This window comes from Sturnira hondurensis, unplaced genomic scaffold (assembly GCF_014824575.4).
Source record: "Sturnira hondurensis isolate 20B ecotype Veracruz unplaced genomic scaffold, ASM1482457v3 Scaffold0004068, whole genome shotgun sequence".
Taxonomy (NCBI): Eukaryota; Metazoa; Chordata; class Mammalia; order Chiroptera; family Phyllostomidae; genus Sturnira; species Sturnira hondurensis.
Genome location: NW_028076699.1, coordinates 1,074,112 through 1,218,290, shown reverse-complemented (window position 1 = coordinate 1,218,290; position 144,179 = coordinate 1,074,112). Strand labels below are relative to the sequence as shown.

Here is a 144,179-nt window from a genome sequence, read left to right as displayed (position 1 = left end):
ACCCAGAACTGGACATATCTGCTACAGGTCTCAGAGGTTCAGAAACTTGCCCAGGGTCAAGGAGCTACTATGACATATGACCAGGGGTGTCAAACTCATTTTCACCAGAGGCCACATCAGCCTCATGATTGCCTTCAGGGGGATTGCCTTCAGCCCTGCCTAAAGGGCCGAATATAATTTTAGGACTGTGTACATGTAACTACTCCGTAACAGTTAAGCAAGAACTTGGCGCTGCTGTCAGGTAGGAACAAGGTGCCAGACAAAACCAGGTGGGGGGCCGGATTCAGCCGTGGGCCTTGGGTTTGCCACCTGTGTACTATGTGAAGGAACTGGGATTTGAACCCAGGCAGCCTGACTCCAGAGCCAATTCTACTGATTCCACACTAAACTGTCTCCTCTACATTCTGGTCATATAAGTGTAGCTGTGGTGTTGGTTGTCACTGTCATCATGATTATTGTTTTTCCATCCCACCTCCATTAAATCCCAAGGCAGGTGGTCAAGCCATTCATTTTACCTTATGCTGGGTTGGAAAGATTGAGTTTAGGAATTGGGGCCCCTTAGTTCAAGTCCCAACTCTGCCCAGCCTAGCTAGACAGACTTTCCCCTCTCTGGCCCTGATTTTGTCGTTTACCAAATTGGATGATCTCTAAGCAAGTTTCTCCATCTATCATTCATCGCTTCTCTCATTTAGTTTTCCAACAAAGTGCAGGGTGCCCTCCTGGTAAGCCCGTGTCGGGGAGTGTCTCTGGCTTGACCATCCCCACCCCTTCAGACAGCAAGCTCCTGATTAACCAGGACTGACGGTAATTCATGGATTTACAATCTCCTCCTCATTGGGAACAAGAGAAAATTAAATTGCTCACTGGAGTCGGTAACAGATGGTTGGCTACATCTTCTTCTGACTGGGACCCCCCCAGAGAGAGTAATTGAGGGCACCCTGTCACAGGAAAAGACCAAGGGCTGAGGGAGGCTGAAGGATGGTTAGGAGTCCTCTCTCTGCCACATAAGTCATTCCGATGCCTCTCCATTTCTCAGTGAAGGAGAAAATCAAATACAACCCAGAAGGAACTAAAGCAGTTTGTAAATAGGACACGCTGGGGTGCCCCCAGCTTTTTTTATTCCACCTAATTTATTGTATGTGTGCCCTCAAAGCCAAACTAGAGGTTTCTCAAGCATTTGGCCCAGGAAACTCAGATTGTCTGCTCCCAAGAGAACTCTGGGGTGGGTCTGAAAGCTAACCGGACTCTGCTCATTCGTGCAAGTGATGCCCCTCGCCCCATGCAAAGCCTCCGAAATGCTAATTTTAACCAAGAAGTAATATAAGATTCCTTAGTATTGCTCCATTGAGGAAGGGAAGAAGGATATGTTAAAATATCTACTTTGGGCAGTGGTTTACACCCAGCCACCCCATGGACAAACACGCCACACAAAACCCCACTGCACCCCCTGGAGTTCCCATCTCCCTTTCCTGGGTGTCCCCGTCTGGCCCCTCAGTAAAGTGCTCCACAGTTTATAAGGGGCCTCTTTTGATATGAAACTCCAGAGAAGCTTTTTTTTAAGGGGATGTTAAAGGAGTACAATTTGGGGCATAAAAGAACAACAGTGCCACCTAGACCTGGCTTCTAACCCTCATTCTGTCACTGAAAAGCTCTGTGCCCTTGAGCAAGTCACTAAGCCTCTCTGATCTCACTCTTTTGGTCTTTAAAATGGAAATGAGGATATCTTATTTTGAGGATAACAGGACACAGCATAGGTAAAGTGGCCAACAGAGTGCCTGATGCACTATAGACACTTAATAAATCTTTGTGCTAAATCACAGAAGCTCGAATTAAAAACAAAAACAAAAAACCTTTGAAATCACTCTCCTAGACTTACCAGACACTGGATTATGAACCTACAGGCAGGGTTTATTTGTACTTTTAGTTATATTTTATTGATTATTCTACTAGAGTGGTCCCATTTTTCCCCCTTTGCCCCTCTCCACCCAGCAACCTTCACTCCTTCAGGCAGTCCCCACACCACTGTCCATGTCCATGGGTCACACATACATGTTCTTTGGCTACTCCGTGTCCTATACTGTACTTTACATCCCCAAGGCTGTTCAGTAAATCCCTATTTGTACTTCTTAATCCCTTCACCTCTTCCTGCATTCCACCACACCCTCCTCTTATCTGGCAACCATCAAAATGCTCTCCGTAATCCATGATTCTGTCTCTGTGCTTCTTGTTTACTTAGTTTGTTTTTTAGATTCAGTTGTTGCTAGACATGTATTTACTGCCATTTTATTATTCATAGTTTTGATCCTCTTCTTTTTCTTAAATAAGACCCTCTAACATTTCATATAATGATGGTTTGGTGATGATGAACTCCTTTAGTTTTACCTTGTCTGGGAAGCACTTTATCTGCCCTTTGATTCTAAATGGTAGCTTTGCTGGGTAGAGCCATCTTGGCTGTAGGTCCCTGTTTTTCACAAGTTTGAACCTTTCTCACTGATCCCTTCTAGCCTGCAAAATTTCTTTTGAGAAATCAGCTGACAGTTTTATGGGAACTCCCCTGTAAGGAATTAACTCATTTTCTCTTGCTGCTTTTAAGATTTTTTATCTTTAACCTTTGGCATCTTAATTATGATGTGTCTTGAAGTGGGCCTCTTTGCATTCATCTTGCTTGGGACTCTCTGTGCTTCCTGGACTTGCATGTCTATTTCCTCCACCAAATTAAGGAAGTTTTTTTCATTATTTTTTCAAACAGATTTCCAATTTCTTGCTCTTTCTTTTCCCCTTCTGGCACCCCTATGAAGTGACTATTGGAGCACTTGGGGCTGTTTGAGAGATTCCTTACAATGTCCTTTTTTTTTTCATTCTTTTTTTCTTCTTTTTGTTCTGCGTGGTTGTTTGTTTGTTTGTTTGTTTCCTTACATTCCAAATCACTGACTAGATTCTCAGCTTCATTTGCTCTACTGTTGTTTCCCTATAAATTGTTCTTTCTTTCAGTTAGTGAATCCTTTGTTTCTGACTGGGTCTTTTTTATGTTGTTGAGGTCTCACTAAGTTTTTTGAGCATTCTTATAACCAGTGCTTTGAATTCTGTGTCTGGTACATTGCTTATCTCCATTTCATTTAGCTCTTTTTCTGAAGTTTTGATCTGTTCTTTCGTTTGGGCCATGTTGCTTTATCTGCTCATTTTAGCAGTCTCCCTGTGTTTGCTTGTATGTGTTAGGAGAGCTGCTTTGACTCTGTGTCTTGGTAGTGTGGCCTAAAGGTAGTAGGTATCCTATAGGGTTCAATGGCACAACCTTTTCTTTCACCCAAGCTGAGTACTAGAGGTACACCCTCATTTTATAGTTGAGCCCTGGTTGTTGTCAGCAAGTAAACAGGAGGAATTTACCCAGGCCAGTCAGCTTCAAGGACTGGCTGTGACCACTGACCACCAACTTCTGCCCTGTGCAGAGGATCATCTATGCTGGGATGGGTGTAGAAGATCTGCAGTTACCCACTGGGTGCATGGGCTCTGGGGCTTTCCAGGTGATGCAGGCCCCCACCTGTATTCTACCTCCACCTGTATTCTGCCCCCACCTGTATTTTGCCCCCACCTGTATTCTGCCCTGGCCACTCTTCTTTAGCTATAAAGTAATCTGTGATGGCTGCTACTTGTGCTGGGCTTGGAGATCCCAGGAGAAGATAAGCTGTGAATTTAAGCTGGCTGCTGCTGGTGCCAGGCCTTGGGCCATGAAACAAGAAGCATGGAGACTGAGGGCTTTGTGAGGCCAGCTGTTACTTGTTTGATAGGATTGGTGAAGCGGTGAAGCTGGAGCCAAGACCAGCCATTCATAAGGAAAAGTCCCAGTTAGCAGTTTGGGTGGGCCTGTAAATTGGTTGGGATGGAGTCTCACGAGATCTTCAGGGCAGGGCAAATAGTGTTAGCCAGGTTGATAGAGTTTCAGATATGGCGCCACCTGCTGCTGGCTCTGTGGCTCCGTGGATAGAGGGCTCAGCGAGAGGAACAATGACCTCTGCTTGCCTTTCTGTCTGGGAGAAAGCTGTCTCCCAGTTCCCTCCTGATGCCAGACACTTCAGGTCTTCTTTGTATACCACTGGTGCCTTTCAAGCTGCTACTGCAGAGGGGAAGCTCAGAGGGAGTGAGTCTGAGTACGTTTGTGTGGGGGTTCTTTAAAGGGAACTGCTTGAAACTCCAGAAGTTTCTTTCACGGATTCAATCCCTACTGGTTCTTGCAGCCAGGAGTTAGGCAGACTTACTTCCCTCACACTGGAACCCTGGGCTGGGGGGCCCTGGTATGGGGCTGGGACTCCTCAGTCCTGAATACCTCTCATGACTTTTTATCCACCACACATGGATGCGGGACCAGCCTGTTTCATGTCTCTGCCTCTCCTACCAGTCTGGATGGAGGTGACTTCTTTAATTCCACAGTTGTCAGACTTCCATTCAACTCGATTTCTGATGGTTCTAAGTGATAGTTGTTCTATATTTTTGTTGTAATCTTGATGTGGTTTGTCAAGGAGGTGAGCCGTGTTTACCTACACCGTCATCCTGACCCGAAGTCCCAGGCAGAGTTTCAATGCATCTTGCCCCTCTCTCTGTCCCGTCCTCATGGCGAGGTGGTGGTGGCTCTGTTCCCCATTATGTCCCTCCCCCAAGTACACACATTCGTCTCCCTCACTCCATGGGGCCAACAGATAACTTGATGACTTTTCCAATCCACAACCTGGTTTGATTTGGACAATGCCAAATGCCCACAGTACAGGATCCTTTCTGCAACATTTTCCCAATATTCATGTAACAAGTGTTAAAGTTTTGAGCATAGAAAATAATCACCTATAATTCTACTATCCTAATGTCAAATCCTTATCCCATTTGCAAGCAAGCTTTTCCATCATTGCCAAGGCTTTTCTTCACTTAAATTCAGGATCCTAAATCAGATCCTGGAATAGAAAAAGGACATCAGTGGAAAAACTGGAAAAATCTGGAAAAAAGTCTAGAGTTTAGATAATAATAATGTAAGATGTTAACTAAGGAAAGCCAGATAAAGAGTATGCGGAAACTCTTGTACTATCTTTGTAAACTTTCTATAAGTCAAGTTATTCTAAAATAAAAAGTTTATTTTTTAAGGCACAGTACAGAATAATATATACTGTATGTAACACTTGTATAAAACAAAACATGTCTGCTCTTAGAAAAAATAGGCAACACTCAGTTATTATTTTGTTGCTAAATAAGAGTTTAGCTTCAACTATCACATTTCTATTTTCTTCTAATTCTTCTACCACTCACTAGTTGTGAACTATATTTTACCTCTCTGGCCTCTATTTACACATCTGTAAAATTGGAATTATAATCATTTCCAGATACTACTGTGACAATTAAATGAGATAATACAGTTCCTGACAAATAATAAGTGATTAGAGTTTGTATCATTCCCTTGTACTAACTTTTTTTCTACCTCGAGCAGTAAAGCCCCATGTGACACTGAAAAAACTGTTAAGTATCACTGGACTTTGGTTCCTCATCTGTTATGCAAAATGACCTCTGTGGCAGCTTTAAACCATTGGTATAGGTTGTCGTACTACACTAAAGGCAAAGCAAAGCAGGAGAAAATAGCCAAACACACTGCTTGCCATGTACCAAACTATTATAAGAGCCTTACATGCATTACTCATTTAATATATCAAAACTATGAGGTAGGGGTTCTCCCTTTTACAGACAAAGAAACTAAGGCTCAGAGACGTGAAGTGACTCTCCCAGGGTCACACAGCCATTCACGGGTTGAACCAGGTGGGCTGCCCTCAGATTTTGTGCTGTTTGACCTGCTAAGCAGGGGCTGCCGTGAGCTGTAAGATCCTCAACTCTCGCAGCAGCTGGAGGCAAATGTACCAGTTGGCAAAGGGGAGCTGGGAGAGATACCACCAGCATGCACTGCAAGGAAGATGGAGAACCACATACTGGTTTTTACACATCTCTGCCCTAAAGGGATGCATATCACTTCCACTCCTATTTCGCTGGCCAAACAAGTCATTTGTGCGGGCCTACCATCAAAGGTTTGGGGCCCACAGGAAGAAAACCACAAATACTGGTGAGCAGCAAGCAATACTGCTGTCTAGGGAGCAGTATTAACATAGAGGGGGTTTCTTAAAGGGCTAGATGCATTTGGTTTATATTGAAATGGCAGCTGATATAATGATGATCACTATATTATTATATAATGAAATGTAATTATTATAGCAATAATTGTTATAATTTTGATTTACAATGTAAAGAGATATCCTCTTCCTCAAATACATACAAGCTCCAAACCTTGCTAGTTTTGTGATCTTCTACAATAGCATGGCCAACCATCTCCGGCTGCCCCGGACTGAGAGTTTCCGAAGACCTGGGAGTCTCAGTGCTAAAATGGGAAGAGTCCCAGGCAAATCAGGACAGTTGGTCACCCTACCTTTAACAAGTCTCTTAAACAACATTCCGATCTACTTTCTTGTAGGGATCAAATGGACATGTAAATACACAGCCCAATTCTTGGTGCATGGTAAATTCATTACATTCTGGCAATATTACTGTTCTTAGACTTCCCAACACTATTTGAATTAAATATTCTATTTTGGCTTTACAGAAGATACTGAAACCTCAGCAGGCAAAGAGAGCCACCCAAGGTGCACACACCCACGTGCAAGCCGGTTCTTTGGGGCACAGAGAGCAGTCACCGCCCTTGCTTGGGCTCCGCCCTGCCCAGGGGCCTGACAGCAGACAGATGCTATTAGGCTCAGGTCTGTCTCAGGCCTGGGGCAAGTGTTTCCCCACAGCAACCTGATGGTTCCCCCACTGTCCAATCTACACCTCCCATTGTGAGACTGTGTATGAGCTTCTATTCTTGCATCTGTGGGAAAAATGCCTCTTGGTATTGAATTTAGAAATCTGAATATGTGGCTGGTGATGCCCTCAGAAAAACCTCTCCTGGAGGAATGGGACTGTCCTTCAGAGAATGATAAATTACAAGTCCCCTGAAGGAACAGGACCTCTGGCACTTAGGAAGCCTGTTGTGCTGGCCAAGGCCTTCCTGCTGTTCCCAACAACCTTCAAAAAGTCAGAAGAGCCATCACCCTCTTCATCCCTTGGAAAGAAAGTTAGGCCCAGAGGGTGGAGCAACTCCGGGAACCAGGTCTCCAGCCAACCACAGCTCTCTCTGCCGTAGTAAGATTCTCCGGTGGTGGCTCAGAGGTCACATTCAGCTACCTGAACAAGATACCGATTTCCCCAAGACTGTCCCAATTTTATCAATTAAAGTCACCCATCACAGGACACCCAAAGTTCTGGGCAAACCAAGATAGTTGATCCATGGTTTCCCTGATTCTCCTCACCTCAAACTATCTCTCTTATCCTGTTACTTAAATCTATACGCATCCTGTGCTTCTCTTCTGTAGCTCTCATCACAGTGTAATTAAGCAGTCAATTGGGAAATTTATTTAATTCTGTCCTGTCTGCGAGATTGTAGCTTTAGGCGAGCGTTGACGGAATCTGCATCCCTTGCTCCTAGCCCATGACATCACGCAGAGTAGTCCCTCAGTAGAACTCCCTCACCTAAATGAGTGATTACATGGAATGAAAGAACGAACTGCCCAGAAAATGTTCATGGCGTAGGAATACCTAGTAATTCCTCTGAGTAATTCCTCTGACGACTCCTCTGAGTCGTCATTATTCATGCTATCGTCACCGTTATTAAAGCTATCGTCGTCATTATTAAAGCTATCGTCGTTGTTATTAATGTTATCGTTGTCATTATTAAAGCTAGCATTGTCGTTATTAAAGCGACCATCACTGTTATTAGAGCTATCTTTGTTGTTCCTTGTCAGTGGATAAGACAAAGCTGAGGATAAGCTCTGCCTCTCACTCCAAGCCCTGACTCTCCAAACTCCCATACCTTCAGGTACCTTCACTCCCACATCTCCCAAGGCAAACTAATGCTTCATGAAAATAAATCACAATGCTACCCCGGCCTGTTTCCCTGAAATACTCATGAGGGGATGACAAGGCTGTCCCAGTTTGGTCTTCCCAAAGCCCCCCTATCACACTCCAGTCATGAGCCCCCTGATCCTTACTTGGAGAGTCATTAGTAACTCTTTTGGACCTCCCATCAGGGCAGAGTTGGAGACAAAATATCCTTCATTCTGTCATCTAAGAGCTGAGTGTTCAGTGGGGAGGTAGCCAAGCTCCTACATAGCTAAGCAACCTTCCTGGTGATTATTCACAAGTAAAGACTGATCAGTCTCCTAGAGCCTGCAGAAGAAAATGAATCAAAGAAGGGGTTTGCCTCCCTGTTATGAAGACTAAAAGAACAGTAACAAGAACAAAAGAATAACACCTGCTCCTGAGGGGGTAAAATAATGGTGCATTTCAAAGTAAACTTGAAACTGTTTTTGAAATATACCAATCGATGAGCAGGCACAAAGTCATTTGTCAAAATGAAGAATAAGGAGGGGGTTTCCCCCTCCAGGAGGAGGAGCTTAATTTCTCTCCTCCTGAGGCTGGATTGGACTCAGTGACTCATGTCTAAAGAACAGAGTATGGGAAACAGAAAAAATAGCACCTTGACAAGCAGAGAGATTTGGCAGACAATACTGTAACCAAGTCATGGGTAATGACAAGTCGCATGGTCCTGACATAATACAATGAGGACACTTCATCAGTGTGACCCCAGTCAATCACAAGAAAACATCGGGCAAATCCAAACTGAGAGATGTTTTACAAAATCCATGACTTATCAAAATTTTCAAGGTCATGAAGAACAAGGAAAGCCTGAGAAGTTGTTACGAATCAGAGGAGACCGAGGAGACAGGACGACTAAAGGTAAGGTGGGGATGGACCTCAGAACAGAAAAGAAGGCAGTGGTGGAGAAAGCAGTGAATTCAAAAAAGGCCTGTGACTCAGTTACAGTGCCCATTAACCTCTCAGCTTTGACAAACATGCACGGCAATGCTGAGATGTTAACATCTGAGTGAAACTGAGTCAAGTGTGTACAAGAAACCTCTGAATATCTAAAATGGTTCCAAATAAAAAGAGTTTTTTAAAAGTAAGTAGATGGGAAGAGACATACCATACAAACACCAGTCACAAGAAAGCTAGAGAGGTAGCAGTAATATCAGGGTAGACCTATGGATAAGAAAAATTACCAGGGATGGAGACAATTAATGATAAAAGGGGCAATAAAAAACAAAAGACAAACTAAAGGCTGGATGAAAATATTTGCGACTCGCCTACCAAAAAGGGCTTGTACTTGCAATATATGAAAAAAGTCTCAAATCTCAGCAGTAAGGAAACAAACACCCAATGTAAAAATGAACAAAAGATTGGATCAGGGTGGTCACCTTCAACACCAAGAGTGACCCTAAAAAGCAGCAGGGCTCCTCCCAGGCCTCCCAGCCCCTGTGCCAGGGACTTGAGGGGAGGCTGTTCTCAGAGGGGCAGCTGGAATCGCCCCTGCCCCCCAGGGCCTGCGGGTCTCCACTCTCTCAGTGGGCCCGCCCCACTCTCCAGACCTGCCCTGCTTCCTTCTGCTGCACACCAGGCCCTGCCCCCCGATTCCTGCGGTGCCTGGGCCACATGGCCAGCCTGCTTCAGAGCCTACCACATACTGGCAGCAGCAGTCTCTTTACGCGTTTCCAGTCCCAAACTTTGGGGAGGAAACCATTCAGCTCAGCCCAACTTTCAGTCTGCCACACAATTCTGGGCTGGGGTTGTGCGTAGGCCTCTGGCCCAGCGAACAAGGGGCTGCAGCAAGCGCAGGCACTCCAAAGTGCCTCTCGAATCAGTCCACAGGTGTGTCCAGTAAACTGGTACCCAACAGCCCCTAAAGACCAAGCACCCAGCTAAAAAGCGCAGCTACAGCCCAAAGGCTGCCCTGAAGCCTCGGCTTTAAGACACGTTGTCCAGCCACCTGCCTGGTGACCAGAAATTCCTTCCAGATCAGCCCAAGCAAGAGGAGGACCTGGAAAACGTGAGGCCAGGAGGCCTGCCGGTGCCAAAGAAGGCCTGAAGCGGTGGCTGGGCCAGACTCAAAGTTCACCTTGAGCAGAGGCAGCCACAGCTACACTGAACAGCTTCGCCAACAGCTGAAGGGGCTGGCTGGGGGAGGGCGTGGGGGCGTGTCTGTGAAGGGCAGGCACTGGAGAGGGAGAGGAGAGCAAACCAGCGTCAGAGAGGCGCACCTCCTTGCTTTCCAAGCGTCAGCCTCTTCCTCCCCCTTACCACAGGATCTGCCCTCTTCCCCCAAGTCTTGATACACAGGCTACAGCTTTGTCATCTGGTGACAGACCTTTCTGAGACTCGTCAGTTCTGCCTGCTCCCAGACACTTCAATTCTCCAGGCCCTGTTTGAGACAGTGAAGGGCTGTCCTCCTTTCAAAGGAAAGGAACTATATTGTCACCCAATCTTCTTACCTTCAAATATTTAATTGTTCCATAAAACTCAAATTCCTGTCCTTCCCTGCCACCTCCCATGCAGAGCTGACCAGCCTGCTCCGGGCACTGTGGCCACAGCCCAGCAGTCACCTGTTCCAGCCCCACTGCATCGCGTGCTTCCTCCCTCCTCACCAGATCAGCGGCTCCTGGAACATGTCTTTCTAATGTTTCCCCGCCTCCTAGCACCCTGCAGAAACAACCCTGAGGCACAGACTTGAGGACAGATAGTTCATTTAGGGGAGAGGGAATCCCAGAAAACACCTGTAGGGAGTTGTGAGCTAGGAGAAGAAAGGCAGCCAATAAACAGGTGCACGAAAACCCAGCTACCACTGTGGACAACCTAATTAATCCTCCCAGAGAACTCAGAGGGTGTAGTATGTGCATCTCGGGTACCCCACCAGAGATGGGGTACCCACCTGAAGGAGCTGGGGTCCGTAAACACCCACCTATCCATCATGGGCCCAGGGCTGCTTCTAGGGGGCCTTGATTCCATGGGATTACAGCCCACCCCTAGACAGGCAGGGCAGGCTCTGCAGCCAAAGCCCTGAGCAGAGACAGGCAGGCACTGGCTGATGGAACTCGGTACGACAGGAAATGAAGTGGCGCAGAGACGGGCGTATGGGTGAGGCGGCACAGCTTAATATCTGCTGATTTATGTTCACTCGAGTTCACTCCAGGCTCTTCGGGAAATGGCTGTTTATCTTTCGTATCACCACAAAAGAAGGAAAGAATGCTATTATATTTCATTCTTCATGAGTTTGCTGGAACATCTCAGGCTGGTTACTCAAGTGTCTATTCCCTCCTAATTGTCTTTCCTCCAAAAGAATAAAAGCTACCAATCTATCCCCTAATTTGGTATCTGTCACCCGATGGATAGTTGATTCACAAGTTGCGGCTGAGCAGGCGGGTGGGTGCTTCATTCCTCCTCCTCTCCACACCACCATCCACCCCCCAAAGCAACGGCCCCTTTTCCGTCAGAGGCGCGCAGCCCAGACTCTGCAGTCAGGCAGGTGTGGGCAGGACTCTGGCTCTACCTCTGCTCACTGCATAACTTTGGGTGGTTAAGTAATTTTTCTGTGTCTCATTTGAACATCTACAAAATGGGCTGATCTACCTTGCTTACTTTTGTGGGCATAAAATTACATAAGGTATGGCAAACATTCAGCATTGTGCTCAAAACTTTTATTTATCAATTTTCTTTCCTTCCCCTAATGCCGAGAAACACTAAAAGGGTCAAATAGGAGAGAACTGATTTCAAACAAAAATTGTCATCTTTGTGTCCCCGGTAAGCAGATGAGGGAATGAGCACAGAGAAGTTAAGGAAATCATCCAAGATACACAGCCAGTAAATGGCTTAGCTGAGATTAGAACCCAGACAATGTGGCCCCAGTCTGTGCACATGATCATGATGTTTTACTGACTCATCTGAGAATGAATGCCGGAAGTGGGGAAATAATCCAACAGACCACTGAACGAACCCAGGAGCACAATGATGACTGATGGTCCAGAGCAGAGCAGCAAAGGGCGGGAGTGGGATGGAGACATGAGCAGGAGAACCAAGGCAATGGCGGAGTCAGGACTGGGGAAGGGGGCAGGGAGATGGGAGACGGAGAGGGAGAAGGAATCAATAGGGAGTTGTACTGTATAAGCCTGGGGCTGTTGTTTGGCATGTGTAACTTAAGCCAGACAGCCAGGTTTGGGGAAAGACAGTGACACAAATGATCTTAAAGACATCCACTGAATCATCAAATACTAAGTTCCTGCTACATATGTAACCCCTCCGCCCCAAATTCGGTCTTAAGTATGATTCAGAAGCACCTAAGAGGATTATTTTCTAAACCCCAGTACTTACAACTCACCACAAACAATTAAGTAAACATCTGTGGACATGAGGCTGAGGGCAATGCCATTTTTATGTTGTTTATTTATTAATTCTCATTCTCACCTGAGGACATGTTTGTTGATTTTAGAAAGAGAAGAAGGGAGGGAGAAACAGGGGCATGAAATATCTATGTGAGAGTTGCCTCTCTCATGTGCCTCAACAGGGGACCGAACCCACAACCCAGGTGTGGGAATTGCATCCACGACCCTTCCATTTCCAGGACGATGCTCAACCATTCGAGCCATGCCAGTGGGGTTGGCACTGTCATTTTTAAAAGCACCCCAGGAAATTCTACTATACAGCCAGGGCCATTTAACCCTCGCACTGTCCCTGTGAGCTTCTAGTATTATTGTCTCAGGGAAGCTAAGTAACAGTTAGGAGGGAACAGGGCCAGGGTGCAAACTGTGGTTTATGTAACTACAAAGTCTGTACTTTGGGCTACTATGCAAACATCGAGCTTAAAGAGGTTTTAAGAAGCGCCACATCCCAACCGCTCCTGTTCTGCAGAGTAGAAAACTAAAGTCCGGAGAGTGGAAAGAGAGTTGCCAGAGACCTCCCACACTGGCAGGGCCAGAGTCCAGACTCCCACCTGTGTCTCCTGACCCCAGCCCAGACCTCGCTGCTCCCAGCCATGCCTCCGGTTTCAGATTAGAATATTGATTTCGAGCAGAAGAAGCGAGGCCAACCACGGACACTAGGTTACAGGGAGGCAGCCAGGAAGGATGCCCCACCAGGCCACCCCTCCCCCCACCTCCTCCTGCCTACGCGGTAGCTCCTGCTCAGTGACAGCCAAACCCCTTATTAAGCAGCCTGTGCCGTCTTGTCTCCTGCCCCTGCTGAACTTACACCACTGGTGTTGTAGGGATTAGGGGGAAAAATCCCTCCACCCTGAGGCAGAACAATAACAACATGGAATCTGCCTGGGAAGAAAGTTGGTCGTGTTGGCTTGAAAAATAATGAAGGTGACATTTAGGGGAGCTGCTCTGGCCCTCCTGTCACTGAGCCTCATCATTAATTTAACCATCGCCGTTACAGACAAACTTTCTAGTTAGCCTTGGAGGGATGAAGAGGGGGCTTCGTGTCCTCTGTGGCCCATTAGAGATGTAAGGGTCTTCCCTCTCTGTTCCCCCAGTCACCTGAAATCTCGTCTCTGTCCAATTCCTGGCTCAAATGACATTTCTGCGGGAGAGCATAATTGGCTGCTGTTGACGAGGGGAGAAAAGGCAACAAAGAAGCACACGGGCAGGAGCGGTCTGCCAAACATCAGTGCCCTGCCCAGCTGACAGATGCTACGTATTGAATGCTTACAACAAATCACTCATTCGTTTGCACACCACTCATTCATTCACTCAACAATTAATTACGTGGGCCTTTTGTGGGCTCAGTGCTGAATATGCCCATCGGGCATGCCCCGCCCCCCCGCTTCCTGGATCTTACGGTCTGGTGCTGTGCTGGCCAATATGGTGCTCACTAGCCGTGGGTGGCTACTGAAATTCAAACTGATCTAAATTAAATACAATAAAGAATTCAGTTCCTTAGCAGCACTAATCGCATGTCAACTGCTCAGTAGCCACGTGTTGCTGGTGGCTACCACACTGGACGGACAGAAAACACTTCCATCGTCACAGAAAGTGCTATTGGGCCGCACTGGTCTAGTGGGACAGACCGATCTTTGTACGTATTCTTGCGTCTAACCCTCATTTAACCTTTGGAGGCGGGGGTTGTTTCCCTTATTTTAAACAAGAGGGAACAGTGATGACCCGGTCCACTGCGAAGCCAGGATTTGAACCCAGGTTTGTCCTCCTTCAAAACTGACAAGTTAGTGACAGGAAGCAGACTCAGAGCTACAGGGGGAATGGCAAAGTGGCGAAGAGTATATGGCTCACAGTATGACCGATCAAAGTTTATGCATTAATGTGGGTCACATTTTTTAACCTGTGGGGTAATCATGTGGTTACTTCATATTCTGACAGAGGTGGTGGCAAGATAATGTAAACGTACACACCTTTGGAACAGGGTAAATGCGACATATATGGTAGCTGTTGCTGCTGTATTAAACACAAAAGCTGAGCTCTGAATAAAAGAAGTAACCATGGTGGTTTAGGGCCATAAATAGGAAGTAAATTCAGAAATCATTTGTTTTAGAACACTCAAGAAGGAAAAAGTTAAAATCAGTGAGGCATACAGAAAGTGGGCCCAGGAGTTTGAGCATTATATTATTTATCTATAGCTGTGTAACAAATTACCTAAAACTTGGTGCCTTAAAACAACACACATTTCTCTTCTGATGGTTTCTGAGGGTCATGAATATGGACACAGCTTGCTGAGGAGCTCTTGCTCAGAGTTTCTGAGGAGGTTGCAGCCCAGCCATTGGCTGCATTATCTGAAGGCTTGGCAGGAGCAGGAGAATCCATTTGCAAGAGCACTTAGTCACCAGGCTATTGGCAGAAGAGTTTGTTTTTTCTCCGGACATTGGCTGTCCTGTTGGATCTTCACCACGTGGGTCTCTACCCCAGGCTCCCTGAGTGTTCCTATGACACGGAAGCTGGTTTTCCCAGGGCAACTGACCCAGGGAGAGAGAGCAAGTGAGAGAGAAAATCCAGCCTTTTCTGTCATCTAAGCTCACAAACATGCCATCACTTCTGCCGCATTCTATTTGTAAGAAACAAGCCACTAAATCCAGCCCACACTGGACTGAGAGAAATTGAGCTCAACATCTTATAAGAAGGAACATCAAAGAATTTGTGGACATAAGGTCAAACTACCACAAGCATGAACAAGGCTGAGTGCCTAGAACTCCCTTTGAGCAGAGTACATAGACAGATGGGCCAACATCAGAAACACAACGTCCAGGCACCTAAATATCACTCTACCATCCAGGAACTTGAGTGACCTTATCAGGTGAAGAAAGCAGCACCAGTGGGATGTATTAGGAGTATAGATGCATATATGTAGGACAGGGAAGGAAGGGCACATCACCAGTATTATAATAGGATGTGCACTTAATGACCCATAAAGGCTTTCTCCTAACTGGGGCATTGTGTTTGGGGAGGGAGGCACCAGAAACACCGACTGAGAAACACTTCCAAAATCACATTCTATTATTTCTGGCCAGAAAATCTCCCCTAAATCCACGCCCTTTCCTTCACTTGGCCTCAGGTTGAACTCCAGAGAAGGGGAATGAAATAATTAATATCTGTTGAGTATTCACTATGCCATTTCATGTATTCCCAATTATCCTATCAGATGGGTGTCAAAGGGAGGTTATTAAAACACAGTGCCCTCCCCTTTGTGTACGCAGCTATCCGAATCTCACATTTCTGTAGTTAAAAAGTCTCCCATGTGAGGCTGACCTGCCAAGACAGCACGCACAATGATTCATGCACACTGGGGGGGAGGGGGGGGTCAGGGCAGTGGGCAGAAATACAGCAGCCTTCTACTTATATATTTAGATTTAAAATCAGTACAGTGTTGAGGTTTAGTAAGATGCACTATACCAAAGGACACTGACAGTCCTATTGGACCCACCTGTCATCTCTCTCTGTGGGGAATCCGGAGGAAAGTTCGAGTGCCCCACCATGCGGAAGTGCTACACGTGGAGTCCTCCTTCAGCTTTTGGTGTGCAACGCTGATGGCCGATGATGGTTGGCAAGCGCACGGCTAAGTGTGTTTGCAGGGTGTGTTATCTGAAATGCTAGAATTGGGTGAGGATGATAAAAATCTCCTGCACCACCTGGAGCTTCACTGGTTATCCCAAAATAAAGATGGGATATGCAATGTTTTTTTCAGAAAGACAAAGGCTTGCAGTTTGCGGGCATTCTCTCTGATGAAACCAGCTGTTGGTAGTCCCTCACCGCTAAGCTGCGATTACATTTCACTTCTAATATAAACTGAACTTTGGACTAGACCTTTAAATACCTAGTTCAGAAAGCATTAAGCCAAGGTTTTCAAAAACGTAATACTTCAGTGTGAGCAAGCATTTTTGCCTCATTAATAAATTATTTTTAAATTATTTGTGTATTTTGACCCCATGCTTTATAAAAATTGCCATCTTAAAAACCTTCACTTGTGTATGTCTTACATGTAAAATATTAACACAGAAGTAACTATATGACGTGTAAACTAAGAAATGTGCATAATTGGTGCTGGACGCTCGGTGTGTCCAATGCCAACGGAGGCTTATGATGAAAAAAGACTGATTAGAACTCAGGAAACAATTCTAAGTAAGGAAAGGTCAAAACGGGAAGGAAAGGAGGGAACAAAGGGAGAGACGAAGAAGAGAGGGAGGCTTTGGAGGGCCCGAGCTGCTCAGGGACCGCAAGGAGAAAGCCGGGTTGTTCGGGAGCTGTTTGTGCATAAGCGCAGTAACCGAGGACCAACCCGCCACCAGCCCCAGCCGAACTCCTAAACAAATGAAAAAGAGTCAGAAGATGAACATCGAAGGATGCAGAGACAGGCAAACGCCGGGATAAACAATGGTGGTCCGGCGGGCGCCCCCACGGAGCACCCATGAAGAGAATGAGCTCTCTCCGTGGATGAGTTATTCCAAACTGCTCCTAGTTTCTCTCTGTTTTTATTTTCTATCTGGATGAGAAATGTGCTGATTTCCACTCTGTCTCAGGACAAATAGAACTTTGACGTATAGTTCACGATTTACGTAGCTGATTTCATACACGGCTCCTGCCAGCCGGATCGCGTTTCTGGCCATTACAAATGCTCCTCTCCGTACGCAGAGGCGATGTGGGGCATCGGTGATCACCCCGCTGCGCCTGTGAGGCTCCGTTCACGGGCGCTATGGTTTCCCTCTGCCACTGAGGCTCTAACAGGTACGTGTCTTGCCCAAAAACACACAAGGGGGAAATGGTGGAGCCAGGATTCAGAGCCAGGTCAACCTGAGAATGTACCTTAACTAAATTCTCTTCCCTATCTCACGTGTTTGCAGCCTGGATCCCCTGGATCCCAAGGCATCTCAACCAGTAGCAAGATTCTGGAGGTTCAGGTACCCCCAAGCTATTTTCAAAGGTTCCAAAATTTTTATAAAAACGCATGAGACAGGCCGTATCTTAGTGTCTGCATTGAATAAAATCTTTCAAGGGCAGAGTCAGTGATGTGGGAAAGTCACGTGTGTGGTCACTGGTGGTCAGAACACAGAGAACCACTCCTTTATGTTTTTAACCAGAAGACAAATACCCAATGTCAAGTCCCTGTAACTTTACAGAGTACCCGATGAAGTCAGACAACTTAGTATGTGACCTCGGGCTGTTAATATGACCTTATTGTGCTTCGGTTTTCTCATCCGTAAAACAGGGATGAAGACACACTGTCCTAATGACTTTTTAAAAATTGAAACATGCAAAGTACTGAGAACAGTGCTTGGTGTGTGGTAGGAAGTCAGTGACAGCTATTGTTGGTTTTGCTGTAGCCTCAGTGTCCTCATCTGTAAAATGGGCTAATTCATGTACTACCCACCCCATGGACTTACTGTGACACTAAAACAAATGGTACAAAAGTGCCTGATAAGCCTGCTCTGAAAACATGCTACAATTTTTACTCTCATGACTCACACATGAAAGCGTCTAACAACAACATATTCCAGTAGGGAAACGAAAGGCTTTGTGGTTTTAAAGTCAGAGTATGCCCCTTAAACAGATCAATGTTGCTGAAGCGAAAAGAGAGATTTAATTACCTTAAGCCTTAGCCCCTTCCCCACTGAGAGCAGAGAGCTGCTGGTGAGAGCCGAGTGTAAAGGTGGCGGGGCCATTGTGTAGGCACCTGGGGAATCCCAGACCAAAACTCTGGCTCTGTTCCTGGGGTCAGACAACTCGACAAAGGCAGAGCTGGCCCCGAGAAGGTGTGAACCTATGTCTTTGAAAAGGCCATGAGCTGTGATTCTTCCTGGGGAAGAGGAGGCCAAAGTTGCCTTCCTTGCCTTTGCCTCCGTGTAAGGACACATGGTGTTATGTTTGCAGACACTGGTATCCACATACTGAGGGGTATGTGCCTCACACACTCAGTCTCAAATGTGTAAAGTCACTCACATACTTGAGAATATGTGTTCATGTTCCTTTGCCTCTGAGCATGGGTACTTGCATGCAAAATGTGACTGGATTTGCATGTGGGCCCTGTGTCTGCCCCCATGAGCACAAATACATGCCTGTGTTTCTGCCCTTGGCCCAGGGGACATGGATCTATGTGGCCGCCAGGTGGACCCACTTGTGTAAATCCACAGGCATGCCTGATTCTGTACACGCACACATTGCCATGCGTCTCAGCAGGGACCAGGAATCTGAGACAGGGCAGGCTGCTGGCTGCCCACAGGACATCTGTGGAGTCAGGTCTGGCAGGTTCTGGGTGAATGCTCCAAAGCTAGGAAGAGACAGGAAGGTTTAGTTGGGAGAAGGTGAGTTCACAGCCAGAAGGATCAAGGAGAGTGAATACTAAATGAGAGGAGATACAGAGCCTGAGCTGTGGGGAGAACAGAGGGAAGCACGCATGCAAAAAATGGGGAAGTGGAGCACCTGGATAACCAATGCACAGCTGCTGGACAGGCACAGGCAGGAGAGCTTTTTCTTAACCAGAGATGTCTTCTTCAGTGTGTCACACAAGCTGCATTGTGCGTATGTGCGGGAGGTATCAGTTTGGATGCTGTTGTGCATGCCCAGGGTCAGTATTTGCACAAGGCTTTTCTGGGGTTTGACATACGAAGTGATTGCATCTCAAGCAAATGTGGTGGATGTAGGCTTGGTCAGGCAGGCTCCTTGGAGGAAGAGGGAACTGACCAGGGCAATGGGCAAGGCTCGCCCTAGCCCAGGAGACAGTGTGGGTGGGATCCTGAACTCCATGTGGGGCTGCTCTGCTTCTCACACCTGAGCAGGATCCCAACACCCAGCTTTGTCAAGTCCTTAAATGTCAGGGCAGCAGTGGACCTCAGAGGAACACGAACCCAATCTTTCATGTTACACAGGCAGAAACAGACTCAAAAGGATTCATGCAAGACTTTCCAGGAGTTTCTGGAAGGATGAGCTGACATGGTGTGAAGCACTCTACTGGGCTTTTTCACACATTCTAAGCCCTGGTGATGGGCGAGCTGCTGTTAGCTGACCAGAACCTTTTTAAGTAAGAAAAGCACCCTCCTCCGGGTAGATGCAGCCAAATGGTGACCGGCTTGGTGAGCTGTCAGCGACTTTGTGTGAAAGAGGCTGGCACAATAGTAAGAACTCAAACACTCCAGACCCGCTGACCTGGCCCCTCGGCGCCCCTCTGCAGACTTATCACCCGTGTGCAGAGGTGCTCAGACAGAGGCAGAAGCTCTGCCTTCCTGGTCGTATTGAAGAAAAATGGTTACTCTGCTCTGCCGTCTGCTCTGCGTGCTTTCTCTCTTCCCAGCCCCCAGGTTTCTCATCTCCTGATTATTAAAAGACATAAACACATATTGTGCTGCTATTGTCATAGCCACTGGGGGTTCAGGAACAAGAAGTTGAGAGTCTTCTTCCTTAGAGCTTCTGCTCTCGTGAGGGTCAGGGAGAGAAAGAGAGTAGAAATGGGCATAAAAATAAGAAACTGCTACTCGGTGCAGGAAAAGCCACCGCGGACTAAGACTCAACTACTCACAGGTAACAACACAGACCCGAGACTTTCCACAACAAAGCCAGTTTCGAATCATTTTAATGTTCATTCAGAAGTGGCAATTTGTTGGGCATGACTTAATATGTATGATTGTCTTATTATGAAATACTTCAGGCATAAAAAAAAACCCTACAGGTACCATGAATCTGTACCACCACCCAACTTAAAATAGAAGACCCAATTGCATTCTCCTTTCTCTCTAGTGGTAACCCCACTCCTGAAATCGGCACTTTTCACTCCCCACTGTATTGTTATACTTGTATTACATGTGTACATATCTACAAATGATGCATTGCTTTGTTTTACATGTTTTTAAACTTTATATTAATATTACTAAATACAATCTGTATGTATTGCTCCACCAATGTTTTGGTTTTGTTCAACATTATATTTTTGAGAAATATCTATATTGATGCCTAGGACTCTAATTCACTCATTTTCATTGCTCTGTAGTTATTATTTCATTGCACGACAATATCACAGAACTGATTTGTTTTCCTGGTGGCAGATACTTGAGTTAGGGTAATAGAATCACTATGTCTGTCTATTAGAGTCCTCCAAGAAGCAGACACCAGGATGGGATTAGATGTGCAAGAGACTTGTGTGAATGATGAAGGAGGTGGGGCAGGAGAAGCCACGGAGAGCCTTCCACCCATAATGCAGGACTGACATATATGAAAGAAAAGTGGGAAAGAAGAAGGACTAAGCTGAAAGGGCTTCTGATTAGAGCACAGTTCTAGGCCAATAGGGAGTCTCCAAGCAAAGGTTGTCCATTAGAGTTGCCTCAGGAGAGCCAGAAATGGTCCGGCCCAGCTCTGATACCCCTTCTGTGCTCAGCCACTGGCTGGGAGCAGCCCAGGTGGAGTGTCACAATGGAGCTGAAGCTAAGGCAGCTGGAGCAAGAGTCAACCATGCTCCCCAGAGTGAGTTCTCTTGAGGAGGGGTCTAAACTGGTCCACACCTTCCATGGCTGCCATACTGCGCATGAGCAGAGAGTAGACAGATCCTTTCTCTGCCTGGAGGACTTTCGTTTGTTCATTCACTCTCTACCATAAGAAAAAAAAGTGAGATGTTTCAGAAGGTCATCATAGAACAGTGTCATAAAGCTGGGTCCAGAAAGGCTCTTTCGGGCATCCCTGCAGTTTCAGTGGGCTACACCCATTTGCCTCTTCGTGCCCTCCTTGGGCTACAGTCAAGCTGCCAAGAGGCTCCTTGGCAAGGTTCTGAAGTCTGGTAGACCTGCATTTCATTCTCATCTCCACCACTTGGTTATTCACACAGGTCATTTTTCTGCTGACGGTCTCACTTTTCTGATCTGCAAATGAGGGTAACCAAACCCATCCCATGGAGTTGTTATGGGGATTACAAGCAATGATGTGAGTATAGTGCCTGGCAAACATAATTGTTGCTTTAAAAAACAGGAGCTCCTTCCCCTGTCCTTCAAGGCCATTGTTAAGGGTATGGAACCCATTTTTGGATACAATCATTTTTCTCAAACTGAGAAATGTTTACAAACTTAAAGCCCTAGTTCTGCAAACTCCAGCTATCTACAGCAATCGGGGCGAATCAAAATGATCTCCACTGAACCTTCTTATTCACACCCATCACTCTTTCTAAAGCAGCATTTGTGATTAATCTCACTCTAGGGCTAAATCGGTCCCAAGCGCTTCCGCAGCACTTGATAAAGAAGCTCTCTGATTTATAGCAAACACCATTATTGAGCGGTGGCAGAGAGAGGCCACTGGGGGATTTGTCTTGCTGGAAACTCTGTCCATTGGAGCCATTTTTTCTGTTTTCCTGAAAAAGGGCTCAATTTATTTCAAAACAGATAAACAGGGTCCTGTTTCCCCCCCCTTTGGTGGGGTAGGAAAGAGAGAGCAGTTGCACAATTTTTTGATAAATAATAATATTAAATATTTTAAATTAAGGAAGCTATTTACAGCTTACACAGACATCAGGACTCGGCAGATGTCTAGGCATATAGCAGGTCCTCAATAAATGTTTGTGGAAGTATATAATCATCTCATGGACTCCTCACAGTGGCCCTGTGAAGTAGAGCAAGTCCATCCTTCCCATTTGGGAAAGGGGGAAACTGAGGTTCCCAGGTAAGAAATGGCAGAGCCGGAACTCTCAGGCAGACCCAGACCTGCCCCTCACCAGTCCCCACACCACTGCCCTCGGTGGTCTGGGAGCAGAGCAATCACACCCAGTGCCATAGCACAGACACCTGAGACACTGTCACAGCGTGAAAGCCTGGTTGGCTGCAGCTGTAAATTCTTCATTGAGTCTTTGGGTCCATTTGGTCCTCATCCAGAACACATTTAAGGAACATCTGCCTCTCCCTCGCAGCCCATCTTTCTTGCTTCTGGCTATGCTGAGCCTGACCCTCCTCTCCAACACACTTTATGGATGGTAGTTTTGTCCTTGCTTGAACATTCCCAGTGACCGAGCGCTCCATACCCAGCAGAGCTGTCCACTGTTCGGAGCTCTTCTTACCCGAATGGGCCAGCACAATGCCCCATAATTCTCCGGAGTTCAACACGAACTCTGCAGTTCTCTGGAGTTCGACACGATTCTCTGCAGTTCTCTAGAGACGACACATAGCCTCAGGCAGAATAATCGGAAGTGAAAAGCTGAGGCTCAGGCAGACCTGATCTGAAGACCAGCCTCTCCACTTCCTCGCTGTGTAACACTGGGAAAGTTATTTAACTCATTTTTTTAAAGGAACCAATAACATTTTAACAGTAGGAATTATTTTGGGTGCAAGTAAGAGAATATCCAGTTAATATGGCATAAACAATAAAGACATTTCATTATCTCGCTTCACAGAAAGTTTCCAGGGAGGCAGTGCCAGTGTTGGCTCAGCAATGAGGTGATGATATTTTGGTTGGTATCTCCATGATCCCTTTGGCTCCCGCTCAACTCCATTACAAGGCCACAGCAGCGGCAAGCATCACATCTTAACCCAATACTTGCAAAGCAGGAATAGAAGACATGAGTTAAAAATAATTTTTAAGCCTTTTGTGTAGCCTCTCTCTTATCAAGGAGGAAAATATTTGTCAACCCTGAAAATTTTAGTTTCCTTTATTTCTCAGTGGCCAGATCTGATCCAGGCCTCCTCCTAGACCAATCACTGGCATGCAGGGGTAACATTGCCAGGACCAACAGTTAAGGTGATCATGATTTATCCCCTTGGGCAGGGCACACTGCCCACCTAAACAAGACAGAGGTTTTGGAAAGAAAAAGGAAGAATGGCTGTTGGCTGGGTGGCAGCAGTAGTATAGTTGAAGGTAAAAAGGGATAATATGTGGAAAGTGCTTAGTAGAGTCTCTGACGTATTTTAGTCCATAAGTGTTAGCTATTAGTATTGCCTATTATTGTTGCAAACATTAATAAAGGCATCCAGCTTCTCTGTGGCCATCTCTTCTTCCACCTAGAACTTCAGTTTGCCCTTAATTATGTTCTACCTTGATGATCATGTTCCTTGACAGAAAAGATAAAGACATGAGAGGGAGGGCCGCCTTGTTGCATAGTGCTGTGGGGTGTTAGGCACCCTGCAGCCTGGGTGGGTGGCGCCCTCCAGGGGTGTGCAGTGTACAGCTTTGTGAACATGAGCCTTAGTCTTGAATCGGAATAAAATAGTTCTTTCTGTCTTATCTGTCTTCACCAAACCATCTTCTCCCAGAAGCAGTCCCCTCATATCCTTGGTATCACAGAACCTTAATTTTAATTTTTGTTTCTTTGTCTTTTTTATTTTTGTCATTATTTTTATGAATCTCACTTAGAAATTTAGCTGGAATGAATGTCTTATCAATATCTTGGGTAAAAAGTGAAAGAGGCAGTTCCATTCCAGGGGGAGAGTCAGTGACTAGCCGTGGTACTGAGCCCAGACAGGGAAGCTCACCTGTCCTTCCCGTGCCAAAGGGGCTGGGGGTGAGGAGGGCTCTTCACTCAAAGAGAGAGACCTTACCAGCAGAGGGCAGAGAATCCTGGGCAAGTAATGCAATGCCTGATTATATCGTAATGTCATTCTAAGTGGAAAACAAAAGACTTCTGTTGAAAAGTCTTTTGTCTATTGGCATTTTCTAACTTACAAAATGATCTGAATAATTTGAGGCTGGGCAAGAAGTATATCTCCTCTCAGATTTTGGCCCCAACTTGCCTTTGCAAATCATCTTTGGCTCATAAGTTGACTATGAGCCACAGGCTGAGAGGACAGAGAAATAGCAGGTAGTGCTCAGTTACCACTCGCCAGGCACCTACTGGTGTAAGTCCACTAGCTTCTCACAGGTGCTTGGGGAGGGGTTGCAGGGGGGTGCGATATTACCAAATACACAATAGGAGTGAAATCAGTCCTGGGAAAGTCAGGTAATTAGCCTGGGGCACATCTGATTTGAAGGACATTTCTCCACATCACACTGTAATTTCATACGTTATAAACCAGTCAGCCAAAAAGCCAACCAACCAACACCTAGTACCTCCAGACGGCATTAGTCTGGAGTCCATGAGCTTGAAAGGGTGACATAGTCCACACTGTGAGGCCTGGGTCACGTCACTCAGGCTCTCTGGGCTCCAGTTCCTTCATTCTTATATAAAGCTGGACAATCAACTCCACCTCCCAGAACTGTTGCAGGCATCAAAACAGCTCATGCGCGTTAAGCGCTTTCCGGGGCTGCCTTGTAAGAGGTCTCAGTAACGAATGATGGCCTTATTAGTGCCCTGGTTACTGATCTCGTTGTTAGTGATTGCATCTCCAGAACAATCCGACCTGAATGACCTCGGCAGAGGACAACTGAGTGCTGCTGAGTAGGCCTCCCCAAGACTGGTCTATCTTTCCGGCCTGCATTTCCCCCACACGTCAACTCCCAACAGATTCCCCGTGTTCCGGACGAGGCCACTAAGTGTCTCTCTGCCATCTGCCCAGCTCTTAGATACACTTTTCCTCCTGGATGAGCTGTCATGTATGTGTAAATACCCCTTCACACCTGGACTAGGATTTCCAAGTCAAAACTCCCACTGCATGGGTGGCTATTAGGGTCCCTCCGGATCCAGAGCCAATGAATCACAGATAACAGGTTCAAACCGTGGGCTGCTCTAGAGACTGATTGTGCGGCCCGAAAAAGCAGTGACTAGCTATTGTGCTTCGGTGTGTTTATCGCTACTCTGGGCATCGGAGGATCACTTTCCGTGTCACTACCATTAGAAGAAGTGGGGCTCTGAGAGGACAACAAGGAACTCGCGCCCTAGTCTATAGTTCACGAAGCCCTCTTATATCTGATGGCTGACTCACCACTTCCTCAAAACAACCTGGAGAGTTCAGGATTATTAGAACGACTAGCTGCATCCCCAGGAGCCAATTACTTCGCCTCTGAACTCCAGTTTCTTCCTCTGTTAAGTGGGTCGTCATGGGGAGTCAATAATAGTAATGAGAATAATACAGTTTGACAGCTAACTCCACAGTCTGGGGTCCCCCCAAAGCAGGCTGTAAGACAGGCACCAAGTAAGGTTGGCGGGCACGAGGTGGTGTCCTTGGCAGTGATCTCAGGAAGCATAGTGAGGAAGGGAGAAAAGCCAACACAGTACGCATTAAAGTGTGTTAAAACTGTGGGCAACTGAGGGGACCCACGGGGGACCCTATGACAAACTGGGGAATGCACCCTAGAATCACCTCAGGAGAATGAGATGCTTACCTACTGACTCTTACGCCCGCTGGCTGGGGGACGCATGGGGGGAGTAAATCCCCCTGCACCTCTAGGGTGTCCCTTCTTGTGGCTAAGTGACATCCTGTGGCGCCAGAGAGATCCCTCAGGAGAGAAGAAAAAAGCAAGGTGAGAAGAGCATGGAAGCTCTCCGCCTCAGCCTCAGGTGAGCTCAGGCGGGCAGAGGGGACATGGGTGTGGCCTCACCAGTAATCCTGACACTCTCTCTTGATGTGCACTTCCTACGTGTCAGGAAATGGCTGAGCACTGGGCACACTCCTGGTCTTCACACCGAACCGACCCCATGAAGCATCAGCTGTTACTATGTCCATTTTCCAGAGGAAAAAAACAACCTTACAGAGTAAAGTAACGGACCCAGAATGAGTCAGCCGCAAATCCAGGTCTGACTGCAGAGGCTGAGCTCTCAAGTGCAAATCTAAGAAGGTTAGCCTGTTTGATAGAACTGTGGGGACTGACACTGTGAGGAAGTGGCCTGCCAACATTAAAAGGTAATGCTACTTACTATTCTTTATATTGACATAAGAAACATGCACTGAGCAGCGAGTGCTTTAGATCCGAAATTTTAAAAAGGTGGCTGTGACAGAACTAGTCTCGAGGAGCTCCAAGGCCATGGCTGGGCCTGAAGTGCAATGGGAAGGGAGTTTCCACCTCCACAACACACAGGAGAGGACAGGCTGAGGCTCTGGGCGGCAAAGTGATGTGACCTATCACACAGCTGGTCCAGAAGGCAGGGTTTAAACCTAGACCTTTAGACCTCAAATCCTCCATGGTTTCCTCAACTAGTTCCCTTGAAAGGAGTTAGCTCATTATGAGCAGGTCAGATCAAAGCTGGTCACCCGAATGACTCTGGGTAGCCATAGCGTCAAATGATTCTGTGATTTCAGATGGAGATCAGTACTAGAAAAAAATAATGAAGCAGGGAATCGGGTGAGTGAGTGGCTGGAAGGTGCCAACTGATGGGATTTTTCTGTACCCCACCATGGAGTGGTTGTGGGTGGAGTGGATGAGTAGTGCTGGGTACACCGTTGCTTTAGAGGAGGTTGTGTAGAAATACACCTGGGTACCTGGGTAAGACTTTCCCTTTGCTATATTATAAATAAAGGTCACCTCAAAACCGTCTCAAGCATCCAGGTAACTCCTATTGTGTGTTTATTTGTATTCATTCAAATACACATTCATTCACTCATTGGACTTGAATTCCTTGAGCACCTACTATGTGCCAAGGTGTGTTCCTGAGGGTTTCTGGGCCTTTCTCATAAATACCTTTCTGTTAACTGATTGGCTCATGGCAAGAGTTGAGTGTTGGCAAATGTTGTTTGGAGACGTGATCATGGAAAGTGTCAGGATTACAAAGCAAGAGAAAAGCCTTGGGCACTAGAACAAAAGAAGGACCTCAGATAAATGTTTCCCAGGTTGCCTGGACAATTGCTTTCATTTTCTCTGTGAGAGAAAGTTGTCAAAGTCCATAAGAGCTTCCGAGTCTCACAAACCTAGTGAAGTCCCTGGACCAAGTTACACAGACCTGTGAGCCTCTATTTCCTTACCTGTAAATTGAGAGGAAAACCCACACCTTGAGGAGCTGCTGTGAGGATTACAAGGACAGAAAGATTGCGGTAGCTTGTTCTTAGTAGGGCTAAACAAACATTAGTTCCAGTTCTCTGAGTCCATCACCTGGAGAATGGACTGGCCATTCCAGGAAAAAGTGTACCGTATTTCTCTAGATTTAAGCATCAGAATGTAGAAATAGATGGAAGTCAGGAACACTTCCTGAGGACTGAAGAACATTCTGCTGAAACCCTCCCCTGAGACCTAAGATTAAGTGTCAAGACAAAGGACACAGCAGTGTGTCACTCTCCCTCTGGGAAACAGCCAGTGCTATTTCCCTCCCCTTCTTCTCCCACTTGTTCCTCAGAGGCACACATGTCTTCTAAACTCTAAGGCAACAGGTGGCTGGCAGCTTGTCCCAGGCTGATCCCCTGCACCTGTCCCCAAAGCCCCCTTTTCTCTGACTTCCCGGTGAGCGAAGGCAGCCCTGCCTAGGCTCACCTGATGCTTCCTCTATGCTAAGCCCTTCCTTGTTTTTCTGTCCCCAGCTTATGGGTTCTTATGGTCGCCTGGACTCATGTTGTGAAGTCTTTCCTACAGGAAGCCAAGAACCCACACACTACAGCTGACCCTAGGCAGACCCATGCAGGGCCAGGCCCCTGTCCGGTAACAATCCATTTGGAAATGACCTCTCCTAATAATCTTGTAGGCCAGACTAAGACAATGCTAGAATATAAGAACCAGCATGGGTACAGCATTTGGATGTTGTACAAAGCATATACACATTACTTAAAACCCACAAGGATCCTGGGAAGTAGGCATGGCAAATGTTACTACCCCATGTGCCCAAAGAAGAGAATAAGACTGGCGTGCTGCCCTTACTTCTCTCAAGGCCACAATAACATCAGAGGGGACTAGTTGTGGAAAAAATTAAGTTCAACATGCTTTTTTTCTGTGCCAAAATAAGTTACTTTTTAAAATATATCCTTAAATATAGAATAATAGAACCCTTAAGTAGAGCATCCATCATCTCTAACCTACAAAAATGTGGCCATACTTTGATATATTGGTCAAAATTAATACATCTAGTTTTACTGTCTTCTATATTCTTAAGAAGAAATAAAGCAAATCTGACTTTAGACCCATGCTGCCCTGGATGAGGACCCAGGGTCCTCACGATCTGTGAAGATGGTACTGGAAAACTGCCAGGTACACTTAAGGGTCTAGAGAGCCTAACTAAAAATTTTATCTTTTCTCTCACACAATCAGGCTATCCAGACTAATTAAAATCACAAATTTTTCTTTTGGCTGGAATTTTGGTAACACGCAAGATCACATGATGTCCAGAGGTCCTGATTGGTCTTTGATGACATCATAGAAATTCTGAGACCTGCAAGCAGGACCACACAGTGACCTATGCCCCAGTGCCCAAGCTCAAGCCCACAGCCAGCCCAGCAAGAGGCCACAGTTCTGAGTGCCTGGTCGTGAGGCTGCTCCAAACTGCAAGGCAGAGAGACTGCTGTGGGGTAAAAGTCCACGCACACAGAACCACATAAGGTCAAAAGAGTCCTGGGCAGGAGAAGGGAGGGTAAAGGTTGGGAGCCCCCGGCCTACCTCTGAGGACTGTTGGTTCTCTGGTGGAAGCTCGGCAGCAACATGTCGGGGCAGAACACCAATAGGGTTTTCTTTCTGGTAATGAAGTAGTAGGTATTTCTTACTGCAGATGAAGGAACTCTCTAGAACCTAATAAGAACACATTAAGACATGATAAAGAGGAATTGTATCTTTCATGAACATAGGTAGCATATGAACATACTTAGAGGATAAATGCCAGTAAGTTTTCATTCCAGTTACTGAGCAGACCTGCGGCTGCGTGTCCCCCACAGTGCCTGCAGCCACTGTTTGGGTGGTGCTGTCCGTACCCATCTCGGCTCCAGCCAGCCAGGACAACCCCATCCCCTGCCCTGCTGATTGCTTCTGGGGTGCTCCTGAGGTGACGCAGTTAGTGTTGAAGGCTTTGTCCCATAGCCGAGAGCTGAGTCACTCTTCCCACAACCCTGGGAGCTGCTGACACCACCTGGGTATCATCTGGGAAGAGAGAAGCCAGAGCTGAGAAAACCTTCAGAGCAAAAGAGCCCTTGCTCCGAGGAGAGCACGCTCCTCTAGACCGAATCGTCTCTGAGGCCAGTGCACGTCCAGCTTGTCTCTTAGATGAGGCAATACATTTTCTTGATCGAGTTTGAGTTGTTTTTCTGGTCTTGTAAGTAAAATAATCCTAAAAAAATAGACCATGTGACCTTCAGCAAGTCTCATTCATCCTCTAAATTTCAGTTTCCTCATCTATCATGGGGGGACAATAGATCTGTCACAGATAGGGCTGCAGTGCAGCTCAATGGTGCTTGAAAGTGCTTAGCACAGAGTTTGGTTACAAAGTGAGCATTCAACTAATGGTGGGCATTTTTATCATTTGGTGTTGTAGACACTGCACTAAATGCTTTAAGTAGATCATTTCCCTTAATCACCATGTATGATCAGTCCTATGAGGTAGGATTTATTTTCTCCATTTCACAAAGGAAGAAATGAGGGCTAGGGAGTTTAAGTGACTTGCCCACGGTCCCATGGCTTCCAAGAGGCAGAAATTTCAGAGTATGAGTGTTTCTCCTCTTTTTGTTATCCTTTGACCAGATGACGATGTTAAGTGTACAGTGTCAATAAAATATTAATTGATGTCTATAATGTGCCCCAAACTGTTAGGTATTCGGGACAGAGCCATAAATATACATGTTCTCTCTGAGTCTACTATTAGAGGATGCAGTCTTACAACTATCTATATTATAAGAGATATTAGATTGAATTTGTGCCTTAGAGTTAGTGGCATCAGGCTCCTAAAAAGAGAGCTAACCAGCCAACACTATCTACATCCTATGAGCAATGAAAAGCACTAAGTTATACAACTAAATGCAGAACATACAAATGTCATTTCCATATACAGCTTAAGATACATTCCTACATACCACATTCCAATTGCTATTTAATTTCTCCTAAAATCCCGAGCTGAAATGTTACATTTCTTTCACATTTATTGATTCCATGGGTTTTTTAAAAATCTTCACATGCACTTAAACATATTATCTCTACATTTTCTCTTTCTGACATGATGCCAACTTGCATGTTTTCTGGGAGTCTGAACAATACAATTAGATGTGAAAATACAATGGAAGAAAAATAGTGTAGGGTCTCGACCACACTGTTTTCTCGGGTAACCTACAGGGAAATCTAATGGTGTGTTTTCCTGTTTACCTCGAGGTGACATTCTCCAAGTGTCTGTGCACATTGTCGAGCGCCTCTGAAAGAACTCAATCGCTGGGAGTGTAAAGCACGACTCTGGGGAGAACAGCTTACCTGAGCCTCCTCCTCACAAGTGCTGCCTTGTGTGCTCAAGAAATTCCTTACACTCAATCTATAGTAAGTCCTGAAGAACATAAATGGGCTCTGAACGTGTGTCTTAACAACTAGGTAAATATTTTGTCTAAAAAATTGTAACAGTGCCAGGACACATCCCGGATGAGAAGCCACAGGCTTTTCCACAAGGGGGGAGAGAGGCCCTCCTCGCCTTTGCTGCCTCGCCCAAGCTTTTCATGTAAATGTTGACAGGACAGTCTGAGAGGAAGACCTGGAAGACCATCCTGCAGAAAGACAAAATCAGAGATGTAGGTGATCTCTGACTGTACGATTATGAGATGTTTACCTGCATTGAAGCCATACACGAGGAAGCTAACAAACTGAGAATAGAGTTTGTTTCTTGCCTTTTGCTAGACTCGATTTCAGAAATCTGAAAGTTGGGGACATGAACACACGGTCAGACAGATCTAGCTTTGTTCTTTCCAGCTGATAGATATTGAGTGTATTGTTTAACCTTGCCAAGCCTGTTTCTCATTGCAACGTAAGAATAATAAAACCTATTTTACAGAGTTGTGGAATAAATGGGCTGAAATCATAGTAGATACTCAGTAAAAGATAGTTTCTTTCCCCTTTGATTTTCATGAAACTATTTCTAATAATAACTATTATTAAGAAACTTTTCCATATTTTCATATGTGTTTCAAAAAAAAGTTCCTCTTAGGAATACAGCCACCAAATACTAGACTTCACCAGTTTAGAGGCATAAATAATATTATATAAATAACACATTTAAAAAACTTATTTCCTCATTTATATAATACAGCAATTTCTTGATAGCACTAGGGATGTCTTGTGCTTCTTCCCCCAGCTTCTTCCAGCCTCCTGTTGATGTCTGCTGTTCAGTGAGAGCAGCTTAGGGCCAGAACCTCCCCTGCCTCTCCAGGTACAATCCCCAACAGGGGGGTGGTTGCTTCTCTTGAGAACCTGGGGTTCCCAAACTGTAATATCATCAAGGAGCCAAAATGGCATGACTTCCTGTTAAGACTTCAGGGCACCAGGGCAGAGGAAGATGGCAGCCGAGTAGAACCTTAGCTGATATGACTTTTTGAAGCCAAGGAATACACAGGAGGCTTTGCACCGTCCGGTAAGAGATTTTATAAATTGAAGGGGAGGTACCCTGCACAAGGTGCCTGGAATGGAGGAGAGAGCAGAGAAGAGAAAACGCAGTCGCCCACAGAGAACCCCCATCCCTAATTGGGAGAGACTTGGGAGGACATATGGAGTCTGGGAGACTCAGGCTGCACACACACAGTGAGCAGCACATGCATAGCTGCAGTTACAACCAGGAGAGTCCAAGAGAGAAACACTAGTTCCCAAGACTGTCAGAGGCACTGGCAGGCTGTCAGACCTGACTGAGAAAGACTTTGCGCCCTTGAAAAGTGGAATACACAGAGAGCCAGGCAGTGGCTCAGCGCTGCAGTGTGGGTACCACATGGAGACTTGTTTGAAGAGGGGAGTAAAGGTGGGGCTAAGGAGGAAACCAGTGCACACACAGCTGCCCTGACAGCGAAGAGGCCAAATTCAAAGAGCAGTTCATGCCTGCTGAACCCAGCTGGCCAGGAAGAATGGAGAGCTGGTGAAGGGACTGTGGGGCCCCACTCAGCGTGGCTGGCAAGCAGGGGCCTGTATGCAGATCAGAGGGCTTGGGTCTGAGCCTCCTATGAGAGCAGTGAGCTGGCAAGTAGATGGGCAGGAGGTGAGCACCGAAGATTCTTTGTAGCCAGGCAGGGCCACTGAAACCTCAGAGTGCAAAGCTCTGGGAAGGGGGAGGCATGCCCATCACCCACCTGCAGGACTGCAAACTCCGCAGAACAGTAAGGCCAGCCTCAAGAATCCCCCTGCTGGGTACATATCTGCAGTGGAAAGAAGAATCTCCAAAGGAACCCTTTATAAACGTTTGTCAGACACTATGCTGGCTCTTCCTCAGGCCCTATTCCACCAAAAACAGCAAAGCAGAGAGAATAGAAATTGGTGTAGCAAGAGGTAGTCAGAGCCCAGCTCAGCCTTGGCTCTCAAACAGAGCTGCCGTCAGTGCCAAGCAGCAAAGAGCTGACCCTTTTACACCGACTGGCCCCTCAAATAAAACAGACAGCAGTGCTGTCAGACGTTAGATGAACCACCCCTGGGCCTTGCACTGATTTAAAAACCAGGGGAAAGAACACAGAGGATCAGCCAAGCCCAAAGGAGACAGCCACAGACTGTGGACAGCTTGTAGCGTCGAACAGACTGCCTAAAGCTAGATTGGGACACGAACTGACATCAGGGATGAATCCTGAAGAAGACAGTAGGGCCAACAAACACCAGACTCTGCTGAGATGAACTGCACCTCATTCTTTTTCACTATTTGCACTATTTTTCTCCAGCATAGCTTTTTAATGTTGTTTCGTCTTCAGTTTTGTTTCTATTATTTCACTTTTTATTTTCATGTTTACTATTCTTTATACTTTAAATTCTAATCTCATATTTTACTCCTCCCCTCTCTTACTCCATTTTGCCTTCATCCTATTTTTGTTTTAAATTTTTTCCTTTCCATGCCTTGTTTCTATTCCTCATTCTTATTATTTCTCCTTCCTCCATCCTCTGAAATCATCTTTCTTTCCATTAGTCATTTCACATTCTTTTTCCCTTTCTTATAATATTGTTGTGCCACCTTTATTAATATTTGCTTGGTTGTCATTGATATTAGGGTTGTTTTTGCACTTCATTTTTACCCCTAGGTATTGGGGGTTTTTTTAATCTCGTATTTTACTGTTCCCCTGTCCTATCCCATTTTGCCTTCCTCCTGCCCTGTCTTATTTTCACTTTAAATTTTATTTCCTCCCTTTCTTAGCCTGGTTTCTAACCCTCACATTTATTATTTCTCCTCCCTTTATCCTCTCAAAGTCATTTTTCTTTCCTCTAGACATCTCACAATCTTTCTTCCTTCTTATTATTCTCTCTCCATCCTTATTAATCTTTGCTCCTTTGTAGTGTGTACTGCTGTGGTGATTCTTTTTCTTCAATTTGGTTCCTTTTATTCCACTGCTTTTTCTTCTTTCCAAACCCCACAGTGTACTCTTCTCTTACTCTAGTTTGCCATATCCCCTCCGTTTTATGTTATAAATTTTATTTTCTCCTTTTTGACACCTTGTTTCTATTCCCTACTCTTATTATTTCTCCTCCCTCTACCCTCCCCAAATCATTCTTCCTTCTGTTAGTCACCTAATATTCTTTCTTCCTTTTGTACAATATTCTTATTCTCTTTTCGCCTTTATTAATCTTAGTTCATTCGTTGGTAATATTGCGGTAGTGGTGGGGGATGTGTTTTGCTGGTGTGTTTGCTGGGTTGTTTTATTTTGTTCTGGCAGCTCCAGTACAACAGTGTAAGACATGCTGGGGTTGTGACTCTCAGCCGGCCTGAGGGGAGACCCCACCAATGAATGAGCCTTTACCAACCAAAACCCAATTACACAAAGAGAGTGCACATAAACTGCACAAGGGCATCCTCAGAGTATCTAGCTTGGGAGTTCAAAAAGAATGTTCCCGCAGGACTCCTACCACAGAAGATCACACCATGAAGACAGGGAGTCAAATCAGATAAATCTAACACACAGGGGAAAAAAACAAAAAGAACCACCTAAAAAAGGGAGACAAACAAAAAATCCCAATCAAAAGGAAAGGAGGAATCCTCAGAAAGCGTGCTAAATGAAATTGAGGCAAGCTACTTGTTGGGCATAGAGTTCAAAGTAATGGTTATATGGGTGCTGAAGAAACTCAGTGAGAATTACAAGGAACTCACATGGAACTACATCAATATGAAAAAGGACACAGAAACTATGAATAAGAACCAGGAGGAAATGAAGAATACACTAGAAGGAATTAAAAACAGGCTGTATAAAGCAGAAGATTGAATCAGCAAGTTGGAAGACAAGGTAGAAATAAACACCCAGTCAGAGCAACAGAATAAAAAGACGTGAAAAGAATGAAGATTGTTTAAGGGAGCTGCAGAACAACATGAAACATAACAATATTGGCATCATAAGGATTCCGGAAGGAGAAGAAAAGGAGTAAGGGATAGAAATCCTGTTTGAAAAAATAGTGACAGGAAACTTCCCTAACTTGGTGAGGGAAAAATTCACACACGTACAGGCAGCACAGAGGGCCCCAATCAAGATGAACCCAAAGAGGCCCACTCCAAGACACATTATAACTAAAATGGCAAAATTTAAAGACAAAATCTTAAAGGTAGCAAGGGAGAAACAGCTAGTAACATACAAGGGAGCTCTGATAAAGCTATAAGCTGATTTCTTTACAGAAACACTACAAGCCAGAGGAAATGGTATGCAATTATTTCAAGTAATGAAAAGCAAAGACTTGCAACAAAGACAACTCTACCCAGCCAGGCACTCATTTAAAATGAAAGGCAAAATAAGAGCCTGTTAGACCCCCCGCCCCAAAAACAACAACAACAAAAAAAAAAAAACCAAGGCTAAAAGATTACATCTCCACCAAACCAGCACTGTAAGAGATGATAAAGGGTTGTAAAAAGAAAAAAGAGAGAGAGGAACACAGGCACAAAGGGAAAAATAGCAATGAATAAATACCTACCAATACTAACCCTAAAGTAAATGGATTAAACACTCCAATCAAAAGACATAGGGTAGCTGAATGGATAGGAAAATACAACCCGAATATACACTGTCTACAAGAGACCTACCTCAAAACAAAAGAACTACACAGGTTGGAAGTAAAGAGATGGAAAAATATATTCCAAGCCAATGGACAGGAAAAGAAAGCGAGGGCAGCAATACTTGTATCAGACAAAACAGACTTTAAAACCAACGTCATGAAAAGGTACAAAGATCACTACATAATACTTAAGAGAATAGTCCAACAGGAGGATATAACCCCTGTAAACACATACACACCCAACATAGGAACACCTAAATATATAAAGAAAATCCTGGAGAACTTCAAGAAGATACTGACAACACAGTCATAGTAGGGGATTTTAACATCCCACTGTGAAAAAAGGACAGATCTTCCAACAAAAAACCAACAAGGATACTGTGGCATTAAACAGCACCCTGCATAAAGTGCACTTAATGGATATTTACAGAGCATTTCACCCCAAACGAGCAAAATGTACATTCTTTACAAAGCACACGGATCACTTTCAAAGATTGACCAAATGGTAGGACACAAACAAGTCTCAAAATATTCAAGAAAATTGAAATCACAATAAGCATCTTCTCAGATCACAAAGGCTTAAAACTAGAAATCAACCTCAAGGAAAAAAATTCATATACATGGAGACTGAGTAACATGTTATTAAATCATGAACGGGTTAACAATGATATCAAGGAAGACATCAAAGGTTTCTGGGAACAAATGAAAATGAACACACACTCAAAACCCTGTGGGACACAGCAAAGGCAGTCCTGAGAGGGAAGCTCATAGCACTACAGCCCTGCCTAAAGAAGATTAAAAAACCTCCAATAAACGACCTAACCCCACATCTACAAGAACTGGAGGACAACTAACTAAGGCCAGAGTGAGTGGAAGGGAGGAATAATCAAGATCAGAGCAGAATTAAATGACATAGAGACTAAAAGAACAAAAGGATCAATGAATCCAGAGCTGGTTTTTTGAAAAGATAAATAAAATTGACAAACCTTTAACTACATTCATCAAGAAAAAAAGAGAGGACCCAAATAACTAAAATCAGAATCAAAAGAGAGAAACAACCAATACCAAAGAAATACAAAGGATTGTGAGAAATTATTATGAAAAACTATATGCCAAGAAATTGGACAACCTAGGCAAAATGGATAAATTCGTAGAAACATACAATCTTCCGAAACTAAATCAAGATGAAGGAGAAAGCCTAAACAGACCAACAACAAGAGAAATTGAAGCAGTAATCAAACAATGCCCAGTACACAGAAGCCCTGGACCAGATGGCTTCACAGGTAAATTTTAGCAAACATTCAAAGAAGAAGTAACTCCTATTCTTCTCAAACTAGTCCAAAAATTCAAGAAAAGGGAAGACTCCCAAACTCTTTTTACAAGGCCAGTATTATCCTAATTCCAAAACCAGATAAAGAAAGAAAATTACAAGCCAGTATTTCTGATGAACATAGATGCTAAAATCCTCAAGAAAATATTGGCAAATCACATCCAGCAATGCATTAAAAAGATCATACATCATGACCAAGTGGGATTCACTCCAGGCATGCAAGGATGGTACAATGTTCTCAAATCAATAAATGAAGGACAAAAACCACAAGATCACATCAATAGATGCTGAAAAAACATTCAATAAAATCCATCATCCTTTTATGATCAAAACACTCAGCAAAGTGGGAATAGAGGGAGCATACAGAAATCTACTGCTAACCTCATACTTAATGGGCAAAAACTAAAAGCTTTTCCCTTAAGATCAGGAATAAGACAAGGGTGTCTGCTTTCATCACTTCTATTCAACATAGTATGGGAAGTTCTAGCCACAGTGATCAGACAAGAAAAAGAAATAAATGGCATCCAAATTGGGAAGGAGAAAGTAAAACTGTCATTATTTGCAGATGACTTGATAGTGTACATAGGAAACCCTATAGTGTCCACCAAAACTCTACTTGAACTAATAAGTGAATTTGGCAAAAGAGGAGGATACAAAGTCTATACTCAGAAATCAATAGCATTTTTGTACACCAACAATAAACTATCAGAGAGGGAAAACAGGGGGAAAATCTCATTTACTATAGCAACAAGAAAAATAAAGTACCTAAGAATAAATTTAACCAAGGAAGTAAAACACCTGTACTCAGAAAACTATACAAGACTGAAGAAAGAAACTGAGGAAGATATAAGTAAATGGAGGCATATACCATGTTCATGAATTGGAAGAATTAACATCATTAAACTGTCCATACTACCCAAAGCAATCTATAGATTCAATGCAATTCCTATAAAAATACCAAGGGCATGTTTCACTGATCTAGAACAAATACTCCAAAAATTTATATGGAACGAAAAAGACCCCAAACAGCCTCAGCAATCTTGAGAATAATAAAGTTGGAGGGATCACAATACCTGGCATCAAACTGTATTACACGGCCACTGTAATCAAAACAGCCCGTTACTGGCATAAGAACAGACACACAGACCAATGGAGCAGAATAGAGAGCCCAGAAATAAACCCATGTTTCTACGGTCAACTAGTATTTGAGAAAGTGGGCATGGACATATAGTGGAATGAAAGTAGTCTCTTCAATAAATGGTGTTTGAAGAACTGGATTGGTACATGGAAAAAAATAATAAATCTAGACCATCAACGTACACCATACACCAAAATAAACTCGAAATGAATACAAGACTTAAGTATAAATCATGATACCATGAAAGTCCTAGTGGAAATCATAGAAAGTAAAATTTAAAATATCCCACATAGCAATATTTTTCTCAATATATCTCCTAGGGCAAGGGAAATAAAGGAAAAAAGAAATCCAAATGGAACTACATCAAATTAAAAAGCTCCTGTATGACTAAGAAACAATAATCAAAATGAAAAGGGAACCAACCATATGGGAGAATATATTTGCCAATGACATGTCGAACAAGGGTTTAATCTTCAAAATATATGAAGAACTCATGCAATGCAACACCAGGAAGACAAAACAATCCAATTAAAGAATGGTCAAAGGACCTAAATAGACCTTTCTCCTAGGAGGACATACAGAGGGTCCAGAGACATATGAAAAGATGTTCAACATCAATAGCCATCAGAGAGATACAAATTAAAATCACAATGAGATATCACCTCACACCTATCAGAATGGCCATCGCTAATAAATCAACAAGCAAGTGCTGGTGAGGATGTGGAGAAAAGGGAACCCTTGTGCACTGTTGGTGGGAATACAGACTGGCACAGTCACTGTGGGAAACAGTATGGAATTTCCTCAAAAAAATTAAAAATGGAACTGCCTTTTGACCAAGTGATCCCACTGCTGGGAATATACCCCGAGGATCCTGAAACACCAATTCAAAAGAACTTATGCACCTCTATGCCACAGCAGCGCTCTTTTCCAGCCAAGTGCTATAAATAGCATAAATAGCCACCAGTATATGCGTGGATCAAAAAACTGTGGTACATTTACACAATGGAATACTACAGAGCAGAAAGAAGACACTCCTTCCTTTTGCAATAGCATGGATGAAAATGGAGAATATTATGCTAAGTGAAATAAGCCAGGCAGTAAAAGACAAGTACCATATGATCTCACTTATAAGGGGAATTTAATGAACAAAATAAACTAACAAGCAAAACAGAACCAGAGCCATGGGAACATAAAGCAGACTGACAGTGGCCCGCGGGGAGGGCCATAATGGTGGAAAGAAGGGGAAGAGACAAGTCAAGAACATGTACGAATGACGCATGGACACGGACAGCAGTGTGGAGGCCGGCCGAGGGAGCGGCAGTGGGCTGAGCGGAGGGGGGCCAAGGGGGGAAAACTGGGACAACCATAATAGGATAACAATTAAAAAAAGAGAAGACTCCAGGGCACCAGAAGCACACTGTGCCTACAAGGAAATGACCCTCTCTCCCATTTTGTTCCTCACTTTGTTCCATCTGGGCCACAGATGGAAGAACTTGTGCTCTATGAAAGCAGCTTCCTCAGCTTCTTTCTATAGCCATTTTCCATCCTTGTCCATAGCCAGGGTCAAGAAATTCTCTCTCCCAAGGTCCCCTATTCCACATGACCCAGCCAGTGCAAACCAATTTCTATACACAGGCGCCTCAGATGGTCAATTTCCCAGTTCAGCATAATCACCCAGGCTCTGAAACACAGTTTAGGCTCAGCTGAAACCCTCTCGACAATAACAATTACTGCATATTTTGGATTTCTCACCCACTACAGGTCTGCCTTCCAAATCAAAAGCAGGTACGAAACAGGGTTAAATGTGTAATATAAATTTATTCTGTGACATTTCCCTCATTGAAGATATTTTAAAATAGATTAGAATACATCAATATTTCATGAAAAATACCTAGAAGAATTTAGGTAATATCCTGTAATATACATGATTTGACTGTGAATATCATTTTTTTTCATTTCAAGCATTTTTTTAAAAAGTAACATAAAAATAATAAGCACTGCTGTATTCTTCGTATCCGGCGTCTCATATATTTCAATTCAATTGCCAGTTCTCGTCTCAGCTATTTACGTTAACGGTATTTGCTTCTGTTTTTGAACGGGAAGAGTATCCACTTTCTGTTTCTTAACAATGCTATTTGGGTCCTCTTTCTCTGACTCTTCCAGAAAATGCTTCACGGTGAGTTTGAACAGTAATCGAGGGTCTGGTCCAGAAAGTGGTGGGCAATTACAGATCTCTCTAATTTTGAGAGCCTATAAAGAAAGAATACATCAGAATGCAAAACAAATATATATATATATATTCAAATAATTTTAATATGCTCTATGCAAAATAACATAAGAATACATTCTTTATTTTTTAATAAGATATCTTAATTACAACATATGAAAGAGAGCCATAGACAAATTCATGGTAAATAGTTACATTTTCAAAATTTGTTTACATAATAAATTTGGAAAAAACAACTGTATCTGCAACAACTGCCCAATGTTCCATTGGAAATAAAGACAATCTCTTTAATTTCAGTCAACCTCAAGCCAATCCTGGGAAAAATGGTTCAGATTAGAAAAGATGTGAAGACTGATTTTTTTCCAAGAAAAAGAAAAAATAGAAAACAGATGTCTGAACATACTGAAAGAAGATATACAGAACTGAGGCCATCTGTAGTGGAACTGGGCTAATAACCTAGAAAAGCAAATGATGTAAGCAAATCGAAACCATGACAATTTTTAACTCCAAGAAAAAGAAAATGCCGCAAGGAAAACTAATAGAAGAACATTACATAACTCAGATGTGACTTGTGCTTACAGTTTTTAGAACCTTAAATCTCGATCTAACCAAAATCACAATGTAAGTATACTGGAAAGAGGGAGAGCCGGACACGTGTGGGCATGCACAGGCCATGGCACTGATACGGGGGAGCTTAATTCTTGTCCTCTTCGGGGGAAAGCAAGTAGATAATGCCTAAAACTGAGAAGTTAGGAAGAAGCAATATAAGTATGCTATACAGAATGATAGGAAATATCAAAAGAATAAGTTAAGGGAGCTGAAAATGGTCCCCTTTAAAATAGAGAGCAGGGTGGGGGGCCTACTGCTTTAAGTACCTAGCCTGCCTTAGAACTAACTATGTGAATCTTTAAAGTGGGTACATGAATGCCTTTAAGATATAAAAACTTAAAAAAAAATTTAGGAAAAAAGTCTTACTATCTAAAGGGTTTTAAAAGAAACATATTTAGTGGGGGGGGAGTTTCATTTTTACTACCTCTAACTTACTGATAGCAGTGTGTTAAGGGAAGTAAATACAGCAGGGCAGGGGATAGTCAGTGTTTGGGGGAATAACAACATTTTAGGAAGCCTGCCCAGGCAAGGTCCCACTGATACAATGACTTTGGGGAACAGGAGGAAAAGACCTGAGGACACAAAGAAAGAGGTCAGGCGGGCACCCAGAACAAACGCACACCAGGAAGCAGCAGCAGCAGAGTCCGAAGACATGACGTGGGCGGGGGGGTGCCTGGGGTGTTCTGGGACCTTGAGGAAGCAGTGGAGCAGGGGCAGAATGCAGTCTAGGGGGTAAGGGCAGATTATGTACGATCTCTTGGGATATGGTGAATAAAGATGTTAGGTTTTACTCTAAGTAGGCCTGCCTCAGATAATTGTGGAGTCCATGGCAAGAATCCAGATGGAGGCTCAGAGACCATTTGTTTACATCTAAAAGCTGTAAGTCAAGCTAATTAATTACTATATAAAATATGTTCAATACTCCCACACATTTAAAATGACCCTAAAGGCTAGGTGCCAAAATTAGAATTCTTGAATTTTGGAACATCTAAGATTGGGGGGAGCCTACCCCAGCTCCTGCCACTGGCCTTCTGTCCGCACCCTTCTCCTCCCCTCCCTGGCTTACTGGCACTGTGCAGGGTGTCTGTCTGTCTCTCCCTCTCCCTCCCCCCCCCTCCCCCCCCCCCCCCCCCCTCTTTCTCTCTCTCTCTCTCTCCAAGGGAAGAGATCCACACAGGCCCTGGAAGCAGGCTCAGAAGTGTTTGGGCGAGGAATTCCATGATCGTAAAGACCCAGAGTGCCATGTGGTGGGGGCACAGGTTCTCAGATGGGTAAATTCCCTGAAGCTCCACATAATAGGGGAGCATGCAGCCAGAGGCAAGCCAGAAAAGGGCCTTCTAAATGGATGAAGCAAGCATAGGAACTTGAGTCTAGGAGCACTTCTGACTCTGAATGAGGCTATGAGTTACAAAATAAAGAGGAAAAAGCATTAAAGTGAAATTCTATGGTGACAGGGCTTTGTCTGAAATTTTTTCTTGTATTGCACATCTTACATCTATTGAGTGTGTTAAGTGAACGTTCCTTAAAGTAAATTGAACTGAAAAAAAAAACAAGAAAATGTTTCTCAACTATAGCACTAAAGTAAGAAGAAAGTCAGGCCCTCAGCTAAATGGTGTCCAGACCAGAATATCTTTGAGAGTGAAATAATATGCTTACACTGAGTCATCAGGCATAAACTGACACTGTCTTAGCAAAGTTGGGATACACAGTCGGCTCTTAATCCCTTTATAACTGCACTGATATATTTTCCAAGTGAGAAGCTGATCTGCCATGGCTGTTACGTCACATGCCTAGGGTCTCAACTGGTATCTGTAAGGGGACAAGAGTGGCCCCCAGCAGGTAGCAGCTGGCACAGCGGCGTTTAGCAATGTGAGGTGCCAAGCAGCAATGGGAAGAACAGAATGTTATTGCTGATAATCTTTTATATTCAGTAAAAGCTCCTCTTTTTTCCTTAAACTCTCTCTTCAGTGTTTCACAGTCAACAAGTACTCAAGAGCACCAAGACGAGCTTGGTGTAGGGACATGCTAGTCAGACGAGTCACGATCCCTGCCCTCCTGCTCATTACTCTGCATTTCCCCTCCACTGGGCATCTGAATTGTTCTTATTGTTTTGACTGGCTTTTACAAATTACCTTATGAAAATCCTTATTTAAGTAAAAGATGTTATTTTTAATCCCCTTTGTATTTATTTGAAGTACACCCCCCAAACAGACGAATGATCTGATCGAAGCCTAAGACCGGATTATAATTTTCGCTGTATGGCACCCAACTGCTCTTTACCAGAAAGGCTTTACCAACTTACAATGCAATCAGCACGCAGGCACACCTGAGGTATTCATAATTTATAAAACAGTATTTCATCATTTTTACCTACATAACCACATAATTTCAAACCTCAGAATCCTTAGCACTCATCAGCTAAATTTACAAATGAGGAAATTAAGCTCCAGAGAAGTTAAGTGCCTGGCAGGGAACAAAAAGCAGCTTAGTGAATGTTTATAGCAGCTTTATTCAAAATTGCCAAAACTTGGAAGCAACCAAGCTGTCCTTCAGTAGGTGAATGGATAATTTGCGTTCCATCCGAACAGTGAAATATTATTCAGCACTAAGAAGAAATGAGCTATCAAGCCATGAAAAGACAAAGAGAGACCTTTTGTGGAAAAAAGCAAATCTTGAGAGGCCACATATGTATAATTCCAACTACATGACCTTCTGGAAAAGTTGAAACTAAAGAGACAGTAAGAAAAATCACTGGTTGCCAGGGGCTATGCAGGACAGAGGGATGAACAGGCAGAGCATGGAGCGTGCTTAGGGCAATGAAACTACTCTCCACAATACTGTAAGGGTAAATAGGCGCTCTCACCCACTTGTCCAAACCCACAGAGTCTCCAGCACTAGGCATGAACCCTAACACAAACGATGAACGCTCGGCGGCAGTGACAGGCCAGTGCAGGTCCATTAATGGTACCAGATGCACTGCTCTGGCGCAGAACTTTCAGAACAAGGGAGACGTGTGTACACAGAGGGGGGACATGGAAAACCTCTGTTCCGTCCTCGGAATTGTGCTGTGATACCAACAATGCTCTTAAAAATAAAATCTATTTTAAAAAGCTACCATGGAAATAAAAAGGCTTATTAGAAAAAAGGGATTAGAACCTGCTTTTATTGTTTTTGTTTTTAATGCATTAGCATAACATGCTTTGTACTAATGTTTTTGGGATTTTTTGTTCCACATTATACATTTCTTGAGTAAAGTCTATTATGGAATAAATGTACTTTGGAGATGTCTGACTTACACTAATTACTAGAAAAACTACACATTCTTCATGAAGGCTTTCTATTACTATTTCTTCATGTATGAACTGTTTCTCTCCCCCAACTATCAAGCAGAATCCTGTTAAGAACAAATATATCTATCAAATCTTCATCAATTTTGCTTAGCAGGATTTTATCAGACATGCTAGTAAAATATTTTTCTGCTTTTTTAACATTCTTTTCCATATTTATTTTATTACATTTCAGGGTGTCAACATCTTTTGTTTTCATAAATCCAAATCTATCATATTAAATATACCTTCATCTCTTTAAAAGTAAGCAACATTTTCCCACTGTACAGCTAGAATATGCCTTTCCATTTCCTTTACTTTGTTTTCTGTGTTTAACTTCATACACTGAACATAATAGGCACTTAAGTGCCTGCTGAATTTTAAACAAACATTTATAGAACACAAGCTATGAATAAATCATTATGACAAATGTCATAGTGAAAACGCTCATAAGAGTTTATGGCCTAGGAGAAAGCAGGGATGTAGTCCAATAACAAGCACACACAGCGCTACGCATCCTAAGGAGGGCACAGAGTTCACTAGGGAACCAGCCAGCCTAAAGATTCCAGCTCAAGTGAATGGAACTAACATTCACTGTTCACTTTTGATGTGTCTTGCACTGTGCCACATATTTTACAAATGTTACCTAAACCAGTGTTATCATATGAACCACTTCTGAAATGTTGGTCCTGTTGCAGAACATTTGTCATTAAAGTGTCTTATAAGGAGCAGAGGGAAGGAAAGGGCCTTGCTGTCACAAATGCACGAGGATACACATAAAATGCCCAGGAGATACTGGTACCTCAGTCTGACAGGTGAAGCAAAATGAAGGTCAGGTGGGTCACTTCCTCGGAGTTGGGTGGCTGTGTCAGAATTAAAGCCTGAGGCTCCTCAGACTACTATTTTTTACAGTAGTTCCTAAGAGTATCCTTTCCCATTACAACTATTAATTTGCTACAAGCTAGATTTTTAAATTTCCTAAATTTGTACGAGGAAGTAGAACTGCTATTCAATTGCATTGCCCAATTTTCTACTTTTAATCCAGTATTACATCACTTATCTTTCCTATTGTTACACATCATGTTATCATTTAACATTTGTTCTCTAAGCATTTCAGAAACTCGCAGGCACTAAGGATTCAGCGGTAAACAGATTACTGTCTTGGGAAAGACAATAAACAACAAGATAATTGTAGTAAAGTAGATGAAGAAATTAAACAGTGCTCTGTATTAGACAGTAACGGCATGCAAGAGAGGCCATCTGAGGTTGGGGATCAGAGAACGCCCCCAAAGGGAGGTGACTTTGTGTCGAGAGCGGAGGGAGGCCGTTGCAGACAGAGCAGTCAGCAGGCAGAGGAGCCCTGGGAGGGAAGGAGCAGCAGGTAAACAGCTGGAATCAAAGGAAACCTTGGGAAGGGTGACACGTGAAAAAGTTGGACAGATAGGCAGCGGCCAAAGTATAGGATTTAAAGAGTTTGGATTTTTACTCTAAATTACATGAGAAGCCACTGAAAACTTTTAAAATGAAAATTACATTAAAAAGATTGTCTGAAAAAACAAATTATCTGGCTAGGGCAGTGAGTTTCCACCAGTGTGCTGTAAGAATTTTTAAAACAGGCGATACCTGACTAGTTAAGTCAGGGGCCCTGACCCTGGCCTCTTTTCCCTTAGATTGTCAAATTTAAAAAAAAGAAAAAAGAAAAGATAACAATAGCTGCTTGGTATGAACAAATCAAAATTATATCTATTTTTCTTGTCAGATTGGCAAAAGCATATTTTTGATGTGCCACATAATTTTAGTGATTAGTTCAGATGTGCCATGAGATGAATGTCATATGCTGTGGCTTGAGTGAGAATTACATGCTTATGATTTTGTAATAAAAGATTTTGTAATAAAATAAGGGCATTATTTGTGCCAGACCCTATATATAATTATGAACTCATGAATTTTTTTCTATTGGAGTTTGATGTGTTTCTATTTATTAGTGTTATTCCTTTTGATGTTCAAAGTATCCCTTTTTTATTGATATTGTGAACCCCTTAAAAAAGAAAATAAATTATTAGGGGATGAAGTGTAAAATGGAGCAGGAAGATAAAAACAGGAGGGTACTGTAGGTGGAGAGATAATGGTGTATTTTACTGGACCAGTAGCAGTGTTGTTGATGGAGAAGGGAACAGACTCCTAGAAGTCAGTTCACAAGGTTTCCTAGTGAGTAGGAAAAGAAAAGAGAGGAATCAAAGATAAGTCCTAAATTTCCTCTGTAAGAGTACTTTTTTCTCTGCTACCCATGTATCTGAGGATAATTTAATTGCTTATAGTAAATAATTATTAAGTAGTATCATATGAGGAGGGACCCAAAACACCACAGAACTTATTTATAAAAAGTTGTGTATACTTTCATGTTTAAACTTTAGTCACCCTCAAAGCACTCTCCATTTGATGCAATACACCTATCAAGACGTTTTTTCCACTGCTCAAAACAGTTTTTGAACTCATTGATTTTTGATGCCGTTTAGCATCTCTGCCATTTTTTTTTGTTATGTCTCTTCCACATCAGCAAAATGTTTTCCTTTGGGGACTTTTTCCATGGGGTAAACACTCAGGGGCAAGATCAGATGAAAAGGAAGGGTGGCACATGACAGGGGTCATGCCAATTTTTGGTCAAAAACTGAACACTCAGCACACTGTGGGCAGGTGCACTAGCAAATCACCCATTATGAAATGGGTAAACACACTGAAAGCGTCTTCAAAAAAAATTCACTGAAGCCGAACACAGCCTCTCACAACACTACCAGCTGGCTACTACAGTGATGCAGATGCAGAACACTCATCTAGCAGGGAAGCCTGTACTGCAAGGGGCTGCCCTCCAAAAGATAATTCCAGGTTGCTGGGGTATTTTGGGCCCCTTCTCATACTGTTTGCTGGCCCCAGGTTGATGGCCCCAGTCCATACATTCTTTTAAATCTTTCCTGCTCATAAAATGAATCAGATAATTAACAATGTTTCTTTTCTGTATTTTGAAGCTAGAATTATTCACTGAATGACTGCTCTTCGAACTTTTGAAAAAATTCTCCAAAGTATATCCCCATCAGTGCTAAGTGCACGTTTCTTTTGTTTTTTAAGCTGTTTCTATTTTTTTGCACTTTTCTTTTGTAATTCATTATAACTCTTGGTGTTTCTAATACAGTGTTTTTATTATTTAATTACACCCTACTTCTTTCTTCAAAACTTAATTTGAGGAGGTTCATTCTGGTTACAATTTCTAATTCCAGCTGCATCCACTTTGGCAGTTCTCACACACACACGCGGGCTCATGAATACACACAATTTAGTTACTTCTGATTTTGACCTTGGTGATTAATTAACATTATCTAACTAAAAATAACATTCTCCCCAATACTTTGTGTTTTTTTTCTGTATGTAATTACTGTAGCTCTACTCCTGATCCTAGTTATGTTTTATTCTCTAACTGATTCAATATTTTTCACTTTAATTTCCCAAAGAATCAACTACTGTAGTTATGCTTATTTTTGCTTACTTTTATTAATTGTAGTCTCCCTGTCTGGGCATATTACAATTCTCTATTTCTTTTCTGTTTTTCTTTCTTACTAATAGAGACATTTAATTTTCTTTACATATAGGTTTCATAGTAACCCACAAAAATATAACTGCATATTACAAAATTTCTTGACTTTAAGGCATGCTCTTATTATTTATGGATTTCTCTTTTGTCTTAAATACACACAATTTTATTTTAATTTTCACATGGCCACCCAACTTTTAATTTTTGTTATATTAATTTTAATATACTGTATCTGACAACATGAACCATAACATTAGTTATACATGTTTTTGTCCAAGTTGTATGACCAGTATTTTTATGAAAGGTGTGTGTGCATTTGAACAGAAAATATACACTTTTTTCCTAGCAGTTTCTTATATCAGCTAAATACTTTTGTACTACAGTCATTCAATTTTTGTTAATTCCTTACTTGAACTTTGGTTTTCTAGGAACAGTAGGGTGCAAGATGTAATCACAATTATACATAAACTAAGTGTATATTTCACCTAATTCTCAGGCACCACTGAATTGTGGAAAGAGCATTGCTGCTGAGCACCTCACTGACACTGTTTGTGCATTTCACTTAAGGATCGTCCATCTTACAAGAAAAAAAGGTTGGTCTGGCTAAATACCATATCAAATACTGTACTGGTTCCATTGCTTTTTATTTGTTTTGTTGTTCCTTTCCCTCTAATTCTTACACTTCTCCAAGATATATACTGTTATATATCTTGGCATCCTCTAACAGCCTATCTTCGTAATGAGTATTAAACATTTGATTAATATAAATACGTAGGCATCATCAATTTCAGGGCTTCTCATGCATGATGCTCTGGGATTCTTCTAAACACTCATCTTGAGAAATGCTATCTAAACAAAAATGCGGCACCGAACCCAGAGACAGAGATGTGAAGGTATTGAGTGAATGTCCTAGTCTTTACCACTGTTACAGGCACCTTGGATTTCCTTGTGTCTTTTCAATATTCTTCCATTTTTTAACTTTTTTTAGCTTTCAATGTTATAATTCTCTACCTCCAGCATTAATACAGCCTCCACTGAAAAGTCGTGCAGCTTCTCTGCTATATGCACAAGTTGAGCAATTTTCTGAAATGAATGCAGCTTATATTTCCACAAATCACTTATATTTCTAAAGTCATTCTTTCTGCCCCATCACTCTCAATGTAATTAAATCAGCCTTACCGTGCAAGCTTCAGGTGGCGATGCATCTGTGATTCTCATGACCTGGGCTGGCCTCTCCAATAGAGTCAAACTTTCAAACTACACAAGAGATTTATTTGTTTTTCTTTTGTAGATTTTTCTACTCTTTGAAGCTTATCTTACTGGGGGAAAATGGGCATTTCTGAGGCTTTGCTTTTCTGTTGTTACTGTTGTATTTAGTTAGGCTGATGATGTTTCTTTTCCAATCTTATGCACTCATCATTATTGTTTTGTTTTTTCTTTAAAGCTCTCTTGCCTACCTCTCAAAGAGCCTCTTGAATAGGCTAAAAATTGGCTACAACACCTTTTATTCCATTAGAGTTAATTTGGATGGTGTGAGTTCCTTCTTCATTGTTCTATATAGAAGATACACTCAGGTTAACCTTTTGAGACAGAAGAGGATGACAGTTACTCAATTGAAAAAAGAAATCCTCAGGCTGCTGAAGCGCTGGGTATTTGCAGAGTGCTAAGTCATCACCCCACAGTCATTGCTGGTCCCGAGGGGAAATGAAACTGCCATCCCTTCCAAACCTATGGATGGATGTGGCCTCACTCAGTGCGGAGCGGCCAGAGCAAGAGCATCCTGACACAAAGCGACATGAAGCAAAGCTGCACCGCTTCTAAATATTCTTGCCAAAATTTAACTTCTACTTAGAGAGAAACACGTTCGAGTATACCACAAAGAAGCAACTGGATAAATCTAGAATGTGGGACTAGATTTATTCAACAAGTCGATGACGTGTTGAGAAACAAACCAAACAGGGTGTGAGTACTATTCTAAAGCCAAAGAGCCGTAAGGGAAATAGCAACCAAATGGATTGGAGGAAACTTTATAGATCATAACTTGAACAAACCAATTATAAAACTGTACTTAGAGGCAGAAACTTAAATATGGATAGAATATTTAATTTTATTAAGAAGTTCCTATTAATTTCCTTAGATATGATAATGGAGGAAAATGATACTTTCTAAAATGCATATTGAACTAATTAGGAGGGAAAGCCCTCATGTATGGAAGTTGCAATAAAATACTTCTAGATAAAAAAAAATCAGAAAAGGGACAGAAGAAGCAAGTGTACAAAAAGGTTGACACTACTGATTGTGATTAAAAAATAGGGTTCATTAAATTATTCAAATTATTCTCTACCTTTACATGTGTTTTTTAAAATTATAATAAAAAGTTAAACCAAAACAACTTTTCTTAAAAGAAAAAACCCTTTTTCTACTCTGTCCTCTCTTCTCTGTCATTTATGTATTTCTGTGATTTCATCCTTGATTTTTCATCTATATTTTAGTTCTAAATGGCTCATGAGAGTTTTAAATGTTTCTCTTGAAAAATAAAACCAGTCCCCTTACATTTCATTTCCAACTCTTTCCCTTAATTTCTGAAGGCAAGCTTATACTTTTTAAAAAGCCTAAGATTTTAGCATCAATAACCTCAATCGTAAAACTCATTAGAAATAGATTTAATAGAAATTAATGAGACTAGCAGGTTACCACTGTAAGATAAAGAAAAGAAACACAACAATCCCAAAGAACCTATGCACCCCGATGTCCATAGCAGCACAATTCACGATAGCCAAGAGTTGGAAGCAACCTAGATGCCCATCGGTAAATGACTGGATCAAAAAGCTATGGTACATTTACACAATGGAATTCTATGCTGCAGAAAGGAAGAAGGAACTCCTATCCTTTGCAACATCATGGATGGAACTGGAAAGCATTGTGCTGAGCGAAATAAGCCAGGTGGTGAAAGACAAATACCATATGATATCACCATTAACAGGAATCTAAACAACAAAACAAGCAAGCAAGCAAAATGTAACCAAAGACACTCCAATACGGAACAGGCTGACAGGGTCCAGAGAGGAGAGGGGAGAAAATCATTGGGGAAAAGGGGATGGACTCACATGAACAAGTATAAAGGACACATGGACAATAACTAAGGTGGGGGGTGGAAATGGGAGGGAGGTGGGGAGCACTGGGGGGGCAGGGCTGAGAATATAAGACAGAAAACTGTACTTGAACAAGAATTAAATAAAAATAAAAATTAAAAAAAAAGAAACAACAAGAATAATGCCTATGTGATTTCTTAAAAATAACAAATCAAGAACTTCTGTTTTTATATCATTCTAATAGGATGATTTGATTTGGTATCTTGACTTGAGAGGCAAATAAATGACAACAGAAAATAAAAACAGAGAAAACCATGAAAGACTTTGATGTGGGCAAAGAAGACCATTGGGGGTTCTGTCAAGTGCACCCTTGGGTGTTACTGCCACCCTGCATGGCCTTAGGGCTATTCTACAATTCAGGAAGTTGCAGAAAACTGATAACGATGCAAATGATATTTGTCCATGGAAATGAAAATGAACAATGTCTGGTGAAATGCAATTGATTATTGCCTTATGAGTGCATCAGTTTTGTACCGATTTGTAAACTCATTTCAGCATTCCTTACTGCCTAAATGCCAGTGGTTGTTGGAAAAGTTTCCTTTGAGCTAGTGGTAACATACTGGCTGCCTCACTACTAGTAAGTTATAAAATATCAGTATGGTTCATTTTATGTTTGTGTAAGTCACGAGTTTACCTTTAAGATTTTTTTTCCTCTACTCGCTTTATTTCCTTTCAAAAATTGCAATGGTAATTGAAGTCCGACTAATTTTTTGAAGTGGCCTAAAGCACTTAAATATAAATAACTAGAAATTTTAAATAAATATAAAAATTAAAATTAAGTACACCTTGACACAGGTCAATTGTCCTCTGAAATGATAAAATAATAAGGAAAAGTTTTCAAATAAAAGTATATAACCAACCACTCCTAACATGCAAGAATGGTGTGTTAAGAAACGGCTACACTTATTCCCACTAATAACTAAAGTATCTAAGAAAACACTGCTGATACGCATCAGGATTCTTCTAGGCGTTACACATCACATAAAACTGCAATTACTTATTCATAAAAACTGAACTATAATCACCGAGTATAAAAAGAGGCAAAAATTAGTGCCAAAGAAGTTTTATGATCAGATTAAAAACTTCCTATGAAAATAGGAACCAAGAGATTTGAAGGGGGAAAACAAAAATCACCTCTATTTTTGAAATATAGTTTCCCCCAAATATAATTTTTTCCCTTTCCCCCTAAGAGCATTTATTTTTCTAATAGTCCATTCATTTCAGCCTCAAATAGATATACATCTTACATACCACAATATTTTTTAAGGTCTTAGACAATGTTACTCTCAGACTTCCTGGTTTTCTATGATTCAGAGGCCAATTCAATTACAGTAGCTGCTACGATATTTGCCTTTTCCTCAACACTCTCCGTGTTGGGCAAAATGAATTCTGTAAGGTAAACAGTATGTGTTTGTGTACATTCGCCAACAACGAGATTTCACTTTAATGTTAAACATTCTCCTATTTTCTATTATGGGATGAATATTAATGATTTATGTATTTACACTGTCCAATTATAAATACATAAGAATGGTTTACATGTGAATTCAAACCCCAGCTTCCTGAAAGTTTAAAGAATTCAAAATAAATGAGAATAAAATGAGTGTACTTATAGACTGTCACTGAATGATTCTGATATGCAAAAACTGAATGTAGTCAATTTAAACATCAAGATTTAAAAATCAGTTTACAAATAAAGCTGACACTGAAAGTTCTAACATAAAAAAAATAAATTCTATTCAAAATTATGATTATAATCACCAACCCCCAACAACTAAGTCCAAATTAAATGTTTTTCCTGTATATTTTATCAATCTCCGTCTCCTCCCCCACCCCAAGGAAAAGATGGCAGAGAGCTGATGAGAGAAGTAGGAAATTAAAAATTCAGTCTAAATACCTTCAGGTGTAAAATAAGTTTTCAAGTAAATTTTTACCCTGGGTTATCAAACAATTTCCCTTATTCATGTCTATTCATACTTTATGACAATCCTTATAGAAAGAAAGTTTTAAAAGCGGTATCTCTTTCAAGGACAACTGATGTCATACACAAATTTAAATTCTGAACAGTGTAACTATAATTGTCAAACTGCCATGCTATTAAACATCAACAGGTGGATAGAACATCTGTTCTTCGGTTTTTCACCCAAGTTGTTATGGTAACCAAAATATGTGGGATGTTTCCTACATTTAACTGATTATTTCAAGTAAATAAAATTGTTAAGATATCATCTTATGAACTACAAATAATATCATTACTACAACCCCATAGTTATCCTTTTTAAATACGAAGGGATCACAGGATTATATTTAACTAGGCATTTACACATGGTTTATCTCAGAAGTCACATTAAAAAATAGCAAGAATATATAGTTTTCTATTTTGAGGGCATTTCCTTGATTTAAAAACAAAACAAAATAAGGAATTAGTCTATTTTCTAAACAACACACTGTACTAAAATAGCAGCAGTCCAGAATTACATGATTGTACTGTTAACACTTCAGAGCAGTTGTAGATCACACCCTTTGTAAGTCAGATCTGCTACTCCTCTGGTCCTCTGCTGACAGCCCCCCACCGGTGTCCTATCTCTGAGCAAAAGCCAAAGTCTTCACAGAGAGGCCAAAGGCCCACACCCTCCACTTTCCCTCGCTCACTCCATTCCTGCCATATTGGCTTCCGTGCTGTTCCTCAACTGCACTGGGTTCGCTCCTGCCTCAGAGCCTCGCTCCTGCCTCAGAGCCTCGTACTTACTTGTACTTACTGTTTCCTGGGCCTGGAAGGCTCTACCTCCAGCCCCACTCCCATCCTGTCCATCCACCCACTCTCCATCCCATCCACCCCTCCCACAAACCTGAGGGAAAGATTCTTTCACTTATTTCAAGTCTTTGTTCAAATACCATCTTCTCAGTGGAAGTTTTTCTGATCACAACCCTTTTAAAACAGCTATTCCAGCACTTCAACCATCTCTGCTCACACATTACGTATTTGCTATGGACTGAATTGTTTCTCCCATAGATTCGTATGTTAAAATCCTAGCCCCATGTATTTGGAGATGGAGCCTTTGGGGATGATTAGGTTTAAAAGAGGTGATGACGGTGGGGCCCTCAGGATGGGATTCCTGCCCTCAGAAGAAGAGGAAGATACACCAGGGCACTCACTCTGTCTACCATGTGAGGACACAGCCAGAAGCCAGCCATCTGCAAGCCAGAAAAAGAGACCTCACCAGAAATTAAATGAGCCAGAACCTCATTAGAGGATCTCCAGCTTTCACAACTCTGAAGAAATGAATTCCTGTTGCTAACCCACCCAGGCTAGCTATTTTGTTATGGCAGCCCAAGCTAATACACTGTTCTTCCAACCTTTGTTTTCCTCCCTAATGTTATTAACTAATATATAATAATATATTGGTGATTTACTCTATATATTACTAATTTATTTTATTTTTTATCCTCACCTGAGGATATGTTTCCATTGATTTTAGAGAGAGGGAAGGGAGGGGGTAAGGAGGGAGGGGGAGAGAGGGAAGAAGGGAGGGAGAGGGAGAGGGGATGTGCCTGGACCAGGAATTGGAGTGGCACATGAAGGATGCACAGAACCATTCAGTGCACAGAAGGGCACTCCAACCAACTGAGCCATGTAGCCAGGGCACTAATTTATTCTATTTATTGTCTATCTTTCTTTATTGCAAAATAAGCTTCATGAGGGCAGGGGTTTTTGTATATATGTTGTTCACGGTACCTCCAATACCTAAAATGTGGCACATAATTGCTGACTAATAAATATTTGTTAAATGCATATAGTTTTAAACATCTTATGTCTTAAATGTTGATATGCTATAGTAAAAGTAATATATTTCTCTGATAAGATATAAATAAGAAATAAATATATACAATTATCAACAAGTTACATTTCACTAAAAAATACAAATTACCAAGATTTTTGTTCTCGTGGAACCAAAGAATTTTACTTCCCTGATCTTCTTGCTCTTTTCTGCTCTGGGAAATCTGATCTACTACAGGCTCCGTCTTCCTTGTACCAATCGAATGTGAAAACCACCTCATACTGCTGACTATCCAGATCTTTCTATCTGCTTCCTTCCTAAGTGGACTGATCCACTCTCACTGTTTCGACCATCACCTTTTGAGGGGTGACTCTGCAGTCCTCATCCCTGGCCTAGATTTCTGTGCTCTGGTGCTGTATTCCCAACTACCTCTGAGACGTGCACCATTTCAGGCAGATGTGCACCATTTCTCTGACTGTCAGAAATGTCAGAGAACCAGAATATTAGGTAGAATATATTGTACTAACTTAAGTAGAAAAAAATATTAAATAAAGCAAACAAAAAGTGTACTCTTTAGTACCAAACAGGCTCACACAATTCTACAGGCTGCCTGAGGATTTGCTTTCTCTCCTTATAGAAAATGGAAACGATAGTAGGGAATTCCAATCTCTGAATTATGACTATGTATTCTAATTAACAATCTACTCTTATACTAAGTATAACTTTCAATTCAACCACTGAATTATTCCCAATATTGTAGTAGAGTTTTATTACTTTCAAATAGAATTTAATCACTTGGGGGAAAAATATAAAAAATTTTATAAGGTTTTCAATTTAAGTTTCTGAACTAGGGTAGTTTATTTTTTGAAAAAAATATCTCCCAATGTTTTTCTTCATCATTGTTGCCCAAATAACATACTTATCTCTCCAGTCATTTTTTCTTCATGCTCACTAGTCAATTCATTATTATTTTAAAGACTTCTCTATAGTACATTTTTTTCTTCTCTAAAGATTTAGTTATCTTATGATGAAATGACAACTTGGAATTTAGATGAAAGCTGGCTAAAACTCATTATCCAATTTAAGTGAACACTTTTAGAATTTCATGAACAAAATTAAAAAGACAGGAATTCCAAGAAAAAAACATGTGGTTATTATGGCTTTAGGGATGGGCTAAGCCTCCTACGGTGATATCAGTTCCCTGGGTCTTGGGTAGCACTTGAGAAGGCTCTTCGAGTCAGTGATCTTCAGTACAAATCAGTTACTGAAGAAACACGTACTGTCCCAGTCCTCCGTCACACTTTTAAGATGAATGATTACTACATGCTATGTCAAGTCAATATCGCTGCTTTTTTTTTCAACATTTTTTCTTTAAATTAAGAGTATAGCCCTGGCTGGTGGAGCTCAGTGGAATGAGCATAGGCTGTGAACCAAAGGGTCGCTAGTTCAATTCCCAGTCAGGGCACATGCCTGGGTTGCAGGCCAGGTCCCCAGTGGGGGACACAAGAGAGGCAACCACACATTGATGTTTCTCTCCCTCTTTTCCCCTCTCTTTGGAAATAAATAAATAAAATCTTAAAAAATAATAAAGAGTATAAATGAAAGAGATTTAGGACACTTTTTAAGACTCGATGTCTGGCTGGTCCCAATGCTCATGGAAGGCACGAAGTATGCTTAAACTATCAAATCCTATCATCATTCCTTTCAAAATATATCCCAAATCCAACCACTTCTTTTCCTCTGTGCCTCTATAATCTGTTAACAGGATTATTGCAAGAGCCTCCTAAACAGTCTCCCCAATTTCGCCCTTGCCTCACTACTGCCGCTCTTTACACAGGACACCCTCCCAGTACTACTATAAAACACAGGAGTCATCACATGAGTTACATGAAGTGATCAAGTCCCTCCTCTGCTCAAAATCCTCTAGTACCTTCTCAAATCACTTGGAATAAATGTCAAGTCCTTACAGTGGTTTAGAAGACCCTCATGGTCTGGTCCCCCTATACTTCAACCATTCTTATCCTCCTATACTCAATCAGCCCAAACATCTTCCTTGCTATTCCATGAACATGCCAAACACACTCTCCTTTCAGGTCCTATGCACTTGCTACTTGCTCAGCCTGGAAGACTCTCTCTCTCTCTCTAGACATCCACGGGACTTGGACCACTGCTTCTTTCCAGATTCTGTTAAGGAAGGCCTTCTTTGACACATGAACACAGACCAGCATGCCCTGCTTTATTTTCCCACAATATGTGTATCACTGCTTGATATACTATAGTATGTTTGTTCATTACTTGCATTAACATGAATGTTAGCTCCAAAAATGCAGAGACTGTTTTGTTCCTAGCAACAGAATACAGAATGGTAGATTTTGATATTAATCACATGAAGGAATGAAAGAATGAAGGAATGAAGGAATGGATAAATGGATGAATCTTGTACTTTCTTATCCCAAACTCGACTCAGGCTGTTCCTTCAAATTGCACACCATTTTATTTCTACTCATTTTATAATAAATCATATTCCTTGCTGTATAAGAACCACTTTGTATATATGTTAGCATCCTAAAAATATCAAAAACCATGTCATAATTCTCTTTGTATCCCCTTTAACAACCAGTATTTCTTATAACAAGTTCTCATTATTTGTTAGACTAAATATGAAGTCATACTGACAATACAAGTGAGACAGAAAAGTGTGTAGCCTGGTTTGGAGATGTCTGACATCCACCTTGTACTGATTTGGATACCACAACAAACACTTTAAATGATGTAAACAAATCAAATGATTTTTAGAAGGTAGTGAAAACTATATGGGAAAAAGCTGCTTTAGCTTTATTCACGAATGAATTCTACAGAAAAGAAACACATACACTTTACTCCATAAATAAACAGAAAGCAAACTGATATCAAGAAATTCTTTTTCAAAGAAAAATTCCAGCATCTTCATTGGAATTAATACCCATTTGATCAAAAAGTTTTGCACAAGTCATTAACTGAAGCTTTCTTGAACAAAAAGCTAAAATCACCAAAAAAGATTAAATTATGAAAATATGTTGAAAAGATATGCCTTGAATTTTAGACTTTCACCAAATCAAATAAAATTAAAAGGTATGGTATTAAAAGGCTTAAACCTCCACCACCAAGAAAAGTCAACTCTATACATCAATTTATTCCCCAAGACTTGCAGATGAACAGGATTTTACTTTTCAGTCAAATCCTTTGAAAACTGATAATCCATAATTATAATGATCAAAATAGTTGACAAGCTAGAACTCTTTCTCTAAGCACAAGTAACACCATTAAAAATAAACGATACAGCAAAGATAATGTCTTGCCCTCTACAGTGTTAGCTTACCTCAGGTATGAGTCTATCCAGGTTCTCCACGCGGTTTCCATGAGAAGGGTGTGTGGATAACCACTCTGGCAACTTGGGCTGCCCAGAGAGGCTGTCTGCAAGTTCCATCTGCTGCCAAAACACAATGCTGGCTCTGACGTCCACACAAGCCTGAAACCGAAATTAATAAAAGCACAAAATGAGCTTAATTATGAGGATATTTTTTAAAGTTTGCCTTTCTGTCATTATGTGTTTTTAAAAATATTTTCTACCATTTTAATAAAAGAAGCATACACTCATTGCTTTAAAGAAAACTCAAACAATATGGTACTATAGAACTCAAAATAGGAGTGCCCACCCTCCCCATTTGCTCCTCCCCCGACACAGTGTTTACAATAATACCACTCCCAAAGATAACCCACTCTTTTTACTGATAGATACTAAGAACATGTATTTAGGGCAAAACCTTCCAAATTAAGTTTTCATAAAAATAAGGTTTAACATTTAATTTGTTAATGAACTGTACTAAAAATTATTCTTATTCTATACCCCTAGAATAATTAGATACTGATCTGTAGTTTTCTTGTCTTGTAGTGTCTTTGTCTAGCATTGGTACCAGGATTATGCTGGCCTCAACGAAGGAGTTAGAAAGTAGCCTCTCCCTGGGAAACATTATCAGTGAAATAAACCAGTCAGAGAAAGACAAGTACCATATGATTTCACTCACATGTGGAGTCTAATGAACTAACTGGACTAACAAGGAAAGTGGGGACAGACTCATAGATGGAGAGCAGGATAACAGCTAATGGGGGGAAGATGGGAGGGAGGGATTGAGTGAAAAGGTAAAAAGACTCATGGACCTGGGCAACAGTGTAGTGATTGCTGGGGGGAGGGGGCTATAAGAGGACTAAATGGTAGTCCTTGCTGGTGTAGCTCAGTGGATTGAGCGCAGGCCTGCGAACCAAAAGGTCACTGGTTCAATTCCTGGTCGGGGCACATACCTGGGTTGCAGGCCAGGTCCCCAGTGCAGGGCACAGAGGCAACCAGACATTAATATTTCTCTCCCTCTCTTTCTCCCTCCCTTCCCCTCTCTCTAAAAATAAATAAATAAAATCTTTAAAAAATTATTTATGTCTCCAAACGGCTGTGAGTTACTGTCTAGTTTCCTTCCATTAACTGCAGGACTGCCTTGAGCAGTCCTTAATAAGGCAGGTGTACTGGTCACAAACACCTTCAGCTTTTATTAACCAGGAGTGTCATTTTTAAAAGACAGTTTTGATGGATATAGAATTCTTGAGTGACAAGGTTTTTTTTTTCTTTTAGCACTTTGAATATATCAATCATTGTCTTATGGTGCCCAAAGTTTCTGATCAAACATTTGCTGAAAATCTTATTGAGGATCTCTTGAATATGATGATTCACTTCGCTCTTGCTTCTTTCAAAATTCATTCTTTATATTTGCTTTTTTTAAAGTTTGATTATAAAGTATTTTTGATGTGGGTCTCACTGGTTCACCTTATCTCAAGTTCATCAAGCTTCTTGGATGTTCATATTCATGTACTGCATCAAGTCTGAGAAGTTTTCAGCTATTATTCCTTCAGATATCACTGCCCCTTTATCTTTCTCTTCTCATTCTGGGACCCCCACAATGTATATGTTGGTCCATTTGATGGTGTCCCACAGGTCCCTTAAAATGTGTTCACTTTTCTTCCATCTTTTTTTTTCTGTTCCTCAGCAACAACAATTTCTACTGTCCTAGTTTATTTTTTATTTTTTTAAAGATTTTATTTATTTTTAGAGAGGAGAGGGGAGAAAGAAAGGGAGAGAAACATCAGTGTGTGGTTGCCTCTTACATGCCCCCAACTGGGGACCTGGCCTGCTACCCAGGCATGTGCCCTGACTGGGAATCGAACTGGTGAACCTCCGGTTCACAGGCTGGCACTCAATCCATGAGCCACACCAGCCAGGGCTCTACTGTACTAGTTTAAAGTTCACCGATTCTTTCTTGTTTGTCCAGACCTACTTCTGAATCTGTCTAGTGAATCTTACATTTGTATTACTGTACTTCTCGACTTCAGAATTTCTTGTTGGTTTCTTTTTGGGTTTACTATCTCCACATTAATACCCTATTTTATTCATAATCACTCTTGACTTTCTCCATAACTTCCTTTAGTTCTCTGAGCATCTTTAGAACTGTTCTAAAGTCTTACCTAGTGTGTCTGCCATTAGGTCTTTTTCAGAGGCAGACACAGTTGATTTAATTTTTTCCTAATAAGTCATTTTTTCTTGATTCTTTGTATGACTTGTGAATTTTTGTTGAACACTGGACATCTGAACTAATGAGGATGTATTTCTAGAAATCAGATTCTACCCCCGCCCCACAGTAAGCTGTTTTATGTATGTATGTATGTATGTATGTATGTATGTATTTTATTGGAGTAGGCTATGTCTGTGCTGAGGATCAGCCTGAGGTGTAAACATAATTTTTCTCAGGAGCTTTTCCCTGGGCATATGCTGTCACTTTTTAAATTTTCCCATACTTGCAGTCTGTCCCAAAAGGAAAAATAAAAAGTGAAAAAATAAATGGAGGGCATCAGACCTATAGGCCCCCTAGAAGTCACTTCCGCCAGAGGGAGAGACGTGAAATACCGGGAAAAGGTGCAACAACAGTGGGCCCACACTGCTTTGCCTGCACCTCCATGCCCAACGTAACGTGCAGTGACCAGAACGCAGATCCCTGATATCTGGAGGACTGTGCTCTTTCTGCTCGGCCTGGCTACCAAGGGTGTTTTCCGGGAACACATACACAGCTGTCTGCCATGTGACTACAGGTGGTGAACAGGGAGCTACGACTGCGCCGAGGGCAGATAGTGACTGAAATTAAGCAGAATTCACAGCCCAAGACTTCCCCTGGAAGTTGCAAGCCTTCAACATACTCCAGAGTTCCAAAATGGCTGCATCACACAGATGCTGCCGGTGTGACTGCGGTCCAGGTGGGAAGCCCGATTTCTGGTACTTCCTACTCCACCATCCTTTCAGAATCACAACATAATTCTTTAACACCTTGGAGTATCCTAAGTTAAAAAGAATCCAAATTACTTTGCCATATGTTGCTCATGAGGGGGAACCCCAAAGAAACCAAAATTATCTCCTGGAGGGTGAGCCCTTTGTAGTACAGGTTTCCTCCGCTAGGTGAGTGTTCTAGGAACCCATCTGTATCCATCCCTGTAGCAGCTGGAGTTGTTGTGAGAGGCTGTGTTCAGCTTCAGTCAATTTTTTTTTAAGACTCCTTCAGTAAGTTTGCCCATTTCACAACGGGTGGTTTACAAGGGCACCTGTCCACACCAGGCCGAGTGTTCCCAGCAGCTTTTGACCAAAACCAGCATGACCCCCACGCCCCACTCTCCCTATTCACCCTACCTCACCCCTGGCGACTTCTTTCGTTTCCCCAGATGAAAAAAGTCCTCAAAGGGAAACATTTTGCTAATGTGGAAGAGGTGTAACAAAAAAATAGCAGAAGCACCAAAAGGCATCAAAATAGATGAGTTCAAAAACTGTTTTGAGCCCTGGCTGGTGTAGCTCAGTGGACTGAGCGCAGGCCTGTGAAGCACAGGATGGTGGTGGTTCGATTCCCAGTCAGGGCACATGCCTGGGTTGCAGGCCAGTTCCAAGTGAGGGACACATGAGAGGTAACCACACATTGATATTTCTCTCCCTCTCTCCTTCCCTTCCCCTCTCTCTGAAAATAAATAAATAAAATTTAAAAAAACTTTTAAAAAAACTGTTTTGAGCAGTGGAAAATAACCATCTTGACTGGTGTATGGCACCAACTGGAGAATACTTTGAAGATGACTAAAATTTAAACACGTAAGAATAAACACAAAATTTTTTAAATAATCAAATTCTGTCCTGGCTAGTGCAGCTCAGTGGATTGCGTGCCAGCCTGTGAACGAAGGCGTGGCCAGTTTGATTCCCAGTCAAGGCACATGCCTGGGTTGCAGGCCAGGTCACCAGTAGGGGGCATGTGAGAGGCAAGTACACACTGCTTTTTCTCTCTCTCTCTTTCTCTCTCCCTTGCCCTCCCTCTAAAAAGTAAAATTAAATAAAATCTTTTTAATTTTTTAAAAAGTAATAATTAAACTCTGGGTTTTTGGGTCCCCCTCATATAAGGATTTACATGTATGTATGTGGATAAATAGGAATATACAAAAGTTTGTAACTAACATAAAAATGACTCATGTTTATACATAAACATACATTTATATAAGTGCATGATACGTGTGTGTGCTTATGCATAAAATGTTATATATATTTATGTGTGTGTGCATACATATGTACACACACATAGATCTATACAGAAATAATTACTCGATGCTGAATTCTACAGATGTGTCCTTCGACAGCAAGTCAACACATTCCTAACACGGCACCTGGCAGAAAAAAGGCGTGGCTGAGTGTGGTTGGTCGGGGACGTGAACATCACACACGAGATGGACAGCAATTTGCACATTTCACCTAAAATGTCACGTGGTGTGCTTGAGAGTGATACTGTTATGTCATAGAACTACATGCTTATGATTTTGTAATAAAAAGGGGTGTTATTTGTGCCAGATCCTATTTATATATGAACTGAGACAAATAAGCAAGATATTCTTCTAAGATAATTGATTAAATGTAAAATAAGTTGAACTTTAACTGAAATCATAAGCTACCAACTAGCAACTAAAACGATTCTGAAAACTGGAACACAAAGCCCTGGCTGGTATAGCTCAGTGGATTTGAGCGCGGGCCTGCGAACCAGAGAATTGCGGTTCAATTCCCAGTCAGGGCACATGCCTGGGTTGCAGGCTGGTTCCCTGCAGGCCAACTCCCAGCAGGGGACGCAAAAAAGGCAACCATACATTGATGTTTCTCTCCCTCTCTCCTTCCCCTCTAAAGATAAATAAATAAATAAAATCTTTAAAAAAAAAAGAAGATAAAAAAAAACTGGAACACAAACATTTCAATAGACTTTACAAATTTAGGAATTACCGTATTTTGCCACGTATAATGCACTCTTATGTATAATGCGTGCCTACATTTTTGGCCCAAACTTTCAGGAAAAAAACTCCTTCATTTTAATTTTTACTTCAATTTTGTACTTATTTGTATAGAGATACTTGTTTTTTTGTATTATAAAGAAATTTGAGCATTTATTTTTGAACATACTATAGTATAAGAAATTTTATGTAACAAATAATTACACATGGTGGGGCAGGGTTGGGAATATAAGACAGAAAACTGTACTTGAATAAGAATTAAATAAGAAAATAAAAATAAATAAATAAAAATAATAATTACAAAACACAAGAACATACAAGATATTTCAGGTACTACCCATGTATAATGCGCATCCTTATTTTTCCCTCAAGAATTTGTAAATTATACACAGCAAAATAGAGTCTACTATGAAATTTCTTTGCTACACAGACCAAAGCATATTTATCCAATACTTTTTCAGACTTAAAGTGTTAATCACAAGAGAAATAAAATATTTCCCACTTTAATCTCTAAGAAACACAGTTGAAAGCAAACTTTAAAGCAATATTTGATATGCAGAAATAGAAGAAGTTAATTATCTCAACAGATTACAAAATATTACAAATTTAAAGTATTCCATGGGATTGGAGGTACGCACTTTTAATAGTAAGATAAAGATAGAGTTTGCCTATACAATTCAAAGACCCATCAATAACAGAGCATTGTTTTCAAAAGTATATTTTATGTTTTTACCAATTCATAAAAATTAATTCACAGGGTGACATCAGCAAAATAACAAAACACACCTATTTAAGAATAATACGCGAAGAAATTCCATTTGTAACTAATCCAGAAATTAGTTTAGAGACTCTTGCATCCTGGGTAAACGTGAAGCCAGACACATTAAAGCCAGCAGAAAATCCAAGACAGACCCTTGCCATAATCCCTACCCTTAACACAGTACCATATAATTGGAAGGAAACCCCAGTTTGCAGCTTCTCCAGGGCTAGGGAAAGAGTTGGACCATATTCCCAGCATTCCAACCTTTCCAGGTCTGCCCAAAGGACTAGCTCTGTCTTGCCTCTCTCAGACCACTGACAAGACCCAGCATACACTACATGCCTGGGAACCAGTGAAACAAAGATGGCAGTTTGAACTAGCACAAAGGAGTCGCCAGAGCCCATCCCCCAGCTCAGCACAGAGCAAGCAGGAAAAAACCCCAGACCCCAGTTTCTCCTCCCCAAGGAGGGAAGGAGGTGAACCACATGTCTAACATGCAACATTTCTGGAAGCTGCCTGAGGGACTGCCTACCATCTTGCCTATTTCAGAGTACTGACAGGACCCAGCGTTCTTTAGATGCCTGAGGACCACTAAAAACAAAGACATGTGTTTGGACTAGCAGGAAGGATTAAGAAGCCCCCCCAAATCTCTGTCTGGGCTGTTATTAAAATCCCCATAGCACCTAAAGTGACCTGCTGATTTAATATAATCCCTTTCAAAATCCCAATAGCAATCTTTGTTTTACAGAAATAGAAAAAAATCCTGAAATCATGCAGAACCACAACAAACCCTGAGCAATCAAAACAATCTTGAGAAAGAAGAACAAACGTGGAAGCATCACTTTTGAATTTAGAAATATATTACAAAGCCATAGTAATTAGAACAGTACTGGCACAAAGGCACACACAGATAAACCACTGAACAGAGAATCAAGCAATGAATTCATACAGGTCCTTCATCTTCAACAAGGGTGCTAAGTATACACAAAGAATAAAATTAGCCCTTTATCTAACACTATAAACAACAACTCACAAGGGAATAAAAACTTAAAAACGTAATAGTTGAAACTGTTAACACTTATAGAAAATAGAAGAGAGAAAGCTTCCTGACATTGGTCTTGGCAAGGATTTCTTGGATATGGAAACAAAAGCAAAAATAGACATGTGGGACTACATCAAACTAAAAAACTCCATGCACAGTAAAGAAAAAAACAGAGTGAAAAAGCAACCTGCAGAATGGGAGAAAAATATCAGCTGTTCTATATATCTGATACGGTTAGCACTCGAAAATATAAAGCATTCCTACAACTAACCAGCAAAAAAAGAAAAAAAATGAACTTGATTAAAAATAGGTAAAGAACTTCAATAGACATTTTTCCAGAGGAGACATATGCAAGGCCAACAGGCATAAGGAAAAATTCTCAGCATCAATAATCATCAGGGCAATGCAAATCAAAACCACAATAAGGCACCTATTATCTCATATCTGTTAAGATGGCCATTATCAAAAAACAAAGCATAGTAAGTGTTGGTGATGATGTGGAAAAACTGGAACCCTTATATACTGTCAGTGGGAATGTAAAATGGTACAATCACTATAGAAAACGGTATGAAGGTTCCTAAAAATATTAAAAATAGAAACTTTATATGATCCAGCAAGCTCTTCTATGGATATTTATCTAAAACAATTAAAAGCAGGGTCTCAAAGTATTAGCACTCTGTTCATTGAAGCATTTTTTTTTTACAACAACCAGATGTGGAGACAACCTAAATGTCCATCAGTGGAAAAATGAATTAAGAAATACGGTATACACATACAATAGATTATTTAGTCTTGAAAAGGAAGGAAATCCTGCCATATTCAACAACATAAATGAACCCTGAGAGCATCACGCCATGTGAAATACGCCAGTCACAAAAGGACAAATACAGCCTGGTTCCACTTGGATGAGGTACTAAAAGTAGTTAAACTCAGAGGAGCAGAGGGTAGCATGGTGGTTGCCAGGGACTAGGGGTTGGGGAAAGTTGGAAATTGCTATTCAACAGTATAAATGTTCAGTTATGCAAGATGAACAAATTCTGGAGATCTGATATACAACCTTCTACCATATATGTTGAATGTTCTTACTACAATAAAAAATGAAAAAAGTGACAATTATAGGTCGACATGACAATATTTTAAAATAAATTTTAGCCCATCATAAGCCTAACTCACTTGCCTACATAAAAATTTTTCTAAAGTAAGAAACTTGTGTTTACCAAGTGTCTGGAAATACATAAAGAAAGGAAGGGTGGGATGCTTTCTAGACATTTCCTTTTTAAAATAGAAAAAATAATGACCACAGTTGGCCAGAGAAACATAGGAAAATACGTGAAATACCTTGGTTCTTGAATACTTTGTGAGGCAGCATACTGAGACAATCGGAAGAAATGAACCACAAAGATCTGGGTTCAAAATATCAGTTATGTATTTTGTTTAATTAATAGTCACGTATATGTGTCAGGTATTGTTCTATGTGCATTACAAATGTTAACTCATTACATTAATAATGACTTCACGAAATATGCACCATTATTATTCTCACTTTACAGATCAGATGAAGAAACCAGGGCGCACAGAGGTCAAGTAATTTGTCAAAGGTCACACAGCTAGTGAGTGACAGAGCAATGACTTGAGCCCACATAGACTGATTCCAGAGTTTGTGAACTTGGGCCAATAATTTACTCTCCAGGAATCTCAGATTCATGTGTAAAAATGAAGTTAAAACAGTGGATCATTAGGATTAAATGTGATAACTCTCATAAAGTAGCCAGCTCAGAATCAAGAACGCACTGGACACTGTTTCTTCTCTTGCTTCCCCGAGGTAAGCACCAGAGTCCTGTGGTTATTGCAGGATGCTAGGTTTGGTCATAAGCGATGATGTCATGAATTTACAACTAAAGAAGGGGTTAGTTTAATTCAGCCTATAATACCAATACACATCAATAAGAATTAAGACACCTATTAATTGACAAAGAATGTGCTACCATTCATTAGAATGTGCTTCCAGTGAGATATGATATTCACAAGAATATGGTAGTATAAGAACTATTCTTATATTCTAGACATTTCCCAATGCCAAAACAGTGCTATAGAAAAAATGTATAAATATATCAACCCTAGTATGCCCTACGGTTATTAGAGTTACAAAGATGGAAGTGTCTTGAAATTTTGCTCTCTCCATTCACCTAGACTGTCCAACAAAACTCCTGCCAGCCATCACCTTCTCTCTAAAAGGTAAATGGTGACATTAGCAGCTCCCAGTGTTGTTTTTGGAATGCCACTGATACCACATACTTGTCCCAGTCATTCTGGAATCCTCTCCTGTATTCCACATACACGTATGGTAGGTAAAACAGTCACCTGAGATAACACTGCAAAGAACTGTGGCAGAAGGGTAGTTGGACTCCTACAGGTAGAAGAATACACTGAGGGTATTTTAAGATGAGATTTAAAGGTGCCAAAATAGATATAAAAATGATCATCTTAGGGACAATACTGCAGAAGGCCAAAACTGTTCCTAGTAGGGCGAAGTATTATAGAAAGTTCCATCTCAGTAATACATGTTCCCTTACCTGGGAGGGGAAAACCTTAGCATCTGGGAGACCTTTGGCAAGTTACTTAGTTGTCTCTCTATCCCTCGGTTTCATCTGAAAAATGAGGCTAACACCTCATCTGAAAATGAGGTAGTGCCTCTCCTTCACAGGGCTGTTATGAGAGTAAAAGTTAACACGTGGGAGACAGAACAGCGCCCAGCACATGAGCGTTAGCCATTGCTGTTACCATTGTGGTCAACACCAGCGTCTGTTCTCAGCATGACTGTGGTCACTGTCATCACCATCCACCAGAAAACTGCTCCAGTCAGTCTCCCGCTTGCACAGGTTCCTTTCCCAGCACTGCCAATGGCATCACTTCGAAAAGCTCACTTCACTCTGTAACCCATTTCTCGTCTCAACAACATTTTTTCAGTCAATAATTAAAATTGCTCTTGTCCAACTGAATGTGACTAATAGCAAGATGGATTCAGTCAAACCATTCTCAGTATTTGCTGATCCCTCTCATTAAAAAAAGAAAAAAGGAAGAGAAAAATGCCTGACTCATCAAAACTACTTAATGTGTCATAACAAAAAAGATAAATAGACTTTCATTACTTTATAATTCATTTCATTCACATCTTTTGATTGCCAGCATGTCAGTTCATCAATACAATAAATAAATTTGTAATAAATTTTAATATATGTATTTTTCTCTATCCTAAAGCTTTATCATTAATACTTAGCACTAAAATCATAGCAACTAATAAAAACTATGAGACCTGAATTCTAGCCCTGTCTCTTACTACTAACTAGGTACATGGTATTGGATGACTCACTTTGCCTCTTTAAACCCCAACTTCCTTATCTGTAAAGGGAGAAGGTGGATTAGATTATCTCCAATTTCCCTTCCTGCTCCAAAAGCCTATAATTCTACAACATAGTATTTTAGAGAAAGTTTAGAATTTTGAATTTTCTTATTTCTAGGACGAAAGTAAGTTTTGTTCATTCCCTAGTTCCCTCACTAGATGGTGCTGTCTGCACAGTTATTTCGGTACGCTGCAGGAAGAAACCGCTGGCTACTTCTCTCACCAGGGTCACTTACAAACTTTTGGGGCTGGACAATTCCTCCCTCCAGAGGGCTCTCCAGGCTACTGCAGAGTATTTCACAAGCCCACCTCCCCACAGCCTCCGTGTCCATTAAACCCCAGCAATCCCCATCTCCCCAGTCAGGGTGACAGTCAAGACCAGTCGTATGCAGTGCCCTCCTCAAAGGCTACCCACCCACCCCTGGTTTAGAACCATGAAAAGAAAGTAAGTTTTCTTTTTCATAGTTAAGAAACAAATACACAAAACTAAAAATAATTTAGTTGCTTGTGAAATCAAACACAAGTCATTTCTGTAAATGACTGTAAAGTGCCAAATTCTCGTTATCATGACAAATAAACATAAAAACACAACAAAATCCAATCTTTCACAGGACATCTTTTTGTCAGCTGATAACTGAACAGCTAGTTATTATTCTGTGTTTAAGTCACACCTCAGTCCTACCAGCCTTTACTAACTCCATATCAGTCACTTTGAATTTATATAATAATAAATTAAATATCTTATAAATAAAAAATTAAAACTCTAAAAATGCAAATATACAAAAACTCACAATCATTAGTTGAGTAGAAGTAGACAGAACTCTAGGGAAGGCAAGCTGCCTATTTTGAGGAAGGCCCCAGAAGTAACTTGATTTTAATGAATTTTCCATATTCTGTTTAGCCCTTGGCCCTAAAAGCTCATAAATCTAAAGGGACAGCATACGGCCAGTAGCTCCATCTCCCAAGAACAATTCCCACTAACCAAGCTCATGAGACTGACATGAAATCAGAACACCCACTTGGTCATTTATGGCAGCAACCATAACTGCCCAAACTACCACGGGCAGAGGGCTTTTGTCCTCAAGTCGGCAGGTTCTCTCCCTTTCAGCCATGGTATGAAGAAAGCCAGTCTAGGAATAAGAGGATAAGGGATAAGTCTAGGAATAAGAGAAAGGAATAAGAGGATTATGTTACGCGTGATATGAATATTAAATGGCAAGAAGTCAAGGTGGTCTGATGTGTTAATGTCCAAAAAAAGGATACAAGCCACAAATAAGAATGTAGCCCAGGATACTGAAAACAACCCTTGAGGTAGGGAATATCATTACTCCCATTCTTCTAGAGTAGGAAATAGACTTGAGGAGATTCAGTGATTTTTCTACAGTCACGTGAAGAAGACAAGAGTTCAGACAAAGGTCTGTCTGATCCCAGGTCCTAACCATGATGCAACACAAAACTTAAAATCCTTAAAACTGCTAACAAAGCACAGTCTTTACCTACTTTCCACTTTTCTCTCTTGCCCCTGGTGCTCTTTTTATATCTACTCTGCAGTCACACAGAATTTTCAACTCCCGGACTAGGCCACCATTTCTCCTGCCTTTAAACACGCTGTCCACCACGCCACAGCACCCCCTCAACATCCTCCCCAGAATAACTACTTAGCTTTCATATCTCCACTTTAAATAATTTCTTCCTCAGTCTAATCCCCAGACTAAGTTTTCCTGATCTCTAGATAAAGTTACATCTCTGCTATATTATTCAACTGGGAGCCTGTATATCTCTATCATAATACTTCCAACTGGAAAATTTATTTATTGTCTTCATTTCTTACTCAAATTCTGACCTCCACAAAGGTACTATGCATCCCTACATCCTGGAAGATGATACACACGCATTAACTATACAGTGAGTTAATAAATGAAAACGTAACAGGTCAGAGAAGAGATATGTACCAATTTTAAGAGAGTGCCACTGGGTCCTAAAACAAATCTGCCTTCTGATTATATTCACAAATATTTAAAAAGAAATGTGTCGATCAGAATTAGGGGTAAGTTGTCCCAGAAACTGAAAACCTGATGGCAAATGATGGCCAATGCTGATTTAAGTCTTGTTTGTGAAAATGAACACCCTAGCTTACTAGGCCTGATTCTTATTTGGGGCAGGGCGGAGAACAGGACAGAGGGGAGTCTAAATGGAGCCAGTGAAAGCTATAATGAGGCTGGCTCAGAAGTCCAGGCGAAAGATACTACTAGTGGAGGTGGAAACATATTGGGGTATATCGTATAGACAGAACAACTGGGACTTTAGCCCATTACAACAAAATGATAAAGAGGGAAGTACTAAGAAGGACTCCAGGTTTTTTCCAAAATCAACGGAATATAAGGTGTATTTATATTTATTGGTGTATTTATATTTAAGGTGTATAAGGTGTATTTATATTTATTTATAAAGGAATATTTATTTGAAAAAGGAAGACTAGCAGAGAAACAGATATGAAGGGAAATCAAGGATTTAACATAGAATTTATTAGGTTTCAGATACTTGTAAAATATAAAGAGGAAATTACAGGCTGACATCTGAACATAAAGGATTAGAAGATTAGCGCTCTTAGGACTGTAATTGTATCAACTCTGTGATATCGTCCTGCTATTGTTCCTATCCCACACAAGAGAAAAATCAAGGCACAAAAAAGGATAAGTAACTTGCCTGAGAGCACACAGCTAATATTCTCTGGCAAAGAAAATTCTCAAACTGAGGTATTTCTAGTGCCAGAGGTCACTCATTTTCACCACACTGTTTCCTTAGCAGCCAACTGATACCCTGCACTCTGGGAACTCCTGCAAGTCTCAGTATTTGGTACCCAGGAAAGAAAGGGTAAGGTGTAAGCAAAAATTAAAGTCTCCACAATGAATGGGGAAACACCCACCTCCCTCTCCTAAACAGAGACACAGAGTTTGACAGATTTTTCCGCAAAGAAACTTGAAAAGCCACAGAAAAAAGGCCTACACATACTCCACATGAAGGTTCCCAGATAAAAGAGCTACCTCACTGCCCTATAATCTTACAGTGAAGTCTACTATCCCAACAAATGCGTACAGAGCTTCTAAAAAGAAACTAAGAAACTTTTGATTATAAAATATGGACAATCACGAATCAAGAATTAAGGATTTACATTTCCGTCCACAAGAGAGTAACTAGTATTGGACTTTTCCCCTTGCCATAAATACCTATAAAACTGGACATCTATATGAGGCAAACATTTTCAGGTACTGGACAAGAGGTTGGACAAAAATGTAAGCCTTGAAACACCTAAGGTGATTCCCAGATTTGCCCCTGCTCTCTGCCTAGGACAAGTTCTTGACCACAGCAGAGGGAGGTAGAACCTCTAAGCAGAGCATGGTGAGACTAGCTGAGCTAAAAAGTTAGGAAAACAGGAGTTTAGAGCTACAGATGTGGCTGAAATTAGTGAGGCAGAACACCAGAAGGAAGCTCGCTCCAGAAATCAGTGTATAAGTTCCTTGCATTTCATCAGATTTAAAACTGCTTGCTCTTGCCCTGGCTCCAGTTGGCTGGAGCATTGTCCTGTACACCTTTAAAGGGTTGAGGGTTCCATCGTCAGTCAGGGCACATGACTAGGTTGCAGGTTCCATCCCCAGTCAGGGCCAACATGGGAGACCCCTACATATCCCACACGGAAGTCTCTGTCTCTGTCTCTCTTCTCATCAGCAAGGAAGTGACTTAACCCACCTGGGTGTCAGTTCCTTTGTCTGTGAGATACAGATAATATTCATAATAATAACTAGTTCATGGAGTTAGTATAAAGATCAGATCAGGCAATGCTTATAAAATAGTAAGGACATTACTGGCACATAATAAATATTAAATGGCATATAATGATGTTATTACCTAAAAAGGTGGTATCGCAGAATAAAATAGTAGTAGAAATATACTATTTGAGGCTTTTATACTATTTCTCCCCTTTAATGAGAAATAAATACTTGTATTCAGAGATGGCATTTTTATATCCTAAGTACTCCATAACAAAGACATTATCTGTATCACTGTGTACTCATGACTTTACATATGTAGCAATACTTTTTTCTCCTTTGAACCAAATAATATCACAAATGGCAAAAAGTTCACTTAGTCCACAATATAATATTTAGTTTGCTTTAGAAATGAAATCATTGCTTTATCTATTCATATACAGCCTTTTTTTAAAAAGGATTTATTTTTAGAGAGAGGGGAAAGGAAGGAGAAAGAGAAGCAGAAAAACATAAATGTGTGGTTGCCTCTCATGCACCCTATACTGGGGACCAGGCCTACAACCCAGGCATGTGCCCTGACTGGGACTAGAACTGGCGATCCTTTGGTTCACAGGCCAGCACTCGATCCACTGAGCCACACCAGCCAGGGCAGATAGCGCCTTTTAAAAAAATTGCTTGCATATTATAAATAATCAAAGTAATATCGATACTTCTTTACTAACTTAATTTCAATGTTATATTTTAAATAAAACAGAAAATTTAACTTACCAAGTCACCCAAAGACATGTAGTATGATTATTGTAGTATGATTATCAAAAATATGGTATATGATTATTCATGTTGTAACTACTCAAAGCAGTATTCCCAAATCTGCCTGGATATCAGAATTACCTGGCAGCGTCTAAACTCATTCAGATTCAAAGCTTCATCATCTAACTACTGATTCAGAATTTCCAAGTGTGAAGCCTAGAATATGCAGTTTTTAAATCTACCCAGCAAAAGCATAATAAAGGCAATCTACAAAAGAAGCAATAAAATAGCCAATAAAAATGAAACAATATCCTCAACTTTACTAGTAGACAAGAAAATGCAAATATTTAAAAGCAAACATTTCATTTTTGTCCAAATTAATAAAAATTAAAGAGACTTAAAATCGTGCTAATGTAGGTATAAAAGGAGGGGGGCATTCTAATATGGCATTGGAAAGATTTGCTATCAACATTTTGAAATAATTGAGAGTTCTATCTTTTAAAAATAAAAATAAAAATGCCAGCAATCTCCACTATAGCTATAAAATCCCAAGGAGCATGAAACCATGTATATAAGGACACCTATTTCAGAATTATTATAATAAAAAAATTTAAAACAACCCAAATATTAATTAATAGGTACATAATTACATGAATTAGCCATATTATAGAAGACTAGGTAGCAATTAAAACAACTAAGTTAGCAACTTCCTCTTCTAGCAGTGTTAGAGTGAGTAACTTGTAGCAGAATGATGTGCCCGTAAAAAAATGTAGGAAATATGGATAAAATCTACATAGTGTATGTTCAATAGTAATGAAGAGTAGCCAACTTAGCCGAGACCAAAGAAGCCAAAACTCCAGAAGGTAGGGAAGCTCACCAAGGTGAGTCTGACAGTCTATGTGCCACAAGTCTGTCACGTCCTTGTTATGACGTACGGGTTTCGGGTGTACAACTTGGTGGTCAGGCAGTCATGAACTTTACATACCGTTCCCCTCGATATTTTCAGTACCCCAACTGGCACCACACACAGCTATCACAATATTATTGACTATATTTCCTATGCTTTACTTACATTCCTGTGACTATTTCATAGCTACCAATTTGTGCTTCTCAGTCCCTTCGCCTTTCGCCCAGCTCCCCAGCTCCCCAGCTCCCCAGCCCACCCCCCGCCCCGGCAACCACCAGTTCTCCCTCTGTATCTATGTGAGTCTGTTCCGAATCTGTCCATTTATCTTGTTCTTTAGATCCCACATATAAGTGAAATCATTTGGTGTTTGTCTTTCTCTGACTGATTTTACTGAGCATAATACCCTCTAGGTCCATCTGTGCTATTGCAAATAATAAAATTTCCATCTTTTTTATGGCTGAGTAATCTTCCATTGCATATGTACCACAGCTCTCTTATCCACTCATCTATTGATGAGCACTTATGTTGCTCCCATACCTTAGCTATTGTAAATAATGCTGCAATGACCATAGGGGTGCATATATTCTTTCAAATTAGTGTTTTGTGTTTCTTTGGACAAAACTCCAGAATTGGAATCACTGGGTTTTTAAAATGTTAAGCAGTGAACAGCAACAAGACTCAGAATATGAGGAGAACTCAAAAGAAATCTGAACAGAAACAGATGACCAAGGAGAGTTTCTGGCTGTTTAACAGAGCTAGAGAGTCAAAACTTGTCAAGTTCTCTTGCGAAGGCAGCTAAATTGACAACTCAAGATTTGAAAGACAAGAGAGATGGAGACAACTCTTTATGCCAGTGCACCATGGCATCTACAGATTCTTGAGCTACCTACTACAGAAGTTTTTAGACATCAAGACTTATTCCTAGGCTACAATGATGATATCACATTGGCTCAAAAGTAAATAAAAGGCCACTATGGAAATAGGGAGACCAGAAACAAAATTCCACAGAGCCTCTAAAACTTATGATAGAGACACTGAATACAATGGAGGAAAAAATAACTATAATAAACAGTGCTGAGTTCATTAGATCAGGACACACCCCGACAAGGGGAACCTTCATGAGCTGTGGGACGCTGGCATGAGGAGAGTCACAGCACAGCCAGTCCGAGGGCCATTATCTACGAACCTCTTCATCTACACAAGCTGATAACTTACTTATTCTACTCATGTAACATGCAAAAAACTGCTTGTGCTTTTGTGAGTAATATCTTGACTTATGAAATTAAACCCATAAAACTCATAATGAGAAGTTCATATAACAGTGATTTTTTAACAGTTAGGGCTTTTTAATAACTACTGAAAATTCAACAAAGAATCAAATACAATTTGAATTTAATATGTGAAGTGGCACTGTTTTCACTCATTTTTTAAAAATCCAATTTTGCTCCGAATGTTAAATCCTACAACTAATAACCCTCAATTTTCACAGGTGATTAAAAATAGCAACCAGGCGTAAAGTGCCATGCTAAGTAGACATGAACAAAGCTAACCTAACTCAGGGTGAACACCTAGACTGCTCTCTGTGGCCAGCAAAAACAAGCCATCTACTGTAACCTGAAAGACACAGAGCTCTAAATAAGCCTGCTGCTCTACCCTTTATTTTAATGGTAAAACTTCTGTTTGCTCATCCAGGATCACATCTACAATATGATAAACCTTCCTCCCAGTCTGGAGAAACAGCTATATATTATCCTATTTACTCAAAAAGCCTCCTTAGATCCACAAAACAAGGGAAAGAAGTAAAATAAAGAGAGCATTAGCTTCCGGAGGGCACAGATTTAAAATGATATTAGTGAAAAATTGTATACAATCCAACTCTCATTCTCTGTCCGTGCCAAACTTCATTAAGACAATACACATGTATCTCTCACTGTGTGAAGGACACTGTGTATTCTCAGCTACTGAACATTTTACCTTTGCAGCAATCTGTAGTCCAATTTTGTCCGCCTCAGCCTCCAAGGTTCTACTGTATGGTCTATTAAACAAATACTAAAAAGAAATAGAAAAAAAACTCCATTAAGGTTATTTCACAACAAAATGAGGTTTCTAAAATTAATTTCGTGGAGTATCTTAAGCTTTTAAAATCTCCATTACTGACATTTATAGAACACCGTGGTATAAGACACACATTTATTTCCTCCACCAGAGATTAATATTCTTTAAACACAGAAAGAATAAATAAAATCTTACCTACAAACTTATGGAGAGTCCATCATTACCATACAGAGTACTTCTATGTTTTCATTTACAATCTCTACTTCCTATGTAGAAGATTCCATAAGCTTACTGATGCAGTCTTTTAGTGCAGCCAAGGAACATCGAATTCTCAGTTTTAAAAGAAAACTGAAAAAATATGGCTACAAAATAGCCAGTGACACTACTAGAGAATTTATGTTAATTGGAAAATTAACCATAGAGCAGAATGTTCCTTCTTTGATAAACTCTCTTAATTTCCTTTTTTTCTAAGTATTGATTAGTTAGGAAAATGAAATTTACTTCCAACCTAAATTTGAAAATGCAAATAGATATGGTAACTTTAATTTTTCTAATTACTTGTATTTATGTGACTGCTTTCCAGTTAAATTCTAATTTTCAGTAAGTACTAAAACTTTGTAGGCAATGGATCAATAGGCAGCACTTTTGAGAAAAGAACTATTAATTGGGGAAGCAATTTTTCAAAGGTACATGTCAGTGATAGCTAGAAATAATGTGATCGATCTGATCCACAGCACATGACCATTAAACATAACTCTCCTTCCTCAATAATGTTTAGGTTGCTGAACACAGTGTCTTCACTCTCCATAACTCATCTACATGTGTCTCATCCAGTCTACTGATAATATAACTAATTTAAAACACTGGCTTTCAAAGGAGATTTACGTTCATTCCAGTCCAACCGCTGACACATTCTAACTGTTCACCCTGGGCTAATCATTGGGCTGGCAAAAAAATTCCTTTGGTTTTTTCCATAAGATAGAAGTAATATTTTTCATTTTCACCAATAACTTTATTAATTTAGATATTCTGAGTATGTCAGCTATCTCCTGCATAATAATGTTGATTGTTCTCAATTAATGTCTCAATTTGATCACTACCAACTTCAACTGGTCTACCTGACCATGAATCACTGTCCAGCAAGAAACTTTGCAAACCACCTTTGACCCATTTGATCAGTCACAGCACCTTCTCCATACACTGCACAAGTCTTTTTTGCATTAAAGCTGTTTTTACCTTTCTTGAAATAATAAAGCATAATTTACTGAAAATATTGTATATTTTCTTCCAACTTCAGTATTAAAATGGCTACGCAAATAATTCACCAATTTTGATGTTTTTTTAAATGCATGCTGATATGACAGCTGTCACAATACAACCTAACAAAATTGTTTCGAATGAAGTTAAAGACAACTCAGAGCTATTAGAGCCATCTGACACAAAAAACAAACTGTTGGGCCAACCCAATATTTAAAACATCGAAGCCCAGTAGCACCACATGTTGCAGAGAGAGTAAAATAAACAATAATAATAGCTCCTATTCATTAAGTCCTTACTTTGTGCCAGGTACTGTGCTGAATGCTTTAAATTCGTGGTTCTCAAAGGGATGTGCCTGTGTCTCCTGGAGACATTTGGAAATATGAGTATTTGCATACAGTTTTGATTGTCTGGTGGAACACAGTATGAAGGAGGAAGGCTGTTTGGAAGCAGCTAGATGGTTAGAGGCTATTACATATACATCCTTCAATGCACAGGCCAACTCTCCATAAAGAATTATCCAGTCCAAAATAGCAATAGTGCTTACAGTGAGAACCCCTGCTTTAAATTTATCATTCATTTCAGAACAATGCTTTGAGTTAATCAGTATAATTACCTCAAATCACAATGAAGAAACAGATCTATATAAGGGAAGTAACCTGCCCAGGTCCTAGAGAGTTCAGGTCTAAAGAGTCTAAATTCAAACACAGGTCCATCTGATCAGAGCCTGTCCTCTTAACACCTACACATAACTAATCTATGATATGCTGTCTATCCTAGTGCCTAACATAGGGTAGGCACTCCATAAATGTTAGCTACTACAATGATTTATTACGAATAGCTCTCAAAGCCCTGCCTGGTGGTGCTCTATGAGGCCTGCTACATTATACCCAGACCTTTAAGATTACAAAAATAGGGCCCCCCCCCTACTTCTTTCTTCTTCTCTTCCTTTCCCTGGTGGACAAATGTCAGCACCTCCCATTCCTTAATGACTTCGCTCTACGCCCTCCCCTCTGCCCTCTAATCACAATAAGCAAGGCTTTAACTACAGAGTCCAGCACAAATAATGCCCCTTTTTATTACAAAGTCATAAACATGTAATTCTGTAACATAACAATATCACACTCAAGCACACCATGTGACATTTTAGGTGAAATTAAACCTATAAATTATTACACCCATATCATTACCCTACCAACCACACTCAAGCAGGCCTTATTTCTGTTGAACCCTGTATTTTATAGATAAGGTAACTAAAATGGAGACAAGTTAAAACAGTTGCCCAAATTCACCAAAATTTAGGGGGGACACTTGACTTAGGGAAAAAATTCAGAGAAGCAATACCTAGTTTATTTTCAATTTAGTTACTAAATTAAAGATTTATACCAAAGTAGCATGATTCACCAAGTATTTCAAAAGAGAAATAGCTAAAGTGTATTTTTCTCATGACCAAATCTTCTGATTCCACTGCAGGAAAAGCTATCTATTGATATAGAAAAAACTACATTAACTCCTTTGACTTCCCAACACACCATAAGAGAAATAAAATTCAAAATATGAGATCATATAACCGAAGCAATAATCATTTCTTCTTTTTCCTTTTAAGAACATTTATTTAAATATGAATGAAGCCAAATGACATGGCAACAATGAAGAAAAGACTTGGTTATCTAACTTCAAAAGCAATTTGTCTCGAAGTATTTTACACATTAGATTTAAACAGCACCCAGATGGCACCCTGATGGGTGCTCCACAAATCATTAAATAAACAAATAACAGATTGTTTCTAAATAACTAAATCTCCCAGGACAAGACAAAATATTTGAAAAAAGATGTAAAATAAAATAATTAATCACAGTTAACAAAGCAATTATCAAGACTGCACTTCTAGCAGTGCAGTGTTTGGAACAAAATGAGAGAATACATTTTATGAAATGATTATTGTTATACATAAGTACAAAGAACATAAGTCAACAAACACCCAGGAAGACTGTCCTTTCAGTATTTCCCAGGCAATGTTAGTTTAACTAGGAGTGAGGAGGTGAGGGTGGTGAAGTAGCTCAGCCAACCTTGTACCCACAAAAGTTTACAGGTTTTAAGAGCTCCCCGTCAAAATGCAAGCATTTGGGGGAGTGCAGAGGCATCCAGGAAGTACACCGCAGTCAATGGGAGAAACAAGTGCAAAGTTGGAGGGTGCAGCGACAGAAGGAAAGGAAGGGTTTGTGCCTGGGTCGTCTCTGCAGAACTGCAGCTACGCCGAACGAAACCACAACTGTGTTAGCCAGGAGTTGCTAAGCCCTGCTAACCCATCTACCTCCATCATTAGAGAGGTGCGATATGTTCAAATTTGAAGACTCGTTATTAAGAATATCCCCTGAAAATGCGAAAACATAAGCTGCTAAATTAGGACCCAAGTTTCATGATAATATGTGAAAACACCTCTGGCACGTGTTGCTTTACAGTACTATTAAAATATCCTGGCCAAATTCAAGTTCTTGTCTCGGACTTACCTCCTGCAACTTAGACTGTAACCACTGGCCCAAAATTGCCAAGCTGTCTCGAGGACAAACAGCCCAAATCATTGTTAGAAAAATCAGACCTAGGAAATCCAATAAATGAACCACACTGGCCTTTTCTGCCTGAGAAAAAACAAAATAATGAATGTTACATTTAATAAATTGAGACAGTATATGTGTTTTCTAGTTTATCATGTGTAATCACATTAATTACATATGTTTAAATGACGTTCACAAAGATTATAAAGTTTTTTCTTCTGCATGCTTTATCCTTTCTCAGTCTGTCTCATCATTTGCTTACATACTTACATATTCACTCATTCATTCAATTAGCATTTACTGAGTCACCTGCCCTCACTCAGATCCAATAACAGGTTCATTAATCCCCAGCTTCTTAAATTAATGAGAATAGTAATCTCATGAAATAGGTGCAATTATCTCTATTTTACAGATAGTCGTGCACATATTTTAAATCTTTTATTAAAAATTTTTTCATTAAAAATTTTAAACTTTAATTGAAAAAAATTTTTATTAAAGTTTAGTTGGCATTTTAAAGAAACTAAGATGGAGACAGGTTAAAACAGTTGCCCACATTCACACAGCTATTAGTAAAAGGACAAGGAATCAAACCCAGAAGTATTAGTTTCTAATATAGTTGTTAATTCTTTTAAAAAATCAAGTAAATGAGTTTACTATAGTTTTGGACAGAGACTAAACACTTTGTAACATATGAGGCAGTTAAAACAAGGAACAATTCAGAAATAAATTAGTTTATTTTAAATAAAAATATTTTGGCCATCACGACCTAATATATGATTCATTTTCTGTAAGTCTGCAATTTTATAAGTCTAGTATTTCTCACCAGGAAATTGGTTTCTATGAATTTCTGTATTTACTTATAGCAATAGTTGAAAATGGTTTTACTTAAAAGAGTGGTTTTTAGTCATAATATCTAAATATAAGTTTAATGCATAGGATTGCTCATTGTTCACCATTAAAGTTGATTACAGATGTCGGTGTAATGCTAATGTTGATGATAGAGGAATCCTTACTTTAGTGTATGAAACATAGCTGACAATCAGAAATAACCACCTGGAATACTTCTCTTTACAATACAATCTGCCCTCATAAAGCATTCTTTGCTTCATTATAAGAACTATGGGTCATGAAAAACAATTAAGGAATTATTTTAGCATAAAAGAGTAAAATTCCAAATGATAAATCATTATAGTAGAGAAAAATCCTTGTTATTACTGAAGAATTGCTATTATACAGCACAATCACTGTGTATTTATGGAATAAAGAAAACGAAATAAAAGGCTCTATCAAGTCAAAACGGAGACTACTAAAAAAGAAAACAGTGTTGATTTCTATAAGACCTCTGCCAAAGAAATATTAATAACTATTTTCTATTTTTAAGGCTACTATTTACTTTTTATGTCGCATTTAATTATTGTCCTTGCACTGACAGAGATAATAATACAGTGAATGCAGCATTAAACAAGATGACAGAAAAACAAATGTGTTAAATATGAAAACCCTTTAAATGCTAAAAATAGCCAAAACTGATTGATTTTGCAGTTCTGAAGCCATTTCTTGAAAGATAAAATCTATTTCTACTGCTCAGATTTATTCTTGAATATATTTGTTTAAAGAAAATATTTTAAAATTTTTCCTTCAACTCAGAGGAAATAAAGATTTCTACTATTTGTGCTTCAGAAAAGCACAACTTTGGCCCACCTCATCTTATTAATACTCTAAGGAATAGACAGAATTTGAGATGACTTTTAGAGGAATTAGTAACATTTTCATTTCCATTTAAAGTTAATATTATTTGCATTTCCTATATAGCATTTCACAATCCTTTCACTATTTACCTTCATATTTCCAATTAAAGAAAATATACCTGTCTCTAATTATGTGGACAAGAGTCATGCATATATTTTAAATTTTTTATTAAAGTTTAGTTGGCATACAATATTATATTAGTTTCAGATGCACAAAAGCGATTCAACATTTATATACTTTACTATGTGATCACCATACTTAGTATAACCACCTGTCACCATGAAAAGTTATTATGGTATTATTGACCATATTCTCTGTGCTGCACATCAATAAATGAATGGATAAAAAAGACTCATGCATGTTATTTTTTTTAAATCCATACCAGAGGACATGTTTACTGATTTTAGAGAGAGGGGAAGGGAGGGAGAGAGAGAGAGACATCGACTGGTTGCCTCCCATACATGCCTGACCAGGAACCAAACCTGGAACCGAACTTGCAACCCAGGCTTGTGCACTGACCAGCAATCGAACTCAGGACCCTCTGGTTTGCGGCACAATGCTCCAACCAACTGAGCCATGCCGGCCAGGGCACCATGCATGTTTTTTAAAGAGTAAAAATAAAATATGTGTGAACAGATATATCACATTTATGGACTCATACCAAGACAAACAGATGTGCTCTCACAGAAGTATAAAGCCACCTGAATTCTATGGTCTTTAAGAAAGTGCTCCAACAAACATGTAACTGTGACAAAAGGAAGCAATGCTGGACTTGCAAAAAGTAGAGATGGGTTAAAGTCCCAATTCCACCACTTAGTCACGTTAGTCATGTTACTTGGAGCCTTTTTAAACACTGGTTTCCTCATACACAATATAGAGATATTAAATACATATCTCATGAGGACACTATTACAATTATGAATGAGGAGGTACATACTGAAAAGCTCAATGAACTGTACAATAGCAAGGTATCATTATTATTGCTCTGCATTAATTATATATGGCATATCATTCTAGACATTTTCAAAGATGCTCCAAGCTATCCTCAGAGAATGAATAAAAAACCAAGAAAACTGACTTATCCATTTAAACAGTAATATCACTTTCCTACAATTATTTTTCTGACTAGATAACAAGTCTGTTAATAATTATAAAAAATTTTAAATCTAATTTGAAATAATTAGAGGTTAAGAATAATCACTTCCTAGCAAAAGAGACAGGTGATAAAAATGGTATTTAAGAGAAACACTAATTATTCATTATCAAATACTAAAAACCATAAAAACTCCCAAACGTAGCCAATCATATTTTTTTCAGGTAACAGAAGAAGACAATTACTGAAAATTAAAATTCCATCCAAAAAAAGAACACTGAAAAGATTCAGCTCTTTCAGAAATTCTACTTGCCAACTGCAACATTTCCCCAACTGAATGTTCGCTTCGGGTACTCACAGCGTGCTCAAGCACCGCATGGGCGATTTCGTGGCCCAAGATGAAGGACAGCTGATGAACATCCGACACATTGATAAGCCCCGTGAAGACAAACACGTGTCCATTCTGCTCCATAAAGAAAATAATGTAAGCAACCAGAACATGGTAAGACACAAGAATGTTAAATTTAACAATTAAAAATTAGGTTTGAGAACATTTACTTACTGGAAGCACAAAGGCATTTACATCGGGGGAATCAACCACATGAATAATCCAATTGACCTCAGAGATCCCTGGAATATCTTTATTGCATTCAATTAAATGATAAAACACTTCTTTAATGGTCAGGTACTGGGCATCATTCTCAGTTAGCATATCATTTTTGTATTCTTCCATCCACTGAAAGATTAAAAAGAAAGTCACTCTTTATTTATTTATTCATTTATTTTTATCCTCACCTCAGAAAATACTGACTGATTTTAGAGAGAGGGGGAGAGGGAAAGAAACATTGACATGAGAGAGAAACATCAACTGGTTGCCTCTCCTACATGCCCCCAACCACGGACTGAACCCACAACCTAGACATGTACCCTAACCAGGAATTGAACCTGCAGCTTTCCGGTTTATGGGGCAATGCTCCAACCAACTTAGCCACACTGGCCAGGATTAGTCTTCATTTTAAAATAGCTTCAGTTCTACAAAATGTTTATATCACTTCATGAGAGTTATATGATTACTTACTGTTGAACATTTTAGTTTTTAGTTATCTAAATACTTGCATATATTAAACACTGAAATTTCTCAAATTTGCATTATTCATGCAAAGGCAATGAGGTTTCTCACAAATTAATTATAATAACTAAGATTTTTCATATAAATTAGTTCAAATAAAAATTTTATTCATTAAAAATTGTATTTATCTTTGCTACTAGCATATAAGTAAATAAAATGTTTATTATTTCTATTTTCTTAAGCATTTTAGAAAAATAAAACATTGCCTAGAGAGCATAAATATTCATATAAGTAAAATATAAAAATTACTTTCATAACCCACTGAACAGAAAAACACCCTATACTTTAATAAGAAAGTTAAACTTCTACAAGAAAATAATACACATTTCATTACTTTTAAGTGTTTTATTCACACAGAGTGAAAGGAAATTACTGAAATTTCAGAACCATGAGGCATATCATTTTCTCCATATTATGCTGATGAAGACTAGCCACCACATAAAGAAAACTTCTCTAAAACAATATTCATGAAAGACCCTTTCAAGTGTACTGAAAACAGGATGTTCTGAAAATACTACTTTAATTTCCATTCAATATATCAGTTCTTTGGCACATGAACCAACAAGTTTGTAAGCTTCTTCCCTGAAATGATTAAAAATGGGGGATTTTGTAGACTATGAATTTGTAAGTCTTTATACCAATTAGCGTTTTTAAAAAACATTAAGTCACCAGTGTAACCTGTCTGAAAAAAATGAAAAAAAAAACATTATTACATTAACCCTCCTGATATAAATAAAACAAGCAAGAGTCTATGTACAATAGCCCACCCTTATCTGTTAGCTTTATGTACCAACACCCTCAGTGGATGCCTGAAACAGCAGACCAAACCCTATACATACTATGTTTTTTTCCTACAAATATGTACCAGTAATAAAGCTGATTTTATAAATTAGACACAATTAAGAGATTATTAACAATAATTAATAATAAAACAAGTATAACAAATACTGTAATAGCAATAAAAGTTACATGAATGTGGTCTCTCTCAAAATAGCATATTGTACTTCTTCCTAATATCCTTCTTCTTATAATGTGAGATGATACAATGCCTACATAATGACACGAAGTGAGGGATTCAAAATGGCATGTACCGTATTTTGCAGTGTACAATGTGTACTTTTTTGCCCAAATTTTCAAGGGAAAAATAAGGATAAGCATTATACATGGGTAGTAACTGAAACACCTTGTATCTGTTCTTGTGTTTTGTAATTATTTGTTACATAAAATTTCTTATACCATGATATGTTCAAAAACAAAAGCTAAAATCCCTTTATAATACAAAAACAAGCATCTAAATATAAATAAATAAATAATCAAATTAAAAATTAAAACAGAAGCTTTTTTCCCTGAAAGTTTGGGCCAAAAATGTTAGTGTGCATTATACATGGGAGCACAAGTACACACAGCAAAATATGGTAATTTAAAACTTACGAAGCGTTTCTCTCTGGAATTTTCCATTTAATATTTTTGGACCACAGTTATCATGGGTAATAAACCATAGAAAGTGAAAGCACAAATAAGGGGAAACTACTAGTATAATTATAGTACTTTATAGTAGCACTGTTAAGAACATGTGTTTGGATTTTCATATCAAGCAGGTATTAACATTTGTAGTTTAAAAATAAGAAATAAAAGAGAATATATGTATGTACATATGTCATTTTTTAAAGGTTCTTAGTGATGTGAATCATAGAAGTTGGCTCATCTCAATCTTTCCAGAACACTTTCCTCAAATTTGCCTCTGATTAGACAATATTATAAGAAACATCACAAATCTCTGTATAAGTAGAAAGGATGTTATAATAGACGTTCTAGTGAAAAAAACTATTATTTCTTTTTTTCATGGTAACTTTCCACTGACAAACTCAGAAACTCAACTGCAACCAAAGATACAAAGATCTAACCTTGACAAAGCTATCAAGTGAGGCTATGAGACTTCAAAAGACACTGAGTGATCACATACTATGTATGTGCAACTCACTGAAGGCAGAAAAATGATCTGGGACTTCTGGTCAAGATGGCAGCATAGGCAGATATGGCTCGACTCTTCTCACAACCACAACAAAATTACAATTATGATCCAGAACAACCATTACTCAGAACCAACAGAAATCGAGTTGAAAGAAGTCTGACAACTACGGAATTAAAAAAACTACATCCATCCAGACAGGCAGGCAGAAGGGGTGCAGATGCAGAATGGGCTGGTCCTATATCCATGTGTACTGGATAAGAATTCGGGAGAGATATTTTGGGAGTAGGGAGTCCCAGCCCCACACCAGGCCCCTCAGCCCAGGGTTCCAGTGCCAAGAAGATAAGTCCCCACAACTTCTGATTGCAAAAGTCAACAGGAATTGAGCTGGTGGAAGAAACTGATGGATCTTTAAGTAGTTCCTCTAAAAGAACCCACACATGGACTCACCTACTCAGACTCACTCCCCTGGGTTCCAGTGCTAGGGTGGCAGTTTGAGGGGCACCAGTGGTATGCAGGGGGAGGCTGAGGTGTCTGGCATCAAGGTAAGCAGAGGCCATTGTGCCTTTTCTGGGCCCTCCTCCACAGAGCTGGCAGACTGGTTTTGTATCTAAAATTCCATCTACTTGGCTAACCCTGTTGGCTCTCCCCCGGAGATCCCCAGAGACTCTGCCCCACCCAACTTACAGGCCCACCCAAGCTGCTTTTCCATATGAATGGCTGGTCTTGGCTCAGGCTTTACAACTTCCAAAATCTTCTCAAACAAGCAGCAGCTGGCCTCCATGCACCCCAGGCCTGGAACTAGCAGCCTAGATTCACAGCTTGGCTTTGTTTAGGAATCTCTAAGCCCTGTACAAGTAGCAGGCATCTCAGATTGCTTTGTAGCTCATGCAGGATGGCCATGGGCAAAACACAGGTGGAGGCTGACCTTGGCCTGCACCATCTAGGAAACCCCAGGGCCAGCCCACCCAGTGGACAGCTACAGACCATGTTAGAGCACCATTGCCCTGCCTGTGTGGTGGACTCTGGCCAGCACAGTCCACCTGTTGTGGCTGACAACGAGAACAAATGCACAGGCAACAACAATCCTGTGGAGAAAAAGGGAATGGCTTGGCTACTCTCTCAGGGGGAGAGTGCCTATGGACGCCTCAGCCACTCCCTTAAGAGGAGAGCGCTTTGACCCGTGCCTAGACAGGCTTTTATTGTTTTCCTCAAGTCTTACACCAGAGAAAAATTTATTATCTATTACATAGAACATTATTGTCTACATTTTAGGTACAATCAAGGAAATGAAAATAATATGCAGAGAAGAATGGCAATGAGCTGATTAGCTCTGTCCTTGGGGAAATTCACACAGACTTTGGATATTACCTCGAAGATAGACCATACACATTTGTTGTTTTAGACCAGGGTGGTGGAGTTTTAGCAAGAGCAAGCTATAACAGTCTGTATGCATTTTCTAGGCCTGATTCCCATGGAGAAACTTGGTTTGAAGGTCTGGATCTTGCCCACCACTTCGCTTCTGTAGGTTTTCTGTAGAGCTGAGTCACATTTGCCAGACTAAAACAAACTGGGCCCCTACACCCCTGCACAGCTGATCCTCCATGGAAGGTGAAGATTGGTGGTCAGTGGTCATAGCCAACCCTTGCAGCTGACTGGTCTGGGTAAATCCCTCCCATTGACCTGCCAACAGCAACCAAGGCTCAACTACAAGAGGAGGGTGTATTCAGCCCACACTAAGGGCGCACTTCCACTACTCAACTTGGGTAATAGGGGAGGCTGTGCATCTGGACCCTATAGGACACCTACTACATTAGGCCACACTACCAAGACACAGAGTCAAAGCAGCTCTACCTAATACACAGAAACAAATATAGGGAGGCTGCCAAAATGAGGAGGCAAAGAAACATGACCCGAATAAAAGAACAGATCAAAACTCCAGAAAAAGAGCGAAATGAAATGGAGATAAGCAATCTACAAGATGCAAAGTTCAAAACACTGGTTATAAGGATGCTCAAGGAACTCTAAGTAAAGACATCAACAGCATTAAAAAGATCCAATCAGAAATGAAAAATACACTACTTGAAATAAAGAAAATTTAGAGGGAAACAACAGTAGAGTGGATGAAGATGAGAATCAAATCAATGATTTGGAACATAATGAAGCAAAAAACAACCAATCAGAACAACAAGAAAAGAGAATCCAAAAAACTGAGGATAAACAGCCTGTGGGACAACTTCAAGTAGTCCAACATTCGCTTCATAGGGGTGCCAGAAGGAGAAGAGATAGAGCAAAAAATTGGAAATCTGTTTGGAAAAAATAATGAAAGAAAATTTCCCTAATTTGGGAAAGAAATGGACATGCAAGTCCAGGAAGCATTGAGTCCCAAACAAGATGGACGCAAAGAGGCCCACTCCAAGACACACCGTAATTAAAATGCCAACAGTTAAAGATAGATGGGAGGGGGTTTATGGGAGAAAGGGTAAGGTAAGAGGATTAAGAAGAACAAATAGGTAGTTACAGAATAGTCATGGATGCAAAATACAGTATCAGAAAGGTTGTAGCTAAAGAACTCACACACATGATACAGGGACGTGGACAATGGTAGAGGGACTGCCTATGGGGGTGGGGAGGGCAGGGGGCAAAGGGGGGAAATCAGGATAACTGTAATAACATAATCAATAAAATACAATTAAAAAAATGATCTGTTCTCAAGGAGCACACTAGTGCTACCAAATGATTAACTACCTGAGTTATATTGTCTAAGGAGTTAAGGCTTCTAAATTCCAACTTTATTTTGCATTCAAGAAATATAATAAATTGCCAAAATTGACATTACAAAAAAACCCCACTCTTATCCCACTTTACTTTCAAAGTCCAAAACTTCAGACTATAAACCTGAAGACCTGTAGTTTAAGTACTAGTTTAAGCACTAGTTTGTGTACTGTACTCAATATAAAATCACAAACAAAACAGACAGGGTCTCCTGCCCCGATGGAACATAATCTAGCAAAGGAGACAGATTGGCAAAAAAATGTTACCCATGTGGTAAGTGCTTTAAAGGAAAAGTACAATACATAAAGAGAAAATAAAGTGGAAGAAATAAGCCCAATATACAGCCAAGCACTGGGCACAATTGCAAAGGAGCTGATTCATAATTCAGTTGTTATGAAGGATACCCACCCTGAGCCCAATGTAACTACCCTGCCAAACCCAATTTGGATAATCAAGGGATTTCCTGAAAAAGTGGCTTTTAAGTTGACATGTGACAAAAAGGAGTAAGCTGGGTGAATGAGGGAAAGAACTATAGTCAGTAGGAATACTTACCATGAAAGGTCAGAGCCTTTGGGGGGAGGAATGCTAATTTCCTGTCAAAGACTAAAATAAAAAGTAGTATATTTTTCATATTTAAGAAACTTTCTTGGTGCACAGAGACAGAAAAATATGGCCCAAATGAAAGAACAGATAAAAACTCCAGAAACTAAGTGATGAAGAAACAGCAACCTATCAGATGCATAGTTCAAAACACTGGTAATTAGGATGCTCACAGAAATTACTGAGTTTGGTTGCAAAATAGAAGAAAAAGTGAAGGCTATGAAAAGCAAAAGAAAGAAAAATATACGGGGAACCAGCAGGGAAGGGAAGGAAACCAGGACTCAAACCAACAGTGTGGTACAGAAAGAAGAAATAAACATTCAACCAAAGCAGAATGAAGAAACAAGAATTCAAAAAATAAAGAAAGGCTTAGGAACCTTTGGGACAATTTTAAACATTCCAACATCAGAATCATAGGGGTGCCAGAAGGAGAAGAGAAAGAGCAAGAAATTGAAAACATAATGGGGAGCTTCCCCAGCCTGACAAAGGAAATAGACTTCCAGGAAGTCCAGGAAGCTCAGAGTCCCAAAGAAGTTGGACCCAAGGAAGTACCCACCAAGGCACATCAATAATTAAGCTACCCAAGATTAAAGATAAGAATCTTAAAAGCAGCAAGAGAAAAGGAGACAGTTACCTACAAAGGAGTTCCCATAGGACTATCAGCTGATTTCTCAAAAGAAACCTTTCAGGCAAGAAGGAGCTTGAAAGAAGTATTCGAAGTCATCAAAGGCAAGGACCTACGTCCAAGATTACTCTAGCCAGCAAAGCTATCATTGAGAATGGAAGGGCAGATAAGTGCTTCCCATATAAGGCCAAGCTAAAAAGTGCAGGGAGTAAGAAGCATAAATGGTAGGTACAAAATAACCAGGGGAAGATTAAGAATAGCGTAGGAAATGGAAAAGCCAAAGAACTTATATGTACAACACATGGACATGAACTAAGATGGGGGAATGCCGGTGGGAGGATGGGTGCAGGGCAGAGGGGAATAAAAGGGAGAGAAACAAATAAAAAAAACTTAGGGAAAAAATATTAACCTGTTTTAAATATTAACTTAAGCAACCTAATTAAAGACAATTCTTAGTACTTACTGCTTGACATTCCAGTTCTGATAAAAGACTGAAATGTTCTTTCCGCAACAGTAGTAGCTTGGTCCTTCCTGTGAGTGGACTCACTTCCAGGTGAGTAAAGTAAAAGACTACGAAGAGCAATCCAAAACTACTCAAACCCAGGAATAACTTCCATTTATTCTTCCTTACACTTTCTTTAAACAGCTCCTTCTTGTTAGGAGGAAGTGCGTGCCACCATTTCCTTATGCCCCTAGAACAAAAAGAAAAATTTAAAGTTCTCATAGTAGCATCAGCACATATCATCAAAACTAAATACTTACGCTAGAATTTTATGTCTTCAAATACTCGAATTTATATTTGTCTGTATAGATGGCTTCTTTAAAAATCTATAAAATTCTTAGCGAAATGATGAAAAATCAAATATACAGAGGTATAGTTAAAAAGTCTAACATTCGTTTTAATTTTCTTCAGTTACCTTAAAGGTAAACACTGAATGAGGAACTATTTTACTGCAGCTACCACTGGTTAACATTTACCGACTGCCACATGCAAAGTACCCTTCTAGTCATTACACATATTTAATTTCATTTAATTTTCATAATAACCCTGTTAAAAAAGGGAAAATGGAGACACAGAAAAGTTAAGCAATTTGTCCAAGGTCGTAGAGGTAATAAGAGGAAAACCAAACACGCTGGCCAGTTGGCTCAGTTGGTTGGTGGGTGGTCCTGCAAACCCAAAGTTGGCGGGTTCCATTCCCAGTCAGCGCACATGCCTAGTTTGTAGGTTCAGTCCCCAGTCAGGTAGTATGCAAGAGGCAAGCAATTGATGTTTCTCTCGCACATTTGTGTTTCTCTCTCTCCCTCCCTATCCCTCTCTCTAAAATTGATAAACATGACCTCAGGTGAGGATAAAATAAATAAGTAAATAACAAAATAAATAAGAGGAGAAGAAAGTAATGAAGGCAATGTAATTCCAGAGTCTGAGTACTTAACCACTTTAGAGGCAATGAATTGCCCAAATAAACATCTTAGGAGTTATGATACAATAAATCTACCCCTTTAGCCTCCATTCTCCCCACTGTTCATCAGACTTCCAGCATAATCTGCCAGTGCTCCAGCAAGGTACAAGGGAAACTACCTCAGCACTGACTTTAGGAATAAGTATTGTTCTGTAATAGAAACTCCATGCCCTGTACAACATGACAAAGGAGATAGTAAGCAAATATAGAGAGAGCATAAGCAAAGAAAATGAGAGATTTCGCAGATGTGATCTCAGGAGTTCCCGTTTCTACCAAGCAACAACACTCTGCTGCTTATCAGGATCCACAGACATTCTGACAACAAGCAATGTTTTCAAGACTGGGACGAAAATCTTCCCTTATGAGTTCATCTGTAAAATCACAGCAAACAATCTGAAACACATACATCATTCTCCAGGCAAAATTTATTTTACAAAATATAAATAACTTCTTTTTCTTAATTTTGTTGCCACACCTAAAATGTCTCTGAAGATTAAACCAATCTATGAACTTACTTCTTATTTAAAATGTCCTATGATTTATTACTACTGAAATTTATAAAAGTGTATTCCAAAAGAATATTTTAGGTGACTGACAATAGTAACAATTTTTAAAAAATTAAAAATAAATAATTTAAAAGGATGATAAAAGAGCTGTTGGATTTTTGAGTTTCTTTTTTGCTCAATCCCCCCAACCCCTCCCATCCAGCCCCTACCCTCAGGCGTCAGCCTGCTCGCTAGGACTCCGTCACTATTTCAGTCATTAGATTCCACATATGAGTGAAATCATATGTACTTGCATTTCTCTGGCTTATTTCACTTAGCATAATACTCTCCAGATCTATTCACGCTGTCACAAAGGGTAAGATCTCCTTCCATTTTATGGCCTAGTAGCGTTCCACTGTGTAAATGTACCACAGCTTTTTTATCCACTCATCTACTGATGGACATCTGGGCTGCTTCTAGCTCTTGCAGATTGCAAATAACTCTGCAATGGACATAGGGGTGCCTGTATTCTTTCGAATTAGTGTTTTGGGAAGACAGCAGATTGAAGCTGTCGGGAGGGATGGGAGGTTGGGGGAATGCAAGGACTGAGAAAAAAAAAGAGAAAAACCTCATGAATTCAGAGAACAGTGTGGTAATTGCCAGGGGGTGAAGAGTAGAGGAAGACAGAAGAGGGTATGGGGGATGAATGGTGATGGACGGAGACTTGACTTGGGGTAGCGAACACACACTACAGTGTGCAGATGTGTTGCAGAATCGTGCACCTGAAACCTGTATGACTTGGTTAACCAGTGTTACTCCCAATAAATTCAGTAAAAAGGGGGGGTGGAGAGCTACTTGCCCAAGAACCTGAACTGATTTGTGACAAAGATTCTTTCCCCCAGCACACTCTCCTCAGGGTCTCCTGAACTCTTTTTCAACTAGGTCTTGACTTGCAGACTCTGCATTGTCCAATGTTTGCTAAGTCAGTTTAGCCAGAATCCCCCGTCCTCCACACCTGATCACCCTTGATTTCTAACTTGGATCCTCATCCTTCACCAGCCCCTAGGTGACACCTGATCCCCCTCACCTGCCTTCAGCAAGAATCTCATTAGGTCTGTTTAGGCAGAATCCCACCTCACTCCTGATTCTTCCTCTAATTTTCCATCCACTGACCCCCACCTGGCGCCTTGGCTACAAATTCCTGCTTACCCATGCCGTATTCAAAATTGGCTCCAGTTCTATGCTGAGGTCTCTTTTCTCCTACTACAATACCGAATAAAAGCTGTTTTCACTGCTGTAATTATTGTCTAGCTCTGGTTTTCTTCGACAGTCATCACTTAAATCAAGAACTAATCCAGTTGTATAGTTTCTGCATGCCAATGCCAAATCATAAAAAACTCAGTAACTTACAGAGTGTAGTTCTCAATTATGATAAAAATAAAATTGGGTTGGTATGGGAGTAAAGAAGAAGGCTAGACAGGATTTCACTGTTATCAAATGTAAGAAAGCTTTACGGGGAGATGATGCTTAACTTTACCTTTCATCAGTCTTCCATGAAGCAAATAAAACAGGATTAATTATGGAGAAGGGGAAATAAAACAAATATAAAGTACTATTTAGTTGTAAAAATGTTAATTATTAAAAAGGACTATCAAGAGCAGATAATAAAGACTTGTTGAAAATAGAATAGAAAAATAAATAAATAAATGTTAATGCTTTAAGAGTTAACTTGGCTGGGAGTGAGCCCATTTTTTTAAGGTTAACTCCTTCATTTTATTATTTGATATTTTTTAAAAGAACTTCAAATTTTATTTTTCAATTAGTTTAAATTCAGTATTATTTTGTATTAGTTTCGGATGTAAGAGCCCATTTTTATTGCATTTTTCCATTACCATTTAGTCCCTCTATATATCCCCTACCCCCAAGCAATACTACTGTTGTCTGAGTCCTTCTTCCCTTTCGCTCAATCCCTCCACCCCCTGACTTCCCTGCCCAAGAGCCCATTCTCAAATAAGCACAATTCTTTAGTTCCATAATCTGTTGCCTCAAATTCCATACACTAAAAAAGGAATGTTTGTAAAGTACTGTTCTTATCCATGAGTTATAATCAACATTCCTGATTATTTATGCAATCATATATGAAGGATCAATCTTTTAAACAGGGTCTACAAAATGTATAATAATTTTTTGAAAAAACAGCAAATTATTTCACGATCATTAAAACCTACATAATAAAACTGCGTAGAATTGTTCAGAACTTAGTTTTGAGCTAAGTGCAGGAGGGAAATCTACCAAATTTTCTTTCAAAGTGTAATTTCACAAATATCCTTTAATACAAAAGTTTACTCTTTACAAAAGCATTTTACCTGCCAACAATGATTGCAAGTAGTTTCTGCACAGGTTTAAGAATTACCAACAAGAGAGGGACGGGAGCAGCGCGAAAGCGTGGAGAAGTGTGGAAACTCCTGATGTCTCTGGTGGGAAAACAGTTCACAGGATGCAACACTGGAAGAGCAGGAACTACTGCAACTTCTTCTATCAGTTTCTGTCTTGAAAAGGAGTCACTCCATGCAGTACCTTTTCGGGCAATCAACGAAATGTCCTTACTTTTGACCCTCGAGGGGTATCCTGTTCTTTTGTTATGAAAAGTCCTATAGAAATGAAAGTTTCCAGGCAGAGAAGTCAATCCATCACACTGATCGACTCTGAGGCCCTGATACTTATTTACTATCTGGTTAATTTGTGCTTGATGACAGTCCCGTGAGGTTACAGCTAGTGCATTACATTTTCTCCAGTTAGTCAGTAAATTAAACCGAGAAAAGACACAGTTTCTAGTAGCATACTGCAATCCATGGATGAAGTTCATCTTTCTTTTGCTTGGTTATCTAGGACACAAAAAATAAACTATAAATATCTGTGGAAAATACTCATTTACCAAACTGGAAACATAACACTTTCAAACTAGGTGTATCAGCTGTTCCTCCCTTTAACACAACTCACACTAAGTACCCTGGGGTTTCTCACTCTTACAGCGATGCCTTTGGGCAATACAAATACTTTTTTTCTTATTCTTCAAAACATACTTTAAAAACTTAAAATTTTTCTTCTTTTCATTTTTTACTTTTAGTTGAGGGAAGTCCATTTTTATTTTAACACCAAATTATTTGGGGAGTAAGAAATTGATTACATAAAAACAGTAGTAAAATTTTATCAATTGGCAGCAAGGGTTGGCAGAGAGGAAAGAAGCACATAACACTTCTAACCCAAACTTACAAAAATGTATTTTTTAAATAAAAAGTTATTCCTTCCAGATATAACCCGGCACTTCTGATCAGGATCAACATGGAGTACGTGGGACCAGACCTATCCTCCCCTCCCATTGAAATAAACTAAAGGAATGTACACCAAACTACTCACAGGGATTATTTTGGGTGACAGGATGGTAGTTATCAGGTATTTTTCTGTGTTTAAATATTTACAGCAGCTATTATTATTTTTGTAAGCCTCCAAACCAATATAAAGGCAACCATTTTTGTAATTTCGTTTGGTCCCCACTGGCTTCAATAAACTCCTTCAATGTGGCCTCCCACCATTTCACCTGGCACCTTCCCCATCCCTCCTTCATCCGTTCCTGAGGTCCAGGCCCACTGACTCACTCTTCCCAGAAAAGCTCTCCTCTCTATGGCTACGCACACCTAGCTCTGCTCATATGCCAAGCAAACTCCTGCTCCTCTCTCACAATTTATGTGAAATTTTTAAAAAGCAGTCTACTGACTCAGAAGGCATAACATTATACATATACAAGCAAAAAAGTTATTTACATCACTGACAATCGAGTGTCACTTAGAACAGAAATAGTGCCTGGTAGTTCACAATCCTTGGTTTATCCTTAAGGAAAGGTAAAGAACAAGAAAGAACTCCATTCATACACTTCCAAAGAACCCATCACTAGACTGCACAGAATAAGCAAGTCGGGGCTGACACACCCACTTCAAAGAACTGAAGAAGGTCAACAAACATAGCTGGCAGACTTCTTGGATTCCTAAATTAATGATGTGAGAAAATTAAACAATTTGGATTGTTAGCTTCTAAGAACATTTCTGATCCTTAATTAAGTACCATCTCAGAATGAGCAAGTATAGCGCTCACTGGCACTCACAGCTGAAGCCTGGAAGACAGTTTTAACAACTCTGCTGAAAATGACTATTTCTTCTCTAGTTTCTATGGAAACAGCTGTCAGATTGGCAAAAATAGGGCATGTACTTTAAAATAATCATTCAAGCAAAGTACACACATGATGGAAGGCTTTAAAAAAATTAATTGGACGGCAACAGGCTTGGTTTTTTAGCGTCCAAAGGTCAGAACGCACCCCCTGCACCACGGTTGGGAATGGCAGATCTGAACCCAAACCCTTTTAAGAAAGGTTTACGTGGCCCTGGTCAGAATCACTGTAGTTGATCAATCCCCGAATTCCAAATGAGATCTTTCCATCTCCTTGGACTAAAACCCCACTGAGGACAGCATGGCACAGTAAGACTGTTGCTCCACTTTACATAGGCAAGTAATATTATTTAAATAGTAAACAAAAGTTATGTCGTAGACAAGCTTTAGAACGGTTTACACAGTACATTTTCTGGTTTTCATTGACAGGCGTAGGCAGAAAAACTTTGGTGGTGAAGAGGTAAAAGAGAAAGGGGTGCCCGCAGCGGCCTAAAAGCGATTTTCCACGGAGGAAGGTGTCGGTGTTAGGCACACAACACTGCGTTAATAAGAAACACCACTTTTAAACAGGAGCCGCTAAGGAGAAGGAAAGGCTGAGGGGCGAGGGAGGATGTCTTCCCGGAAGACACAACCACTGGTCAATTTGCAACTCCACGGCGCCACGACAGCACCCAGGAGTTCCTGCATTTTCCACCAATTGAGGAAGGAGGGGTAAAAATGACGCTTTCTTCCCTGATAATCCTCTTCTCACCCCTCTCCCTCGACTCCAAACGCGCGGCTCTCCCAGTTTCCCCGCGTGCGCCCCTTCGTTCCTCCCCGCCCCCCAACCCAGCCCTCACCATCGCAACCCTTCCGGGTCCTCACGGGTCCCCGCTTCTCTCCCCAGCAACCCTCGAACTTCCCACCCCTAGGCCCGGCCAACTCCGAAGTGGAGCAAAAGCAACCCCACCAGGACAGACCCCAGCAGCTGCGAAAGTGAGAAGGACCCCTCCGACTTGACCCTTGCGCAAGCGCACACCCTAGCCCAAAAGCCCCGCCTCCTCACTTCCTGCCCTCTGTTGCAGCCGGGGCGCCTTTTGCTCCGCCCACTCCGGGCAGTCGACGCCCTCGCTCTGAGTCGTCGTCCTACTTGCGGGTCCGGAGCGCCAGTGTGGACTGTGCCGCTCTATCGCCACCGTGTGGCCGGAAGATGAACGTGGCAGTGGGCTGGACTGTTTGCATGGGAACAGCTTCGGTTACGGTTACGGAGTCCTTGGAACCTGACTTAGCTGGGCTGGGTGGTATAAAGAACGATCCAGGCAAGCTTGTTCCCGCTGTAAGAGATTCTAAGGGGTGCTAACAGGAAGGGAAAAGGCTTGGCTTCCAAAAGACTACGGTTTCTTGCTTCTGAAGGTGTACTGATAATCGTGTGGGCAGTGTGAGAACTCTGCTTTCACATGACTTCTGGAGAGGCACATTTTGAGAACAGGTAAGTGTAACCTGAAGCCTCTGAAAGTTTGTTGAGAATACTGGGCTAAAAAGCAAGGTGCATAGTATACTTCATTCATTCAGCCAAAAAGTACTTATGGAACATCAAGTGAATTGGAGGTGCCAGGAATGATACAGCAGTGAACAAGACAAAGACCCAACTTTCATGGAGCTTATATCACAGTGAGGACAGATGATAAGCTAGTAAACAGTAAATAAAGATGTAAGATAGTGATATGATTCCACATTAGTTGTACTTACATCCTATAAACAATGAAAAAACATCTTTTTAAATGTAAGAATGTTTGGGGTTTTTAAAGATTTTTATTTTATTTATCTTTAGAGAGGGGGGAGGGAGGGAGAAATGGGGAAAGAAACATCAATGTGTGGTTGCCCCTCATGTACCCTCTACTGAGGACCTGGCCTGCAACCCAGGCTTGTGCCCTGACTGGGAAGCAAACTGGTGACCTTTGTTTCCCAAGCCAGCACTGAATCCACTGAGTCACACCAACCAAGGCTGAAAATACGTCTGAAAGAATATAAACACTATGAACAATTTTAGGTATCACTTTTAAAGGGTTTATTAGTAATTTTTTTCTTTTGCTTATCCATGTTTTACAGTTTGCCTTTTACTTTGAAGGAATTATCCTGGCATATCCCTGAGGGCTAACTAGTTCCCTAAAAACTGAAGTGACAGGTCCCTAAATCTTCATGATTTTATCACCCACCCTCTGAAGTACATGTGTCTTACCAAGGTTTCCTGTGTACTAGATACCTCCTGCTAATCAATCCTACCTGATTAGCATAATGACATCAATGTAACAGATGGGTGTACTGCCCTGTAGGATGTCCAGGTGATACAGATCCTTGTGGACTGTATTATGACAGATCAGAGAGCTGGCACATTGGCTGTGAGCAAAGCTGCTACATGGTTAGTTCTGGTCTACAGTAGATTATCGAACATTCCCCCGATTTCTGAAGGGGCCAGAATGGAAAATTAAATGGAGATATGACAGGATGACCACTCCTGCATCCTTTAGGTCTTTAGTGGTGACATAAACCTTCACCATTATCACCCTCATTCATGCAGATGAAACACTGGTTTTCATTTATTGTCTTGAGTTAGTGGAAAGGGACAGTTTCAGAGGATTTCACCTGGTCTCCCCCACTATGAGGACTGAAGGCCAAAGACCTAATATGAAGACTGGGGCCTGGGAAAATGACCACTGGATGGGTCTATATTACTTGATTTCCATAAGCCCCAACTCTTACAGAGGGTGCATAGTAATACTTTGGGTTTCTGGGTAAGAAGATCTTTTCAGATCCTATGCGATGTCTGTGTATTTTTATTTCCCTAATGCATAGCTGAGAAAGTGACCATAGGTCACAGAATAATCATTACGATAAATACTTGTTTCACCGTCCCTGTGTCCTTCTTCGTAGGAACCACCCCAGCCACCTGCTAAGTCGGTGGGCTGTCTGTGGTCTGGGTCTGAAATTGACTCAGATCTGAGAACTGAGCAAGGAGTGTGAATTTTTATTGAGGCAACCACCCTCAGACGCCCACCCCTGCATGCTTGCCTTCTTCTGGTTGTAGATGTTAACAGCACCCTGTTGCCTACCCATCTATTTCTCCCCTAGGGACACCTTGTACTATTAAACACCTTCACAACTCCCTGAAGATCAAGCCCCCTAGGCTGCCCTGACCTTTTGACCTTTCCAGCTGTTACAGTAATGATGATAGCCTCCGGACTTCTGTAGTGATAGCCACCACCTGGCTTCTATCACTTCTATGACTCCGGAATATTATCAAGCCCATCCTGTGACTGCTTCCCTTACCATCTTGCCTGGCCTGCAACGGATAGCCGCCCCTGAACTTCTTAGTGATGCAGGTACTCCTCTCATCGTTGCCTCTATATGGTCTTTCCTTTCATCCTCCCGTGGAACATAACCCTGCGTCTGGTCTCCTGGCTCCACACAATAAATCATTTCAGCAAACCCACTTCCCTCCTTCTACAGTCACCCAAGGGTCATTCAGCTGCTTTCTTCCCTGAAGACATGTTTCTTACTGTCACGTTAATGTACATTCCTTTAATTCCTAATGATGTAAACACTTTTTAATGCTTATTTGTTACACTTCTTTAGCAAATTGGCTAAAGACACCTGCCTCATCCAAAAATAGGCCTTCTCCCCAGGGACAGCATGCATCCAATGACCAGTTAACCTGCGGGGGAGGTACAGGGAAATCCCAGCTCCGGAACTGCGCATGGATTGGCTGAGAAGCCCCGCTTCTGCCAGCGCCCAGCCCTCTTCCCTTTACTCCCGTCAGAGGTCAGAGTCGTCTCAGAGGACCAGGCTCCCCACTTCAACAACCTTCCAGCACAGACTTACCTCTGAGGCTGTTTCCAGGCAACCCAACCTGGGGCAACTCCATTTTCCCCAGAAGTGGAAGCTGCTTTGATACGGAAACACTTTATCCACACCACCTCCATGAAGACGTTCTAGAGCCTGAATACTGAATTAAAGGCGGGATGAATTCTGAAGAATTACGAGGCATGACCAGTTTTAGAACCAGGCGTAGACGGGGGCTCAACAGCCCAAGTGACTCTCTGCTGATCTCGATTCAGGCCGACAGCCAGGTGAGAAGGCCACAGGATTGGAGGGTGGGTCACATACTTGGCAGGCTGCCACGGGTGGGTGGTACTGTGACTGAAGTGCCCTTTTTTTTTTTTTTTGAAAATATACCAGGCATGACTGGTCCAAATGTTGGAAATAACTGGTCCTGAATCTGAAATCACCCCAACAAAGAAAATTGCCGCGTTTTCACGTGCACTTTCTGCATTTGCTTCCTCCACATGCTTGACTTCCTTTATTTCTTGTTCTGTCATCCCAGCCCTTCTTCCCACAGAACATGAACAGACATGCCATTTAAATTTTTTTTTTTCTTGAAGAGATTGGTCACACCAAGATCCATCATACAATTTTTATAAGTCACCACCTGGATTTTTGTAGGTCACCACCAGGAGCTTGCTGACTCTTTCCCCTGCCTCCACCTTATTCTTTTTGTCTAAACAGCAGCCACCCAGATGCAGTTCCTGGGTCAATTGTAGGTGACCAGGAAGATTCAGTATGGCTCATCTAGCTCCAGGCGGGGCCCCAGGGAAAGGCCACAGCTTAGACGCAGTCTTGCTCCCTCAGCAGATATGAACGAGCTCTCCAAAGAGTCCAATTGATCACTTATCTAAGATTCAGTGCATTTCTTCATTGCACAAGTAAAATATTAATACCAAAGAGAAGCAAAAAAAAAAAGAAGAAGAAGAAGAGAAAACCGCCCTGGCCCAGTGGCTCATTTTGTCCCATACACCAAAAAAGTCCTGGTCAGGACCTGTGTCGATTGTAGGTTCAATCTCTGACCAGGGCATGTATGGGAGACAACCAATCAGTGTTTCTCATTTATATCGATGTTTCTCTCTCTCTCTCTTTCTCTATCTCTCCCCTTCCTCTCTTTCTAAAATTATTAAACGTATCCTCAGTTGAGGATTAAAAGAGAGAGAGAGAGAAAAACTACCGTTAATGCCACTGCCAACTGATAACCACTGTTAACCCTCTGATATGTAGCCCTCTTGAAAGGCAAGATTAAAATTATTGCAAATATTGAAAACTTTAGCTGGATGACATGTTTCTTACTGTCACTTTAATGTACATGCCTTTAATTCCTAATGATGTAAACACTTTTTTATGCTTATGTTACACTTCTTCTTTAGCAAATTGCCTGTTCATGCCTTTAACCCATTTTTTCTATAAAATATTTATTTTTATTATATTGATCTGTAAAAGTATGTTATATATTCAATAATTGCATGTTTATCTTTTAACTTTGTTAATTCATGTACACATGTATGCATGATTTAAAAAATTTTTATAAAGACAAATCTATACAACTTTTTGTTGTGGTTTCCACCTTTGACATCATATTTATATTCAGTCTCAATCCCAAGATTATATATTTAGCAATTTTTCTTCTAGTAGTCAATTACTTTGTCCTTTCTTAAATCTTTAATCTCCCTGGAATTTATTTAAGTGTAAGGTAGGACAGAAAAATATAACCTGTTCTGAAATATGTTCTTTCTTTTTTTTTCTCAATTTTTTTATTTAATTATTTTTCAAGTACAGTTTTCTGTCTATTACTCCCATCCCATTCCACCCCCCATCCTCCCCCTCCCTCCCATTTCCACCCTTCTCAGTTGTTGTCCATGTATCGTTTATATAGGTTCCTCTAAATCCCTCCCTTATTTCCCCTGAAATTCCCTCCCCTCTCCCCTCTGGTCACTGTCAGCCTGTTCTCTTGAAATATGTTCTGAATGATTAGGCCAATGGAACTTACACAAAACACGCATGCATGTGCCCTTCCCATGGTGGGGAGGCGGGGGAACCAAGGTCACTGCTGTCCCAGCAGTGTGTTGAATGACCCACACTTCCCTGACCCACTAGAAGTGTAACTTTTGTTACGTATAAATTCTCTTGAATACCCGCATCTGTTTCTGGACTTTCTCTTTCATTCCTTTGTCTGTCCGGGCACTAGTACATGATTCAAATTATTCTAACTTTATGGTATTGATCTTATTTTCAAATATTTTCTAGTTCTTCTTACACATTTCGCCTTCGAGAAGCACTTTAGAAATATTTTTAAGTCCTCCCCACCAAAAATGTATTTGGATTTTGATTTTTTTGTTTTGTTCTTGTTCTTAAACCTTAGATGAATTCTGAGGAAATTTATAACTTTGCAATATTGAATCTATTGATCCAGGGAACTGACACGTGTCTCCATTTATCCAGGTCTTCTTTTATGTCTCTCCATTAAGTTTTACAGTTTTCTTGTATGGTTCAAAGCAGTATACTCTTAAAATGAACTGTAACTGGTTTCTTATGATTATAGAATTTCAGGACTGAAGGGACTTAAAAATCATCTCATCACTGAGACTGTCTCTCAAACAACCAAAGATATGGGTGTGTTGGGGGGGGTGTTTTTAACTAGATGACATAATTCTATGTGTATTTTTGTGACTTCCGGTGTGTCACTAAACAGGGGATCTTGGAGAAATTTCTGTATCAATGGATATAGATCAGATTAACTTATCTTAACCACTACATAGTGTCTTGTGGAAAGAATATTGCCTCACTCAATTTATTATTCCCCTGTTTATGGACATTTTAGCTATTTCCATTGTTTTTCTGTCATAAATAACTTACAACCTTGAACTAAAATGAAAGTCCCGCAAATTCGAGTACAAAACCGATGCATGCCGAGTCCTCCTCCACCATTCTCCACCAGGTGGCAGAATGCCTGGTCAACAAAGTCTTCGCCTTTCCATGGTGTCCTTCAGTTCTGTTCAACAGAACATTTATTGAAAGTGCATTATATAGTAAACACTGGACACTTTCAGTTTTTATTATAGTTTTTCCATTACCATGTATCACCCTCAGGCTTTCTTCCACCTCCACCCACCATTCCCCACCCCCCAAATTGGATACTTTTAATATACTAATTTCCATTCCATAAACAAGTTCATTCATTCAAAAATACGTACGAAGTATACACTCTGTGCCAGGCCCTGAGTAGGTCTAAGGGCTCCGGAGAAAATTAACAACCCCTACACTTGTCTGAATTACAATCCCCCCCCCCCCAAAAGACAAGGGCCATTAAAACATAGTACCCATTTATTTCTAAGCCCCAGATAATTCTTCACCCATTAGACCATAGACAGCCAGCAGGGTCTCAAATAATTTGGACAATCTTTAAATTTGTTGTGAGATATTCGTGATTATACTCCCAGCCCTTGCACATGCTGTTCTTTCTGTGTGGGGTGCTGCCAAGTTTGAGGGTCCCCCGGAAGGGATAGTCGGAGGCAAGGATTCAAACACAAGTGATTCTTTGTGAGGTCATCTCAGGAAGCAGTGGTTGGGGACTAGACAAGAGAGCTGAGGAAGGGAAGGAAACCAATAAATGACACACTAACAAACCAGTTACAAATAAGGGTAAGTGGAGTGGGGTCCCTCTGATAAACATGGGGAGGCTATGGAACACACATCTCAGAGTGTTCTCAACTGAGGGATGCCATTGCTGGGCCCTTTGTGTATGAACTCCAGCTAGTCATTGGCTGAGGGCTGTCCTGGGCCTGATTAATTCTCTGACATTACCAGCCTCCTGCACGCACTCCTATGGGCCCAGAAAAAGCCCCACGCAAAAGGTTCCAGATGCTGTCACTTGCAACTTGGACCAGCATGTGCAGAAATGTGGGCCAGGCTCCAATATGCAGGGCAAAATAACACAGCTAAAAATCACCCACTCCGGCGAGTCTTCCAAGCGTCTGAACCAGGCTTGGTGAGCTATCCCACTTGTGTGCACCTGTGGCACTTCTTCACTTACGTCATTCCTAAGAGATAGTAGGTGGTGGTGAGTCTGAGTGAGCAGCAGGCTGGCCTGGCTCCAAATTTCAGGACCGAACCACTCATGAGCTCCCACACCGAGGAGCCCCCGGGTTTCTAGAGGCATCACTCCCGTCTCTGCCTCTGTCTGCTCTGTGTCAACATCTTCTCTGTGTTTCTGTGTGTCCTCCCTTCTTCGCACAGAAACATCGGTCATTGGAGTCAGTGCAGCACCCTACCTCCAGGATGATCTCCTCTCCAGACCCCTAGCTTCTTAACACCCGCAAAGACTCTGTTCCCAGGGAGGTCACATTCTGAAGGGCCACCGGAAGTGGGTATGACTGTGGGGGGACACAAGTCAACCATGGACACTAAAGACCAACCAAACCAATATTATAGCTGGAAATGTGAAAATTTGAAGGTTCCTCTGTGCCGCTTTTAAAGTCAGGAGAATATGAGACAGGGACTGCTGGTGGCCGTCTTGCTCATGAGGAGGAGAAGGATGGCCTAGAGCCTGAAGCCAAGCCAAGAGCTGAATAGAGCTATGAAGAGAGAAACAAGCCTGACATTATTTGAAATCCTCGGCTCCAGCCAGGCCTGAAGGTAACACCTCCCTTTCATTTTCCAGTTACACGAGTCAACAAATCCCTTTTGCTGAAACTAGTTTGATATGCAAGAACTATTCAAAGTCATGAAAAGCAGGGACCCACAGCCAAGTTTGTTCTACCCAGCAAAGCTTTCATTTAGAATCAAAGGGCAGATACGGAGCTTCCCAGACAAGAAAAAAACTAAAGGAGTTCATCACCATCAAACCACTGTTATATGGAATGTTAAAGGGACTTATTGAAGAAACAGAAGATCAAAACTATGAACAGTAAAATGGCAAAAAAATACATGTCTATCAACAATTAAATCTAAAAAAACAAATTAAGAAAACAAGAAGCACAGAGACAGAATCATGGATACAGAGAGCATTTTGATGGTTGCCAGATGGGAGGGGGGGTGAGGAGGAAGGTGAAGAGGCAAGGGAACTAAGATATACAAATAGGTAGTTACGGAACAGCCGTGGGGATGTAAAGTACAGTGTAGGAAATGAAGTAGCCAAAGAACATACACATGACCTATGGACACAAACAATGGTGGGGGGACAGCCCGAGTGAGTGGGGGTTTCTGGGTGAAGGAGCGTGAAGGGGGAAAATCAGGACAACTGTAATAGCATAATTGATAAAATATAATTTATTTTTTTAAATTTTATTTAGTTATTAGAAGGGAAGGGAAGGAGAGAGGGAGAGAACCATCAATGTATGGTTGCCTCTCATGAGTCCCCTGCTGGGAACTGGCCTGCAACCCAGGCATGTGCCCTGATGGGGAATCAAACCGCGATCTTTTGGTTCACAGGCCCATGCTCAATCCACTGAGCTACACCAGCCAGGGTCAATAAATTACGATTTTTTAAAAGTATACTATAATTAATTATGACCGAGTTTAACTGTTTTTGTGTGGCTACTCCCCAGACTGATTCAAGGAATTCATTTGAAGAGGATAATTATACTAATGGAGGATGGAAATTGTTGCTTTAATGGTATTGAGCAGTATGATTAGACTGAAGAAAGGGAGAACCCACTCTGATAGTTCTTTAAGCATTTTCCAAATATCTTAACATAATACATCACCTTGACTGTCCTTTTAACTAACATGTTGTTCTCCTGTTTTAAAGCAAATTATAGACACAATCTGATTATGCCATCCTCTTTAAAAACAAAAAAAGATTTTTTCAGAGATTTCCCTGTACTCTTGACTGGGGTGGGGAGAGGCTTTATCAGCAAAGAGAAAGGAGCCCCTTTCCTCATCTACAGGTGCCCACCAGCCACTTGCCAACCCCTGTACTGCAGGGTGAAGGTCAACCAGATGGGATGCCTTTTCCTGTTTGTCTGCTTGTCTGTTAATTTGCACCAAGGTCAAAATATTTAAGAAGCTTGAAGGGCCGTCCACAGTCTATGCTCAGCCCACTTCTCCAGCCTCATACAGCACCACCCTCCTCCCTGCGGTCTACATCCCAGCCAGGCTGGTCTCCTCTCAGAGCCTCTGACAAGCCACACTCTCTCTGCTTCAGGACCTTCGCACATGCTGTTCTCTCTTACTAAAACCTTCTCTCTGTGCATACATAAAATCTACTCACGCCTTGAATCTCAGATCGAGCATCAATTCCTTAAGGATGCCACTGCCCCTAAGACTAGGTCAGAACTCCCAGATATGCTTTTTCTTTAGAATACTTACCTCAATGTTTAACGGTGCTTTGACTTATGTGAGCATGTACTGAATGTCTGTTTCTGCCTCTGGCTATTCCGTTCCTAAAGGCAAGGACTCGACCCATCAGATTGTTGGTCCTAAGCAACAGAAACTGCTTTTGGCTAAACTTAAGCATAAAAAGGAATATACTGGAGGATTTGGAGTAAGTTCACAGAATCAATGGGGAGGCAAAAGAACCAGATTGAGAAAATGGTCAGGGATTCACGTTGGCTGGGCAGTAGGAACACGGCCAAGCTCCAGCATGGGAACGGTCTCGTGCAGATATCCCCATCGGGGCTGCTGCCCCTGGACACTTAACAGCTGTACTGTTGGCCAAGCTGCTGCTGCTGCGGCTAATTCATCAAGCAACCTGATGTATGGCTTCATATCCTCTGGATCAGTGTCCCAGGAAGGGCAGTCCAAGGGGATGAACCAGGCCGCAGGCCCATACCCCACCAGCTAGGAGCGGGACCACGTAGCCCCTGACCAAGACTCACATAACGGGGTGTTTCCCTCATTGAGAAGGCTGTTGGGATGCCAGTAAGCAAGAAAAAAAAAAGATAACAAATACCAGAGGAACTATGTCTATTTAACCCATCGCAAATCCCTCAAACTTGTGGGATATCTAGCATAAAATAAGACACAAAATATTTGACAGATCCAATGGTCAATCTCAGCATCCTTAAGGACATGGGTTGTCCAGCTGGTGACTGGTGCAGGGTAACCCCCCACAGCCACTCGGGCTATCTGTATGCCGGCCGTACCCTGCCCTGGTCAAGCTTATGTCAGCCCCACTGAGGGACGACTAGAAGACAAAAGGATAAGGAACTAGCGTGAGTAGACATTAATAGATCCATTTTAGGATGTAAATGCCAGGGTCAAGGAGGTGAACTATCATTGCTCACAGCTAAAAAGTGAGAACTGAAACAGAAGCTTCATCTGCTGACCTTGTTGGGTTGACACCTCCTGTATCACATTGTGTTTAGCGGAATATAATAAGGTGCTTCCCATCCAAATACGCGGGTGGCCCAAACGTTTCCTCCAACAGTACCAGCTGCCAAGAGAAAAGAGAGTAGTAGGACTACTAATTAGACCCACACAGTGTGGGGCCACAAGGACACAAGGCTTCTAAAGAGTTCCACGATCTAGCCAAGTGATTCCTGTCCCTGTTCCTCCAAAGAGACAGGAGGCGATGCGTTGGTAAACTGAGCTGTTGGTAAACACTGATTGATGGGTTCAGACTGCCACTCTGGATCACTTCCGTTTGCCTTCTCCCCTCTCTTGGTTTGGCCTCCTTGCACAGCATGGACCCAAGAATCTCCACTGAAACTGAGGATACACGGTTTGCCGCAGTGCCAGCGGACACAGCTCTCCTGTATTCAGTGTAATTTCCTACTCACTCCCACTGAGCCAATAATTCCTTCACAGATTTGTCATAAAAAGCAGTAATGGGATCTCCAATGGGGCTTAGCGATGACAGAGAACGGTTCCAGGAGGGAAATTACAACTGGAAGATGCCCACCAGGAATCACTATTGATTGTACAAGAAACCCATTAACTTCCCAAATGGTCCTTTGAGGGACTCCATCTGGGCCCCAGAGAATCAGCCTCCCCACTGGCAGCCAGCCTCACCGTTTGGCCCGGAACCTGGCTCTTTGCCCTGCGGTGTAGGCGGAGGGAGGTTGTAAAACCTCAGACTCCAAGGAGGGCTGCCCTAGATTTGCATTCTAGCTGGACTCCTGAAATCCTGATGCGATTTCTGGCAAGTTGTTTACTTATGCGTTGGTTTCCTCATCAGTAAAACAGGAATAACAGAACATGCTTCTTCATGTTCATGGGATTGTTGTGAAATGGATGAGGTAATCAGGGTGAAGCTTGTAGGAGAGTGTTTGCACACTCTATGTACTTAACACAGCAATTTTCAACCTCTTTCACCTCACGGCACACAGGCTCCTGACTAAAATTCTGTGGCACCAAAAATATATATTTTTGCTGATCTGAAAAAAATATGTGATTTTGACTCATTCACACTGGAGAGCTCTTGTCGTGTTGGCTGTTGCCACTTTTTTATTTGACAGTCTAAAGCAAGGGTGTCAAACTCATTTTCGCCGGGGGCCATAGCCACCTCGCGGTTGCCTTCAAAGGGCCAAATGTAATTTCAACTGCTTAACAGTTAAGGAAGAGTTACATTTATGCAGTCCTAAAATCATTTCAGCCCTTTGAAGGCAACCTCGAGGCCGATGTGGCCCCCGGGGAAAATGAGGTTGACAGCTCTGATCTAAAGGAAAGCAGGTCCGTGGCCCTGACTAATCTGGCAACGCATGTTTTCAAAATCCTCGCAGCACACGGTGGAAAATCTGGCTCAGTAGGTGGCAGCCATTGGTTTCAGTTCCATTTAACACACTTTCCTGAGAGCTTATTAGTAACCAGACACCCTGCTCAACCCCATGTGGGATACAGGAATAATTCTCCCGAAAGCCAGTTTTCCTCCTTGGGAAAGCTTTTTTCAAAAAGGACAGAGCAGCAGGCCATGGGAGAAGAGAGCTCTTTTGGAACTAAATACAAAAATGCATGCTGGCATACAGTTCTACAGAGGCGGGGGTAGTACCCTGGTTAAAGGCACAGATTGGGGTGCCATTCTCTGGGTGGAAGACACAGTAATGCCCTTCCCCACCAAAGATGCCCACTTCCTAATCCTCACAACTGAGGATCACGTTACTTTATATGGCAAACTTTATATAGGATTCTGCAGGTGTGATTAAGGTTGGAGACCTTGAGAGAGGGTAATGACCCAACCCAATCACCTGAGTGCTCACAGCTGAGGAACCTTTCCCCGTTGGGGCCAGAAAGAGAGGAGACAATGGAAGAACAGTCAGAGAGGTACAACAGGAGGATTCAACTCGCCATGGCCGGCTTCGAAGGTCAGAGAAAGGAGCTATGCGCTGAGAAATGGGGGCCACCTCTACCAACTGGGGGACATCCTGGGTTATGGCTGGCAGGAAAGTGAAGGTCTTGGACCCACAATTTAAAAAAAAACTGAATTCTGCCAACAACCCGAATGAGCAGGAAATAAAATTTCCCCCAGCACTCCCAGAAAGGAATAGAGCCCTGCAGACATCTTGATTTTAGCCCAGTGAGACTTGTATGGGACTTCCCACCTAGAGAACTGACAGATAATAAATATGCATTGCTATAATAAATCAGTAAAAACCACTATACTCTGGCTTGCAAATTTATAAATTATAAGAGGCAGAATGCACATTGGTTAAGAACATGGATTTGGGGACCAGTTTGCTTGGGTTCTAATCCCAAATGTGTTACTTATTAGATGTGTGACCATAGGCAAGTAATTTAACTTTCAGTGTATTAATTTCTGTTATCTATCACAGCAATGCTGATATACCTACCCACTCATGCTAGTTAGGGTGAAAGATTATACTAAAATAAAAGACTATTACAGAGATGCAATAGTAATGCAATTTGAAAACAAAGACACTTCCTTCTTCCTTCACAGTTAAAGGTGAGTGTCCCCCCTGGCATTGGCAAGCTGGGCCGAGGCTCCGCCTTTGTAAATTGTGGCCTCCAGGGTGGTTCTAGTCCCCCTAACAGAAGTCTAGGGAAGGAGGTGTCTCCTTAAGAGAGGGGAGCAAATGGAAGGCACTATTCACGTTGCTTTGAAGAATTCAGCCATTAGTAGTTATTTCCCCCCCAGGTTCTTGGGGGCCTTCCTGTCATGCTGACATGAGTGATCATTTAAGAAATGTATACTCAGGGCTGCAACGCCAAGACAGGTCTGAGTGGAGGACACAAGCCACCAGGAGCACCAACAACCATGGCCTCCAAGTGTCCCAAGTGCAACAAGACGGTGTACTTTGCTGAGAAGGTGAGCTCCATGGGCAAGGCCTGGCACAAGTTCTGTCTCGAGTGTGAGCGCGGCAGCAGGACCCTGGTGTCTGGGGGCCACGCCGGGCGTGGTGGGAAACCGTTTTGCCACAAGCCCTACTACACCACACTGTTGGGACACGAAGGTATGAACATTGGAGGGGCTAGCTTCAACACCTACGAGAAGCTGCCCCTCAGAGGGGCTGTAGGTGACTGGCCCTGTTGAGGTCCCTGTGGCACGAGCTGTGGATAGGAAGGCAAGTGGCCCCCCAAAGGGGCCCAGCAAAGCCACTAGTATCACCGCATTCACCAGGGAACCCAACATGTACCCTGGTTGCAACAAGAGGGGCCACTTTGCCGAGAAGGTGACGTGTCTATGCAAGGGCTGGCACTGGCCGTGCCTGCGCTGTGACTGCTGTGGAAGACGCTGACTCCGGGTGGGCACGGGCACACGATGGCCAGCCTGACTGCCACAGGCCCTGCTGTGGACCCGAGGAACTGAATACTGGAGCTGTGGGCAGCTGCATCTATGACAGGGGCCACAAGGGCAAAGTTCAGCCCAAGGGCCCTGCCACAGGGCCCACTGCTTGGCTCTGTAGGGAGAGGGACCAGATGCCCAGTGCCACCTAGCCTCAGCACAGCCTGCCCTGGAGTCCAGGACCTGCCTGTTGGGGGAGGGACAAGCCACAGGGGGCATCTTCAGAAGAGACTGGCCCATCCCTGTTTCTCTAGGTGTGCCTACCTTTGTGTCCCCGTGCCATGTTGCCTCCTTTTGTGTCCTTGTACCCCCTTGTCCTCATGTGTCTCCAGGTCTGTGTGTCTCCCGGCTATGGCTGGGTCCCTCTATGGATCCCTCTCAGGGGGCCACCCACGCGCCCCCTCCTGCTGCTCCATGCCTCCCCAGTGTTATTTATCTCCCTTTGCCACCCTGGACATAGCCAGCCACAGCCTCATAGTGTCCCTGGATGGGTCCTCTGCCTTTTCACACTGCCTTGCAAGCACCCACCCACCATCCTCCCATGGTTCACACACAATGGGAGATTTTCAATGTCAATAAAGTGTTTTAAGATTGCAGGACAAAAGAAGGAAGGAAGGACTGTATACTCGATCTTTTCATATCTTATATCTAATCCTACAAATCAAACATATTAGCTAAGTGTCTACCTATGTTACAAATAAGAAAACAGGAGTCTAAAAAGCCAGGTAACTCCAAAGCCCACACACTTACATTCAACCAAAGTATATTTCCCATTTAAGTGATAGTAGAAAGCTAAAGAATACCACAACTTAAGAACAGAAATGATCAAGGAAAAAAATTAACAGGAGAGCAACCTGGGAGACAAGTGTAACAAACATGGGACAAGACAGGAGGCAGCACACCGAAGCTCTGGGGTAGCTCTGTCCCTATCTGCCTGACTTGGGTAAATCCATTCTCCTCTCTGCGCCTCAGTTTCTTCATCTGTAGGGTGGAGCCAAGGATTGAAATGATTCCCTTTCCAGTTCTGATGTTCTGGGATTCTATTTGGAAAGCAGTGAAACCATAAGTATGTAGGCGAAAAGAAATGGTATGATTTTAAAACTTGCCCCAATTTAAAAAATAACCAGAGTGGATAAAACCCCAGTGACCAAAACCAGGAAATCCGTTGAGCCTGGGAGCTCAAGAGACAAGCTGTAACCTGCTGGTCAGTCACACCTGTCCTCACATTCCTTCTGAGGGCAGACCTGCCCTTGGCCACAAAGAGGTGAATGGAAGTTTTGAGGGGAAATCCTGGAGGTGGAGGCTTAGCCCAGGACGACAGCCAGTTCTGGCGAGTCCTGTTCCCAGCAGCAGTAAGCTAAGTTTCCAAACAGAAGTATGAGGGACTCCTCCTCGGAAGGAAATGAGAAAGGTGTTTTAATCCGCTTGGTGCATGAGATAGCAACCTCGCCTGGGAAACCAGACAGTTTCTAAACCGTGGAGAATACGTGATCATGAATTAATTACCCAACCTTTTTGGACCTCAGTTTTCTTACACATAAAATGAACATAATCTATAGGAGAGAAGAAAATTTAAACTATAGTGAACTCTGAGTGCCAAGATTGTTCTAAGCCAATGTCAAACTCATTTTCACCAGAGGTCACATCAGCCTCAAGGGTGACTTCACAAGGCCGAATATAATGTTAGGACTGTATAAATGTAACTACTTCTTAACAGTTAAGTGAGTGCTCAGCACTGCCACTGGGCAGAAACAAGGTGCCGGCTGGATAAAACACGGTGGAGGGCCGGATTCGTCCCACAGGCCTTGTGGTTGCCACCTGGGTTCTAGGCACTCATACCAATGACTCATTTAGTCTTTGCAATAATGAGATTTGTAGTTTCGTTCAACAAAGGAAGCAACTGAGGAGGGTTACGTGACTTTCTTGCCAGTGGAGCAGAATATGAACTTAAATGTGTCAATACTTGGGTTATTTCCAGTAAGCCAAGGTCTCAAAAATGACACTGTGAACGTGCTCTGCAAACGATCAAATGCAATGAAGTGTGGGGATTTATAGACCCAGATTAATGCAGAAATGTAGAAATTATCCAGAAGCGACATTCTGATGAAGGAATGCCCCTCCCCCCACCCCCCACCCCCCACCAGGGCTTTTTCCATTGTGCAGCCTCCTACTCAATCCTTAATCTGTTTATCTGCAGTCAAGATATATTATTTTGAAGGGACTCTTCAAACGACAGCCACCTGATATAGTGAAAGGAATACTGGACTAGGAATCAAAAGACTTTCTCGTCTAGTTCCAGCTATGCCACTGAAACATTCATCTTGATAAGCCACTCGCCCTTTCCTCTGTAAAATGAGCGGTTGGGTTACAGGTGATTGCCAAGGCCCCTTCAGCTATGGCACCTCGACGACTCAGAGAAGCAGAAAGCAGCGCTGTAAGGGTTCCCATCCTAATTTGGGGTACTTCGGCCATCCTTCCTATGGTGGGGAAGCCAGCCCACCCTCCCCCTGCCCCCTGTTTAGCCCCTTTTGAGCCTGAGAGATGGTTTGGAGCCTGGGAGCTCTCTGGCCGTAAAGTACCCACTCTACCAGTGCACACGAGCCACAGTCCCCAGCAGTGAAGGCAGTGTCTGAGAGCCGCCACCCCTTCCACACAGTCCGCCAGTTCTTAACTGATGTTTCTCAGTCCTGAGGGGTCGGCAACGACCACTAGACATAGCAGGGCTGGGAGGAGAAACATCAGGCTGATTCCAGGGCAACAAACTAAGGCCTGAACCCAGCTATTTGCTATTACTGCAACAATAGGTATAGAAGGATAGGACAACCACTCCTATACCTATTGTTGCAGTAATTTCCAAGGAACTGCAGGAACTTGTTTGCCTATAGGCTACCAAGCAGCTGAACTCCACAAAAACGAATGGGAACGACTGAAAACACGGAGGCAAGTGGACAGGAGGCAAGTTGCTGGTTTTTACAGCACATAGGAGGTAAACATTGTTAAAGCATATTGCTGGCAACAATCTGAGGAAAACAACCTTGGCACACACACCCAGAGAGCCACGGCATAGGGCCCTCTGACAGACTGGCTGCATCGGTGTAGGAAAGTCATGTAACCCCTTTCATAGCCACATCATGTGGGATTAAGTAAATTGCCAAGGACTAAATGGGAGTTGCACCACCTACTTCCAAACAGGGCCAGGACTGGAGAGAGATACAGCTCCTGAAACAAACAGGTTTCCTCCCCTACTTAAGAATTCTTATTGGGAAACACACGAAGGCTGGTCCCTGTTCCCAACAATAGCACCTAGTTCCAGCCTCCTCCCTCCAACCCAGCCTCCGCGGTTTGAGGGAGGTTCCCAAATCATCTTACTTAGGAAAACCAGTAACTGGACCAGCCTGTTACTGTTAAAATGCCTGCTCCCGCAAAAGAGAAAAAACAGGGTTAGAATTTAAAATTAGAAATCCGGGTGGTAGGAAATTAGAGACCAAACTGATATAAATTTGGAGCAAGTTCTCACCAATTCCATCGTTGATGCCTTTTCCATATTTTATTAAATTCGTGGTTTTTTTAAAAAAAATCACAGCAGCATTTATCAAAGACAACATATGTACAAACATTTTACAAAAGAAACATGACTAACATCAGCTGTAACAAGGGGGTGCGGAAAGCGGAATGCCGGGTCTCCGGGTGCAGTCCGCCCCCAAAGACGACTAGCAAGTGCCCAGGCAGCTGAAACCGACTTCTTTCCAGGAGACAAGTGGCCGGCAATGCAAACGACGGGAAATGCGGACACTAAGCGGACCCGATTAGGGAACTCCTCGTCAAGAAGGCCACGAGCCAAGTGGAGCTGATCGAATAACTGAATCCCAAGACACTAAAATCGACGTTCCCCACCTAAACGCAGGTAAGCCTTCAACATTAATGGTGGCACTTGTAAAGATGCTGGCTTGTCGTACAGGCACTTGATTCTCAAACACAGCCTCACGCCAGGCTTTCCTTAACTCTTCGAGTCAGGTTCCTTGTTGGACCAAAAGGGAAGGAATTTTAGAAATGCTTCCTTCAAGGCAGACGTCACAAAGAAAGGGGGCCAAGGCCGGTTAAAGTTGGTGGGGTGCAGAGAGACAAGAATTTGGGGAGAGTAAAGGGTGTTTTGGGCCGAGAATGAAGAAGCGCGACTCACTCCAGGCTGGGAAACCCGCGGGAACCCCGTACCCCACCCCGCCCGTACCTACAGGCTTGGTTCCCTTCTCAACTCCCCCATCTCCTTGATCTCCACCTTCCTGTACTTCCCGGACCTCCTCCAGTTGGTAATCACCAGGACGGCCACGCCGGCGACGAGGGCCAACACAACCACCACAATGACGGCGACGAGGCCGCCGGTGAGGCGCTTCATCGAGAACTGCGGCGGCTTCTCGTCCAGGTAGAAGATGAGCGGCGTCTCCATCAGCAGGGGCTCGCCGCGCACACGCACGTCCAGGCCGCCGCGGCCCGGGAACACCGACTCGCCCTTGACGTCCCTCTCGAAGTAGTAGGCGACGTCCGCGATGTCCACGTCGCCGGGGGCCTTCTGCGACGCGTTCTGCCGCAGCTCGATCTGGATGGTGGGCGCCTCGTAGTGCACCGCCGCCACAAACCTGGGAGGCAGCAGGTAACGCTCGCGGAAGAGCCGCCGCAGCTCGGCGTCCAGGTCCGAGTGATTGAAGGCGCGGCGCGTCGGGTGGTGGCGCAGGTCAATGAGGATGTGGTGGGTGCGCACCAGCTCGTCGCAGAGCAGGCTCAGGTCGCCCTTGTCCGTGCGGCGCACGCCCACCGAGTTCACGCACCAGCACACCGACGTCTGGTTGCACTGGCGGGCCTTGAAGCGGCCCTGATGGTCGCAGTCGGGGTCGTACAGGCCGTCGTTGTCCACGATCGCGTGCTCGCTGGGGCGCACGAGCGCACGGCCGCTTTTGCGGGCACTCATGCGCGCCTTGAGCAGCAGGCACTTGGAGGTCAGCGAGGAGCAATTGACTTCGAAGTTAGTGCCGAGCGCTCGGCACTGGCAGCGGCCGCCTGGGTATTCCCGGCTACATATGGTCATCTTATTTGTGGCGCACGTACAGTTGTCCTGTGCGGCCGCCTGGCCGGTCACAGCCGCCAGCAGCAGCAGCAGAAGCAGCGGCAGCGACCGCAACTCGAGGCCCGGGCCCGGAGCCATGGTGGGGCGAGGTGCGCGGACGGGACGCAGGCTCACGGGCGCTGGAACTCTGCTGCACTCTGCGGTCCCCGGTCTGGTGCGGTCTCAGGACGTCTGCGGCTGGCTGGTCCCTTCGGCTCTTATACTCCGCCGGACCTGCCCGGCTGGTTCCGCCGCCAACTCACCCTCTGGTATTTTGGTGACACATCCTGCGCGCCCCTCCTCCCCCCAGTCCCCGTCCCCACAGAAGGCACAGCCGGACCTGCGCCTCCCGCGATAGGATAAGGGAGCAGGAGCCGCCCCCGCCTCCTCTGGACCGAAAGCCGGAGAGAAGAAAACCGATACTCACCTGCGGGCTGGCCGTGACCCGCCCCCTGCGCGTCCGGCTCCACCTGGAGAGGGCCCCGCCCTTGACGCGGCTTCTAGCAGGGCACCTTGGACGTCCCGGCCGCTCTCCTAGTCTGCAGTTCTCAGAAATTTCAGTGAAAATTATCGTGGGACTGTACTGCTTTTATCCCGCCCCCCTTTTCTCTCTCCCTTTCCCAACTTCTATCCGTGATTTAAGTTCTTTCACTTCCTCGCTTCGTTACGTTTCCCAGCTCTCTAATCGCACACGTTTATACAGTTTACAGTTCACAAACATTATCTCAGCCTCATCTCAGTCCTGACAGGTTCCCAGCATCTATCTATCAGACCCGTTTTATGGGTGACGAGATTAAGGCTTTGAGACTTAAAGTGGCCCAGCCCTCAATTTCCTCCGATTTCTGGGAGAGGGCCTTGGTTCTCTGCCTGGCTGGTAGGAGCCCTTGAGTGTGGATGGAAACGGAGCGATGCAGAACTGAAGGAAGCTGAGGCAGCAGTTGTTACTCCGAGGATGGTTGGTAAAACCCAGGCGTCCTGGTGTTCAGTGTGGGAGAAGCTCTGTTAACCACTCCCCCCTACACCCAACATGTATGCCTGTACTCAATGTAGGGAGGTGAAAAGAAACACATTCTTTAAAAGAACCAGCAAGACTATAAGGAGTTCTTTGCACGATTTGACTCTAAAGGAGCAAAATACTGCTTTTTCTTTTTCTGTGCTCCATGTAAGTAGCCAAACAACTGCAAATAATGAAAAGAATGGAGCCTGTGGGAAGTTGCTTGTCTGCCCCTGTATGGCTCCTTTAATGGGATGGAGGGGTTGCAGCCTCTTTTTCTGAATCATCGAGAAAGTCCGGGGTTTTGGAGCTTTGGCACGATTAATAGTAATCAACAAGCTGTAATTATTTCCACCTCTTCTGTCCAAGCACAGTTTATATGTTCTGAATCTAAAGAACATGAGCAGTAGCATTGTACAAGGCAGGTGTTTAACACATGGGAGCCAACCAGGCCTCCACCCCATTAATTTTCAAGCAATTCCTGAGGCAAGTAGGCAGAAATATATTCTTCTCCCTTTGCAGGCAGAGAAAGCAGAGATGGGGGGAGGGGTGCAGTTTTTATCAACAAGCATCAGTTGTTGTGGGCTCTCTGGAACCACTGGCCGAGACAAGTGTCCCAGTTTCTTTTCCACTCTCCAATGTGCTGAGAAGGCTTTCTCAATCTCAAATCTGTCCCCATCTCCTCTCTGCTGAAAACCCCTTAGGCACTGAGGAAAAGGTGCTCTTGGCTCCTAGGAGAAACTTCGTGCTGTTCAAGTTAGTACACCACACCACATATGGCCTTGGGCAAGCTACTTAACTTCTCTGTGCCTTAGTTGCTGCATCTGTAAAATGGGGATAATAAAAGGCAGATATGAGAATCCGTGTAGGACCTGCCCAGAACAGTACCTATTCTAACAGTCTCTGCACTTAGGAAGTGTAGTAAAGTGTTAGCTGCGGTCGTGGTCACCACCATAGTCATCATTATCATTTTCATCTTTTTCCTGCCAGCCTCTCTAGTCTCTCTCCTGTTTTTAGGCCTTTGTAGAGTCGTCTACCTGGACTTTCCCCTTCTTTATCTGTGTAGCACATCATTGTGTTATTCTACTCAGCCCTTGGTAACCTCCAGAAAGCCTTCCTGTGCACACAGGGAAATGCCCCTTCCGTGTACTGTCCTAATTTCTATAACACATGAGAATGGCAACAGTGACTTCCCTGGACTTCTGCCTTCTCATCTAAAATTGAAATATTAGCATCTCTCTATGTGTATCATTCTGAGAATTAAATCTAAATAGAAGAGATAGTAGATGCTGAAGCTTTGTAAACTGTAAAAATGTTAGATTATATTCCTATTTTTTAAAATATCTATCATATTTTCCCACTTTCCCAGCTACTGACTAGGGAGCCACAATCTGCTATAACTGGGAAAACTACCTGCCTGATGTTTCAAATGGGCCCCAGGCCGACAAGAGGGAAGCTGAGAGGGAAGGGTTCTCAGGACTGAGGAATGTATACAGTTGTCTCTGGCTCTGTGGCTAGGACAGCCCCAAACGGCTGGGCCTTCTTTGTGCTAGTGCTGAGTTCTCCAGACCTCTCTGCTAATTTCCATTCGTGTTAAGAAGTGGATAAAAGGACTCTGTCCTCAGTATCCTCTGTGGAAGATGGCACAAACCGAAAATAACCACCTAGTCACCACTTCCTTAAATTCTGTGTGTGGTTCTGCCAGGCTTTCTCCAACAGGCACGCAAACACCAGAATGAGTTACTAAGTAAGCATAGCCCTGGCTCTGATTCTCTGTCTCCCTTTGTCTGTTTTTTGCCTAGATGTACAAAATATCGCTGTTAGCTTTATATCTTTTTTAATTGTTTTAAACTTTAATTTCTAAATATCTGACGAAAGCATTCCATGAACTCACACTTGTGGAGTGTGTACATCAAGGGCAAGAACCACGTCTGAGCACGGTCGCCGAAGCACCAACATATGTAGGGCGCTCGGGAACGCTTAGTGGGTTAATTAACGCTGAGTTGTAGCCAGAACATTGCACTATCAATATACTTTTCCTAGGAGTGTTCTTGTTGACTGTTCTAATACTCCTCGCCTCATCCAATTCCCATCTCTTACCCCACCCACAAAACATCTGTCCCCACCCTAATCTACCCTCTAAACACCTAATTTCAAGGGTTACAAGGTAATAATACCCCAAGTGTTATTTTTGCTTTTATGCATGATCCAACACCTTTATCCGCCATGTGACTCTAGGGAGGAAGGATGTGACTGATGAGGCTAAGAGCAGGCAGAGATTCTTAAGGCAAACAGTGCGATGTGCTTGAAAGAAAATGGGCTTTGGATCTAGTGAGACTTTGCTTCAAGTTCTGGTTTCACATCATTCATTGACTGTGTGGATTTGAGCAAGTTACTTCAAGTTTCTGAGCCTCAGTTTGCCTAAATATAAAATGGGAGCAATAAAGCCTGCATTTCCCCAATGTCTGTACAAAGGATCCCTTTCCATCTTGTTATTAAGAACATGCTTTTCCCCCATTGAACTTTATACTTCATCTATTCTTCTGCTGTTTTCTGAACTAGTGTTGATTATCCAATTTCCTTTGGTATAAGGCCAATACCAACACATCAGTTTTATATTTAAGGGTGTCATTTACAAAAACAAGAATAAAACTCTTTGATAAATAAAAAAAAAGCTTGCCATCCATAATTATTTTAATGATTCAAGATAAAGAATAGAAAATAGTTGACACAGTGTTTGGCATACGCTAAGTAGAACTAGTATTAGCTGTCGTTATCAGACGTCTCAGGAATGTGAGGATCACTAAAGACTTCTGCAGAGAGCCCATGGCAACTGTGGGGATCACTGGGGATTGGGTCCAAAGATCTGAGCGTTAGGATGGGGCGCTGCCCGAGAGCCCTCACCATCCCGATCCCCAACATGCAGGCATATGGAGCGTGTCCAGATGCAGACAGTGCCTTGACATTTCTGCTCCCCATGTCTGCTGAAATCGCTGCCATACCCCCGGGGAGTAGGCAGGGGAGATACCATCATTTTCTATTCTACAGATGTGGAAACAGAGACCTTGGGAGAAGGGCAGGACTAGCTCATGGTCACATGTTTATAAGTGGGCGAGGCCAGGCCTGGGTCCCCTGGCTGCCAGTGTACATCAGAATGAACAAAAACGCAAGGGCATCGAAGTGAGGAGGTTACAGTTTCATCTCATGTTCCTCTGGTTTTCTTTTATTTCTCTTTCCTTTCCTTTACAAAGATTTTTTAGAAAGTTTTCATTTCGTGAAGAGCAAACAGTAGCTAATTGTGTAGGGCACAAGAGTGAGCCCACACCTAAAAACCATAGGACTTATGCCATGGCTTTCCTGGAGTGACGAAACAGTCTGAATTCTGTGCTGCCAGGTCATGGGCAGGTTCTTTGCTTGGCTTCCTTCTCTGTAGAATAGGGACAGTGGTAACCCCTTAGAGACATTGTAGGGATTCAGTGGTGACATGTCTGTGAAGCTGCCTGGGCCATGTGGGAAGAGCCCCCCCCCCAATTTGTCTGCCCTGCTCATGGTCAGCTTCTGCCTCTGGAAGGAGCGGCCACTGAAGCAGTGGGCAGTGCCCCTGAGACCGTGCACAGCTGGGGTTCCCCTTCCTCCTCACAGAGAGGTGCAGACCCGCGGAGGGGTGTCCAGCCTTTGGGTGTCTCTGGGCCACCCTGGAAGAAGAAGAGTTGTGTTGGGCCACACGTTAAATACATAAACACAGAGGAAAGAAGCAGGTGATCCTTCATCTTGAATGCAGAAAACACAGAAAAACGTGGACTGTAGCGACTGAACTCAGGGTAGAGGAAGCGGGCCCCAAGAAACGGACCACAGGAAGAAGGGGAAGTCAGCCCAGGGCTGGGGACCGGGGGTATGGAGAACAGAGTACATAAGGGTACCCAATCTACCTTCTGTGTTTTATTTCTTTAAAAATGTGACTCATGTATTATAAAATATTAGAATTCAAAACAGCCCCGGGGGTTGGGTATACTCCCTGTATTTTCTTATTTACTATGATTAAAATATTTATGATTAAAAAACTTTAAATAGAGTCAACCCTTCCAACTAAGTTTTAGAGAATTTGGAATAAAGTTTCTGATTTTGCTTCTACTTGCCTTTTTTTCCCAATTGCCATGTTTCTACCTTCAACGTTGTGCCAGGCTCTTAATAAATAAATTCCATATAATCCTCCCAGCAACTCTACAAAACCATTCTTCTTGTCCCCTTTCACTGGATGAGGAAGCTGCAGCTTCAGGTCACGCAACTAGGAATCTGTAGAAGGGGAACTTGAACCCAGTCTGATGACACAAACATTTACAGTTTTTTTCCGACAGTTTGGTCTATTGCTGGAGAGTCTTAAGTAAGCCAGAGTAGATTGAAGGCATTGGGATGGTAAACTGGATGTGGTTTGAGTCCAGCTGCCTGAGCAATGGACTCTCGGATCTTTTCACTTTTTCAGAAAGACAACAGTTGCTCTACGCTCGCTCATTTGGGTGGGGCCTGACTCAGTTTTTCGAGAGAGGTTGGCTGTGGTGTCAATGGTTCTGACCGATTTTTCTAGTTCCTCGGGATTTGGAAAGTGACAGGAATTTCACCTGAAATGTGTGTGTCATGGTTTCTTTTCAGGATCTCCTGTTCATGACCTTGTCAGCAACTGCAAACTGCAAATGGTTTCCCTCTCACTCTGGTTTCTTCTAGAGGTAAGTGGCTTCTTTTCCAAGGGCTTTATACTGAGGGAAAAGCCAATAAAACACCCAAGGCTTTGTACTTACTTTGTAGTTAATCTCACTGGCTCTTGAGCCCCTCAGTTTCCGGGAGAGATTTGGCAACAAATGAAGAGAGGATTGGGAAATCTTGTCACAACATTCCAGAGACAGACACAGTTTTCCAGCCCCACGTTTATGAGTCATGGTGCTTTCTTTCCCAGGGCTGGCCAGGTGATACAGGGTGTGGAGGTGTTCGCTGTTTCTGCACACTTCCAGCCGTTCTGGAGGTAAGGCCTGTGGTGAGATGTCTCAAATGTGTTACTCCCACCTCTGAACCAGCTTGCCTTCCTGGGCAGTCCCAGTCCAAGTGATGCTCCTTAGAATGATTGAAAAGGATCTTAGAAGTCATTCCTTCCAGCCTCACACCCCCAGAGAGAAGCCCCTTCTCCAGTCCCGAATGGGGGTGTATGAACAACCTGGCAGGGAGAAACCCTGCCCTTCCCTACCTGACAGCCCATTCTAGTCCCAAGAATCTTTAGGAGAAAGTTCATCGTAGTATTTAGGAAAACTCTGTGCCTGTGTAATTTTTACAAACTGATCTGAATGTCCATTCTTGCAATGATAAAGAGTGACTTCCACTTCCCACTCAGTGGCTCCTCGGGCATTTATTCGGAGCCAGGTCTCTTGTCCGGCATCTCTCCTCCCCCTCCTTCCTGCCTCTTCCCTTGCCTTTCTCAAGGTGAAACATCTCTACTCCCCCATCCTTCCTCCTGTGCCGGTCTCACACCCTGGGTGGTGGCATCATTTCCCCCAGTGGCCCAGTTCAACAAATGACATTAAGTAACCTAGTAGACTCCAGAGATGCCAACCGAGGATCCCCGGAAGTGATGAGAGAAGCGTTTGTTCCTGTCCCCTCAGCTCTCTGCTCCTTTGCCAAGAAGGCAGGTGTAACTCAAACTGTCCCTTACCTGTCACTGGTTTCTTCTTTTCTAGGAACAGCTGGTTTCTGGGTAATGTTTATAACATCTGCTACTTATGGAGAGCCTATCACGGGCCAGCTGCTCAATGTGTTATCTTTATCCTTGCAGCACCTATGATACCCGAGGCAGGTTCTGTTATTCTCACTTTATAAGTAAGGAAACTCAGACAAAAGGGCGCTGACCCAAGAATACATAGAAAGGAAACAGAAGAGCTAGAATTTGGGGTCCTATGCCATGGGGTCTGGTTCTGAGATTATGCTCTTTGTGGTATACCATGCTGCTGCAGACTGTGTGAATGTCCTGTCTTAAACCCCACCACACTGTTGTACCGGTTCACTAGTGCACAAATTCAAACTATTCCCCAACCCCTGTTTTTCTTCATTTTCTGAACCAGAGCATCAAAAGAGTCTCTCAGCTGAGCCCAGGGAATGACAGGGCTTCAGTTTTATCCAGTTTAGTTTTGCTACAAGACATCGTGGTCAAGCTCCCCCTGTTAGGGAAGCAGACAAGTATGGCCGACACCGTGTGGATAAAGAAATTCCAGCCTAGTGCGGGTTAGTGCTTGTCCCAAGCTGGGTCGCAGGGCAGAAACTTCCAGTTTTGTCTGTGGCAGATGCTCTTCTTAGCTCTGACGCTGCCCTTCCCAGGGACGTAAGACACAGACCTGCCTCCCCAGGCCTGTCCTTCGCTGTGGTTTGCCCTCCTGTTCGTCCTGCCTCTGTAGATGTCCATCTCGAGGTGTTTCTGCTCCCATCGGTCCAGGAGCCCAGCAGGCCGAGGGGCGTGGACGCCCCTCCTGCTCTCAGAGTTGTGAGTCATTAGACTCTCACTGGGGATGGAAATAGAGGGGGGTGGGAGAGAGGAAAAATTCGGAAGTCTTATGAGAATGAGCACGCACAAGAGAAGAGACTTCATTGTTCTCTGATTCTGGGATGTCTGCGTGGAAGAAAAGGGGCCAGAAAGCCCCCATTGTTCCTCTGGCCAAAGTGGGATGCAAGAAATTGGACTCCTTTCTGTGGATTCATGTGGGACGTCCTGGCCCTGTCAGCCGAAGTTTAGCAATGACCTCAAACAGTGACAGATGGGCAAATCACGGCTGACCTCGAAAGCCTCTCCAAAAACATGGGACGCTGCCAATCAGAAGGCAACTAGGAACCAACAGAACTAACCTGCTCCACACCCTGAACCTCCTTTCACCTCCCACACCACTGATTTCTTGTACGTCCATTCCCCACCTATTCAGCCAGCCGGGCATCAATTCATTTCCAACCCTTACTAAGTGCCAACTGTGTGCCAGGCCTGTCCCAGGTTTAGGGCATGAAAGGCTAACCCCTCGCTACGAGGAACTCACAGTCCATGTAGCAACCACCATCTAGAAGGGTCTCAATATGTATTTTTGAATAAACATCATAGAAAAATATAAATAATTACAATAGAGGGTTCTAGACCAGAGTTCCTGTTCCTTCCACTGACATGGATTTTCACCTAGAGTTCCAGAACCCATTAGTAGAAAAACCTGTCTTGCTCTTAATCTTGGCTCTTTCTTTCCCATTTTCCTTAATGATGAGTCTGTAAAACTTGGGGAGCAGGCCCACAGGGGGAGGGGTAACGACACAACCCAATGGATGATATTTGCATTAAAAAACGACCGAATAGCATTTACACAGAAAAGACAACCTGAAGACAGAAAGAACATTTGAGGGACAGAATGACACTCGAAATTGCTAACACTGAAGAATATTAAAGCTGGAGACAACGACCTTCCAAGGAAACTAGTCCAGTGGTTCTAATCGGTTTTGAGTCATGGGGTCTGTTTCTGAGCAAAGTGATGGATTCCCTCCTCAAACAAAACCAACTGTGTGGAAACACGGAGTTTTGTATAGTTTCCAGTGGAGATACCGCAGATTCCCTGAAGTTTATTCTTTCGAGGACACTCTCGCCCCCAGTTTAGAGTACCTAATTGAGTTCAGTGCATTCACCTCATTTAACAGGAACTGTAAAATGCCCTCTACAAGGTCACACAGCCAGTAGTGAAAACTTGAGGCAGTTTGTTTTTAAGAAGGGAGATTAGAAACCAGCTGCCTGGGTTCAAATCCTGACTTCACCATTTGCCAGCTACTTGACCTTCCCTTAACCACTTAACTTCTTCATGCCTCTGTTTTCGCGTCTGTAAAATGGAGATAATTAACAGTAACATCCTTTATAAGGTTACTGGAGGATTAGGAGTTCATTCATGTTCAACTCTGCATGGGGGGTTAGGGAACTGTTTTTGTAAAAGGCTTAGGTAGGCAATATTTTAGGCCTTGTGGGCTAAGGAGAAAAATTCAAGGCTATTATGAAGGTACTTAATAGAACTATTTTATTTTTATTTTTTTATTTTTTAATATTTTATTTATTTAACTTTAGAGAGAGGGGAAGGGAAGGAGAAAGAGAGGGAGAGAAACATCAATGTATGGTTGCCTTCCATGTGGCCCTTACTGGGGACCTGGCCTGCAACCCAGGCATGTGCCCTGACTGGGAATCCAACCAGCAACCCTTTGCTTCACAGGCCCACGCTCAATTCACTGAACTACACCAGCCAAGGCTAGAATTATTTTAAAATGTAGAAACACATTCTTAGCTGATGGACCATACAAAACCAGGATTTGGCCCACTGGTTTGTAGTTTGCCAGCCTCTTAGCTCAGAGCAGTACCCGGTACTCGGTAAACTCTCGGTAAGTGCTAGCTTCTGCTAGCCCAGGGCCCCTTCCACTGCCCGGAACACCCCCAGTTTGTTCGCAAAATAACAGCTGGAAACAAGGTACTGGCCGACCAACTCAGCCGACCTGTTTGCTGCCAATAAGCCAAGGTTATTACTCAGGTGTACAGAGTCTCCCTGCTCTGCCCTGTAGCAGCTGCCCTCCCATCCATGCCCAGCTCAAGGAGGCCAAGCAGCCAAAGCTCTAATTATTTTCAGGGATCCTCAAGTCAGGTGCCGCATCATGAGCAGGGAGGGTGGGAGGGGCTGGGATGGGGACCACAGGCCTTGGTTCTGGGCAGGGTTAGGGACATGGGCAGGGGAAGGCCTTTGCCACAGCTCCCAGTGTTCTGGGCTCTGGAGCTCTCAGCCGTCTCCCAGCTTTGGGGCGCTGGCAACGCCCTGAATCTTGCACCTCTAGGAGGCTGGTTCTGCCAGGTGAGCTACCTCTGCCTACACCTACCCTACTTTGGAGCAGCCCTGCCTCAGGCAGCTTCAGACCCAAACTCACCCCCCAGCATCGTGAGTTAGAAGGGGCCCCAGCGTCTCCCCAGTTGCTTCACTGTGTTGATAGGAAGACAGAGGGCCAGGCTGGGGAAGTGAAGTGACATCCCTGAGATCGGACATCAGGCATAGCAGCACTGGGATCAGAAACCTGGGCTCCTGCCTGTGCTAGGGCAGGTTTGGAAACTACCTGAGGAGTTGTCCGCGCCAGGGTTTTTGATGCTCATCAGGCTTCAGCTGGGCTGGACCCGGATGCAAGCCTTTGCAGACTCTATGTAACTGGTTTACCAACACTTCCTGAGCTTCCGCGGGCCAGGCTCTGTGCTGGATGTGAAAGCTGAAAAAAAAAGATTCAATTTCTGCTCTCAAAAACCTCAATTTACAAATATGTATGATTATGGTTATTCATTGGTTGCTTTGCATATTCATTCAACAAACATTGTTGAGCGTGTATTTGGTGTCAGACAAGGCACTTGATGCTGGGAATATGAAAATTATAATCTAGTAAGGGAGATAAACAATAAACAAATACATGTGCACAGTGCTGTGCAGGTAGGTGTTTAACAAGAAGTTCTCCAGGAAAGAGAGAGAGAGAGTACTGAAATTTACTGTTTTATCGACGTAAATACTCTCCCCAGGGCTAATCTCAGGCTACCAGCACGCAGCATCACCGAACACTGATTTGGGAGACATACACACATGGGCTCCTGCAAGGTGCTGTGAAGCAGCTTCAGCCCAGCCGTGCGAAGACACCGTGACCAATGGTGAGCACTCTGAGAGGAAGGAAGCAGGCTGAGGAGATGGGCAGTGCAGGGGACTGCTGTTTTAGACAGACTGGTCATAGTGGGCTTTTCTGAGATGAGACTTGAACAGAGACCTGAATAAACTAAGGAAACCAGTTATTTAGAGACTATTAAGAAAATGAGCATCCAGGCAGAGGGCACAGCATGTGCAAAGGTCCTGAGTCAGGAATTCGCTTGGCCTGCTTGGGGAATGGCAGGGAGGCCAGTGTGCAGCGTGAGCACAGGATTTATGGGAGCACACAGGAGGGGTACTTGAATTCAACAGGTATGTGGAGCAGCAGTGGGAGGGAAGAGGAGGGACAGGCCTCCTGGAGAAGGTGATGTTGGAAGGAAAGGTTGAAATAGGGGTAAGGGTTCCCAGAAGGTTGGGAGTTTGGGGCAGATGTAGAAAGAGAGGAGAGAAAAAATGGTGTGGACTAAAGGGCGGAGCAGAATCAGATGGCTGGGGTGTCAGGAGTACGGGGCCAGCCAAGGCTGCGCAGCTGAGAGCCACATCATGAAGGGCCTTGGGCACTCATGACAGTTTTCCACTAGGGACAGATACAGTTAAATGTTTGATTTAGAAAGATCGCTGAGGCAGGCATCTGTGACGATCCGTCTGATGGGGAGACACAGGAGTGGGAGCGATGAGACTGGGGGCTAGCGCAGGGTAGAGGAGATGAGGGCCAGATTTTCCACAGGGGGGAAGGGGTGCATTTGGAACAGTGACCTCCTGTCTCTTTAGTGATTCCCGCTGAGACTTTCACACCTTCCACCTTTCTCCGTCTTCACAACAGCCCTCTGCGGCCCGTGGGATACGTGGTGCCGTGGGGGTGGGGGGGGGGTTAAATTTAGCTGCAAAGCTCTGCTCCTCCTCCAGCCTCTTTTCCTTGAATCGGAGCTGGCCGTGAGTCTCCCTTATAACCAGTGGAATTCAGTGGTGGGGACACAGAAGGACTTCCATGGCTAGGTCAGAAGCAACCTGTCTTTGGTCTCTTTGCATGCTTTTTCTGGGAAAGCTGCTGCCATGTGACACCACCATGTGTGACCACCCTAAGACCACCAGCTGTGAAGAAGTTCCAGCTAGTCAAGTGGAGAGGCCACACAGCATCAGAGGCACCCACTCAGCCCCAGCCGCTCCAGCCCTCCCAGCCCAGGTGCCAGACAGGTGAGTGAAGAAGCCCCATTGGGCATACAGCCTGGCTGAGCCTTCAGACGACTCTAGCCCCAGACACTGTCTGATGGTGTCTGTATGACACCCCAAGCAGGAGCCACGCAGTCAAAGTCAGCACAGGACGCTGCCAGGGAACTACTGATATAAGCCGTTCTGTTTTGGAGTGGTTTGTCACACAGCGATAGATAACCAGAACACGAGGTATTGCCCCCGTTTTGGATGGGGAACTGAGGCTCAGAGAGATTAGGAGGATTGTCAGAGGCATGTGGCTGGTGAGGGGCAGATTCAGATCTAAACCAGGTGTGCTGACCTTGAGAACTGCTGTCTGAACCCCTCCCTGCTGTGTTAACGCCCCTCCCAATCCCCGGGGCCAGAAAGACCAGGGGTGAAGGCTGCCAGCCATGTGAGTCGTNACTCTAGCCCCAGACACTGTCTGATGGTGTCTGTATGACACCCCAAGCAGGAGCCACGCAGTCAAAGTCAGCACAGGACGCTGCCAGGGAACCACTGATGTAAGCCATTCTGTTTTGGAGTGGTTTGTCACACAGCGATAGATAACCAGAACACGAGGTATTGCCCCCGTGTTGGATGGGGAACTGAGGCTCAGAGAGATTAGGAGGATTGTCAGAGGCACGTGGCTGGTGAGGGGCAGATCCAGACCTAAACCCAGGTGTGCTGACCTTGAGAACTGCTGTCTGAACCCCTCCCTGCTGTGTTATCGCCCCTCCCAATCCCCGGGGCCAGAAAGACCAGGGGTGAAGGCTGCCAGCCATGTGAGTCGTTTTGCCACCTCAACAGGGAAGTCCGCTTGTAGTGTTCATAGCAGCTCTGTTCTCGGGGGGCGGTGGGGGCCAGGGGGGTAAGAGAAGTGTGACCCCTCTGGAATCCTGATGCCCTGGGGAGCCTCTGTCTGGCATGTTCCCAGGTTTTCCTCACTGCATTCAAGCCCTGCCCTCAGTCAGGGTTCCCTAGTGAATGAAGAAGCCCACATTTACTAAGCACCAGGGGCTAAGCATTTCTGCACGGTGCTGCCTCCGACGGTGCCCACAGCAAGCCTCTCAGACAGGAGCTGCCGCAGCAGGTGGGAACCCGGGCTCAGGCCGGGAAAGGTCCCTTGCCCAGACCCACGCAGTGGGTTTCAGAGCCTGGGTTCCAATCCAGGTTCGTCTACTCTGCCATGTGCTTTCCTTCCACTGGGAAATGGGGCTGATGTCACACAGGACGACATGGGGTGTCCTGTGGTTCAGGGGAGATAACTCTCACAGGGCAGCACAGTGCCTGGTCCATCATAGGCCCTTGATACATGTTAATACCCTTCCCCCCTCGCTTCCTCCGCCCCTGCTCCATCCCAGAGAAACTCGTGACCTGCCAAAGGGCGAGAGAAGTCCTCCAGCAGATAAATAATGCTCAACATTTGCTGAGCTCTCTGTGGTGCAGGCTCATGGATCATCTCATCCAACCCTTACAGACATGCAATGCAGTAGGCACTGTTATGAACTCCACTTTACATGGTGAAGTCAAGGCTCAGACAAATAAGTAACCTGCCCAAGACCACACGGCCATCAGTGATGGATTCAGAATCCAAACTCTGGTCTATGTGACTGTGAGTCCATGCCCTTAACAGTAAAGCCTGCCTTGTATCCCTGAACTGGGACTCGTTATGCCAAGTGCATGCCTGACAGGCTGCCTGGTGGAGCAGGACTGGACCGGCTCTCTAATGAGGGGACCGACCTGGGAAAGGAATGAGGTCACATTCCAGAAGGCTGAGACATGGCAGTCCCTGCATCGCTTCAAAAGACTCCCTCTCTTGGAAAAGAACTAGCAGGTCTGGGTACCTGTGTCAAATACGAAAGCTGGTTACAGGAGAGAGATATCTAAACCAAGCAAAGGGGTTCTGGCCAAGTAGCTCAGCTGGTGGAGCATCGTCCTTATAGGCCAAGGTTGCAGGTTCAATCTCCAGTGAGGGCACATACAAGAAGCAACCAATGAAAGCATAAATAAGTGGAACAACAAATCGATACTTCTCTCTCTCTCTCCCCTTTTTCCTCTCACCCCCTCCTTTTTCCCCCTCTCTCTCTCTAAAACTAAAAATAAAAAATAAAACAATAAAAATAAATTTAAAAAAAGAATAAAGACCAAGCAAAGGACTCGGGCTTTAGGGAACCAGTCCCCCAGGCTCCCTGAGGCTGGGCTCCGAGGCACCAGCCATGCGCACGCCCTCAGGGGCCTCGTGCGTGTCCCGCCCCTTTCCCTTCCCCTCTGAACTCTGGAGGAGCCCTGGCGTTTCCTTCAGGCTTTCACCCTCTGAGTATGTGCCTTAAGCACTTATCACATTATGAATTAATTCATTGAGTTCAGACGTTTTTTTGAGCACCTACTTTGCTCCAGGCACTGTGCCAGGAGTAGTGACTGGGATGTAATCATCTCCCCCTTGGGCTTTCTGATCTAGTGAGGGCGTCTGACGTGAACCTAGAGATGAAGTTGTGACGGGTGCAGTGCAGGGTGCTGTAGAGACCGACTCCTTCCTTTTCTTCCTTCCCTCCTCTGCCCCCTTCTTCCTCCCCTCTTCCCTTCCTTCCACAAGTACTTACTAAGCACCTACTGTGTTCCGGGCTGGTCTCTGTGCTGGGGATAAAGCAGTGAACAGAAAAGAGGCGATCCCTGCTTTCTTGGAGCCTACATTCCAGTGATAGTTGGGGAATTTGATCCAGGATAGAAAAAACTTAACAAGCCTCCTGAGGAATTTGAAGTTTATCTGGTTGTTGAAAGAAAACCTAACATTGACTTTGTGCATGGGAATGGTCTGAGCATGTTTTTTGTTTCAGAAAAACACATTGGAAAGCAACACAGAATGAGCGGAAGGGGGTAAGACTCCACTTTGACCTTCCTAACAGGGGGTGACAGGAAGGTCTGAGTGGAGGCTACAAGGGTACATGGGGGAGGCATGATGGTGCCCTAGATGAAGCTGGGGCAATGAAAAGGAAGGAGAGCCCCGCAGCTCAGCCAGGGTAGCCAGGGTCATGGGCACCCTGGCCAGTGACAAAGCAGCACGTCTTCAGACTAAATGAACACATCCATCTAGTGGGCATGGAGGGGAAACAAAGTATCTATCATCAAAAGTCGCGCACTCATGACTGGTTTCAGTGCTGATGGAATTCAGGACTCTGCAGTTGACACCTGGAGCCCTCCAGAATGCACGCGGCATACCAAGCACTGGGTGGCTCCGTCATTCCTATTCAGGGGGCTATGACTCAAATAGTGACCTTGGTGGTTGCTCCACACAAGTAACGATTCCCAAAGATTTGGCTGGATTGATTATTGGCAACGTTGGTCAGTGGATTAAACAAATTCATCATGAGTTGGGAGCTTTGCTCAAGACTGATGAGCCGCTGGAAGGGGCCCAAGATGGGATCGTGACCATCACAGGAACCGGGGAACCAGGACCAGGTGATAGTGTGAAGCAGTATTCCGGAAAGTTTTTCTGAGATCTGAGACGACTGAAGGAGTCCTGCATCTGTTTAAATTTTGTTTAAAGCCGCTTCTGTTTTAAATAGTCAACATTCCTCTGCTTTATAAGTGTTCTTCATTTGAGGTGTAGTGAAATTTTTGCTGTTCACCACATGGAATGTTTTAGTTCCTCACCAAGAGGGGGAGGGAGGCTGTGCAAAAGTGACATTTTGAAACAGTAGCAGAGTGAGCAAACTTTAATTTTTGTTCATTGTGGGTGGTTAAAAAGGAAAATCTCCCATTCGTTTATTGGGAGCCCTTTGCTTTGTGGTCGGTGTAGCATTTGGCCAGGTAGGGGACAGTGCGGGTGCTGGGAGTAGGACGGGGGGGAAAGGTAAGAATGGCCCACGTGCCCCGGCATCTGTTCAGAGCAGCATGCAGAAGGTGATGCTCTTTTGTAAGAGACAGTTTTCAGATTTTAAAAATAAATGTACTGAGCCAATTTTGGGGGGTGGTCATTTTTTTAAGACGATCATTTTTCAAATGGCTGAATCTCCCACCCCACCTCCACTTAGCTAAACACTAAGTTTGATTTTCAGCTCTTCTGTTGGAATAAATAAATGCATCTGTTCTTGGACACAGGCAAAAATATCTTGGCAAATTCAGTTCTGCCGATTTCTTGATGGTTTGAAAGTACATCGCTTGGGAAGGAATTCCATCCTACACATTCATGCTTATAATAAGCTGGGGATTTTGTTTGTGTTTGCAAGTGCTGGCCCTTACTTTGCAACCGTTTTCCGTGTTAGTAACCATGAAGAGCACAGGTGGGGAGCAGCACTAGGAATTGAGTAATGTAAGTATGCACCGGAAGCCCGATGGCTGCAAGGTTCATCAATCAGAATGATACTTGGTCATGGAAGTGACTGACCCTAAGTAAATTCTGATTATTTCTCTTACATCATTTCTCACCTATGGACTTAAACTATCAGCCTGCCTACTGTCTGTAGTTAAACTTTGTAAAATATACATACAGTCTTGTTCTTCCATTGTATGCAAATTGAAAGAAAAAGACGTACCATTTCTTTGTTGTATGTCAGATTGTGTAGGAAATGTGTGGGAGCAATTAAAAATATATATATGAAGGGTGCTGGGCCGGTGGCTCAGTTGGTTAGAGTATCATCCTGATACTCCAAGGTTGTGGGTTTGATCCCCAGTCAGGGTACACATAACAGTCAGCTGGTGGATGCATAAATAAGTGGAATGACAAATTAATGTTTCTCCTTCTTTTTTCCCTTCTCGATAAAATAAAAATAAATTAAAAAAAATAAACTTCCTGTGGATTATTATGTAGTGCCTTGACATTTGTATTAACAGTCAAAATTCACTTCCAAATAAAACTTCCATAACACTAGATTTGATGAGTGTCCAGTTCAAACATGGGCTGATAGACACCTATGAAATTTGTTACAACATTCCTCTTGGAAGGAAATACAATAATCTTGAATTACAAAAAAAACTTGCATGCCCGTTCTTTACATCTATTACAGACACTGAAGATAAGATTATATATCATTTGAAACCATCTTTTATTTCATAATTTCTCTGTCACTCACAGCTGGATAGCAGACTGACCTGCATGTGAGAGGTTCATGTCCTCTGCTGGAAAGACCACAGGGAGAGGCCCTGGGACCACACAGAGGAGGAGAGGTGCCCAGCTGAGCCCAGCCCGCAGCTGTCCCTGCAGTGCCAGTCACATGAGAGATGACATCCAAGGGACCCTCAGGCCAGCCTAGTTGCCAGCTAAAAAACACTGAGTGACCCCAGTCACTAAACTGAAATATCTTTCAACTGAGCCCTGCTTAAATCCATGACCCATAAATTGTGAGATATCATAAAATAACTGTGTCTTCAAGCCACTGCATTTGGGGTCATTTGTTGTATAGCAGCAGACAAACAGGACTGCCCCACTGGTTAACGCTCAAGGACCACAATTTAGGTGAGCCCCGGGCCCTACCCAAATGCCTCTTCACGTGATCCCTCCAGTTGTCACAGTGGCCGACAGCCAACATCCATTCCACCGCAGCAGATAGGTCTAAGCAAACCCATCCTCCCTGGGTGGTGTTGCCCTGCCTCCCGGCCACGCATGGGACAGCCCCTAGTCACCAGGAGCGGCTCCTGGAGATGCCACCACAGAACCGCTCATGGGCATCTAACCTCTTTCTCTCCCTCCCTGGATGGGAAAGGAGACATGTGTCCCGAATGCCACTGGCAGCCGCCATAGGAACACAAGGGACACCAGGCTTAGGATGAGGCCACCACCACGGAGCACGAAGGGGAGAGGCGAAAAGAATCTAGGACCACGGCGTCATCACACCTCTGAATCAACCAGGCCCGAATCCCGCCCCGCTGTGGGACATCCGCTGTGTGAACAAACGGGCTTGCTCCTCGAGTTAGCCAGTTCTCACAGGACGTGTTGCTTGCTGCCCGGGGCAACCTAATTAATGCTACAGTTCTTTTCTCTGAAATATGGGCATTGGGTCAGTACATTAAATCTCTTCAGTTCCAGTTCATCCTGAGATCAACCTATGCTCACCTGCTGCATCGAAAGCTCTCCAATGGAGAATGGGAGAGAAATAATTTTGATCCAGTTGTCATTTAAACCGTAGATTTGACTCACTACATAAAATCCATGAACGTAATGCCTCTAAACAGTAATAGAGTGCTACAAATGAATATTAATGACAATAATTATACGAAGGATGACAAATATCACTGAGGAGTCACAATGTGCCAAGCATTGCCTTAAATGCTATATGGATTACCTCATTTAATTCCCCCAGCAATTCCATGTGGTTAGAGATATTTTAATCTCCATTTCACAGAGTAGAAGCCGAGACAGGGAAAAATTAGGCTAATTTTCCTAAGTCACACAGCAACAAGGGGTGGAATTGGAATTGAAACCGAAAAAGTCTGACTCGAGAGTTCCATCGCTTAATGATGATTTTAAACCAAGAATGTAGTGACAAAGTAGTAGCAGTGAAAGAAAAAAATAAAAGGTATCATCGATTTATTAGTAAGAAAGGGGGACTCACGGGTAGTGAGGCTTTGAGGGTGAATGGGTCAATGGTGAAACCAAGGAAAAATGAGTCGCCATGGACCTTCAACATCTTACATGCTCACTACCAGTTTATTGATATTTTATAAAGACCTTTTTTTACGTACTTATGAAAAATATTACGGACTCCTTATCAATACCTCTTTGTATGTGACCTTGACCTTGTAAACTTTAGTTTTGCCGACCACGGTAATGTGTCCCCAGGGGTCGAAACCAAGCTCTGTATGTAGCAGTTGGCTCCCCCATGACCAGTCCCAGCTTTCCCCCTGGCTTCACTGCCCCTGAGCTCTGAACTTACTCTGCTAACAGTTTCCGCAGTAAAGTCAGCTCCTTGGAGCAGGAGTCAAGGGGGCCGACAACCCCAGAATGGGCTCTGCATTCATTTGAGACAAGACTGTGATCCGTCCGGTATCTCTGGCCCCTCTAGTTAGAGGAACGGAGCCTCAGACTGAGGTGGCGCCAGATGCCCAGCATTACCGTGCCAAACACGTCACTGCCATTCAGGTTTTCTTTACAGAAGTAAAACTGCTCAGTACTGAGCCTGGGTGTGTACAGACCCCGGGCAAACAAGCTGTCCTGTCAAATCCCTGGAGTGAGTCTGCACTCAGAAGAGACAGGGCCAGGAGCTGTATGGGAAATAAATGCTCCTTCTCTGAAGTTCAGTTTGCTCCGGGGATGGGCAACAGGCAACTTCTGAACAAAAACCACCCCTGCAGCTTTTAGGCTCCGAGCACCTCGGTCGTCTTCAGCCCCCTCGAAGTCAAGTGCTCTGGGGAACAATTTTTTTTTTCATTGGAGCCAGATACCAGCAAATAGGAAATGCTGTTCTCTTGGGAAACTTTGGTTCTATTCAGGCTGTGGAAGAAAACTATTTAGAGTGTGATGGATTTTTCCAGATGACTTGCGGGTTTGCCATTCTTTATATTCATCAGTGCATCCACTTCTGGAAAACAAATCACAGAGACTGAAAACCTTCTCTCACAGCAGAGGAAGTTTCATCCAATAGATGCCTGTACCTTCCTCACGACAAGCTGTTCCAGGACACTTACCGCATCTCTCTGCACTCACCTTTCTGTTCATTTAGTACGTGCATCCATTTCATGTGAAGACACCACAACATGCCAGGCACTGGGCAAGCTTTGCAGGTAGAGGGTGAACAAGACAGATGTAGCCTCTGCTGCCACGGCCCTTACTAGGGAAGAGAGACGGTTATTAGAGCACACGTGTGGTGAACGTATAACTTGTAATAGAAAATCGCAGAGTGGCACAGGTATTGTCAGCCAGGAGTGGGGCATCTGAATAGACTTGAGGTCAGGGACTGCCTTCTTAAGCAAGTGTTGCAGGCTAAGGAACACTATAAGGTCTTCTATCAAGAATTCTTTTTTTTTTAAAGATTTTGTGTATTTATTTTTAGACAGAGGGGGAGGGAGGGAGAAAGACAGGGAGAGAAACATCAGTGTGTGGTTGCCACTCACATGTCCCCTTCGGGCGACCTGGCCTGTAACCCAGGCATGAGACCTGGCTGGGAATTGAACCAGTGACCCTTTGGTTCACAGACCAAGTTCAATCCACTGAGCCACACCAGCCAGTGCACTATCTCATATTATTCTATCACTACCCCAACTCTGTTAGCCGAGCAAACCTTTCCTCCCCACCGGCCTTGGCTAGGTCTTTTGTGTCCAGTCTTTGGCTTACCTCTCTAGTGCATTCTCTTATGATACCTAGTGTGTACTTTATAGTCCCACCATATTGAACTATTTGTACATCCCCCAATGCTCCCTACCATCCCATGCCTTGAGTCCTCATGTTCTTCACATTTAGAACAAAATCCAGCCTCCTAATGATGTCCTGCAAGGCTCTGAACTGGCTCTGGGTACCTTTCCAGCCTAATTTCTTACCTCTCTTCCCTTGTCTGAGCTCCAGCCACTTTGATCCCGCTGTTCTTTGAACTGGACGAGAAAGCTCCAGAGACACGGCTTCTGCACTTGCTGTTTCCTCTGCCTCAGACGGTATTCTTCTAGATGGTCCTGTGTTGAAGGCTCTCATTTCACACGATCCCCATTCTGATCTCACCTCATTTAAAATAACCTCTGACCCCTTTCTCACACCCCTCTATGGCCTCCTTCTCTCTCCTCACTAAACAAACGTTGTATGTTCTCCTGTCACTACCTAATATTCTATTACACATTTATTCTGTTCGTTTTTTTTTACCATCCCTCTCCTCCCACTAGAATATGAGTTCTATGAAGGCAAGGACCTCATTCACCCCTATATCCATATTGCTCAGATCAGTTTTTTTTTTTTTACTTTAATAGGCATCCAATAAACATTTAGCTAAGTTAATGAGTAAATAAATAAACAGGAATGAAGGCTACCATTCCTGTCTGTCCTTGTCTGCCTGGTCATTTCCCATCCATCATAAAGACTCGGGTTAGGCACTGACTCCTCCAGCAAGTCTCCCCCACCCTCTCTCTTCCCAGCTTGGGCTGAGCGCCCTTGGCTTTCCTGCGGGGCTGGCCTCTGCTGTAGCATTTTCCACCTTGCCCTGGGATTGTGCGTAGTGCCTGCCACCTGAAACTCTAAACTTCTTGAGGGCAGAAAAATCTTATTCATTTCTCTCTCTACCGCCTGAGAAAGTGGTAAATGTTTGTGGGATAAATAAAGAAATGAATTAATGAAAGAATTATAGCAGAACATTTAAAATTTGCATACAACTCAGTTGGACCAAATAACATAATTTTCTTTGCTCTTGCAGCACGATTCCTACTGAAGGGGAACGTAACCCTTAAACTTGCCAATTAAAGGCAGCTCAGTTTGTTTTGGATGTGGGCCAGCTCTTTCCAGTCATGCTGGGGTTGATAGTTAATTTAAACTTAAGCCTGTTATTAATACAGTTTCGCTTCTCAATCAAAACCCTTCCCCCTTCTTTCTTTCCCCAAATGGTGTCTGGGTGCAGGTGTGAGCTTATGCATGCCTGTGGCCATGGCGCTGATGCCAAAGAGAGTACGGATGGGGAGGGACCCTGGCCCAAGAGCTCCTGTAGTTCTCAGGGTGTACTCCAGAGGGTTGGCAGGCTTAGGCTGGTCCCTGGGTGCTTTGAGTGGAGGTCTAGTGAGGTGGCCTTCTGGTTGTCATCCATCCATTCATGGCCCCTGATACTAAAGGCTTCATCTCTGATTTACCTTTAGTTGCAAGGTCCTTGCTCTCTGTGGCTTCTAGCCCATGAGCCCAGCCCTGGGGCTTCCAAGGACGCTCTGTTTCTCTGCCCACCCTAAGCTAGTGTGCACCCTCTCTGGCACTGCGCTCGGGTACCTCCTTAGCTATTACTGCTTAGCTATCCATGATACGTTAGACATGGTGCCAAACCCAGGACTTGGGATTTCCCAGAGCTAGACCCTGGGGAGCAAGGAGCAAACCATTCTGAACTCCTATCCCCAAATCTCTCCCCCAAAACCCCTCCTGCTGCAGAGTTCGGGCCTCTGCGTTTACTGGTGCAAATTCGGATGCAAGAGAACCTTCTACTACCCACTTTTGTCTAGACAGATAACCCTTTAGTTCTTATCTGCTTTCTTTTGACTACATAGCCTTTTACGCTTCAGGTGGTTTCCTCTCTTATCTTACTTAGAAAAAAGGCCTCACAGCCCAATCACCTGGTGTAAGAATGAGGGTGTTTCAGGAGATGGGAAGTGGCACTGGAGACACTCCATTCAGATAATGGACAGACGGATGGACGCATGTATGTATATTACATGACTTGCCCTGTATCATCAGAGAGTCCAGAACTCCAAGCTGGATGTTCTGGCTGCTCTTTACATCATGTCTTTTGGATTGAGAATCCAGTTCTCTAAGTTCCCAACTTTCCCAAATGCCACTCACCCTGGAAAGCTTTCTCAGAGGGTAATTGAGTACCTTGGAACTCTGAGTTGTTCAGATGTGAGGAGACATTTTCTGAGGTGCACAGAACGGTGATGTGCCCTGTGGTGTTTCCCAGTGCCCAGTAGTCTGGAGAGCAAGTTAATTAAAAGCCATATTGCAATTATGGAAAATGACAAGGCAACAGCTTGATCAGATTTTCACTGTGGAGTTCTATTTTATTTTGTTCCCTACATTCTGCCCAAAAGGTCTGTTTTTGTGCTTAAGTCAATTTCCTCTTCTCCAAAATCTTGACACCTGAATCCAAATGCTTAATCAGAATTGGATGTCTGCTCGGCATTTCAGACTTAATGTGTCCAAAATGATCTCCTGATTTCCAACCCCAGCCCAGGCTCCATTTAGCAGCACACTCTTGCTAGTTCAGGAACCACCCATGACTTCACTCACTTTCTCATGCCTCCTCTTCACTCCATCAGCAACCTGAGCTGCTCATCACCTCCAGAGCTGCTACCTTTTCCCAAACAACCATAATCTTTTTTCCTGGACTATTTCAAACGTTTCTAACTGGTCTCTCTGCTCCCACCCTTGCCCACTGTGTGTGTGCACGTGTGTGTGTGTGTGTGTGTGTGTGTGTGTGTGTGTGAGTTACTCTAACGGAGACCCAAATAAGCAGAGGCTTCAATGACCCAGGGTTTGTTTCTACGCATGTAGCAGCCTGGCAGAAGCGGTTCAGGACGGTACAGCAGCCGCTAATGTCAGGCTCCTTGCTTTGGTGGCCCCACGCTCACGAGACTCTTTTTTCTTTGCTCATTTGACCCAACAGGGCTCACCACCGTGTCTGTGTTCAGTCCATTTGGGAGGAAGAATTGAAGCGGGGGATGACACACCATTTCCCCTTTTCTTTCAACTGCATGGCACACAAATTGTAGCCACCATTTGGTTTGAATGCATTAGTCAGAATTTGGTCAAACAGCCACACCTAGCTACCTGGGAGGCTGGGAAAGTAGGCTTTGTTCTGCACAGCTAAGTCTCCAGCAAGAGTTCAGGGTTCTGTGGCTACACAAATAAGGATCTAGCAGATACTGGGGCTCCTGCCATACATACACCCCTACGATCTGTTTCCCCTACAGCAGCCAGAGTGAGCATTGTAAAACAGTGACCCGGGCATGTCACTCAGTAAATGAGGTGCTGGCACTCAATAAATATGTGTTAGGTGCCCCAGTTCATAAATCCCAAGTCACGACAGTCGGACCTGAAATCATTGTCTGTTCTAGTGCTACAGGACCTCAGGGAGTATTCAGCGCAATGGTTTTCAAATTATTTTAGACCAAAAAATAAACATACAGTGTGAGCAAAAGTAGGTTTTACAGTTGTGAGTACATGAAATGGGGTTTATCCTTGTATTATTATGTATTAATTATTGTCATATTTTCCATGCGAACAACTATAAACCAACTTGTACCCCACCCTGCATTTAGAAAAAGTCTTGTAAGGAAGCTTGTAGGTAAGATGGGTAAAAAGTTGGCTGCTCTGGTTAAAGTCAGGTGCTTTCTCCTCTCTACCTCAACCCAGACCCAGTACGAATCCAAGCTCACAGACACAAAACTCTTCGGACCATAGTTTGAAAACAACTGATTCCAGCAAAGCACCTTCATTTTCCATATGGGGAAACTGAGGCCCAGAGAACAATAGAAACTGTTTCCTTTGTGCCTGGTGCTGAGGTGTGTGCTTCACACACATGAGCTAACTTTCTGGAAGTCACACTGCAAGTGAGTGACCACTGAGACTGGAGGCGGCCAAACTTGCTGGTTTCCACCCCCACCCCCCACCCCCAACCTCAGCTGGAATGATGAGCAATCCCCGCCAGCAGAGGGGAGCCTGCCTTAGGACCGCCCACTCTCCCTGGAGCACTGAGCATGTGCAGGCCAGAGACGATAACAGAGGACTGATTCTCTTAACAACGTCATGCCTTTTTTACAACTATGTGTAGGCTGAACCCATGTGTCAGCACCTCCAAACTTGCAGTGAGGTTTTCTTTTTGGGGGGAGAGGAGAAGAGAGGGGAACTGGGGAGAAACCCTTACCTTGCACTCAACTAGCTCTGAAAACTTGGGCATGTTTATTTCCTTGGATAACAATATCTACTTTGAGGAGTTGCTGTAAAGACCAGAATGGCATGAGGTCTGCTGGCAGCAGCAGAGAGATGTAAGGATTTGTGTGTGGAGAGCCCACTGAGCTACACTCTGTACCCTGAGGTGGGTACAAGACAAGAAAGAGAGCCAAGACCCTAGGTGCCTGGCAAAGAACCAGATGGGCAGGGCCAGCCCATCTTGCTGCAGGTGTTCCCAGGGCTCAGGCAAGGAAGAGAGGCCTCCTGCCTGGAGCGACAAATGATGTATCTTTCAGTGATGGAAGGAAGACAACCTGGGGGTTAGGAGGAATTTAGAGATAGCCATGACTTGGTGTAGGACAGGGCTTCTCAAACAAACGGACATTCGTGTCAGCTGGGGATCTTGCTAAAAGGCAGATATTGGCCTGGAGGTCCGGGGAGAACCATGAGGTTACTTGTTTCTAACAAACCTCCAGATGGTGCTGACTGAGGTTGCTGGCCCTGGTAACACTGTAAGTAACAAAAGCGTGGGTAAAAGAGACCCCATGGGTGCAGCGGTCAGACCAGCCTGAATTCCAGCCTCTCCTTCATGACCCCCCATTGTGGACTTCAGGCAGGGCCTCAAGCTTTTTACCTTATCAATGGGCATAATATTAACAAGTTTGCACCCAGACTTCCAACATCCAGCTTTCGCACCTCTCCTCCCCGTGTGGACACACGTGGCTGAGAGTGGGACACCCACACAGGGGGAGATGATCCCTCCCCTTTCTCGCTGCTCCTTGGCCACCTGCCCTGGCCCACTCAGTTCCTCCTACTGACGGTTCCGTTTCCTTTCATTTTCCCCAGTTCAGTTCTCTGAGGCACTGGGATAGCACTCACCTTTCAGGTTTGTTGAGAAGATTAAGGGAAATATCTGATGTCCTTGGAAGCCATCAGACCAACCCCAGTTGCCCCATTGTCCTGCCCCTTTCCCAGTCTAGGGTGTGTCCTTTGTCCTTTATCACAGGACCCCAGTGCCACTTCCCTGAGGGGGGACCTCAGGCTTGGGCAAGGCACTGGAAAGTAGCCAAACAAACTAACAAACACCCAGAGAGGAGCCAGCCCTCCAGAAAAGCAAGATAAACCCTCAGCCCACTCTGGCCAGGTAGCTCAGTTGGTTAGTGTCATCCTGATACGCCCAGGTTGTAGGTTTGGTTTCCAGTCAGGGCACGTTAAAGAATCAACCAATGAATGCACAAATGGGTGGGAAAACAAGTGGATGTTTCTCTCTCTCTCTCATCTTTCTTCCTTTTCTGCTCCGCTCTCACTCTCTAACATCAATCAATTAAATATATATTTATATCTTTAAACCCTCAGCCTGCTTCCTGCCTGAGGTGTGACAGGTCCCATCCCCCAAACTGCTGACCTATGTGGGGTTTGCCAGCTGGGAAACACACTGGCTGTCTCCTGTCTGCCCACTCTGTGATGGGAGTATTATTCTTTCCCATTGGGAGATGAGTAAACCATGGCTCAGAATCATACCACTGACAAGTAGCTACATTCAAACCTAGACCCTGGAGATGTTCCTCCTGTTTCAGAAGTGAGCTTTTTGCCTTAGAGGATGCAGTATGTCCTGTGGGTAATTGGTTGATTTGCTTACAGTTTTTACCTGAGGCAGGAATGATATGGAAGACCAGAGGCCAACCAAGGCCTGGGGAGGACATATCCTGGTTTGATCTCAGTGCTGAGCTGGTCCCTTGGCCTAAGTGACCTCATCTACAAAATGGAATAAAACCAGCACACCCCTCACAGGGCTGTTGTGAGGATTGGATGTGGACCTGGCATGTACTAAGCACCTAAACAAATCTCAGCCATAATTATCAATAGTACAGTTGAATCCAGGCTCTACTACTTCCTCAATTTGCAGTGACTTAGCTATTATGGCCCTTGGCCTCCTCTTCTATAAAATGGGAATGATACCTACCTCTTTGTTTTGGTAAGAATCGAATGATCTAATGCAGACTTGCACGGTACTTGATGCAATGCAGTTTATCCTGGGAACACGTTTTTCGCTGACATCGGGTGTTTCCTTCCTGAGAAGAAGCCAAGTTAGTGTAGCCTCTGTGTACGCACCTCTCTCCTTCCTTTCTCTCCCTCTCTGCCTCTGGGGCGGTGGGTGGCTTCTCTCATGGCAAATTTGGTAGAATAACTGAGCAGACCCAGTTCAGCAATGCCTTCTTCCTCTTGGGAACAGGCCTGCCCACGGGGACACACACTCTGCTGTGATTCTCCCTCCCCAACCTGCCCTGGCCCCTAACATCCCCTTACCTGGCCAGGCGTCTGCCTAAAGCTCTGGTTCCCTGGCAGGCCCATTTGGCCCTCTAACTAAGCTATGTTCTCCAACAGAACGTCTATCAGTCCTCAAGGTGATATTTGGCTGTGTCCTTGCTTTTGGCTTCCTTCTCAAATTGTTCAAAAGTGTTATTTACTGGGACTCTCCTCGGAAGGACCCGACAAAGAAAAATGTTTATTCAGTCAGTCTTTTACTTAGCATTTATTGGAAACTGCTAGGTCCAGGGAACTGAGCTAGAGATGAAGAAATACATGAGGTAACACCTGCCTCTCAGAAGCTCCCTGTTCGCTGTGGGGAAGACAGGCAGGTCCAAGGTGACAGCAGAGTGCATGGAATGCTACGGGAGAGACATTGACAGGATGTCATGGGAGGGTGCCTAGCCCAGCCTGGAGATACTGGAGAGACTGCCTGGAGGAGGTGGCCTCTATCTAAACTGAATCCATAAGGTGAGTATTCATGTGTGTAAAACACTTAATACAACATCAGGTTTTGGTTTCATTACGTACTTAATGTCTGTTTCCCCTGTGGGACTCTGAGCTCCATGAAGACAGAAGCCCGTCTGCCTGTTCATTGCTTCACACCAAGTGCCAGGCCCAAAGTAAGCATTCAATGCCTATTCATTGAATAAATAAAAGAGAAAAATCAATGAAGAGAACTGGTCATGGGAGGGGCTGTGACATGTGCAGAGCCAGGAAAGAGGGGAGCGTGAAGAGAGCTCCGGGTGGGCATCAGAGGGATGGGTGACATCACCAAGCCAGCGAGGGGGCAGGAGACATGATTAAATCTCCAGAGGGAGCAGGGTTGTCCTGAAGGGGCAGCTCAGGGCTGAGCTCCTTGACAGCGGGACACCTTGGGTTCCCCACCCATCCTCAGCCAGCCTCCAGAGTGGGAGATGTTTTTTTTTAGATTTTATAAAGAGCCCTGGTTGGCATAGCTCAGTGGATTGAGTGTGGGCTGCAAACCAAAGGGTCACAGGTTCAATTCCCAGTCAGGGCACATGCCTGGGTTGCGGGCCAGTTCCCAGTGGGAGGTGCATGAAAGACAACCACACAATGATGTTTCTCTCCCTCTCTTTCTCCTCCCCTTCCCCTCTCACTAAAAATAAATAAATATTTAAAAACAGTGGAAAAAGAAATAACAAGAAAACCTAGGTAAAATATATAAATTTTTAAAAAAAGCTTTTATAAAGACAGGGAGGGAAACATCAATGTGTGGAAGATACATCTATTGGTTCCCTCTCACACACCCCACACTGGCGACCTGGCCCACAACCCAGCCATGTGCACTGACTGGGAATCCAACCAGCGACCTTTCATTCATAGGCCAGCACTCAGTCCACTGAGCCACACCAGCCAGGGCTCCAAAAGAGGAAAACTTGACCCTGATACAAGACTGAGGTATATAAGAAATAGAATTTCTCTGGTTTTGTGCATGTTTGACAGTTACCATTAAAAGAATATAAAAACAACAGGTATGCCATTCTAAAGAACTTTATTTTAAAAAAAACATAACTGAGTTTTTAAAAACAGAATTAAACTGTGCTATTGAAAATTAAGCAATCTGGCCACAGTGCCATTCAGGGAGCCACTGCCCAGTGGGCAAAGGGGTCAACACAGTACAGTTGGGAAGCAAAACTTGGGAAAATGTCAAACCATTTCACAACCCTGCTCAACCATTTGAGACTCCTTATAAACCAGTTACAAATGGAATTTCCATCAGAAGAGAAGCAAAGAAGAAGAAAAAGCCTGGCAAATAAAAATACTACAAAGATGTAAGAAAGATGTCTGAACACTTCAGTATACGAAGAAATGTAAATTGATTTAAATGCTCTATTAAAAGAAGCAGCACCTGACACAGTGGCCATTCTCACTTTCTCAAAAGGCTCTCTCCGCTCGGCTCCCACACCCAGCCTCTGTCTCCTGGTGCTCCTCCCCCCTCTCTGGTTGCTCCATCTCTGGGTGCTTCTCCTCCAGTACTCAGATCACTGGGGTTCCCCAGGGTCAATCCCCCCTCCTCTCCCATCTCCTGTATGCCCTCTCTAGCCTCCAGGTGGCTTTCAGTAACACCTGAAAGCCACCCAATCCAGCACACATGTCTCCCTGAACTTCAGGGGCATTGATCGGACACCTTAATTAATACATGCACTTGGTTTTCTAATAAACCTATCAAAACGAGCAGAAACAGCAGTCATCAAGTTTCCCCCATCTACATTCTTCCCAAGTCTTCCTCACCTGGCAGATGGCACCCTCACTTTCTCAGTTGCTTCCGCCAAAGGTCATGCAG

The 144,179-nt window shown here is 42.9% G+C and overlaps 2 protein-coding genes and 1 pseudogene across 8 annotated transcripts; 1 reads left to right on the top strand and 2 right to left on the bottom strand.

The window, feature by feature from the left end:
- Nucleotides 1-39,629: 39,629 nt before the first annotated feature.
- OMA1 (OMA1 zinc metallopeptidase) lies at nucleotides 39,630-96,512 on the bottom strand. 7 transcript variants are annotated; one of them, XM_037043151.1, is made up of 9 exons: nucleotides 96,432-96,512; nucleotides 93,628-94,146; nucleotides 89,780-90,008; nucleotides 82,781-82,954; nucleotides 82,577-82,681; nucleotides 79,332-79,460; nucleotides 75,484-75,558; nucleotides 57,866-58,015; nucleotides 39,630-40,081 (listed from the first exon to the last, which is right to left on the bottom strand). In XM_037043151.1, the coding sequence occupies exons 2-9, from the start codon at nucleotides 94,125-94,127 to the stop codon at nucleotides 39,896-39,898; spliced, it is 1,548 nt and encodes a 515-aa protein (XP_036899046.1). In that variant the 5' UTR covers nucleotides 94,128-94,146; nucleotides 96,432-96,512; the 3' UTR covers nucleotides 39,630-39,895. The 7 variants fall into 7 exon arrangements, with proteins under 7 accessions (XP_036899046.1, XP_036899045.1, XP_036899050.1 ...); XM_037043150.1 differs by having other exon boundaries at nucleotides 96,442-96,502; XM_037043155.1 differs by lacking the exon at nucleotides 96,432-96,512 and adding an exon at nucleotides 96,388-96,410.
- A 12,971-nt stretch (nucleotides 96,513-109,483) lies between these two features.
- Nucleotides 109,484-110,110, top strand: LOC118985030 (cysteine-rich protein 2-like; annotated as a pseudogene).
- A 3,445-nt stretch (nucleotides 110,111-113,555) lies between these two features.
- Nucleotides 113,556-115,374, bottom strand: TACSTD2 (tumor associated calcium signal transducer 2). Its single transcript, XM_037043149.1, has one exon. It carries the CDS (start codon nucleotides 115,219-115,221, stop codon nucleotides 114,253-114,255), a length of 969 nt encoding a protein of 322 aa, XP_036899044.1. The 5' UTR covers nucleotides 115,222-115,374; the 3' UTR covers nucleotides 113,556-114,252.
- Between the last annotated feature and the right edge of the window lie 28,805 nt (nucleotides 115,375-144,179).

Bases quoted from the DNA above. Each gene is read 5' to 3' on its own strand.
- OMA1 (XM_037043151.1), bottom strand. From the start codon at position 94,127: ATGAACTTCATCCATGGATTGCAGTATGCTACTAGAAACTGTGTCTTT. The intron at 82,682-82,780 runs GTAAGTAAATGT...TTTATGGAGCAG, and splicing joins TAAATGCCTTTGTGCTTCCA to AATGGACACGTGTTTGTCTT. The intron at 79,461-82,576 runs GTGAGTACCCGA...GTTTTTTCTCAG, and splicing joins ATGCGGTGCTTGAGCACGCT to GCAGAAAAGGCCAGTGTGGT.
- TACSTD2 (XM_037043149.1), bottom strand. From the start codon at position 115,221: ATGGCTCCGGGCCCGGGCCTCGAGTTGCGGTCGCTGCCGCTGCTTCTG.